The sequence below is a fragment of the Leptodactylus fuscus genome, chromosome 1 (assembly GCF_031893055.1).
Source record: "Leptodactylus fuscus isolate aLepFus1 chromosome 1, aLepFus1.hap2, whole genome shotgun sequence".
NCBI classification, from domain to species: Eukaryota; Metazoa; Chordata; class Amphibia; order Anura; family Leptodactylidae; genus Leptodactylus; species Leptodactylus fuscus.
Genome location: NC_134265.1, coordinates 196,658,083 through 196,782,459, shown reverse-complemented (window position 1 = coordinate 196,782,459; position 124,377 = coordinate 196,658,083). Strand labels below are relative to the sequence as shown.

General features: G+C 42.3%; 2 protein-coding genes across 2 annotated transcripts; one reads left to right on the top strand and one right to left on the bottom strand.

The window, feature by feature from the left end:
- The first annotated feature begins 13,277 nt into the window (after nucleotides 1-13,277).
- On the top strand, nucleotides 13,278-67,275 carry LOC142213284 (guanine nucleotide-binding protein subunit alpha-15-like). The gene is made up of 7 exons (XM_075281601.1): nucleotides 13,278-13,498; nucleotides 40,189-40,373; nucleotides 47,146-47,300; nucleotides 50,501-50,629; nucleotides 55,131-55,260; nucleotides 56,083-56,236; nucleotides 66,918-67,275. The coding sequence occupies exons 1-7, from the start codon at nucleotides 13,354-13,356 to the stop codon at nucleotides 67,145-67,147; spliced, it is 1,128 nt and encodes a 375-aa protein (XP_075137702.1). The 5' UTR covers nucleotides 13,278-13,353; the 3' UTR covers nucleotides 67,148-67,275.
- Nucleotides 67,276-80,519: 13,244 nt separating this feature from the next.
- LOC142213438 (mast cell protease 1A-like) lies at nucleotides 80,520-108,124 on the bottom strand. The gene is made up of 5 exons (XM_075281766.1): nucleotides 108,027-108,124; nucleotides 105,908-106,052; nucleotides 102,718-102,859; nucleotides 92,761-93,012; nucleotides 80,520-80,716 (listed from the first exon to the last, which is right to left on the bottom strand). The coding sequence occupies exons 1-5, from the start codon at nucleotides 108,094-108,096 to the stop codon at nucleotides 80,567-80,569; spliced, it is 759 nt and encodes a 252-aa protein (XP_075137867.1). The 5' UTR covers nucleotides 108,097-108,124; the 3' UTR covers nucleotides 80,520-80,566.
- Between the last annotated feature and the right edge of the window lie 16,253 nt (nucleotides 108,125-124,377).

The window sequence follows — 124,377 nt, the reverse complement described above, 5'->3', positions numbered from 1 at the left end:
CTGATCCCTGCTGAGCTGCAGAAACAGGCTGAGGTGGGGACCGCATGGGAGCTGATGCAGGGGCTGATGGTGCAGGAGAGAAGAGGGTCGGTACCTGTGCCGGGTCTGGTACAGTGGCAACCGTCCCGGTGTCAGCGGAGTTCTGGCACCGCAAGTCAGAAAGCGAGTTGGATGCTGATATGCGCTACCACAGCAGGCCGCAGATGGAGCCGGTCGGCGTTGCCCCGTCCACGGGGTGAAAAAAGAAGACAGAGGACCCTTGGGCTGCAGGTGATCCCCCTGGTGCATTTAGACCACAGTTTGCCCATTGATATACCGTCTGGACCCAATTCTGCCAGAGCACAGAACAGAGCGCTCAGAACATGCGACCGCTCGTGTGCATTCCAAGCCACGCAACCTTAGACCAGATTTTATGGTAAGTCTTATTTGTAGAGTTCTGCCAGGCTGCCAATAGAGTATTAATTACTGATGTAGATAACCCTGTATTCTTCAGTCTTGACCCTTCACAAACCAAGCTGAAAGATGGAGTTTGCTCAACTCTCCATGAAACTAGCCTTTCTGGATTAACATATCTTATGGAAGATGCCAATGCTTGTTTGAAATTTGAACACAATGGTGCTAATATTATCACTGATGGACCTTCCAGCAATATTATCTGCAGAAGTCTCTGGATAATCTGGACTGGAGGAAAGATGTAAAGAAATTTGTGTCTCCATTGCATCAACTTTACTTTAGTCTCAGGATCACAGTGATGGACCCAGCTTTCATCCTCCTGGTTTCCATGACACATCGTCAATAGAGCCTGCGAGTATTCGACTCGTTCCTGCTTCAGGAAAGGTGTGAGCAGCCGAGAAACCCAGTGAGCAGATACCTTATGCATGTGAAGATGGTCTTGGATGATTTTTCTCTATGGATTCCACACTAATGTTGATATTTTGGGCTAGGTGGTGAATGGGTATGTGGCAATTTTCTAAAATGGCAACCTCTACTTTCTGGATGATGTGTTCATCAATAGCAGAGTGGGGTTGCCCTGGAATTGGAGCCGTTTCCATTTTCCACTGAAGTCTGACCACATTTGAATTGACGATGCCAGTTCTTGACTATATCATATGATGGGGAATCATCACTGTAAACCTCTTTCATCTCATCAAACATCTCCTTTGGTGTGCGGCCTTTCAAGTAAACAAACTTGATGACTGCTCTGTATTCCACTGGGTCCATTATCAAACCTCACACCACTTCAGCACCTGTAAAATCAAGACCGTTATCAGTTCTGAGTTGCAAATTGGCATGTAACCTATAGAGACTTGTGCAGTTTCAATGTCCTGTGATAAATAGAAGTGGGTCAGGGGAAATCTTTAATGAATGCCCCTCATACATGATTTTAACCAAGAAAAAAAAAACTTTTTAGCCTCCTTATCCTCAGAAACATGACTGCAGATATTGGAAGGATAATTCTCTGGAAGATGTTGGAGACAACTAATGTAGCATTCAGATTTAGTCTGCTGCTTAGTTTTAGTAGATGCATGATGACTGGTTGGAGAGGTTTGTCTTGAGTACAAATAATACATATGTCAGGTACATGGTCATCAAGTAATAACTGCTGACACTCAGTACAATTCTTATGCTTCCTCTTAGAGACCTTTATTACTGGATATCTGCAAGCATAGAAATAGACTTCGTTCACTGCATTTTCACAAGTAGAAATATAGACAAGGAAAGCCTCAGAAGGGTATAGTACCTTGCCAGGATCTGTGTACTGGCCATCTCACAATCGGGGAATCCTTATGCTGATATAGCTACTGTTTCTGACTGTCGCTTTCTCCTGCTGCTTGCTCCTCCTTCCACTTTACCTGGTACATGCACTCTAGGCGCCGGAGGACGCTTTACCAGCGGACTCTGGTGAAATGGTGGCTATAGCCGCATTATCATGCAGTGCTCTCAGCTTCTTCCTTCCAGTACTAGCTAGCATACAGCTAGTTTTACAGTAGCTCATTCTTTACACAGGAGGAGCCTGCAGGCGCATAAACAAACAGCTATCTCAGAACCTCAGACCTAGAATGGGAATGTCAGTAACAAGAAAACAAAAAACCTGTATAAAAGTAAAATCCCCCTGTGGGCCACTTAGTAAAAAATGAGGGCAAATAAAAACCCAAGGAGATGGTGGAGAGTGGGTGAGGAGGGGGGATATTGTCTCATTGTTACGTAGGTGGGCTGGTACTAGTAGGAATTAAAGGCAGAGATAGAGACTCATGTTTGCTGCCGCAGGACTAATAAGAGATATATACCGGTATATATTTATGCTGTTCAACATATGCTGTATATATTAATGCATATGTTTTTAACTTAATAAATAATATATTAATTCACTCATATATAGGTACATTTGTATACACACTTGGATTTGGAAATATATTGGCCTTGGTTGTATTAGGTCTCATTCACACCTTGATATTTGATCATTATTTTAAATATGTGGTCTTTTTTTCAGGTTCAAGGAATACATTTAAGAAAGAGATGTGAAAATAGAAGATAGAAGGACGCGCCCCAACACACGTTTCTCCTAATGCTTCGTCTGGAAGGGGGGTTGTCAGAGTGAGAGTCAGCCAAGGTTTAAATAAAAAGCATGCCCAAATTAAAAGTGCTGCATCTGAGCACTAGATGAAAAATAGTCCAGAAAATGACCACCTCATCTACATAAAAGTAATATGGGATAATCAAAAATGGTGGACATGACATATGAGCATGCGCAAGCAGGTACATACAAACAACAAGGGATATACAAAGATGGCCCCACACATGCACTGCGTTATAAGGGACTAACCCAAAATGGCCACCACCATATAACACTATATACATGTAGAAAGACAACAGCATAACAAAGGCAGATAAAATTATTATCTTAGATACAAAAGCAGAGAATAGCAAAACATATCACGTAATACAGTTTCCTAGTGCAGCCTATATATATATATCTATATCTATCTATATATATAAAGAGAGAGAGAGAGAGAAATATAAAGTGGAAAAATATAATGTGAAATACTCTAAAAAGTGGAAAAAAAGACAATAAAATGTAAATAAGAAAAAATATAAATAATATAATAATAATAAAAAAATATATATTTTAACTACAGATCAAATAGTAATATGATGAATACCATTATAGAGAAGGAACCAAGGCATAACTTACAAAGGCCCAGAGGAGTCACTGTCCTAAACATATGTATTCATCTACACTCACTTTAGGCAGGATTCTTTTCCAATTGTCACCTCTAATTCCAACCTTATCACAGTCAATGGCTCAAACCCGAAAGATTGAGAGATCACTAACCTGAAGTGTTTCGGGATTGTTTTCAGATTATTCACATCTGTTTCTTCTTCCAAAACGTGCTCTCACACTCTCTGACGAAGTTCTCTAAATATAAGGCCAATGTAAATAAGATTGCAGGGACATGTTGCAAAATATATCACCCCAGTGGAATAGCATGTTAGTGAATGGTTAATAGTGTAGTTGCGGCTATGAGTTTCAAAACTGGGTACATCAATATTTGCACAGGCCACACACTTGCCACATGGCCGACAACCATTCTTTTGACCCTGTGATCCAAATAGAGAAATGGCAGGTGTTTTATAAAAATGGCTACTCGACAATAAATTCTTCCAGTTCTTTCCAGGGCAGTATGTGATGGAAGGTCTAATACCCACACATCATCTTAAAGTGACATCATATGTCAAAATTTTCCAAAGTTTATTTAAGATCTTTCTCAGTTGATACCACCTACAATCGTATGAGGAAATGAATCTTACCAAAGATTGTGATTGTTTAGAACGATATGAGGAATGTAACAAATCATGTTGTTTCTTACCTTTTGCTTATTTATATACTGTACCTATCTAGTATCAAGGCTATTAGTACAATCAGTAATGTCCACAACCATACAGACTATATAAAATATACTTTATTTATTTTAATTCTGAACAGAATTTTTTTTTAAAGCAATTAAAAACATCAAAGACTGATACATGAGTGGGAGTCACAGTGAAATGAGCACACAATATAATCCAATTGAATTTACCGTATATACTTGAGTATTTGAGTTTTTATCCTGAAAAAGCCCCCCTCGGCTTATACCGTATTTTGCGGACTATAAGGCGCACCGCCCATGAGCGCCTTATAGTCCTGCCTAGGTCCATATATAAGGCGCACAGGACTATAAGGCGCACCGAACTATAAGGCACAGCGCTGTCCGGTGCGCCTTATATGTGATGGAAAGCGGCGGCACGCCGATTTTGCCGGCGGCCGCTTAACCCCCCGCGTGCCAGCCGCTTCTATTCATTTCAATGGCACGCTTCCATTGAAATGAATGGAAGCGCTTGGCACACGAGGAGTTAAAGGGATTCTACCATTAAAAAGTTCTGTCCTCTTGACCACGTCGGAATAGCCTTAAAGGCTATTCGTCTCTTACCTTTACCAGCGTCGCCTTCTTCCTGAGCTGCGTCCGCCCCTTCTGTGTTGTCTTCTTTGGGCCTCATGGATGACACATGCGCAGTCGGCTCGAACAGGCTCTCGCAGCCAGAGCTGACTGCGCATGCGTCATCCATGAGGCCCATAGAAGACAACACAGAAGGGGCGGACGCAGCTCGGGAAGAAGGCGGCGGCTGGCTATGGTAACAGGTAAGAGACGAATAGCCTTTAAGGCTATTCCGACGTGGTCTGAGGAAAGAACTTATTTTAATGGTAGAATCGTTTGAAGCGGCAGGCAGACTTTGCCGGCGGCTGTCGCTTCCATACATTGCAATGGGAGCGCACTATTCAAATAGTATTTGCGCATCTCTAACTTCAATTGTAAGAAGTTACAATCAAAGTTAGAGATGAACGAATACTATTTGGATAGCGCGCTCCCATTGCAATGTATGGAAGTGGCAGGCAGACTTTGCCGGCGGCCGCCGCTTAACTCCTCGTGTGCCGCCGCATCCATATATAAGGCGCACCAGACTATAAGGCGCACTTACGATTTCTGAGGAAATCGTAGGATTTTATGTGCGCCTTATAGTCCGGAAAATACGGTACTCGAGTCAGGGTCTACGGAGCACAGAGACCTGCAAGGGCCGGAATAAATTAAACGAAGGCAGAGGTCCTTTAGTGCTACAGTAATGATATAGGACACTTCCCCTTCTCTAGCACTGAAGCACTAAAGGACCTCCCCCTTCATTTAATTTATGCAGGTTCTTGCAGGTCTCTGTGCTCTGTGGAGAGAGATGAAAACCCGAGAGGCCCCTGCTGCTGCCCTGTATCAAGGAGAGGAAGCTAGAATAAAGTGAAAGTAAAACACACAGGTACCTGCTGGAGTTACTATTCCTATTAATGTTAGGCATTTGGGGTTATTAATTTAACTCCAAGTGCCTCACATTAATAGCAGTTAACCCCATCATGTTACTAATATGTGAGACACATGGGGATGCTAATAAAGGGGTTAATGTGAGGGACATGATGGGGTTAACTGCTATTACTATGAGGCACATGGAGTTACTAAGCTGTAATGCACATGACCAGACTTTTTATTTTAAATTTGATTTTTATTGAGGGAAAAAACAGAAGGGAAATTTTCAATATATAAAACATTAACAAACAAAAGAAAACCCACAAAGTTCCAAACAGTAAAATATTGCATACAAGGTCAATGCAACAAAACGCAAACTGGGTGTGAAGGCACCACACATATAATCAAATATAGAAAGACCAGAAAGTCGGATATACATACAAAGCTTAGATAACAGATACTGCGGTAGAACGGAGATAACAAAGGAAGACAGAAGCTCGGGAAAGGGAACAAGAGGGAAACACTAAAGGGGAGAGAAACGGGAGAAAGGGAGGAGACAAAAGAGAAAAAAGTTAAGTAAAACATGATAGCAACAGAAAGAAAAAGGAAAACCACACATATTCAAGAACAGTATACCTGGGTACAATACCAAAGATACATGGAGTACAGCATATATAGAAAATGAAGCCACCTGGACTCATGGAGCAGTCAACAAGTTTAACAAGTTTAAGGGGTCCCCGCGGGTTCAACCTGAGATCGCAAGGAAGAAAAGGCTTTGCTAGCTTCCATATTCGAGATCCAAAGGGACCATTGGGTATGAAATTTGGAGTAAGTATGATTTTTGTTGGCCAACATACGTTCCAGAGTACACGCTAAAGCAACATAATGGATTAACTCAGCTACAGTCAGACAAAGAGCAGACTTCCACTGACGAGCGATCATAGCCTGAGCCGCTAGGACAATTTGCCCTAGAACAACCCGCGACCCCAAGGGGAAGCTACCAGTATCCAAAAAGCACAAAGCAAGACTAGGGGCGGGACATATATCAAGACTGACTATAGTGGACGTGAATTGAAACACAGCCGTCCAAAAGGCTAAAATCGGAGGGCACTCCCACCATAACTGCAGGAAAGAACCTACTTGCCCGCATCCCCTCCAGCAGAGGTTCGAACATGAGAAGTCTATATGCGCCAATTGGCTTGGGGTCCTATACCATCACAACATTATTTTCATGGCCGTTTCCAAGTGAGCAGCTCCCCTAGAAACCCGTTTGACAAAACCACTCGATTTGTACCAGTCCGTCAGAGGAATGGTCCTGTCAAGATCCGTTTCCCAACGGCACAAATGACAAGGCTTAACCTGCCCAGTGGGAACAGGGGAGGATCTATTCCACAGCTTCAAGCAAGTCTAGGGAAGGTTAATCTAGAGGGCTCATGGGTTTGGAAAAAATGCCGCAGTTGTAAATATTTAAAAAAGTCCGCACTAGGAAGGTGGAACTCATTCTGTAGTATAGAGAACGATTTAAGCCCATCTTCAGAATAAAGATGAGCCACTTTGTAGAGGCCTCTAGTGACCCACCCACGAAGTCGCAGCTGAGGGAGGAAAGAAGTCATGTACAGCAGGGGTAACTTCGACAATGGAGCCAAGTCTTCTCTGGTATACGACAAGAAATAGCGCCAAGCAATCACGGAGGCCGTAATACTTAACAAAGGCAAGGATGAAGTGAAGGGGGCCAGATCCCTAGGGCGCAGAATACTCGTAAGCGGGGCGTCCAATAGGCTTTCCTCAACCGCAGCCCACCGCCATTTAGAGGTCTCATCCCAACCAACCTTAAGCTGTTCAAGAATAGACACCATATAGTATTTCCTAACGTCCAGGACGCCCGCACCTCCATGGGACCAAGGCCTTGTCATCACTTTAAATAGAACCCTGGACCTCTTACCCTCCCATATAAAATTAGAGAGAATAGACTGCAATTTAGGAAAGTACAAATTAGGGAGGGGAATGACAACTGTGCGAAACTCGTACAAAATAAGGGGTAACGCCGTCATTTTAACTATAGCGATTCTACTAGCCCAGGACAGCATCGGTTGAGAGACGGAAGCAAGAAGAGAGGATATCTTAGTCAGGAGAGGGGTGTAGTTGGCAGCAAACATATCAGAACTAGGGGCCGTCAAGGAGATGCCAAGGTACGCAATACAGGAATCATTCCACTGGTAGGGAAATTTAAGACTAAGATCGCGTTTCAATGAGGGTGAAATATCAATAGGCAGGATCTGGGACTTAGAGGAATTAACTTTATAATAAGAGACTCTACCAAATCTCTCCAGGGTGTCAGTGGCAGCGTTCAAGGAGGAACTAGGGGAAGTCAGAGCCAGTATAACATTGTCAGCGTATAAACCAATTTTGTGTTGCTGGTGACCTACAGGGGTTCCATCGCTAGCGCACAAATAATAGGGGAAAGAGAAAAGCCCTGGCGGGTTCCATTCGTGATCCGAAAGGTCTCAGACAAAAAGCCAGAGGAGAGCACACGAGCCGACGGATGAGAATAAAGAGCTAGTATAGTAGACTTGAAGACAGGGCCCATTCCAAACTTATTTAAGAGACTATCAAGATAATCCCAGTGAACCCTGTCGAAGGCCTTTTCGGCATCCAGAGCCAAAAGCAAAGAAGGAATACCATCCCTTTTGGATTTCTGGATAAGATCTACGAACCTTTGCGTGCCGTCCGGGGCCTGCCTCCCAAACAGAAATCCTACCTGATCAGGGTCGATCAACTGAGGGAGAAGGTGAAGTAACCGCTCAGCAAGAATCTTAGCATGCAGTTTAACGTCAATGTTCAGAAGTGAAATGTGTCTAAAATTAGCCGGGACGGTGGGAGACTTGCCAGGCTTTAGGATGGTCACTACGGTGGCCGACAGCATTTCCCCCGGAAAGCACTGTTCCTCCGCTGCCTTCCTATACACAACTAAGAAATGGGGAGACAAAATGTCTAAAAAATTTTTTGTAATATATCCCTAAGAAGTCATCAGGGCCAGGAGACTTTAACGGCTTCAACGAGGCTATACCGTATTTTCCGGACTATAAGGCGCACATAAAAACCTACGATTTCCTCAGAAATCGTAAGTGCGCCTTATAGTCCGGTGCGCCTTATATATGGATGGAAGCGGCGGCAAAGTCTGCGTGCCGCTTCCATACATACATAAAAGGCGCTGTAAGGGTGCATTCACACTACGGATCGCCAGCTTGTATCACAGCCGTACACGCCGGCGTGACAGCAGGGCTGCCGGACACTTCCCATTCATTTCTATGGGAGCCGGCATGCGAGCGCTCCCCATAGAAATGAATGGAAAAAATCAGTCCATTCATTTCTATGTTGAGCGCTCGCATGCCGGCTCCCATAGAAATGAATGGGAAGTGTCCGGCAGAATGTGAAACTTACCGTACGGTGCAGGGTGGGCGGGCGGGCATTCAGGCCGCCTCCTCTTCCTCCGATGTCCTGACCACTTCCTCCGGCGCTCGCTAACTGATAATGGCCTGGGCGCATGCGCAATATCATAATGCTTCTACTACGGCTACTGCGCATGCGCCCAGGCCATTATCAGTTTGCAAGCGCCGGAGGAGGAGGACGGAACATCGGAGGAAGAGGAGGCCTGAATGCCCGCCCACCCTGCACCGTTCGGTAAGTTTCACATTCTGTTTCAGGGTTTTATGTTAAAACGGGGGGGTAGTTTAATATAACTTTTACGGTTGGGCTCTATCAGCATGATTTTGCTGATAGAGCCCCTTAACTCCTCGCCTGCCGAGCGCTTCCAATAGAAGCGGCTGGCACGCGGAGGGTTAAGCGGCCGCTGGCAAAGTCTGCGTGCCGCCGCTTTCAATAACATATAATGCGCACCGGACTGCGCCTTATAGTCCGGTGCGCCTTATATATGAACCGAGACGGACTATAAGGCGCTCATGGGCAATGCGCCTTATAGTCCAGTGCGCCTTATAGTCCGTAAAATACGGTAGCTTCCGTAACTTCAAGTAAAGTGATCAGAGAGGCCAAGGATGCAGCTTGTGCAGAAGAAAGGCGGGGAAGGGCCACAGAGTCCAAGAACCCGTCTATTTCATCTTTAGATGGCTGATAAGTATGGGGGTCTTCCCTAAGATTATATAGAGACTAGTAATAAAGGCGGAACTGCTCCACAATGAGACAGGGGTCAATAACTTTATTACCCAAATCATCCATAAGGTAGGCAATGCGAGATTTGGGACGCGACTTTGATCTTTTTGGCACTGCTATTGTGTATATAAGCCTGACACTGGAAACGTTTGAAGCTAAGTCTTGTTGGCAAGCCAGGAGCCCCTGCAGCCAAAGCTGACCTCGCGTAATCTCCGCAGAGACGGAGGGGGTAGGATTGAGCTTATTAACTGCGGAGAGGGAGGATAAAGAAAGAAGTACCGCATCTATGTCCTTAGACCGTTCTTTTTTTGCTCTTGCACAAGCTTGAATAAGAATCCCTCGCATGTATACTTTATGAGCGTTCCAGAGCACATGAGGGTCTGGCATGGAAGGGGTATTGAGGGAAAAATATTCCCCCAAAGCTTCACGGAGGTGCTTGCTATAGGAAGGGTGATCTAGAATATATTCGTTCAAACACCACTGGGTGGGTATAGCAGTGGAGAATTTCTCATGCAGGGACAGAGACACTGGAGCGTGGTCAGTCCAGGTGATCAACCCAATATCAGTAGATTCTGTCTGCATCAGGCCTAGTTTATCAACAAGAAAAAAATCAATTCGGGAATAGGAGGAGGACGAGGAGGAGAAATAGCTATAATCTCTCTCACTGCCGTACATGACCAGACTTTTTATCTGCAATGGTGGTACTTGAGTCAATAAGTTTTCCCAGTTTTTTGTGATAAAATTTGGGGCCTCGGCTTATATTCGAGTCGGCTTTTACTCAAGCATATACGGTACATATATATAGTATGAGGGAGACAAAGAACTTTTTGCACTGACAAAGGTAGAGAAATATACACAATGGTATCCAATATCTAAGTAGTGTAATGTTGCATATACAAAGCAATAGATGTAATTAGCAGATGTATTGTTCAAAAATTAGGACAACTTGCCCAAAAATAATGGTTTCACATAGTCATAGCAAGTATATAAAAATGAACAAGTATATGAATGTGATGCCCTAGTTTCACATTAACATAACAAAGAGATCTCTTACCATAATTAGCATACACGAAATAGGCATTAAGTAAATTTGCTGTAAATGTATTTCGCAGGTGTAATGTCCAAAGATTAGGACAACTTCCCCAAAAGTATTTTGAAGTATATGAAGTATGTAGGTGTAGTGCAATGGATTCACATAACCATAACAGGTGTATAAGAATAGCAAGTATATGAATGTGATGCAGCCGCAAAATTACGGGCCGTATACGATCGTAACTCCCATTGAAATCAATGGGATCTTTTTTGAGCACGCAAACTTCTGACACGCGTATACGTGCCAGATTGCGCGCCACTTTACTCCGTGTGAATTCCCCCTTATAGTCCGGTGTGTCTTATAGTCCAAAAAATATGGTACTTGTAATCATGCCAGTGTCATTAAGATATGGAGTCATTGTTTAGCTGTGCACAGCATCATATCCTTTAGTACTGGTGCTTACCATCAGGGTTCCGGGAACTAGAGATTTCAACTGCACATCTAATGCTAACTGCAGTTATTATTGCGTTTGATAAGGAGACCTCCCTTCTGATGTGCCTTCTCAAGTAAATTGTCGGGGAGAAATATAAAGAAAAAGAAGGATGAGGCCATTCTCTATGTCAGTATGATTAATGTTGCCTACATCTACCACCTTCCCTAGGTATTGGTTTTATGGGGAAAGAAAAATGTATCAGCATCAATGAATTATGTGTTAATTTATCTAGTGACCTAGCATGTGATCATGAATGAATATATATGCTATTATAGTTCATGCCAGTATATCATTACTTTTAGAGTATACCTAATAAAAGCTATATTTTAGACAGTGTCCACGCCCTTCACAGGCCTTGGTCAGATTAGAGTCCAAGACCCCAATGCTGCAACCAGTGGCAAAACGACCACAGTTGCAGAGGGTGAGACCAGGCAAGGAAGGTTATGGGGCCTGTGACCAGCTGGAAATGGCCAGAGTGCCAGACCACCATGATAGTAGTCAGGAAAAGCCTTGTTCCCAGACTGCTATACATATTGTTAATGGAAAGGGGCCAGTGTTAAATGCTAGCCCAGCGGAGGTGACTAAAAATAAAAAAAAATATACTAACCTCTCCTGGGCTCAGCATCCTCTCTGGAGCTCTTCCGGCCTGGGACTGAGGTAATGACATCATTGCACCCCACTTGACCATTGAAGCCCAATCACAGGCTCCAGCTGTGACATCGGGGACATGTGACCTCATTTGTCCGGCAAAAGAGGACCGAGGAAGATGCTGAAGACAGAAGGACGGAACGAGGATGCCCTGGAGAGGTGAGGTAAGGTGAGTATAAGCGTTTATTATTTTTGGAGACCCCAAAATATAATAATAGTACTGGCTTTAGTGGGGGCTCTTGGGATCATATAATACTGTGTGAGGGCCACTGCGAAGCATATGATACTGTGTGGGGGCCACTGTGGAGAACATGATAGTAATTGGGGCCACTGTGGAGCATATAATACTGTATGGGAGGCCACTGTGGAGCATATAATACTGTGTGGGGCCCACTGTGGAGCATAAAGTACTGTGTAGGTGCCACTGTGGAGCACATAATACATTCCCAGTATTGATTACATGACCAGTGCTGCTCACTCACTGTATTCTTTATAACTACAATTGTTGGTACTAAAGCTGTATCCCTTTCAAGTATCTGAGATATCACTGGAACACCTGTAACCATTACTATGAAGAATTCATTCTCGGGAGGGGACAGAGGGACAAAAGCTTGTACGGTGGATGCCAATTTACACCACTGGCTGCCACACAACAATAATAACCACTTAGCCGCCAGGTATGTATTTTTCAAAATCTACTGACTTCAATGGGGATCAAAGGAACCAAGATGTACAGGACAAATGAAAGTGAGTGTGACTGATCAGACTACATGTCTTGTTTGTTTTATAGAGAAGCACAGATCTGTAGAGAAGTTGTCGACAGAAACCAGTCCACTACTACTACTACAAGCTACTTTGGGACAAGTACATAAAATGACAATATCTATATTTATATTTGTAAAGGACAACTGTAAGAAAAGTTAAGGAATCAAATGAGAAATGACTGTCATCATTCCTAGGTCAGACTTGTTTTGTGTATTGTAATATTGTGTATTGTTATCAGTCTCACTAGTGCTGGAGAAGTAAACCCCCAAGTCATCTCCCTGCTTCTTCTTTTTCACTCTATTTGTAATAATATCTTCAGCAGTTCAGCAGGGAGGAAGGCAGGTATGTGCTCATAACCTGTTTGGCTGGCTTATATGAAGGGGAATACATAGCACAGGTGCGGTCGAGAACTGTCAGCTCGAAAAACTTGTTATCCATTCAGCACTTGAGGCTGGCTGCAGTCTGAGAAACACTTCAAGTATCTCTCATGTAGGCGGCCATCTGGTCAGGAGGACAGGTATAAGTGGATTACTGGATAAACAGTAACTATACCTTTTCTGAACTATGCAAGCATCTTTTTATACTTCTGTCCATGAGCTTTTCTGAGCAAATATCATCTCTGGATTCATCTCCGGAGCACCTAAATCAACTAGGAGTCCTAGAAATTGGTTATTCTAAACAGAGGATTTATTGACATTTCCATTTGCAGAAAGAAGATATGTAAGCCATATAATACAGGCTTTGGATGGACCCCAAATATGCCACATAATGCTCACTCATCCCGGCTGATCAAAGGAAACTAAAAGGAGACTTAGAGATTTCAGATAAATTACTTTTGGCTAGAGAAATGAACTTGTGATATTACCTGCTTCTTGAACCGGACTTCTGGGATAGAACATTTCGAAGTATTACTTACCACTGATATGCCTTGGTGGTGTGGTTGGTGCTTCTGCCCTCCTTGCTTGTCTGAGGATGATAAAATGGCATTGGCTGTAAACAGAGAGATCGAAAGAATGCTTAATATACAGAAAAGGACAGACAGAAAGGAGCTGAAAGTCTTGCTTTTGGGTAAGTGTTAACTGTGATGGTTGGGCTTTTTGCTTCAAGATATGTAGAGATTAATTCAGCATATATGCTGAACAGACCACTACGAATATAGTATGGTGTTGTTCTGTGTTATCTGAAATCCAAGGATAAATGTTATACTCTATGGCTTTATTCACAGAACTGTTATGGATAATTTTCGCCTGTGTTTATCATCACAGAGTTGGCATTCCATGTGCCATCTGTGTTTTTTTCACAGACCCCTCACTGGAAGAGTCAGAACATGTTTCCATTCTGTTAAACAGTAGACCATTCTCTACTTTACAGGGATCAAGGACAGCATTCAGATGTGAACTCTGGTCCTGTGAATAGAGCTAAAATAAGATAAGATAATCCTTTAATAGTCCCACCATGGGGACTAAATGTAGTACAGCTTCACTCAAAATGGCTACAAATGTTCAACTATGCAAGCTAACCGTGCAGAAGTTCTAGAGTATCATTTTCGTAGTGGCATGAGAAGTGGCCACTTGATCCTACTTAATTTCTCTAGAGGAACATTGCCTAAAGCTAATCTTATATTGGTCATACTGGGTAATTCTCCAGGTTGATACTACTGTAAATAGTCAGTTCAGATTCAACTTCAAGGCAATTGGTCAGATACTTACTAGTTCCACACTGTATATAACTTTGCTGTACAAAGATTACCTTAAACTTATTTAGTGCCATCATACTTCATATTTCTTTACAGACATTGTCAACACTGTCAGATATAGTTCTCACAATCTAAATTCCTTATCAGTATGTCTTTCTAGTGCAGGAGGAAACCAGAGTACCTGGAGGAAACTCACGCAAACACAGGGAGATCATACAAACTCCTTACACGTTCTCCTTGGCTGGATTCAAACCTTATCAGTTCTCAGGGTCTCAGGTCTCAGGTTAAATCAAAGAAAGAGCGATGGATTTATGAGTATAAACTTATGACCCTGCTTCAAACACTGGAGAAGGGGTTAAATCTGTCACATGGTTTTATGGCATCTTACAGAAATCACTGACCTGAGACCCTGAGAACTGATAAGAACCTGGAATTGTTTACATTGTTCTTACATTGTTTCTACCAATTACTAACAACCCTCTACCCCCCTTCCTCCTGGAAGTCTATCCCTATGTGTCCTTTTGTATATAAATATGCATCCTTCAGAAATGGTTTTAAATTTACTTTAGAAAGGAGCCGAGAGTTCCGAAACATTGTAATCTGTCATCATTATGAGTTAGCCATTAAAAAAAGTATCAACTACTGAAGACTATCAAGTTTTTTTTTTTTTTTTTTAATATTTCCTACCCACTGGCTAACACGGTACGAGAACAAACATTTTCCTTATACTAGATTTGATATAAAAATAAATAATCAAAAATAATCATAAACACATTAGACATCTTCACCTACGAAAATGCCCAAGCCATGAAGATATTCAATTCATGTAGTGAATCAGAATAAAAAAATCAGAATATTGAATATTCACCATATTGCCTCCCCTAAAACTTGAGTAAAAAGTGATCAAAACATTGGACATTTGGTAAAATGGTATAAATGAAAATATTGCTGTGAACGAAAAAGATGCCTGACTAATGACTAGAGCCATTTTTATGGGACAGACTGACATAACTGGTTCTTATTAGTGATATGTGGGTGTGTTCTTCATTAAAAAAATACACAAACAGCATATGATTTATGATACCAAAATTGTGGAAAATACCCTTTAACTTCCTTACCTCACCCCTCTTATTACCAACAAGGAAGAAGATGATTCAGTGAATAGCAAGGCAGAGTCTAAAGCTTACACATGAAATAAGATGAGTAAGGATATTATATGTGAGATATAGGAGAGATGAAATCGACACCACAAAAACAATTGTAAATATCTGACCATATGTTATAGGCCTAAATATCAGGCATACCTCCCAACCATCCCGGATTCGGGGACATTAAACTGGGGACAGATGAAGAAGGCAGATAAAGCATGACATTAAACTGGGGGCAAGTCGGAAAGGGACATTAAACTGGGGGGCAACTGAAGGCGGACACTAAACTGTAAGGGTAGCTGGAGGAGGACATATTTGCCTCTAGTTGTCCCCAATTTAATGTCACCCTCCAGTTAACTCCATGGTTTAATGTCTCCCTCTAGTTGCCCCCAGTTTAATCTTTAATAACTTAAAGTACATCTGACTCCGCAAAAAAAGCATAAAGTGAGTCTAAAAAATATATTTTTTTGCACAGTTTTGGATTTTTTTTTTTTTTTAAGTGGTAAAAATGTAAAGTAATCTACCGTATTTTTCGGACTATAAGACGCACTTTTTTCCCCCCAAATTTCGGAGGAAAATGAGGGTGCGTCCGAATGTGGGGGGAGGAGCGGATTTACTGCATGTCCGCGCTACTGCCACCGCTGGTTTTCTGCAGCGGCAGGAGCGTGACAATACTGCAGGCCTCGACAGCTAAAACACTCCCCGGCATCCGCCGGTCTATTACAGCAGATGCCAGGGACTGTCTTAGCTGCCGGGGCCTGCAGATTGCCATGCTCCTGCCGCTGAAGAAAACCAGCGGTGGCAGTAGCGCGGCCATGCTGCAAACCTGCTCCTCCTCCGCAGGTCCCGGCAGTTTAAAGTTAGCCCCGGGCCGGTCCCCACCGGCCCCATACCTTTAGTGATGCAGGCCGGCTCCTGCACGGCGAGGCCGCAGGAGCCGACCTGTTCTGATGACAGCCGGGAGCCTAATGAAGGCTCCCAGGCCTGTCATAGATATATATTACTATCGCGGCTGGTCTATGACACTCCGCGATAGTAATGTATAGAATCTCCCATAGACGGCAATACACTTGTATTGCCGTCTATGGGACTTGCAATCAAATGATTGCAGGTTCAAGCCCCCTAGGCGGGGGATAATAAAATAGTAAAAAAAACAAAAACAAAAAACACTTAAAAAAAATATAATAATAAATAAAATAAATGTTCACCTCCTTTCCCTAGAATACATATAAAAGTATAACATTACTGTGAAACATATACATTAGGTATCCCTGTGTCTGAAAATGCCTGGTCTATTAATATTTTTCCTGTACGGTGAACGTCAAAATCAAAAGTGCTAAACCGCCAGGTTTTTCTCACCGTTTTGCCTCTGATTTAAATAAAAGGTGATCTAAGCAATAAACATTTCCCAAAATGGTATATCTAAAAAGTACACCTGGCCCCACAAAAAAAACGCCCTATACATCCCCGTACAGCTGCAGGGTCACCTGTCAATGTGGCCTTGCAGCTGTTCCAAAACTACAACTCCCATACATTAAATATTTTACCATTTTTTGCCTGAAATTTTTTTTCGCTATTTTTCTCCTCTAAAACCTGGGTGCGTCTTATAGTCCAGTACGTCTTATAGTCCATATAAATTTTGTATCTCCGGAGTAGTACAGACCCATAGAATACAAATGACATGTCATTTTGGCTGCACAATGAACACCATAAATGAGGCCTGAAAGAAAGTTGCACAAATGCAATTTTTCTCCAGTTCCTCCCCATTCTGATTTTTTTTTTACAGCTTTCCAGTAAATTGTACAGAATACCATACCATAATGAGGAACAATTTGGCAAGCAAACATTAAGCGCTCACATGGCTCTGTGAATGAAAAGATAAAAAGCTATGGGGTATGGAAGGCAGGGAGTTAAAAACGAAAATCGAAAATAGAAAAAATGCCTGCAATGAAAATACTTTTGTAGTTTTTTCTGTAGTTTTCTTCTCCACAGTTTTTTTCTGGAGGAGACTAAATGGAATCTCATTCACTTGTCTGGTACTGTTTTTTTTTTTTTTTTTTTGCTGCGTTTCCACAGCAACCAAAAACACAGCGTTTCCTAAGGCATAAGGCTACATTTAGATGAATGAGGTGCAAAATGGCTGCAAATTTTTTTTTATTTTCTATGGCCATCTTGCACCCAAGGGGCACCCGTTTTAACTTATTCCCCATACATATGAGTATATGGATGGATCCTTGAAAACGGCCAAAAATAGATATTTTGATGGTTGCCATTCTCTGACATTGAATTTAACGTAATGCTGCTGTGTGACGTGTGCTGCCATGTGACGTCCTTTTTTTAACCCCTTCCCGCCGACGGCATTTTTTGATTTTTGTTTTTCATTTTTGACTCCCCTCCACTTCCAAACCATATAACTTTTTTATTTCTCCACTCCCAGAGCCATATGAGGTCTTAATATTTGCAGGACAAATTTTTCTTCATGATGCCGCCATTAATTATTCTGAATAATGTACTGGGAAGCTGGAAAAAAATTCAGAATGGGGTGGAAGAAAGAGTGCATTTGTGCGATTTTCTTACGGGATTCGTTTTTATGGCGTTCATTGTGCAACCAAAATGACGTCACCTATATTCTATGTTTCGGTACGATTCTGTGGATACCTAATTGATATGGTTTTATTTACAGTTTAACCCCTTAACAAAAATCCAAAACTGTGCCAATTTTTTTTTTTCTTCTAAAAGTCGTCATATTCTGACACTCTTAACTTTTTTATACGTATACAGGGATGCATAGGGCATCATTTTTTTGTGGAGCCGGGTGTACTTTTCATTTATACCATTTTGGGGAATTGTTATTGCTTTGATCACTTTTTATTCAAATTTTTATCAGAGGCAAAACAGTGAAAAAATGGCACTTTTGACTTTTTTTTCCCACTACGGCATTTACTGTACGGGAAAAATATTTTTATAATTTTGTAGAGTGGGCGTTTTCGGACAGAGGGATACCCAACATATAGGTATTTCACAGTATTTAACTACTTTTATATGTGTTCTAGGGAAAGGGGGGTGATTTGAATTTTTATTATTTATTATAATTTTTTATATTTTTTTCTACTTTTAATTTTTTTTTTTTTATACATTTATTAGACCCCCTAGGGGTTCAAAACCCCTAGGGGGTCTGATCAGTAATGCAATGCATTACAAAATACCTGGGCTGTGAATACCAGTGAATGACAGACCGGGGAGCCTTCACAAGGCTCCTCGCTGTCATGGCAACGCAATCCCGGACCCGGACCTGGAGGTAAACACCTGACATCTACCGTACTAGTACGGCGGATGTCGGGAAGGGGTTAATCATTGTGTAGACAGTGAACAGTTTGGCCAATATAAGCAATTCCAACTTTTGCAGACTTTTAAGGGTCAGTGTACACAGAGTTTTTTGGCAGTGATTTTGACGCTGAATCCGCCTCAAAATCAGCCTCCAAAAAAACCCTCCCAATAGAACTCTATTGGGAGGCTTTTTTTTGGAGGCTGATTTTGAAGCAGATTCAGCATCAAAATCAGCGCCAAAAAACTGTGTGCACTGACCCTAAGGATTTTCTTTGTGGGCTGCTATCAGTGGTGATAGTTTTTTGCCTTCATTGGTTGCCAGTGGATACAGCAATGAATGCAGAAACTTTACATGGTCTGGTACTTGTCAGAAACCCAATTTCTTTGCGGCCAGGTAATCTGGAAGGGACAGTACATGCATTCGAAGATAATCTGGCCGCAAAGAAATAATAGCTAGGTTTCTAAGAAATAAAAGACCTGCATTATTGGTCATATTCATCAGCATCTGATCGAGACAAAAGATCATTTGAGAACAATCTGCAGTTTCTCCATAGAACAGGTTTTTACTGCTCCAGAGTCCAATAATGGTGGTTATACTACTTCATCCAACACTTGGCATTGTGCTTGACAATGGCGGACCCGTCACCAGGCTAAAGGTTTCACAATTTTAGATGGGTTTATTATTAGGTGAAATGGCATTAATAGGAATGATCAGTCTCGATCTATTCCCAGTGTTAGGCCTCATGCATATGAGCATACATTTTATGTGGGCCCATATACCCCAAATTTTGCAGAGGTGTGTCTGGCCCGAATTATAGAGCCATATATTATATAGTGATTTTTTTCAGTAGTCGGAGTTGCTGTTTTGTAAATACACTCACAGTTCATCATGAAATATCTAGGAGAGTAGAAATGTCACAAACTGACTTGTGGCAATGGTGGAATCCTATTACAGTACCACATAGGAATTTGCTGAGCTTTACAACAAGTCATTCTTTCACAAATATTTGTACGGCTAATGTCCCATGGTGCGGAAAAGCAACTTTTTTTGGAAAAGGTTTTACTGCTTTTTTTTGAGCCAAAGCCAGGAGTGGAAAAGTGTAAGTGCGTCTTTTGTCTCCCATTCCTTTTCTAGCCACTCTTGACTTTAGCTCAAAAAATTGTAGCAAAATATGCAACTACAAAGCGTTTTTTTTTTGCAGTGTAGGGTCTTAGCCTTAAGATGACTGCTTGGCTCAGTTCTGGATCATTTATACCTATGACTGACGAAACCAACAGAATTCATTGATTAAAAACTGCGTCCCAATACTTTTCTCCATATATTATATATCAGTTTGATTTATGTTGCTGGTATCTAAATGTAAATTCTTTGGGTTTTGATGCCTCATTTCTTTACACATGGAAGCTTATGCACTTTTTTTTTTTTTTTATTTCCTGTATTTTCAGTTTATATTATATAACACCAGGCACATTAATGCAGTGACTCACAATGCTGCAGTTATTATTTTCGAGATTACTAATCCTTATATCACGTCTTTATTCATCAGGCTTCGCATTACACGTACTATAAACATTTTGGTATCCTAGATTAGTCTGACAGTCTCATATCAGTGACAATCCCTAATATTTCCATTCACCTTCCATTAAGCAGATATGCTGGATGAAGTTTCTTGTTGATCACATTGCATTGCATCATTTTAGCCCACATTCAGATGAACGTCGTGCAAAAAGTTTCACATTCATTTTGCACCCAAAGGGCACCCATTTTTATGGACTCCTTATACTTTTCAATAAAACATCACCTATTTTTTGACAATCTGTTAAGTATCAGTCATGTAAATAGCTCCCATTCACATCCGGAGAATTGAAGGCAGCTGTACGACAGCTGTTAAAAAAAACTGGACATCACAGTCATGTGTAATCCACATTGGGTCCCCTGCATGATGGAGGTGAGCCTATATATCCTAACCATCAAAGCATGCTGCGATACTTCTGCCTAACACTAAGTTTGTTCTGGTTTGGGTGTAATTTTTGTGACTTTTTGCAGCATTTGTTACATGGTGTGTAGATTGAGATTTTTTCTTGCACATATTGGTCTGAACATTATGGGGTTATAGTTACACCTTACCACGCACTGAACATATTGTTAGTGATACGGGTGAGTGGTGGAGGTTCCTTTCCCACGTGTTTTTCTTTACACCAGGGCCAAGGGTGGGTTATTGTTGGTAGACAACATAACCATAAGTAGGGAACAATCCCTTATTTGTTACTCATTTGTTGTAAATCCCCTGATGAGTATTAGTGAATAGGTTCAAAAAGTGATTTATTACTTCCCTTGTAAAGGCAGGAATTCTGGATCCAGGATTTTAAGGGCTGTAACAGGGTAATTGAGTTCTGTACCTCTGCTGTTGTGTCCCATGTATCTCATGTATCACCAAATATATGGTAAGACGGCTCTTTTTTTTGGATTCAGCATATTTAGCAAAAGTTATATTTTATATGTTTGATTTCTTTTGCTTAATGTACAAGAGGAAGAGGACCGTTCAGCACCAAGAGTATGACCTGCTATGCCCACCTCTTCCTTCCCCTCAGCCAGTCCAATCAGAATAGGGACTGGAAGGAGATTAGTCCTATCACCAACATCCTGGGTCAAGAGCCTCCAGGCTTAAACTGCACATATGACAAACCCCCCTTCCCATTCTTAATATAATAGATTTAAATGAAGACACGTAAACCAACTATGGGTAATTTGGGGCGTCAACGAGAACTTTAGTACATAACTTAATCACATGTTTAGAATCTTGTTTGCAACTCAAATAGACTTAACATGTTACTTGATGCCATTGCCACGCCATGTACCAAATATTCTGCAAGGTGACGTGTGTTCTCCACTCCATGGAAAGGAAATAAGGTCCTGCCATATGCCACAGGAGCTCGGTGTAACCCTACACTGAGGTCCAACCCTCACCCAATGGCAGGAAGAGGGTCTTTTCGATGGCACAATCTTAAGGTATTTTATTGAGATATTCAGTTTAATTAAAAATCTATCAATTTGGAATATTCGGGTAGAAACTGATTTGTTGCAAACCGATTCAACCATCTCTAATAGTAACACGTCGCTCTTCTCTATGCATTGGTTGCTTCTGGTATTTTGGTTCAGCACCATTTATGTGAATGATCTGTATTTGCAGTATAATATATATAAAGATGGCCCAAATAACAGGATGTAGCAATTAAAAACATTTTCTAATATATATCCGGTTTAAATGTGGAGCAGTTTACCTGATTTATTTTCAGGTCTTTGACCACAGCTGATGCTTTGTTTACAAGCTAACTATCCCTCCCTGTGAGAAGTTCAGCCAGCAAATTAAAAAAAAAGCACAGCAGAGTGTCACCTCCTTGTTACTTGAAGCCGCTTATGCTGACCTCTGTTGGAGTGATTATTTTCACCTGGTCAGATATGCAAAGTAGAGCGGCTTCATGGAAGAAGAAGTTAGACACAAAACCGATCCTGTAGCAGGAAGTATTTTTCACACAGAGGAAAGCAGAGAAGGGAGAGATACACAGAGAATGAGAGCAGGAAGATGAATCATGGGAAATGTAGTTTGTCCATAGATTCATTGCATGTAAATAACAATGATACAAGGAACAGCAAGTAACAAGGGAACAGTGAGGATTTAGCACTGCTTTGGATTCATTTGCAGTTAATTTTTGGAAGCTGGATAACCAATTCAAGGACAGTTGCTGCCTTGAAATATTTCCATAGAAAAAATGACCAAGTTTGTTCAAATGAATAAGGGGGCGTTCACACTACCGTCGGTGTCCGACATGTAGTGTCCGCTCCTAGTGTCCGCTCAAAATCTGTCACGGACATTAGGAGCGGACACTAGATGTGTCCGTGACACCTGTCATTCACTTGAATGGGCATCGGGTGCGTTCTTTTGCACTCCGTGCCCGTCCTTTCCTGTCCGCAAGAGAAGATGTCCGACTTCTCAAGCGGACAGAAAAACCCTGCATGCAGTTTTCTGTATAAATAAATGTGATTAAACACATGAGCACCCCACGTGCGCTTACAATCAGAATGTTTTGTACAGTGTAATACAATTACATTTTACAAATGACTTTTACAGTTAACCTCACCCTAGAGTGCAGATGTACAAGGAAGTGCTTCTGCGGATGACTCAGTGTTAAGTGACGGTTTAGGAATAGTAATTCTTAGGGTGCATTCACATATAACAGTTGCATCAGTATAAATTTGTTTTGTCAGATGGTTCAAAAATGTCATAATTAGAGATGAGTGAGTACTATTCGAAACTCCAGTTTCGAATAGCACGCACCCATAGGAATGAATGGACGTAGCTGGCACGCAGGGAGTTAAGCGGCCGGCTGGCCGGCGTGCGGCCGCTTCCATTCATTCCTATGGTTGCGTGCTATTTGAAACGGCCGTTTCGAATAGTACTCGCTCATCTCTAGTCATGATGCTTTTTTCTAATATTTGAGGCTAGTTTTCTACTGCAAAACCGTCAAGTGTCATATTTTTTTGCCATCAGTTTTTTACCAAAATGACCCCTTCACTTAAAACCAGAATTTTACTAGGACCACGACAAGTAAAAATAGTTTTTACAGAAACTATATGAAGACAGAAGTACAACTTTAGGCAATCACTTTCATGTTCTTAACTTTTTCATTTTAGTTTAGCAGGTTTCCACAATTCTTTGGACTGTTTCAGATTGAATGGACTCTGTTCACAATTTTTTTTTTTTTTTTTAAGAGGGACAAGTGAAGTGAGTTTTTACTTCAATAAGAAAAAAACATCTTATGTTTCTTTTTGTATTTTAAACCTTTATTACCACCTTAGTAATGGAAAGTTGTCTGGTGACTTTGTCCATTATTAAAGTTGGTCTTAGTGTTAAACAGTAAAAATACCACCACTCACCCACATTATTAACCACTAACATTGTTGCTGGGAAGAGTCAGCTAACTGAAATTTTCAGACAATGTAATGTAATGGTCAGGCACAAGGCTGGTTACAGGCTGGTATTATCAGGCTGTAAAGGACCAAATACTGTGTTCCTTCTCATCCTATTAATGCTCGGCTGAAAGTGCTTATTGTATCTGGCTGGCTTTTTAATATTTTTTTAAATATGATTTGGGGTCCCCCTTTCTCCATTTTAAGAAAGATACCACCAACAGCCACAGCCCAGCATTTCCAGGATGGGAAGGCTCGTAGTTTTTGGTCACTCCTTGGGTGATAAAACCAGCCTGAGGCTGCTCCAATGCTTGACGATCACATCAGGTGGTCGGGTACAGGCTGCTACCCAGCTGTTCCCAACACTAGCAGGGTAATAAGGGTGGTAACACGAACCAGTGTAATAATGGATGGTTAGTAGTAGTCTTTTTACTTGCTAAGCCTCACCTCAGTGACAACTGTCTATTGCTAAAGAGGGAATAAAGTTTTAAAAAACACATACACAACAAAATTTATTTTAAATAATTCTAATAATTATTTTAAAATCTTTCCCACATCTCTCGTTGACCATTTTATTTTTTTTAAAAAAAAAATGGTGATCATTGATGGAGTCCAACAAATCTGAGCTGATTCAAATGAACCTAGGAGATTGCAAAGCAAAAAAACAACAAAACACATTAAGGCTAAAGCCTCAAGGGATAGGTCCACTGTGGGATGTCTGAAATATCCTGCAGCAGATTCAACCAAAGCAAAAAAATAAACTAGCAAAATCAGCCGGTTTGTGCTAGGGATTTCATGGGCAGTTCGCACTGCAGTTTTTTTTCTTAAGTGCGGATGTGATATATTTAAATCCCATTCAATGCAATTTTTATTTTAGACTGAGAGACATGGGGCAAGTTTGCTTTGTTTTAGCCGCAAAGCAATTTTTTGCGGCTAACCCACTGTGACCCCATGAGGGCATGGCATGAGGTCAAATGGATAGCAGCAAAGGATAATGGAGCACCGGGACAGGTTTTTTTTTTTTTTTTTTTTTTGTTACACCTCTCCCGGCCTCTTCCGTGGTTTGTCCAATTCCTGGAAACCCCTTTAATAATAAAAATTAGAGCACTTCTCTGGCACATAGCTTGTGCGGGGACTCTTTCAGCAACCAAGCGTCACTGCCCTAAGAGGAGCCTGCACGTGATGAATGACAACAAGCAACTCCTTTATAGGGCAGGGATTCTTGGTTGCTAAAAGAGCTGCACTATGAAGGGGTCGCTCAAGGTCATTCACTGCAAGGAGTCTAGGACTATATACAGTTAGTCCTCAGGTTACGATGTTTTGTGGTTACGACTAGAGATGAGCTAAAAAGTAAAGCTCCCTCGTAACAGAAAACTGCCAGCATTCCCGACTAGCAAGGACGAGCCTGCGGCAAATCAACGCTGGTTCTGCAGCAGGCTCGTCCTTGCTCATTGGAAGAGAGCTGGCAGCTTGCTGTTACAAGGGAGCTTACTTTTTCTCATAAGAATGAATTGACCAGTGTTGATTGGCCAGTGTACAGCATTCGGCCAATCAACACTGGTTCTGCCAGAGGCTCGTCTGTGAGGAGGCGAAGTCTAAGATCGGACCACAGCAGTCTCCATTGTGGTCCGATCTTAGACTCCGCCTCCTGGCCAGCATTGATTGGCCAAATGCTGTACACTGGCCAATCAACGCTGGACAATGCATTCCTATGAGAAAAAGTAAGCTCCCGCATAAATGCAAGCTGCCAGCTCTCCCTGTACAGTACGTGATTTAGTGTGCAGCAGCTCAGAACCGAGGAAGACTGTACTGTACTGTACATGGTACAGTCTTCCTCGGTTTCGAGCCGCTGCACACTAAATCACATTGATCCGTTCCTACGCAGCGTCGTATGGTTACGGCGAAATTACGTCGAAATTCGGTTTACGAGGCCATGTAAGAACAGTACAATGTCGTAATTAAGCAGACAATTACCTGCTTTACTTATGTATATAGCAGCACAGGGGCAGGGGCATAGTTAAAGACTCGTGTAGCGTGGTGCAGTGCAGCAGGATTTTGCAATCTTAGGCCAACAGTAGAAAAGTCACGGCACTCACTTCATTAGATGCAGTGATAAAGTTTTATCATTGCAAGATAACAAATTTGCGTAATTGTCCACCAATGTTTAATAACATTATCCACAAAAAATTATGCCGAGTCAGGTGGCGACTTTTCGGTTGCCAGAGTAACCTTTCTCAAGCCCACTCTGTTATGTGTAGGAGATATAGATCACGGTGGAGCCATGTACAATAGGTTGCATGCACCCTGTCTTCAGGAGTAACATGAGATCTGGACCATGCTGAAGGGCGCTGAAGCACCGGTGAAAGGGGAGTATGATTTTTTTTTTTCACCACCCTGGCCGATTTAAAAAATACTACTTTTGCCTGGACAACCCCCTTTAAGTATTCCTATGTGTGTACAAGTCCACACAGTCCAAAAATAGCATTATCTAGCCTATATTGTGAACACCATAAAAAAAGCAAAATTAATGTATTTTTCTCACCAGAAATAAAGAGTCCTGATAGAGCTCTGTTAACAAAACAGAATTATAGGTGTTAACATACATATGGCAACCCCAAGAAGATTGATTATTTTCATAAAGTTATTATTATTATTATTATTATTATTAATAGCACACCATTCATTCCATGGTGCTGTACATTGAGGGTTTACATACAGTACACAAAATATACAAAACAAATATAATACTAACAGTAACCAACAGTGGCATTGAGGGCCCTGCCCAGAAGGGCTTACAGTCTATGAGGGAAGAGGGATAGAGAGTAGATGAGGTTAGAGGCTGTTCAAATTATGGTGTGGTGGCAGTAGTGTTATTGGAGGTTGTAGGCCTTTATTTAGTAAAAGCAGCAAAACCAACAGAAATATGGTATCGCCATAATTGTGAAGACCTGGTGGACAAAGTTGGTGTCATTTTTAAAGCAGAGTAAATGTCATTTTTTTTCACTTGGACCCCTCAGAAATGTTAATAAAATCTAATCAAAAGTGAGTATACATTTTAAGTTTCCAAAATCCAGTTTCAGGAATATTTATTGGACTTTTCAGGATTTACGGACATTTTGTGTACACTTTTTGTCTGTAATTCATGGATCACCCCTTATCATTTGCCTTAATGCTCAAAAGGACAAGAAGAGTCTTCATCAGTTCCTAAATGGCTTACACAGTCTATGCTAACCATTAACACATAAATACAGGAGGGTTGTGCTGGGCTCCATAGCTAACTCCATTAAATAGGCACTTACAGGCCACCTACCATGAAACCATCAGCTACCCAAATTGGTATAGCTGCAAAAAGATGAAAGTAACATTGATGAGTACAGTGTTGGCCAAAAGTATTGGCACCCCTGCAATTCTGTCAGATAATACTCATTTTCTTCCAGAAAATGATTGCAAGCACAAATTCTTTGGTATTATTATTTTCATTTAATTTGTCTTCAATGGAAAACCACAAAAAGAATTGTCAAAAATAGGATATAATTCCACAGCGACTTTTTTTTTTCATTCTCTTTTGTGTTTTTTCATTGCAAGCAAAATAAATGAAGATAATAATACCAAAGAGTTTGTGCTTGCAATCATTTTCTGGAAGAAAACGCGTATTATCTGACAGAATTGCAGGGGTGCCAATACTTTTGGCCAACACTGTATGTATGGGGATGAACAGTTAGAATAAAACTTACTGGGGCAGCTTTACTAATGTAAATGAACCATCATTCTATAATTAGTTTTAGACACTTTTCTGAGAGTTTCGCGGCCTTGTTTAACAAGTAGGTGGGGATGACACCGCACCCAACCAGCATGACACTGCATCCGATCAGCTGTTTTTAGCATGGGGCCAAGAGCAGACAGTTAGGGGCCATTCACACGGAGGAAAATGATGTGAAATTTGATGTGGAATTTCAGCGCTGAAAAAAGCCTTCCATTGAGAAAGGAACCCATTGAAGTCAATGGGAGGCTTTTTTTTTCAGCGCTGAAATTCCACGCCAAATTTCTCACCATTTTCATCCATGTGAATGGCCCCCTAGACAAACTATCAGACAAGTGAGTTATGAAGTCAGGCTCAGCTCTCACTGAAATGAACAAGAGTTAGGCTAAGGCCCAACATGGTGTCCAGCAGCAAAAAAGCGCTGCGGGAAAAACCATGGTGGCAACACATTGCAGTTCTTCTCACAGTGCTTTAGGTTTCCTCTGTGGACTCTCTGTTTCAATTATGCTTAAGTGGAAACTGCCAGAGTTTCCGTAGGTATAATTGACATGCTGCGATTTCGCGTGGTCGCAGCACAGTTTTTGCCACAAAGTGAGCATGGGATTTGCTACAATCCCATCCACTTTGCCGTTACTGTAAAATGCCGCGATTTTTCCCATGGTGTTTCTGCTGCGGACAAATTGTGGCACTTACGCCATGTGGGGCCCCTACCTTAAGCTGTAATAGTGATGCTCAGCCACTGAATAGTATATTAAGCCTTCTGCATCTGGTTCCATATACACTGCTACAAACAGTAGACCAGTGCAGAGTAAACCTGATGACTAGGAATATCAATACAGTATTGTGAGTGGATGAGACAGTGTTATATTATGTAATCCAGAAATATGTAGCCACAATAGTATTGCATAATAATGTTTTAATTTTCGTTCGTTGAGGACAACCCTTTGCTATGGGATAAACATGAAAGACATCATTTGCACATCCACATCTCAGGGAATCATGTAGTAAATGGGCAGGCACAACTATGTCAATGGGAAGGTGCTACTTGTGGGGTCTAAAAACTAGAGTACAGAACAAAGCTAAAAGAAGGCAACATGTAGAGGGAAATTAAAGCGCATGCACAGAAATGAGTATATTAAACTTGTTCATACTTTACTGTATACTAGAAGCAACACATTAACAAAATGAAATGTAAAACCAAATAAGCAGCCTTGGCACCCTGATGGGGGTGTCATTTCCACTATCACCAGCTTTCCCATCATCACCCCCTTTTTTCTTCATGTGCTCAGTTGTCCTCTCTTGCTTTTATCTACTTTCATTCATCTTTTGGTTTTCTACTATCTCATGAAATGGTGGATTTTGTGTCAGTATTGCCTTGCAATTGTAATAACATTGTAATGGTGTATTATATGGATACATTTTCCCATGCACCATGTACTGTGCCTACCTACTTGTAACATAGTTATGAAACTTTAAGAAAAATCTTTCTGTACGAAAGAAAAACAGCAAAAACAACAAACAGCAATGTGAAGACCATCCCATTCAGTTTATCCAGTTTATCTCTAGGGGTCACTGATATACTGATTATCTTACTGCTATAGATTATAGGAAGCCCTTATGAACCAAATAGACACCAACATCAAAACAAACCAAAAAGCTTAAAGCAAAAGCAAACATACATATTATAAACTATGGAGGACACTGTCCCTATGAAGGCTAAGGTCACATGTAGCGAGCCACAGTCAAAAATTATGTGAAAAAGACAGAAGTGGAAACGTGACATGTTTTTTCCCGCAATGTTTTTCATAGAAACTTTGCAGAGTTTTCCTCTGGACTTTCTGACCCTATTATACTGTAGGGAAACAGTTTTTTTTTTTAAAACAAGTTAACTGAAAGTCTAAGATTGACTATAATAACACCAGAATATAATAAAATAATAAGTGTTTAATAAATGAAAAGAGATAATACTTAGCTGTGGTTACAGATGATGCAATAGCTCACTGGATGGGGAGCCCCATTATATATCATGCACTGATATATACCCATCATGCAATGACTTCCAGAGGTGCTGGACATCTTTCTGTCTCATGATTCCAACCGAGATTACCAAACAATAGCCCCTTATAGTTTTTATAGTACTTTTAAGGGAGAAGGAGGGACAGTGTGGTCAAGCTTATGGCTGAGTAGTCAACTTATAACATGACCATTTATGGTACAGGAATTTGAAGAAATGTTTAGGTACTGATCAGTACAGAAAATTATACAGAAATACAGAAGAGTACATCTGTAAAAATAGATTGATCACTCCTATAGGTGTGCAACAAGAAATACATATATATACACATATACTGTCAGGGTCTGGGATTGCTAGGTGGGGTGGCATAAACACAAAAGTCCAGATTCTTTAGTCCAAAACAAAGGTAGAGTTTTATTTTCACTCAAAAAGGTAGTATTACAGCAAAAGGAAACAATACAAGAATAAATCCCTGCCCGGCTAGGCTCTAACTAAACATAGAACAGGTTACCTCACCTAGAATAACAGAAATCCAAAAGCCAGTAGAATCATTCAGGACACAGCTCCAAACATATGACCTCTCTGTTGGCTTTCCAGCCAAGCTCTGCCCCCAGTCTGCTGCTGGAGCAACTTCTTAAGCTCTTTTAATGAGCAGTCTCTCTGCAGCTGAGTCGCTGCCGGAACATTCCCAAAGTGTGGACTGGAGGGGGGTGGAATGACAGGTCCCACTACCAAACCTACCTGCCGTTCCTAAAAATCCAGCCCAGTAACCGGAACTTTGAAATAACCCTCAGCAGACAATAGTTATCTGCTGAGAAACGTTCTTTCTGGAGTTTTCTCATCTCACCCACCTTAGTAGTCTGGGTGAGATGTACACCCCCTCCATTACCTGACCAGCCATCGGCTTACAATATATATATGATTTTGTGGAAAAAAAACCCCTCCTATTACATATACGTATATAGAAAATGCCAGCGTTTCCATAGGTATAATTGATATGTTGCAATTTACAAAAATGCAACAGTTTCGGCTGCAGATTTTTTAAAATTCAATTTGTGGATGGGATTAGGCAGAATCCCATCAACTTTTCAGTTAATGTAAAACACAGCGTTTTTTTTCTGCTGCATTTCCGCCAAGGCCAAAATGCTGCGTTGTCTCAAGCTGAGACTCGTCCTAGAGGGGTATACTTAAACTTTTCAATTTATGATCTATCCTTAGGATAAGTCATCAATTGAAGATCCTTTAGCGTTTAACACCTGGGACTCCCATGGATAAGCTGTTTGAAGCAGGAATAGCTTTTCCCGAGCTGCAGCTTCTTCATACAACTGATCAGACAGGAGCCTGGGTGTCAGGCCCTTTGGCAATCAGTTATTAACGCCCGTAAAATCCCTTTAAGTCCAAAATTACATGATATTGGCATGCTTTTGGAAATCACAGCATGTCATTTATGTTTATGGAATTGCAGACGGTTTCCCCATATATATATATATATATATATATATATATATATATATATATGTATATATATATATATATATATATATATATATATATAAATGAAACAGAAATTCTGCAGAGGAAACCTCCGCAAACTTTCTGTCTAAAGCGCTGTGGGAAGAACCGCAATTTGTTACCGCTGCAGTTTTACCTGCAGCTTTTTTTTTTGTTGCGGAAGGCCACGTGGGGCCTTAGCCTAAGGGCTAGTTCACACAGAGGGGGCGGATTATGGTGCGTAATCCACATCATAATCAGCCCCCTCACAATGACCGCCAGGCTTCTTTTTATCTGTGAGCGGCAACATGCAAAAAGAAGCGAGCTGCCCTTTCTTCAGGCAGCAACCTCTGGAGTCAGCCCATTCATTTGAGCCTACTCTGGAGGGGGAAGCCGCGACTGTTAAAATCCGCGACAGTCGTGGCAGGCAGATTTTAGCCCAAGAGTGACGCGGCTCCCCGCTTCACTCTCGGTGCCAAAATCCGCCTTTATGCTCCCTGTGTGAACTTACCCTCAGGTTCCCAGGCTGGGACCTGCATCTTTCACAGATATATGGCATAACTTGTGGACATGTCAAAATATTTATCTAGGGAAAGAAGAGTTACCGAACAAGTTATGGGTACACGTGACTGCCTTCTAAATTCCATTTGAAAAAACTCTGCATGTGTCACTGCTTCAGGTGAGCCCTAATGGCGGTGGGCTTTCCCCTAACATGAGCCAGGCAGGGCTTCTCAGAATTTTTTAGAGCTTGTCCATTCACTAGAGATATTAGTTACAATGCAAAGAGACAAAACTATTGTAAGTTCCATATACTGTTTGTTAGTGAGTAAGTGCAGTCTCCTTTTAAATGACAAATGTATGTCTAAGGGTGCCTTCACACGGAGTATGCGCAGCGCCGCACCTCCCATGAGGCGGCCTGAAGCGAGCGCTTCAGGCGGTGCTATGCCAGGGCCTCAGGAAGGGCGGCATTTTTGGTTACCTAAGCCAGTCCAGGACAAGCTGTCCTGGACTGGCTTAGCACCGAGCGGTGGTTTGGGGAGGTCACTGGAGCAGCGCTGCTCCAGCAGCCTCCTCTCACGCTCAGGCAGAGAGCAGGTCTTCTCCGTGCCTGCTCTCTGCCGGCGACCGGCGCTAAGCCCTGGCCCCTGTACTTCACCACGCCTCCGCCGCTCCGCCACGCCCCCTCCTCCCGGCAGGGGGGGGTGGCTTTCTGTAGTTCGCCTCGGGCGGTGAAAGGGGCAGGTTCGCCCCTGAGTATACGCTCACTGATTATGAACGTGTAACGCGCGTATCACATTGAAAGCAATAGGGAAAAAAGCAGCCCATTCATTTCTACGGGGAGCGCACGTATGCCGGCTCCCATAGAAAGCAATGGGATCTGTTTTAACGCCGCTGATTCGGAACGAGTTACACATTCAGAATCAGTGAGCGTATACTCCGTGTGAAGGCACCCTAAAAATACAAGAAATATCCACAGTCAGCACAGCATGCAGGAGCGAGTATTACAGATACGAGAGAAAACAGTTACCAAACTCATTTAGTCTGTTAAGCAGTGCTTGTGCCCCACATCTCAGCAACACAAACACCTAGGGTCACAGAGTGATTAGTTATACATTATGTAAGTCAGAGTATTTCTGAGAGTGATGGCAGAGCAAAAGTTGGGATGGGTGCTTCTGCTTTTTGGCTGTCCTTTCCCTAGAGAAAATGTAAAGATGTAGCAGAGTTAACCTGAACTTCTACAACTGGTTAAACTGCTGCAATATAGTATCAAAGAATACCACAAAAAAAAAAAAAAAAAAAAAAAATCTGAAAAGTCATTGGAAAAACATTTTTCAATGACTTTTCATTGTTTTTGTTGTCTTCTGTTTAATTAATTAAAAAGTTTGTGGTAACACCTAGCAATATGCAGCAAATGAACAGCACTCCAAAAATAAATCAAAAAGGTGAGGATTTATTCCATAGCATCGTTTCGGTCCCAGAAGTGCAGGACCTTTCTCAAGCAGTAGCATAGTGCAATGTGCAGACTTTTATAGTGAAATACATGCCACTCATTGTAGTCAATAACAATCAAATACATCATTAGTAAAAAGATTACATTACACAATGATCAAAACATGCACCAAACATATAAAGTGCAAAAGTGTCAAATGTGCAAGATTTGGAATCAAGTGATATATTGCATATATAATCAATATTCTAAAAGCATATAAAATTGAGCTGTGCTATAATAAAAACACAAGTGTAGCTTATGCAGTGATTAATGAACCGCTTGTAAGAAATAAAATCACATTTGTTGCATATAAGTGAAATAAAGGATTAAAGACTCACCCCCTATAGTTAAAAACGCTATATATATATATATATATATATATATATATATATATATATATATATATATATATAGTATAAAGAAATAAATATTTGCCACATTGTGGACACAATCATAACATGACAGCAACATTAAATTAGGATATATGTAAAGCAGTAACGCCATGCACAATGTGAACAGCGTCACCACCAACACAATTGCCATATATGCTTCAACCAGACCAAAGTGAAGACCAAATCTGTAACTCCACCAAGGGAACAGGAGAGGGTCTCCTAAAATCCGTCTCAACCACCGCATAGAATGACCTACGCAGTGTTTAAAGGCAAAACAATAAATGGCCTTTGGGTAGTAAGTAAGAAAGGGAGAAAAAAAAAATATTATTAAATAATCATAAAGATGCCAATGAGATATAACATAACCCATAATGAAAAGAGATGTATTTATGGAAGAAAGAAAATAAAAAATGGAAAAAAAAAATTGGGGAAAAAAAATCTTTTTTTAAAAAAAAAAAGGAAATTTTTTTTTTATGATGAAATAATCCGACTAAATGCATACTATCCAAAATCAACATAAAAGATATAATAATGGCCATCATTAACAGAAGAAAAACACTTTAATAAAATAAAACATACAAACATATGATGTAATGTGTAGCGTGATCTGGCACGTATACACGTGTCAGCAGATTGCGCGCTCAAAAAGATCCCATTCATTTCAATGGGAGTTACGAGCATATACACCGCGTTATTTTACACCCGTGATTTTGCGGCCGCAAAAATCACGGGCGCAAAACATCACGGCGTATACGCTCCTAACTCCCATTGAAATGAATGGGAGCATTTTAAGCGCGTCATCTGCCGACACGTGTATACATGCCAGATCACGCTCAACGTTATATCGTGTGACTGCACCTAACACTATTTATGATGGGCAGTAGTGCTTCCACAAACATACCCATTTGATAGTATAGAGCTGCTGTACTGTTTATTACAGGCAATATTCAGGCATGGTGTATAGTATTGACCTTATAGCCTGATAGTATATGTGGATGACAGGGAGCTCATATTGAATTTGAAAATAAATGGTCACCCCGCGCTCAACTCTTGGGCTTACCCTTACAGTTATAGGGGATAGCATTATCCGTTTATTAAGAGTTGACTATGTCAGTGAGCGGGGTAACTTTTGCTCAATACCCTTGTTATCCTAATATGTAATCCTAATGTGTAATTTTATGTGTGAGTTTTTTCTGATTATCATTAATAAAAGCTAAGTTTTAGTCCTCACCTCGTATATGTTGTATATAAAGATACCACATCAAAGGATGCCAATATAACTTTCTCAGATTGGGGTATGACACTATTAGATAATTTATCAAGAAAATCAGCTGTATCTCTAATATATGAGGGACCGCTAATCGCAAAGTTCCTCAAACATCTATCAAGAAATAATGCAATATTTGATAAGATAGAACTTGTACCAGCCACAATTGGTCTCCCCGGCGGGGTATTCAAATTCTTATGAATCTTTAGCAATGTATATAATACAGGTGTAGTAGGTTGTTCTATTATCAAGAATTTATACAATTCCTCATCAATGACTGCATTACGAAAAGCTTCTCCCAATAGACTTTCAATGCATCTGGCAAGCTCAAATTTAGGATCTTATGAGATACGTTTATATATACAGCTGGATCAGCCAGTTTTGAACGGATTTCTGATACATAATAAGCCGTGTCCATGACGACGACAGCACCTAGCAATAGCTAATGCAGGGGTAGGGAACCTTTGGCTCTCCAGCTGCTGTGAAACTACAACTCCCATCATGCTCCATTCACTTCCATGGGAGTTCCAACAACAGCAGAGCAAGTATGCATGCTGGGAGTTGTAGTTTTGCAACAGCTGGAGAGCCGTACGTTCCCTATCCCTGAGCTAATGGGTAGAGTAGAATGTATAATCATAGGCAAAGATGTTGGCACCCCTGAAAGTTTTCCAGAAAATGAGGTATTTCTTCCACAAAATTATTGCAGTTACACGTGTTTTGTTAAACATGTTTATTTCCATTGTGTGTATTGGAACAACACAAAAAAACAGAGAACAAAAGGCAAATTGGACATAATTTCACAAAAAACTCCAAAAATAGTCTGAGACAACATTGTTGACATCTTCTCAAATTGTTGGTAAATAACTTTGTTACAAGCATGTGACGCTCGTTCAACCTCACCTGTGGCAAGTAACAGGTGTGGACAATATAAAAATCACAAACAATAAATGCAACAGCCCAAATCCATAGTAAAAAGGTAACAAAAGGTTAAGTACAAATCCACTCACTTGATCGCGTTGCTGGTATAACGTGGGTTAATGGATGCAATGCGATCGGTGCTCGGAGATCTCTCCCAGCAGAGACAGGAACAAATGAATGAAAAGTAGCAAGGTCCAGCACGAACGATCAGTCATCCATGTATCATAAAACGTAGCTTTTATTTTACATATAAAAACTTCATGTGCGGCAGTAGGGGTTACAAGAGCCTACATGTTTCGGGGGTTGCCCCCTTTCTCATGGCATATGGATGCGTGGTAAGCTGCAGTCTTTTAAACTGATTACAGTGACAATTACAAACACATAGTCAACATCATAAAGAATAACTTATATATTTTACATCAAGACAACATCTTGGAGAACATCCTAAGTGGAGGATGCAATTTTATTGCCAGGAGGGGGATGTCCCTAGGCAATCTTGTGTCCCCCAGTTATTTCAGAAACAGAACACCAACTGTAAACACCTTCCTCACAAACTCTGATACCACAGGTTGTTATTGTTGTGGACAGAACAGGTGCAATATCTGCAAATTCATCCAAAAAACTAAGAATTTTTCTAATACGGATGGGAATAAAATCTTCAAGATTAAAACTTTCATTAATACTGGTCACATCGTATACATCATTTCTTGCGAGGCATGTCAAATCTATTATGTAGGCTGTAGCACCAGAAAACTAAAAGTACGCTTTATCATAGCAGCAATCTGGACATCTTGCATTGCTCGGGAGCATCCAAACACTTCCGAGAAATACATGGAGGGAATACCACTTATTTCAGAGCATACGGCATTGAAAGGGTCAGTAAACCTATTAGGGGGGAAATTGGCAGAAGAAACTTTTACGCAGAGAAGCGTATTGGATTGTTATGCTTAAAACCAGATTTCCATGCGGCATGAATTTTCGCAATGATATAGCTTTTATATACTGAAATGATCCCTACACAGATACATATGTATACAATTATTATTATTATTATTTATTTTATTTTAGTTTTTTTTTTTCTCTCCATCTCATTAATTTTATTGTTTCATTTCTATGCATGACATATAAACAATTCCTCCACATTTACCCTTTTATACTTATGTTTAGGTTTTTTTGTTTTGTTTTTTTGTTTTTTTTTTTGTGTTTTTGTTTTTTTGTTTTAATTTTTTTTTCTTTTCTTTTCTATTATCATTATTTTTTTCTGATATGCTACACTTCAATGCACCATTCTAAAATGATTACTCCATATTATGTCGTCTTTTTCCTCTGTCTCTCCAGCACCACACTTGATGCTTAATTAATCAGTTTCTGTTTCTGTGCAGACGGGGGGGGGGCTTTGTTTTTACTTGTGTCTCTTAGGGTGAGTTCACACTGAGTATACGCCAGCTTATTCTGAACGTAAAACACGTTCAGAATCAGCGGCGTATAAAGCAGTTCCCATTCATTTCTATTGGAGCCGGCATACGAGCGCTCCTCATAGAAATAAATGGGCTGCTTTTTTCACTATGAGCAGAGCTAGCCATACACGCGGGCACTTTCCATTCACTTCAATGGGAGCGCTCGTAGTGAAAAAAGCAGCCCATTCATTTCTATGGGGAGTGTTCGTATGCCGGCTCCCATAGAAACGAATGGGAACTGCTTTATACGCCGCTGATTCTGAACGTGTTTTACGTTCAGAATAAGCTGGCGCATACTCAGTGTGAACTCACCCTTTTATTGTTTAAAAGACTGCAGCTTACCACGCATCCATATGCCATGAGAAAGGGGGCAACCCCGAAACATGTAGGCGCTTGTCACCCTTACTGCTGCACATGAAGTTTTTATATGTAAAATAAAAGTTTTATGATACATGGATGGCTGATTGTTCATGCTGGAACTTGCTACTTTTCATTCAATATAAAAATCACACCTGACACCAGATAAAAAGGAGAGAAATTAAATCTTAGTGTGTGCCACACTAAGCATGGAGACCAGAAAGAGGACAAGAGAACTGTTTAAGACTTGTGAACCAAAATTGTGGAAAAATATCAACAATCTCAAGATTCAATGCACTTATAGAGGGTGAACGCTGTAGGCCGGGTTCAGACGGAGTTTTTTGAACCGGAGGCCGCCTCAGAATCCGGTCCATAAAACGACTAGCCGCGACTGGATGCCGGTGCAGTGTATACAGTGCACCGGCATCCACTTGTGGAATTCCACCCCGGATTAGGCCCAAATGAATGAGCCTAGTCGGGAGGGAGTGTCGCGATGCGGGTGTCTGTGGCCGAATCAGCCGCTGAATCTGCCTGAAGAAAGGGCATGTTGCTTCTTTTTTCCTCAAGTGGGAAAAAAACACTTGAGGAAAAAGGAAATGACCGGCACCCATTGAAGTGAATGGGAAGCGGCTTTTTGAGCAGGATTTTGACATGGATTCCGCATCAAAATCCTGACCAAAAAACTCCCGTGTGAATTTACCCTTAGGTTGATGTATTGTGTCATGTGAATGAACTGCAGTAAAGGGATCACAAGTCTTAATAAATCAATTACAATATAATTTCTCCAGGGCTTAAAGACATTGAGAAGGTACAAGGAGGTAACAAAGGAAATGGAGTAATGTTAATGCTATTCTGGGAAAAAATCTGCAGGATCTCCCGTATAGTGTCAACAGGGTATAATGTATAGTGGTGCATATTTTCACAAATACTCCTGCAGATGGTAAAGTCTTTATGGCACAAAGTGCTAGGCATGTTAAAGGGAGTCTGTCAGCAGGAAAATCATTGCTAAACTAATGATAGTACCATGTAGGGCGGCTTCTACACAGTCCAAAGATGTCTCTCTTATTCTGCATTGCAGCTCCATTTTTCTGAAAATCAGGATTTTATTCTTTTGTAATTTAGCTGAAAAAGGCTTTATGGGATTTGTCCTCTCCTGCCAGGGCTTCTGCTGTAGATAACTGCCCCTAACTGCAGACATTGTTGGAAATATCACTCAAGCAATTGGGTGAGAAGCTGGGAGCAGCTAGGGCTGGTTATCGAGTGCAGAGACTGAAGCCCTAGCATGAGAAAACACGCACATAAAGGCCTTTTCTGCTAATTTGCATAAGAATAAAATGCTTAATCTTAATCACACACCAAGATCTGGATCCATCTGAGGTGCAATTACTTGAATGTAACAAGCTTACAAGCATTTAACAAAGGACTATCTATTGTAGCTGTAACAGAAGGTAGGGCTTAGTGTTCAAAGCCACTCTGGATGTTCTTGATTCTTTATACTGCACCCTACAGGTTTAACAGCTGTAGGGCAGGAATTCATGTCACAAGGCTCACATACCTAATGAGGACCTTTCTTCATTAGGTATGTGACATGTCCTCATGAATGTGCGGTGTTATATACCACTAGAAAGCACACTGTCAGCTTTCCCAGTATGTACTCCGGTGGAGGAGATATCGGCAACATCCCGTACAATAATATTGAAACATTATTTAACCTGCACGGTGAAAGTCGGAAAAATAGATGGAAAAAAACACCTGAAGTAATGATTTTTCACCATCTCACCTTACAAAATATGCTATAAAAAAGTTCAAAAAGCCATATGTACTCCAGGACAGTACTGATAAAAAGTACGTCATCCCGCAAAAATTAAGACCTCAACCAACTCTGTCAACTGAATAATAAAAATGTTACGCACCTCATAAGATGTCGATGTTAAAATAATTGATTTATGTCCCCAAATGGGTTTTTATTCTGAAAAATTAGTAACACATAAAAAACGAATATAAATTAGGTGTTGCTGTAATTGTACCGACCCACAGAATAAAGGTAACATGTTGATAAGGTAAAATGTAATGCAATTTTTTTTTAATTCACCAAAAAAGAGTAGTTTGCACAATGTAAAAACAAACACCCCAAAAATCGCCAAATCAATATAACAAAACTGACATGCGGCAAGAAGGGAATGTATAAGCCTATAGAGACCTGGTGAGTTCAATTCTGTTCTGTAGGTATTGCGCCCATGGATTAGTGGTTGCTGGGGCTGCTTGTCCTCCCCCAACCTCTCTCCTTCTTTCTTTGCTCCTCCAGCTCTATTTCTCCCCTTTTTTTTTGTTGATCTTTCTTTTATTTTCTCTCTCCCTCTTTTTTGTTTTCTCCACCACCCTTTTTTCTTTTCTTCTCCCTTTTATTATGAGTCGGTTCACCTGCTGTGCTGTTTTCCCATTGCATTGCCACTGTTCTTGTTCTCACCAGAGGGAACTTCCAACCACAATCAGTGATCACATCCACAGCAAGGGACCATTCACACTGAGTTTTTGGGCGCTGATTTTGATGCTGAATACATGTGGAAAAAACACCTCCCCATAGAGTTCTATGGGTTCTGCTCGCTTTATTTTTCCACTTGCTGAATTTTTCCGCCAGCAGAAAACAAGCTTCCTTCAGGCGGAGTCCGCTTACAAAAACCAACACAGTGAATGGTAGGCGGAAAATCCACATCGCAGATTGGGAACGGAATTTGCAAAAACTACGCGGAAAAACCGCTAGCAGTTTTTTCAAGGTCCATGCACTGTACTGGAGGAAAAAACACCAAAACTAAAAAAGCCTCAAAATACGCTCCAAAAACCGCTTCAAAATGTAATAAAAATAATATAAATATGTAGGATAATAGAAGATACTGTAACAGAAGCAACAGTAAACAGAAATGATAAAACATATGAAAGGACCATATTTAACACATTTCTGTCTATTCTTACAGGAACAGGAGAGAGTGGAAAGAGCACGTTTATTAAGCAGATGAGAATCATCCATGGATCTGGTTTCTCAGAACAAGACCGTAAACTTTATGCGAAGCTTATATATCAGAATATCATAACCTGTGTCCAGTCTCTGGTGGGAGCAATGGAGATCCTCAGGGTGCCTTATTTCTGGGAGGAAAATAAGGTAACAGAGTCTTTAGTTAAATATAGTATTAAAAAATGAATTAAGTAGTGAATCTATTTAATCCTTTTCCTTAAAGGGGTCTTCCCATCTCCAGGATCATATTTACTGATGTGATTTACCTAATACATGGCTTTATCTATCTTGCTCCATTTGTGACATACAGCTAAATAAAGAACCACTAAACACAGAATCCAAACAAATAAAGAAGAATAAATAACTCCCATAATAAGACATCATCTCCTGACTGTTCTTGCTCTTCTTTTCTTTTATATCATAAATACAAAGCATGTTCTACATGTATGTCACTTTACACACACAGACTGGATTGGCTCTTCACCTCTTCCTCAATCTTCTGACCCTTTCCATTGCTGTGATTTGGGGCAACTGCTAGGACCTTCTTTCCAACCATTCTTTTCGGAATGCAGGGCACATTTTGGCCATGGACACTTATGTTTCCTCACTAGTAGAGCAGTGAAGATGTTCAATACACACCAGGTTCACAAAGTCTTGGTTCTGTGAGCATAGGTTCTGGTGATATGGGACTGCTCTATTTGCCTCTAGGTAGTGGTGAACCTAGCCTCTCTGCTGCCTGAGGCAGATGATCAAAAGACGCCCCCCCCCCCCCCCCGGTATCGAAACCGGGGTGGGGGTGTTGGGTGCTGTTCATCTTTTGACAGCGGGGGGGTTGGGGATGCTAGCGGTGACATAACAATAAATACAATGCAGTGATATTTTGTGCAGTAATACTCACAGGAGACGTCTTACCACCTTTCTTGTCTCTTCCTTTTGGACTGCCATGACCACTTCTTGCAGCTGTGACTTCACTCTGTAAAGTTTAAAATACAGACATCTTTGACTCCTCCCTTCTCCAAGCACCCAACCCATATATATATATATATATATATATATATATATATATATATATAGTGGCGTAACTACCGCAGAGGCAGCGGAGGCAGCCATTAGGGGGCCCGGTGAAAGCCGCTACCGCTGCGTTTTTTTAAAATTTTTTAATTTTTAATAGGCCGTTATGGGCCCTATTCACTTGCCGATCCAGGCTGGGCCAGGATCGGTAAGTGACACCGCAGGCCCCACAAATACTATCATTATACTCGGGGGGTCTTTGCAGACCCCTGAGTATAATGATCGGTGGACCGGGACAGGTAAGGGAACGTAAAAAACACTGTTACTTACCTCTCCACGATCCTGGCCAGGCCTCCTTCCTACTTGTCTGACCTCTCTGACGTCACATGAACCCGGCCTGCTTCCCGGGTCATGTGACGTCCGACATCATAGAAGAAGGATGGCAGCGGAGAAGACAGCATAGGAGCTGGGGGACAGGTAAGAAACAGTAATTTTTTATGTTTTTATTCCCCCGGGTCTCCGAATATTATACTCTGGGGTCTGAAAAGACCCCAGAGTATAATAATTGTTTATGGGTGTCCACTATGGACTATAATACTGTGTGCAGGGGCCACTATGGGGTATAATGCTGTGTGCAGGGGCCACTAAGGGACATAATACTGTGTTCAGGGGCCACTAAGGGACATTATACTGTGTGCAGGGGCCACTAAGGGACATAATACTGTGTGCAGGGGCCACTAAGGGACATAATACTGTGTGCAGGGGCCACTATGTGGGATAATACTGTGTGCAGGGGCCACTATAGGGGATAATACTATGTGCAGGGCTTACTAAGGGACATAATAGAGTGCGGAGGAGGGGGTCGGTCGAGGTCTTTGGCGTCGGCTGGGGGAGGGGGGGCCCATGTCAAAAGTTCGCCACGGGGCCCCGCCATTCCTAGTTATGCCACTACATATACATATATATATATATATATATATATATATATATATATATATATATATATACAGCAAATGAACAGCACTCCAAAAATAAATTTAAAAAGGTGAGGGTTTATTCCATAGCATTATAAGTAATAGAATAAATCCTCACCTTTTTTAATTTATTTTTGGAGTGCTGTTCATTTGCTGCATTGCCTACACGTGGTCATATACCTGATCACTTGGAACTTGGCACCCACTGACCGAGTCGGGTCTTGTTCCGGTGCTGCTCTATACAACTAATTTTGTGTGTATATATATATATACAGTCCTATGAAAAAGTTTGGGCACCCCTATTAATCTTAATCATTTTTAGTTCTAAATATTTTGGTATTTGCAGCAGCCATTTCAGTTTGATATATCTAATAACTGATGGACACAGTAATATTTCAGGATTGAAATGAGGTTTATTGTACTAACAGAAAATGCGCAATATGCATTAAACCAAAATTTGACCGGTGCAAAAATATGGGCACCTCAACAGAAAAGTGACATTAATATTTAGTACATCCTCCTTTTGCAAAGATAACAGCCTCTAGTTGCTTGCTGTAGCTTTTAATCAGTTCCTGGATCCTGGATGAAGGGATTTTGGACCATTTCTTTCTACAAAACAATTCAAGTTCAGTTAAGTTAGATGGTCGCCGAACATGGACAGCCCGCTCTCAAATGATCTGAAAATAAAGATTGTTCAACATAGTTGTTCAGGGGAAGGATACAAAACGTTGTCTCAGAGATTTAACCTGTCAGTTTCCACTGTGAGGAACATAGTAAGGAAATGGAAGACCACAGGGACAGTTCTTGTTAAGCCCAGAAGTGGCAGGCCAAGAAAAATATCAGAAAGGCAGAGAAGAAGAATGGTGAGAACAGTCAAGGACAATCCACAGACCACCTCCAAAGAGCTGCAGCATCATCTTGCTGCAGATGGTGTCACTGTGCATCAGTCAGCAATACAGCGCACTTTGCACAAGGAGAAGCTGTATGGGAGAGTGATGAGAAAGAAGCCGTTTCTGCACGTACGCCACAAATAGAGTTGCCTGAGGTATGCAAAAGCACATTTGGAGAAGCCAACTTCATTTTGGAAACAAAGATTGAGTTGTTTGGTTATAAAAAAAAAGGCGTTATGCATGGCGTCCAAAAAGAAACAGCATTCCAAGAAAAACACATGCTACCCACTGTAAAATTTGGTGGAGGTTCCATCATGCTTTGGGGCTGTGTGGCCAATGCCGGCACCGGGAATCTTGTTAAAGTTGAGGGTCGCATGGATTCCACTCAGTATCAGCAGATTCTTGAGAATAATGTTCAAGAATCAGTGACGAAGTTGAAGTTACGCCGGGGATGGATATTTCAGCAAGACAATGATCCAAAACACTGCTCCAAATCCTCAGGCATTCATGCAGAGGAACAATTACAATGTTCTGGAATGGCCATCCCAGTCCCCAGACCTGAATATCATTGAACATCTGTGGGATGATTTGAAGCGGGCTGTCCATGCTCGGCGACCATCTAACTTAACTGAACTTGAATTGTTTGTCCAAAATACCTTTATCCAGGATCCAGGAACTGATTAAAAGCTACAGGAAGCGACTAGAGGCTGTTATCTTTGCAAAAGGAGGATGTACTAAATATTAATGTCACTTTTCTGTTGAGGTGCCCATACTTTTGCACCGGTCAAATTTTGGTTTAATGCATATTGCACATTTTCTGTTAGTACAATAAACCTCATTTCAATCCTGAAATATTACTGTGTCCATCAGTTATTAGATATATCAAACTGAAATGGCTGTTGCAAGTACCAAAATATTTAGAACTAAAAATGATTAAGATTAATAGGGGTGCCCAAACTTTTTCATAGGACTATATATATATATATATATATATATATATATATATATATATATATATATATATATATATATATAATATATTAGTTGTATAGAGCAGCACCAGAAAAAGACCTGACTCGGTCAGTGGATGCCAAGTTCCAAGTGATCAGGTATATGACCACCACCGTGGGGCATAATATAGGCTGCAGGGGCCGCTAAACCACTCTAGTTCATTTCGATTTCAGCAATTTTAAACAGATAAAGAAGCAGAGAAATCATAGGAGAGTGGGGAGAAGTACTGTACTGTAACTGTAGTGTCCACTGTGTTACACATACACTGGCCAAGTCATCATTTCAGTGCCAAATCTCTTTTGTTTAAGGTTTTTTTTACATTTATTTTACTTTGAAAACATACCGTGTCCTTCAGTGTTAAACTATACTCTGTGACTTTCACAGTGTTTTATATTATATGAATGACCAAGCCACCCTTTAAACGCCAAATCTCGATTTGTTAGGGTTTTCCATATGAATTTTGTCTTGTCCAAAGTCAAGTGTAATGGCTAAGAGGGTGTTCTGTACTTTGGCATTGTAACAGCTTGGGGGACCAAATTGTCTTCAAGTGTGAAAAATTATAATTTAACCACTTCAGTACCGGGCCAATTTGTGGTCCAGGACCAGACACATTTTCGGTTTTTTTTGTATGTGCGGTTTTGAGGGCTGTAACATTTTTTTCATATGTCTCAGTCAACTAATTTTTTTCGGGGACACATAGGGCTTTATTTTTATGTTGTTTTTATTTTCAAATGTGTTTTATTTATTTTTTTATTTTTTTCATTTTATTTTTTTTATTATTTAATAACACAAAGTGTCACTGAAAAACTTTATAAAATAGTTTTTCCTCTCCGTTACAGTAATTTTTATTTTGTATGGTGTCGTCGGGGGTGCAGCTATAACCTTTAATAACGGCGTTTTATTAACGTATTATTATTTTTTTAGTATTATTATTCTCAATATTATTTATTTACATTTTTTAAAAACTTTTAAATTATATTTTTATTTTACATTTTTTTCAGATTGTGTCCCCATAAGGTCATAAGAGACCTTTGGGGACATCTGATCACTTTTTTTTTTTTTTTTGTTACATAGGCTGATTTCCCCTGCAACTGAGGCTGGTCAATTTAGCCTCAGTTGCAGGAGGAATGCAGCCTCTTGCACGCTGTATACGCAGTATACAGAGCTGATCTGGGTCCTGTAGGACCCAGCAGCTCTGGTAAGATGCTGCTCCAGGCGGATCACAGCGATCGAGATGGCAGGGGAGGTAATAAATCTTCCCTGCCGTCTCTGTGGGAGCTCCGGCTGAAGTTACAGCCGGCTCCCAGCTTCAGTAGCTGCACGATCTTCGTGCAGCTACTGTGTTCTGACGGACGTACTGGTACGTCCTGTCAGAACTAGGCAACCACTTCCCGGACGTATAAAGTCTATGGGCGGTCCGGAAGTGGTTAAAAAAGTAATTACTTTTGTCAAAATGAATGGATAAAGGCATGGATCTGTGAGGATTTTCATACACTTTCGTCTGATGCCAGTGAATAGATCTGCCACTCCTTCTTTCTCCTAGTATCATGTTCAATTTAATGTACTGTTTATTCTGCTCTGGTTGCCCCCACACAGGTCTGCTCCATCACATTATTCCATACTGTACCGCCACTCATGTTGCCACAGCCACTACTCTGTCAGTTATCTACCACGGCCTGGTCATTCACGTTCTACTACTCCATACTGTTGGTGTCACAGGATTAGTTTATTATATATACATAGTTTGCCACAATTTTTTCTCGAAACTCTATAATTGTCACTTATTGGTCCAGCATCTTCTCCCACAAAGGGATAATTTTTGGTAGCTATTTTTAATAAGCAAATTGTTCCCTTTTCAGTTCACAGGCATACTGACTGCCACATTTTTTTTTTCAAATACTGTAATTGTCACTCCTCCAATACTTTTTTGCTGTGGCATAAAGGGATAATTTTTGGTGCCTTTTTTTTTCTGATAGCCATCTTCTTTTCAATTAACATACCTGTTACACTTACAAGCCCCCAAAAAAGGGCTATTTTTCAAATGATTGGGTTTTAAAGCTGACTGCCGGCAAACCATCCCCTATCCAGTTTTCCCACGGTTTATGATGGAAACCCCTGGGTGGACAACGGCAGTAGTGTGAACGTCCCCTTAACAGTGAAACGTCAATTTCCCATTCTCTAATTTAACTATCAAAATAAGGTGCATGATGTCCTTGTTCTTAACATTGGTCTCCAGAATGGCAAACTTCAATAAAAGAATTAACGTATGACAATATAATTTAGGCTAATGTCCTACATAGAGGGCTGCAAAAAAAATTGCACTTTTTTCCTGCAGTGCATTTCACAGAATGTCCACAGAGTTTCCTCTACGGACTTTCCATTATTCCTATAGGGAAATAAGGTGTTTCCTTAGGTATAATTGACATGCTGCCATTTCCAAAATTGCAATGGCCTCAACCATGTAATGACTAGAGATGAGCGAGTAGTGTTCGATCGAATACTACGGTATTCGAAATACTCGTACTCGATCGAACACTACTAGCTGTTCGAAGTTTAAGGTTCGATGCAAAACCAGTGTTGATTGGCAGAATGTATAGCATCAACGCTGGTTCTTCTCTTACCTTTCCGAAGTCTTCTCCGCACTGCGTCCCCGCGTCTTCTTCCGGGTGGAATTCACTCTGCCTAGGCATCCGGCCTAGGCAGAGCCAACTGCGCATGCGCAGTCGCCTCTGCTCCACCCGGAAGAAGACGCGGGGACCCTGCGCCAGGAGAAGACTTCAAGCAGAATCCAGCCCGACCGTCACTCGTGGACTTGGTTAAGTATGATTTTATCGAATTTTGCGTACCCCTGAAACGAGCATTTCCCCCCATAGACTATAATGGGGTTCGAAATCCGTTCGAACAGTCGAACAGTGTGTGGCTGTTCGAATCGGATTTCGAACCTCGGACATTTTAGTGTTCGCTCATCTCTAGTAATGACATTGATGAATAAAAACAAATCATTTAAAATTTTACCATATGTCTTCCTTTTAGGTGAATGGGAAAATAATCAGAACCCTGGATGTATACAGTATACAGCAACTAGAGAAGCATCATGCTTTGGCCATCAAGAAATTATGGAGTGATCCTGGAATTCGTAAGTGTTATGAAAAGAGAAGAGAATTCCATCTCCTTGACTCAGCCAACTAGTAAGTGTGTGTGTAATATTTTGGACATCTTCTATACTAATTGATTTCAATAAATTTAAAGAAAATGTTTCCAAAATAACCTTGCCTCTTTCTACATCAACAATGGATCACCAACCTTGCTCAACTTAGGTAGTCTGTAGTACACAAGACTTTAAAGAGGTTCTCAAGGACCATGCCATCAATCAACTGTCCTAAGTATAGGTAATCAGTATCAAATTGGTTGGTTTCGGACACATAGAACCCCTACAGATCAGCTAATTGAACAGGCTGCAACATTTGCACAAGCACTGTGGCCTGCACACTACTTACCAAGCATAGCACTATACATTGTGCAGTGGACATTCTTGGCATTGCAGCTCAGTTTCATGCATTTGAATGGGACTATCCTCCAGCATGGCTATGTGACCAATGAACATGATGTCACAGGCCTGAAAAGAGGAAGTGGAGCTCACTCAAACACCACAAACTCTTCAAACAGCTGAACAACAAATGTCCCAACTCAGAGAAGTATCTTGAAGCTAAAGGGAAAGAGTGTAAAATTTGTGGAACTCCTTTGCAGCAACCCGGCGGAGGGAGTCAGAGAGTGCTGAATACGACAACACGGGCTGTGCCGTCTGCTAGGCCTGGTGCGCTACTCACACACTCCGAATCCTCCTCAAGGCTGCGCAGTAAAAGGGGATTCCTGCAGCTCTTGTCTTTCCCCGAGGTACTCCTTGTAGGAGAGGGGACCTCTCAATACTGAGCCGTGTGGATGTTGTTCAGGAGATGCCCTAATGGTGATTCAGGCAACGACTCAGGAGCCCAGCAGTTGTAAAGTAAACCAAATAACTTTTATTGAACAACGCCAACAGATGCTCCAGCAGCTTTGCAAGATGAATAACAATTTGATCGAACGTTGCCTACCCCTGAAACTAGCATTTTTCCCCCATAGACTATAATAGAGTTCGATATTCAATTCGAGTAGTCGAATATTGAGGGGCTACTCGAAACGAATATTGAACCTCAGACATTTTACTGTTCGCTCATCTCTAAATATAAACCCTTTCCTAGAACCCTGTGACCTATGATCAAGAGGAGTACAGCATTAAATGAAAGTGCGTATGTACAGTAAAGTGGCAGACATAATGTACTTCACCATAGACCATACCTCCCAACCGTCCCGATTTCCGCGGGACATTCACGATTCCGGTGACATGTCCCGCAGTCCCGGTTGGAGGGAGGTATGTCCCGATTTCAACTCAGATCTGCGTCCAGATCTGAGTTGAACACATACGCGGCTGAAGCAAGGAGCTGACATAGGTCAGCTCCTTGCTTCGCCGCTGCCACCGGCTACTGGCTTGTAGACGCGATGTGATGACGTCACATTGCGTCTACAACTGTGCCCCAGTGAGAGAGAGAGGCGCGCAGAGTGCAGCGGGGGAACGAGGAGAAGGTAAGTGTAATGTATACACTAAGGTGGAACGTGAAGGAGAGGACGGCATGACACTGGGGGCAGAGATGTGGAGACATGAATCTAGGGGCAGAGATGGAGAGGACATGAATCTGGAAGCAAGGATGGAGAGGACATGAATCTGGGGGTAGAGATGTGGAGACATGAATCTGGGGGCAGAGATGGGGGGACATGAATCTGGGGGCAGAAATGGGGGACATGAATCTGGGGGCAAAGATGGAGGGACATGAATCTGGGGGCAGAGATGGAGAGGACATGAATCTGGGGGCAGAGATGGGGGGACATGAATCTGGGGGCAGAGATGGGGGGACATGAATCTGGGGGCAGAGATGGGGGGACATGAATCTGGGGGCAGAGATGGGGGACATGAATCTGGGGACAGAGATGGAGGGGACATGAAACTGGGGGCAGAGATGGAGGGGGGACATGAATCTGTGGGCAGAGATGTGGAGACATGAATCTGGGGGCAGAGATGGAGGGGACATGAATCTGGGGGCAGAGATGGAGGGGGGACATGAATCTGGGGGCAGAGATGGGGGACATGAATCTGGGGCAGAGATGGGGGACATGAATCTGGGGGCAGAGATGGAGGGGACATGAATCTGGGGGCAGAGATGGGGGACATGAATCTGGGGACAGAGATGGAGGGGACATGAAACTGGGGGCAGATGAAGGGTGTATATGAAACTGGGGGAGAGATAGAGGGGGGACATATAATTTACGGGTGACTGTAGGAGGATTATACTGTGTGCGGGCACATGAAAAATTTATGAGAATGGGCGGAGTCAACACAAAAGTCGGCTGGGCTAAATTTGCCGCGGCGCACATTTTGTCCCTCTTTCGGTTCTTCAAAAGTTGGGAGGTATGCCATAGACTCTTATATAGACAAGACAACCCCGTGGTACATGTAACAAACACAAAACATATAGCAGCATTGCTCTGGGATGCTGCACCTATCTACCTTGTGCCTTTTATATTTTATGTGGCAGAGGGATCCAAGAGCCCCCTCATGGTCCAGGGTAGCAGGTACCTTACCTATGGTGACTATGTGGAAGGGATGAAGTAAGTTAACAAACTTGGATAATCAGGATTTAAAAAAACATGGACTGCAGTAACCAGCTCTTTATGGTTTGTGTTCATCCACATTCTGACATTTCAATAAGGGATTCCTCGAATTCAAGCATCATTTTCCAATGGTGACAAAATGTATTTGAACATTCAAACATGTTAGGGGTTGTTAATCTATATATATCTGCAAAATATATTGTAGCAAGAAAGAGAACCCAGGAACTGGAAATTCAAATACTTGTATATTTGTACATTACAAAGGTGGATGAAAGGTGAAATTGAATCCTTGCCTAAAGGGATTTTGTCACTGGAGCCAAACATATCAAAGTCAGACAGATAAGTTAGAGTCACCTGAATCAACCACTGTCTTCCCATTGTGAATCCCTCCGTTGTTGACACATCACTGTTTTTGTCAATATGTAAATGAGCTCTTTGAACAATAAGGGTGTTACCAGTTATGTCTTTGAAGCAATGACAGTGTGCTCATTGCTTCGAAGGACAATTTGCATATTCGCAAAAATGGTAGTGGAGGCACCATTTGATTCAGGTAACCTCATCTATCTGCGGCACCAGGATATGTCGGATTCTGGTGCCAGACTCCCTTAATATTAAAACTAAGGTTGTTACCTAATGCAGGTCTATAATACTGAATTAATTTGTGGTTTTCTTTCTAATCATGTAGCTATTTAACCAATCTGGAAAGGATCACTCAAGATGGCTATCAGCCAACAAATGAGGACATTGTGAGGATTCGAATGCCAACTACTGGAATCAATGAATATTCTTTCACAGTGGATAAAGTTAATCTAAGGTGAAATATGAACCCACATTTTGTACCACCTTTTAAGTTAACTAAAAATGTAATTTTCTAGAGGAAAGGGTGGGATTGGGAATTCTGTATGATGTGGTGTAACAATCGTGGTTACAGAGGGTGCAGCTGCAACTGGGCCCAAAGAGGTAGGGGGCCTGAAACCAACTGGAGATGGCTGGGGCCCTGTAGCACCATGATATTGATCTGGCAAAGTCTGGTTTCCAGACTGCTATCTCTGTTATACATCTCAGACAGCAGAGATCTACACTAATCTATGTTGCCTGTGGAAAGTGTGATGCATGTATAGGCTGCCGAGCCCCTTTCTAACAAAAGCCTGTTAGTAAAAGTAACAAACACTTATTCCCACCTCTTCTCACCTCTCACCAAGTATTTGTTATATTACATCCCCTGGGCCTCTTCTTATTATACTCTGAAGTTTGAGGAGAACATAGAATAATGGCACCGATACAAGCCAGAAGAATTGATCTAAAAATTTTTTTGTAGGTTTCGCCTGAATCGGCTCGAGGCTTCCAGAATGTATTATACTGGGGAGAGGAAGCTTTGGGTGCATTTTAAGCTATGTGGGGCCGCTGTGGGGAGCATATAATACTGTTTATGGTCACTTTGGAGCATTATACTTTGGGAAGCGGGGCTCTAGGGAGCATATTATAGTGTGTAGGGCCACTGTGGAACAATATACTGTGTGGGACCTCTGGGGAGCATATTATGCTGTGGGGCCCCACTGTTGGGAGCAAATTATATTGTGTGTAGCGACTGTGGAGAATTATACTGTGGTAGGCTTTGAGGTGCATATTATACTGTGTAGTGCCACTGTTAGGAGCATATTATACTTTGTGGGACTACTATCAAGAATTGTACTTTGGGGGAGGGGGAGGAGCTCTGGGAAGCATATTTTACCATATGAGGCCCCTTCACTATTTAAATCACACACCATCAGTTATATAGCAGTGTAACACATGGGATTATCCTACCATGGTCAGTGAGCTTGCAGGCTGCACCCATGGTATGCATGGCAGCAATAACTCCCAATATGTGTTGGTACTCACTGCTTTCCATTGAGTGATCTAATTGATATTCTGAAGACAGCATTACGTGGCTACAAAATGCCACCTTATGTCCCACCTATTTAAATAGGACAAACCACTTTTAAAGCTTCTAAATGTCCCCCCAGTTATAAACAACTTTTCATAAATGAATAGCACAGGTTAAAATAACAAACCACACACAGTGGCATCCATTGCATACATGTTATAGGTGTGGGGATATAGTAACTACACACTCATTTTACCTATTGGCAATAATTTCCCCTTTGTATAGCACCTACTTAGGGCCCCTTCACACGGCGTAAGCGCACCGCTCATTTAGACACCTATACACGTGTCCGAGCGCGGTGCTTCAAAACAGAGCCCATTGATTTCAATGGGAAGCGCGCGTATATCGGCATATACGCGCGCTTCCCATTGAAATCAATGGGCTCTGTTTTGAAGCGCTGCGCTGGGACACATGTATACGTGTCTAAATGAGCGGCGTACTTACGCCATGTGAAGGGGCCCTTACACTGTACAGAATAAGACTTATCTTTTCATTGATTGAACAATAAAAATTCAGATTAAACCCTAAATTTGACATATTAAAACCCAGGAATTGGTGGTGAGAACTCCATCCCCTCCCATCTGAGGAGAGGAAGGTAAAATCAAGGTATCTGATCTAACTAACTGACCACTGATGGCCAGCAATTCCTCTCCTATTCTATCCTGCAGACCGAACAGTCCCACCAGCAAATCCTGATAATAAAAATTACAGAGACTTTCCCCCGTCAACATGTTTCACCATGTAAATGTGGACAGAGGAGATAGATTACAGAGGAGGGGGGGTGTATACCCTTCCCTGTGGGCAATTGGCGCCAATAGTTTCCTACACTGGGACATCCATCACCCACAATAATTAAAACGGTGCATTCCCACTGGGCAATACCTTAGGCAAAAAGGAATTGTTCAAGTGAACGTTCCTTTCTGAATGAATGTAGTAATCTCATTCAGAAACTCAGGACCATCGGTTACCCTAAAATAAAGTTTGAGACGAGTTTACAGCAAAGCCTTCAATTGTGAAATGGAATGTCTTTTAAACCAATGCCAAAAAAAGTACCCCAAAAATCTTTAGATCTATTAATGTACTGGGATGTATGATTGTTACACCAAAGAAATTATGGACATCCTGGCCAATACTGAGAGCAGATAATAATTTGAGAAAAGTTTTGACACCTTAGTCTAGTATCACATATAGGAGAGGGAAACACTTGGGAGATTATTTGGTTCACAGATCCTGGATTCACACATACAAATAGTAAATACAGAATAAATGCAGGAGGGGTGGGGGGTGAAGGGGTGGGAAGAGATGGATTAGGGTTCCAATACTGGAAATTATACCATAAATGTGATACACGTAAGGGGGTGATAGCCAAAATGGCAGATTAATTCAAGGGTCATACAACTGTAATACTATATATAAACCTGCTAATTGCCACTGCTGGGGATAGACAATAATAGTAATAGTATAGAGAAATCGCAAAACATCATTACACTGTAATACAGTAGTATGCATTTCACCTGCCACCCATAGGGGGATTATCAAGATCAACAATAATTGGCTATTCCTAGTACTGGAGCCTACCATACGGCCTTCAAGAACTGCAGTTTTAACTGCATCACCTGGTAGATTATTGTAGAGCGCTTCCACCCATGACATCCCTATAGGTCCTAACTAGAGATGAGCGAGTAGTATTCGATCGAATATCTCCTCTGCATAGATATTGGTGTAAAAAAAAGCGCCAAGGAAAGTGTGTGTGTGTGTGTGTGGGGGGGGATGGAATTTTTACTGCGTTTACTGCGTGGTATTCGACTGAGTACACCAATATCTATACAGGCGAGGTATTCGATCGAATACTACTCGCTCATCTCTAGTCCTAACCCTTGGTGCCTTGTCCAGGTCAGCTTCGGACTTTCTCTATATGGAGACGTGGCGCCTATGTGATGATTATACGGCGAGAGGTGCAGGACTTAGGCTGTGCCTCTCACTATATATCGCAGCCGCTTGGTACTTGTGGCTGGTGATCAGGGCATACTACAACAGCACTATTTTTACCGCCAGTTATCTATTTATTTAAAATTTGCCACATTGAACTTTATTGCCACATACATCCTAGTGGGACTACTATTCTGCTAAGGATATACAGGGCAATTAGTCTGGTCCCATAGTGACCTTTAGTATCAGACAGATAGTTATGAACCTTTGCTACTGTGTTTAGGTCAGCCTGGGACTTCCTATATTTGGAGATGTGGCACCTATGTAATAATTACACTGCAATTACAATGCTATTTTTTCTCACTAACTCGTAGGAATAGCCTTAAGAGAGGCTATTCTTGTCCTACCTCTAGATGTCTTCTCCACGCCGCTGTTCGGTAGAAATCCCAGTTTTCTTCTGTATGCAAATGAGTTATCCTGAGTTCCTACGTGTTAGTCCGAAAAAATAGCATTTTAATAATAGAATCCCTTTAATAAGTTGTTGTTATTATTATTATTATTCCTATTGCTTTCATCACTTTTTCTTTTATTTATTTTTTTTAGATATATATTTTTTTTCACTGTAAAAGAAATTAATAAGAGACAATCTTGGGAGCCTTAAATAGGCTCCTGGCTGTCACAGCAACAGGCGTGAGATCCAGGGCTGGTGATCCACTGAAAATGGCACCTTGGTCTGCTTTGACCACGGCATGTTAATGCCCAAGGGGAGTTAATGCCCATGATCACGAGTGGGCAGTGATTGCAGGCATTGCTGTTGGGTCTCCTCTGTATAATACTGCTATGGTGGTACTATTAAGGTGGATGTCGAGAATGGATTAATAAGATATATTAACGAGTTTCTTATTCACATGTAGTATACCTTCATAAGAAGTTGATGGTTGCAACATGGAGAAACAGACACTGAGATTCCTAACAAAATGAATGTCATCTTCATATTAGATGCAGGGGCAAGATAAACTACTTTAGTACTAATATGGTCAGCATTTTAACTTTCTTTGTCATTCACAATTGTCTCCTTACCCAACTCTTATCTCAGTAGGTGTCTGCCTACCCCTATTGTCCCAGTCCTGTTGGATATTCTGTGAATTTCTACGTCCACCATTTTCATGATTGAAATCTGGACTTTGCAGACTGCTATAGCTATAAATCGTTGCAATTCCTTATTACTTGAAGTGGCAAGTGTGGCATGCAAGTATTGATGGACATTGTGGCTCCTAACACACACTGGGCAGATCTATGGAATCAGTCCAAAACCAAAAGCTGCAATGTGATTGGTTGCTATAGGAAACTAAAATAGTTTTGCTTTTAGGCCATTTTAATAAATTTGCCTCAGTGTCCCAAGGAAATACTGGAATTTAATCATTTTTTTCTTAATTATAATCATATATTATTTACATAGGCTGGTGGATGTTGGAGGTCAGAAATCGGAGAGGAAGAAGTGGATCCATTGCTTTCAGAATGTGAATTGTCTTATCTATTTGGCTTCACTCAGTGAATATGATCAGCAGCTGGAGGAGAACAGACAAGAGGTGAGAATTTCAACAACTATGGGCACTAATGCTTCATACACACAAGTAATAGTACATCATTTTTGGTGATGCGTTGCTGCAGTTAGACGCACTATTACATCATGCATGTTATTATTGACAAAACGGAGATAGCTACTGTCTATGACCGTAGACAATTTCTGCACATAGTAAGGGGTAAACGTAATCTCCTCTCATATTCACGATTGCTTTGAATGGTCGGGCAATTCATAAATCAGTGGTGGCACAGTGAATGGTGGAGATTGACACTGTCCAGAGAAAGTCTATTCACATTCTATTCATCAAAAAACTGTTTACACACAAACGTACCCAACAGAAATCAATAGATCTGTATTTAACGGATCTAAAAGAAACTGATGACTATTTTACATGTGTTAAAAACGGATCAGTGGATTGGGTCAAAAAAGCTAAAAGCTGATGTAAGATGAATTACATCAAAAACGGAAAAATGGAATGGATGCAAAATGTATACAAAATGGTTCTCATTAATGATCATTATTAATGATGTTAGTTGTGTAAAAACATTATTGTCATGTGTAAGAGGCCTCTTATAAGGATCGTTTCAATTTTGAGAGGGAATTTCTTACATAATATATTCTACAAAACTGTATCTTAAAGCAATAATTGTACAACGTTTTGCAAGGTGTCTTACTATAAGATGTATGGCAATGTATACACACATCTAGGCGCTGTCCACATGATATTTTGTGGAGCAGTGTGGACATTTGATTTTCACTACACACTGTGCTGCATATAATGTATGTCATTTATGTGATTTCTTTACCATTTGTCTTTGTAACATAGAATCGCATGCGGGAGAGTTTGGCTCTTTTTAAGAGTATAATGGAGCTGCCGTGGTTTAGAAACACCCCCATCATTCTGTTCCTTAATAAGACTGACTTGCTTGATGAAAAAATCTGCTTCTCCGACTTGGCTGTACACTTCCCCAGGTTCAAAGGTTAGTATGTTAAGTTATATACATGACCTCATGATCAGACTAGTGGGCTACATATACAAAAGAGAGAATGAAGTTCTGAAATATGTGTAAATTCCTATGCAGCTTCTTGAATGGGGTTGTCCAAGTTATTTAACTTTGATGTCAGGTGACGGGACTGAATAAAAATAATAAAACAAGCAAAACTTCCCTGTCCTGGCCATAGACACTTCCAGCCCTAACCTCCAACTCTTAGCGCTGGGAAGTCCTTACACAGTCGCAGCAAGTAGGTGCCATATACATAGATAAGGGCAGTTTAACATCTGCGCCACGGTCTTCACTTTCAGGATTCTGTCTTCTGCTGACAGGAGATGGAAACCTGGCAGACAGTGTCCGCCCGTGAGCATTTTGTGGTCTCCATGGCAAAACCTTTTTTTTTTTTTACCAGGACACAAAGTCGGACATGCAGGACTTTGTGTCCGGTTAAAAAAACGGTTTCGCCGCGGAGACCACAAAACGCTCATGGGCAGACACTTTACAAACCCATTCAAATGAATGGGTTTGAAAAGAATATGCAAATCTGTCTCCAAAGATTTAAATAGGGAGACAGTGCCTCAGTTATGCTGCCCATTAGGGGGAGCTCCCTTTCACATCATGCTCAACCTTCCCAGAGGCCTTTGCTGCAATGATGTGGGATTTTACCAAGTCAGTCTCTCAGCTAAGGACAGCAGCTGTTTCGATCTGATTGGATCTCTTCAGCCTAGTGTAGAAAGACTGACTTGGCAGAGGTGAGAGGCTTCTAGACCAGATTATGGGGATATTGTCACTCCTTAGGGAGAGACCACCATGTAGGTGTGTGGAGTCTTACTAAGCAATTGTCGCTCCACTGTGAGGGATCATGGGAAGAATATGCAAATCTGTCTCCCAAGATTTAAATAGGGAGACAGTGTCTCAGTTATTCTGTCCACTAGGGGGAGCTATATATAGAGAGAGCAGGGGAGCTATTTATAAGGAATAACTATTAGGCCAGGGCCCCACGGGCCAGAAAAGCCACAATTTGCCCGCGGTGGAAACCGATGTCCACCTTGTGTTTAAAAGCGCAGCGCGGACATGATGCAATTTCCAAAACTGGCATGCAGCATGTCAATTATACAGTGTTGGTATTATTATCTTCATTTAATTTGTCTTCAATGGAAAACTACAAAAAGAATTGTCAAAAAGCAAAATTGGATATAATTCCACACCAAACATAAAAAAGGGGTTGGACAAAAGTATTGGCACTGCTTTGAAAAATCATATGATGCTTCTCTAATTTGTGTAATTAACAGCACCTGTTACTTACTTGAGGCACCTAACAGGTGGTGGCAATAACTAAATCACACTTGCAGCCAGTTGAAATAGATTAAAGTTGACTCAACCTCTGTCCTGTGTCCTTGTGTGTACCACTTTGAGCATAGAGAAAAGAAAGAAGACCAAAGAACTATCTGAGGACTTGAGAAGCAAAATTGTGCGGAAGCATGAGCAATCTCTAGGCTACAACTCCATCTCCAAAGACCTGAATGTTCCTGTGTCTACCATGCGTAGTGTCATCAAGAATTTTAAAGCCCATGACACTGTGGCTAACCTCCCTAGATGTGGATGGAAAAGAAAAATTGACGAGAGATGGTGGATAAAGAACCTCGACTAACATCCAAACAAGTTCAAGCTGCCCTGCAGTCCGAGGGTACAACAGTGTCAACCCGTACTATCCGTCGGTGTCTGAATGAAAAGGGACTGTATGATAGGATACCCAGGAAGACCCCACTTCTTACCCAGAGACAAAAAAGCCACCTGAGAAAGCCAAAAACGTTTTGGAAGAATGTTCTCTGGTCAGATGAGACAAAAGTAGAGCTTTTTGGGAAAAGGCATCAACATAGAGTTTGCAGGGGAAAAAAAGAGGCCTTCAAAGAAAAGAGCACAGTCCCTACAGTCAAACATGGTGGAGGTTCCCTGATGTTTTGGGGTTGCTTTGCTGCCTCTGGCACTGGACTGCTTGACCGTGTGCATGGCATTATGAAGTCTGAAGACTACCAACAAATTTTGCAGCATAATGTAGGGCCCAGTGTGAGAAAGCTGGGTCTCCCTCAGAGGTCATGGGTCTTCCAGCAGCACAATGACCCAAAACACACTTCAAAAAGCACTAGAAAATGATTTGAGAGAAAGCACTGGAGACTTCTAAAGTGGCCAGCAATGAGTCCAGACCTGAATCCCATAGAACACCTGTGGAGAGATCTCAAAATGGCAGTTTGGAGAAGGCACCCTTCACATCTCAGGGACTTGGAGCAGTTTGCCAAAGAAGAACGGTCTAAAATTCCAGCAGAGCATTGTAAGAAACTCATTGATGGTTACCGGAAGCGGTTGTTCGCAGTTATTTTGTCTAAAGGTTGTGCTACCAAGTATTAGGCTGAGGGTGCCAATACTTTTGTCCGGCCCATTTTTGGAGTTTTGTGTAAAATGATCAATGATTTGACTTTTTTTGTCATTCTCTTTTGTGTTTTTTCATTGCAAGCAAAATAAATGAAGATATTAATACCAAAGAGTTTGTGATTGCAATCATTTTCTGGAAGACAATGAGTATTATCTGACAGAATTGCAGGGGTGCCAATACTTTTGGCCAACACTGTATCTACAGAAACACCGGCGGCTTTCCCATAGATATAATGGTAACATAAAGTTCGTGGAGGAAAACTTTCTGTTCAAAGCGATGCGGGAAGAACCGCGATGCGTTCCCGTCGCGGTTGTTCACGCAGCGCTTTAGCGCTTCGTATCATCCCGTGGGGCCTTAGCCTTAAACAGGTTTTCCGGGCAAAAAAAGTTATTTTTAAAAAAGGTCTGTTAGTGCTATCAATGGGTTAAAATAAGTGCACCCAAATACCTTCAGCAGTGTTTTGAGTGATTTCTGGGTTTCTTTGGGAGATCCATGATGGGGATGGTGGTATGGGGGGGGGGGGGAGAGGAGTATTGATGATTTCCATTTCTGGAAGTTGAGAAATGGAATATCACCAGGAATCAGAAAACGTGCTTGTGGTGGTCACATGATGGCCCCAGGAATATGGGTAAATATATATTTTTTTAAAGGGAGTAAATTAGAAGTTAGGCAGAGGAAGGGGTTTAGATTAGTGTTAAAGTTTTAGTTTATGCGGGACTACCACTTTAATAATAAGGCTTGGGGAGTTATTTTTAATGAGGAGTATAATAGTTCCCTTAGCTTTATTAACAACAGATCCTCCTTATAAATAACCCCCTCCCCTTATAAATAATGTTTACCCTGCACTTATTAAAACTAGTCCCTGCTCAGAAATATGTGCACCAAGTAATAATGCCCTTTTACTTTTCAGAAAATAATAAAAATTTTACTCACCTTACCACACTCCCCAATGAGTCCTGATGTTGAACTATCTCCCTGCAGTGCAGGGTCCGACACAGGGGGGTGCGATGCAGTGATGTCTTCTATGCAGTCCCCTATGTCAGAGCAGGAACTTTACAGCTTCCTGCTCTAGTATAGATGTTCACAGTATCAGTGGCATTGTGCATAGCATGCCCATACATTTGTTACTAAGGCTCCAATGATCTGGGTCACTAGACCAAACGTCTGGTGCTGTGTATATCAGGGCCCCTTTGGAGATGGGAGGCCCTAGGCATTTGCCCAGGTTGTCCCCCCCACCTAACGCCGGCCCTATCTGGAGCTTTGCTATCAATCCCATGAGACCGCAGCGCAGCATCATATGGTCATCTCAGCTTGAAGGGTGAACAGTGTGATTATCTTCCCTTCCATATTCTTCCTGAATAAGCTGTGAAATATACATAATAGAGGCTGAGCTGGCATCTTCTTCATTACAACTATGTGAAATTATCATCATAAATAACTCTGTTCCCCCATGGAAATCTTGTGTGGTACAGTCCATTCAGTTCCATCATATAGGAAGCGCTAATGCTTAAGTGACACATAGATCTCCATAGTCTCAAGTAGAGAAATTCTGTCTCCAGCACCTATCACAATGCTGCTATACAATCATCCCAGTCTGATATATAGAAATAGAAGCAGAAAGAAAAAGAATAGTTGAGAGGCTGACACATGAGAAACCATAATGGAGTACATGTGAGATTTGAGTGGAGTGTTCCTTTAACCCTTTCCCGACATCCGCTATAATAATATGCGGATGTCAGGAATTTAAATATGGTGGCTACTCAGGAGCTGAGCAGCCTCCATAGCTGCCAGGTCTCTGCTGTATTATACAGCAGAGACCTGGTTCTAATGCCCATGAGAAGTGCCTGCACTGATCTCAGACATAAAGGCCCCTGGCGCCTCAGTCAAACCTAACTAAGGCACAATTTTCCTGGAGGCGTATGGGCGCTGCAATTTTACGGAGGATCGCCGGCACTAGGAACGAAATCCAGGGCCAGCAATCCTTTACCATGACAGCCAAGAGCCTACTGAAGGCTCCCAGGTTTGTTTGGTATTTATTTGTACACGAAAAGAAGAAAACAAAATTTTTTTGGTTAAGGGGTTAAAATTGAAATAAAATTATATAAGGCTAAGGCTCCATGTAATGGGCCACAGTCAAAAAGTGCTGCGGAAAAGACCACAGCAGAAATGCATTCTTTTTCACCCAAAGCTTTCCTCTGCGGGCTTTCTGCTTCTATTACACCTACTATACAGAAACTGCCAGAATTTCTGCACGTATAATTGACATGCTGCGATTTACAAAAATGTGACGTTTTTGAAATCGCAACATTTCTGCTGCAAATATTTCTCTGCAGTGTGTGGATGGGAGTTTTGGGGGGGTTTTTTGCAATGTGGGCCCCAGTCTCAATTTGATATCCCTGGAATTGTACTCAGTGGCGTAACTACCGCTGAGGCAGCAGAGGCAGCTGTCACAGGGCCCGACACGTCAGGGGGCCTCGGGGAGAGGACATCTCCTGGGGCCAGGGAATCTCCGCTGTTAACTCTTACAGCGGAGATGCCGAAGCTCACTATTACATACCCGGCATCCGGACCCTCCGAGTCAGAGGCAGAGTACTGGAAAGCGAACACACCGCAAAGGCTAATGACCTATTCACCACGGTACAGCTTGTAAGACCGTCTTTGTGACGTGTTCGCTTTCTAGTACTCTGCCAGGAGCGTGATGAGCATGACCTGCCCCGGTGTCTGTATGTCGCTTCGGAGGGTCCGGATGCCGGGTATGTAATAGCGAGCTTCGGCATCTCCGCTGTAAGAGTTAACAGCGGAGATGTAGCAGTGCTGGCCAATGTAGCAGTGTCCAATGTAGCAGTCCGATGCAGCAGAGCTGAGTGTGAAGCGGGTTCAGCATTCGGCCAATCAATACTGGTTCTGCCAGTGGAGGCGGTCTCCATTCTGGTCCGATTCTTAGACTCCGCCTCCTCATAGATGAGCCTCCGGCAGAACCAGCGTTGATTGGCCGAATGCCGTTCTCTGTATGACATTTGGCCAATCAACGCTGGTCAATGCTTTCCTATGGGAAAAAGTCAGCTCACGCATATCGCAAGCTGACAGGGATCCCGACATAATACAATGACTTGGGCTTGTTAGATGCCCCCAGGCATGCTTCCCCTGCTGTCCCGGTTGCATTCCAGGGTGTTGGCATCATTTCCTGGGGTGTGATAGTGGACTTGGTGACTCTCCTGAGTCGAATGGTGGGGTCCCCTGAAACGAAGCATTTTTCCCCATAGACTATCATGGGGTTTGATATTAGTTTGAATAGTCGAATATTGAGCGGCTATACGAAACGAATATCGAATATCAAACATTTTACTGTTCACTCATCTCTACAGGTAACTTGTCATTTTGCCTTCACGGTGAATGCCATAAAAAACGGAAGGAAAATCGTACAAATTCACTTTTTCTTCAACTTTTTTTCCAGCTATTTGTCCCGCAAACTTTAAGCCCTCATATGGCTCTGTGAATAGAAAAATAAAAAAAGTTATGGAAGTCAAAAACAAAAAATACCACCGACAGGAAGGGGTTAATGATAGAATTTCATGTGGAAACAAACAACCAGACAGTGATATAAATCCGACCTTGAGTAACAGCCTATACAAACTTGCCGTTACTTTATGCCAGCCGTTTATAAGTTTTTATCTGATAACGTAAAGTCAGTAAAGAATGAGTAATATCCTTTTTCCATTTGAGATATAAATTCTGACAACTGAATTGTCTGGAAATAAATATGCCTTACAGTATGTGTATTTAAAGATGATGCATTGCATCAGGAGGAAAGCAGAAGTGAAAAGGACTACCTCCCACCAAAACCATCTGTGATTTTATTTTAGATAAACCTCTGGGAGGGACATGTGATCAGAACTGGCACCCAAGTGAATCCTATGCCTAGGTGCAGTGGTGAACCTAGCCTCTCTGCTGCCTGAGGCGGATGATCAAAAGACGCCACCCCCCACCCCAGTATTGAGTCTCTCCTGCTCTATAGCTCTCCTGCGTTAGTTCAGCGGGGAAAAAAAAAAAAAAACGCCTGTGCTGCCGACCCCCTCCACACGCCGCTAGAGACAGTCGCCTCACCTCGCCTCATTAGAGGTGCGGCACTGGTGCTGGTAGAAAGTGGGCAGTTAGATAAGGGGCTGCCAGGTCAGGAGGAACAGATGTGATCTGAGACTATAAATATTGTTTGCTGTGGATCAACTCATTACCTTAAGAAATAGCTAGAAATAGCACAAGCCGCGTCTCCATGTGTTCCTCTCAAGCCACTCCTGATATTAGGGGCAGCTGAGATATGGGCAGAGCTCCAGAACTTGGAGTTCATCCTATTAGAAGACTGAGGTGTGGTAAGAGTCCGCACCTGCCGCTGATGACGTTCCCACACCAGAAGATTAGTGTGAGGTGGCAGGATACAGGAAGTAGGGCGGTAACCATTAGCCATGTGTTCAATGATTGTTCTCTGCATAAGTTGCCAGGTAATTGACCCCTTGGCACCGGATATGGTACTTTGTGAGTCCATTTAAACTCAATGTGGTATGCAGATACCACGCATAGGAGACATGCAGACTGTTAGTGGCAGGATACTAGTCTAAAACTTTAACTTGGTCTGAGACTAGATGCTATACTAGACATATGTACTAAGAATCGCTTGATGAGTCATTGGCCCCCAATGATGAAACGCGTAGAGTAAGACAGTGGTACAAGGGTGAGTTGCCGCTGTCCAAGGGGGTAGCCGCTCCTACCCCCTTGGACAAGATGGACCGCTATACATATGTGAAATTGATGAGATTGAAGCATTTATTTTCCTGACAGTCACACTGTTTTTACAGTTTGGTATGTGTTCTCAGACTCTGGCAATTGAGATGTTTTTGTCTTTGGACGGAAATAGCGGAGTATGACATTTATTTGCTGCAATTCTGACTCTTTTTTCATGCATTATGTTTGAGATTTGGCCATGTGATTGTGCATGTTTGTCAATTTAAGCTATTTATGGAATTGAGATTCTAATTCAATCTGTTTTAAGACTTTATGTGGGCACTTATTTTATATTGCTATAGTAAAAGTTAAGTTTTATTCCATGGTGCTGTACTGTTAAACAGCATCAGAAACATCTTGAGTTGGGGACCTATGGACAGTTGTTGGATCCTCTTTAGACCATTACTAGATCACTGTGTTAGCCTAATATCCTTCAGAAATACATTAAAATAAAATAAAGGCAAGTCCACTATGGGGAAAATAGTCATCATTGTGAAGATGGAGGGAAAGTAGCTACCAAGCTCAGAGAGATGTCCTAATACTTATAAGTGGCATGGACAAGGGTAGTCTACAGCTAGTGTTCGTGTGTATGATGCCCAGAAGGGGAACGCCAACCACAATCTCTTCAATGTCAACCCAGCGGATACAAGCACCACTGGGTACCAAGCCTTCCTCTGGTCAAGCACTATTGCAATATAATATTTTTTAACGTCCAGACCAGGGTCTGGTCATGGTGTGTAACAGAACTCTTGATCTCTTCCTACCCAAATAAAGTCAGAAATTAATTTTTGGAGCTTGGCAAAATATGTATTAGGGAGAGGTATCACCAGTGTGCGGAAGAGGTACAAAATAATGGCCAACACCATCATCATAACTTCCACTATTCTGCTCGTCCAAGTAATCATGGGTTTAGAAAAATGAGCGAGCAAGGTAGAAAATCTAGTAAGTAGTGGGAGATAGTTTTGGGAAAATTGCACAGAACTCGGAGCTGTCCAAGAGATTCTCAGATAAGAGATTCTACTGAAACTCCAATTAAAGGGGAATGTTCTGGCCAATTTGGTTCTAGAAGTCAGGGGTACACTAATTGTTAGCGCCTGTGACTTAGATGATTTCATCTTATAATAATATATAAGATGGTCTCCAACATAATGATTGGAGTAGACAGGAGAGGGAGAGAATTATGTCATCAGAATAAAGGCCTATGCTGCTATTCTCCCACCTAGATACCAACCATATTTGGGTTTTAATCAAATGGACTCTGTCAATGGTTCCATAACAAGGGCAATGATAATTGGTGACAAATGACACCCCTGGCGGAAACCTGCTTTGTCATTTGCTCAGCAGTACCATTGTATTTCTCACACAAAAATACAATACTCTGCAGACAACAGTTACAATGGATGGATCTGGCATGAACCCCCAGTTACAGCATTGTTTTCAAGTGCCACTCACATAAAGGAGTTGTTCGATCTCATTTTTATAAAATGAAAACCCCCCCCCCAAAAAAAAAACCAAGAACCCAGCTTTTAACATTGCTTACAACACTTACAATAATCCAGAAAATAGAAAAAGCTGGGCACTCACCGTTGGAAGAGTATAAAAATATTTCAAACCTTTATTTCAAACATCCATATAAAATACAATACGGGAGGAGGCACGCCTGGGAGAGGAGAGCGACAGCCGTTTCGTGCTGGTAGCACTTTTTCAAGCTAACACTTACAAACAATGCCTACCCTACCAAACTCTTGTTGATTTAGAGCTAAAACTTCCCCAACTTCCTGCTGGTCCTGTTCTAGTATTGAAATGTCAACATAACATGTGACCACTGAAGTCAATTACTGGCTGTAGTGGTGATGTTCCGATGATAGCTGCATGTCATGTCCATATGTCCATTTGGCTGTCATTCTCTGGAGGCAATACATGAAAATACTCTTTCACCAGTCAGACTACACACATAGAAAATAACCAGAATGATTGTACAATAAGGAATAAACAATACCATTGGAAAGGGGAAGTATTGGGTTAGTAATAGGTGAGATTCAATGGATTGATACCAGGGGCGTAACTACCATAGAGGCAGTGGAGGCGGCTGCCACAGGGCCTGGGCCATTAGGGGGCCCGGTGACAGCCGCTACCACTGCGTTTTTTTTGTTTTTTTTTAAATTGGCCGTTACGGGCCCTATTCACTTGCCAATCCTGGCTGGGCCGGGATCGGTAAGTGAACCGCGGGCCCCACAAATACTATCATTATACTCGGGGGTCTTTGCAGACCCCCGAGTATAATGATCGGCGGACCGGGAGAGGTAATAAACATAAAAAAACACTGTTACTTACCTCTCCATGATCCTGTCAGGCCTGCGTCCAGACGTCCTTTCTGACGTCACATGAACCCGGCCTGCGTCCCGGGTCATGTGACGTCTGACGTCATTTCAGAACACAGCGGAGAAGACAGCGTAGGACCCGGGGACAGGTAAGAAACAGTAATTTTTTTATATTTTTATTCCCCCAGGTCTCCGATTATTATACTCTGGGGTCTGAAACCCAGACCCCAGAGTATAATAATTGTTTATGGGTGTCCACTATGGGCTATAATACTGTGTGCAGGGGCCACTATGGGGGATAATACTGTGTGCAGGGGCCAGTAAGGGACATAATACTGTGTGCAGAGGCCAGTAAGGGACATTATACTGTGTGCAGGGGCCAGTAAGGGACATAGTAGTGTGTGCAGGGGCCACTATGGGCTATAATACTGTGTGCAGGGGACACTATGGGGGATAGTACTGCGTGCAGGGGCCACTAAGGGACATAATACTGTGTGCAGGGGCCACTATGGGGCATAATAGGGTACGGAGGAGGGGACCGGTCAAGGTCTTCGACATCGGTGTCGGTTGGGGGGGGGGCCATGTCAAAAGTTCGCCACGGGGCCCCGCCATTCCTAGTTATGCCACTGATTAATACCCAAGAATAAGAACCATGAGGCGACCTGAAGCGAGCGCTTCAGGCGGCGCTATGTCAGGACCCCAGGGAGGGCGGCATTTTTGATTACCTAAGCCAGTCCAGGACAAGCTGTCCTGGACTGGCTTAGCACCGAGCGGTGGTTTGGGGAGGCCACTGGAGCAGCGCTGCTCCAGCAGCCTCCCCTCAAGCTCAGGCAGAGAGCAAGTCCTCTCCGTGCCTGCTCTCTGCCTGCGAACGGTGCTAAGCCCCGCCCCTTCACTCCGCCACACCCCCTTCGCTCCGCCACATCCCTTCGCTCCGCCCCCTCCTCGGGGGGGGGGGGCGGCTTTCTGTAGTTTGCCTCTGGAGGCGAAAGGGGTAGGTTCACCCCTGTCTGCAGTTAGAAAATCAAAAAAAGGAATAATATAAATAAGTACGTGACATGTAGTTGCAGAATATGGGAGACAGATTTATTATTTAGCAAAGTGCAGTATGCTAAATTTGCACCTCTTCTTTCTTATTTAGGTCCTCGCCAAGATGCTAAAGCTGCGAAAGATTTCATTGGATCGGCCTATAAGGAAATCTTTGAAAAGACAAAGGTCAAAGATATTTTGGAGAAGGAAAAACAGAAAACGGATCGTATCCTTTATCCCCATGAGACATGCGCCACAGATACTGAAAATATCCGCCGAGTATTTAATGACATAAAGGATCATGTACTCAGGAAGTTTCTAATAGACTTTGGAATTGTATGATGAACATTCTCCATTGGTTTCTCTTCTCTTCTGCATGATCTGGTCAATTTCACCAGTCAGTGGATGCTATCTACCATGCAAAACCAAAGGACATTGTGTAAGAAAAAACATACAACTCAGGCCATTCTTACAACCCCTTACAGAAACAAATTGCATTAGCCAAAAACATTGAGTAAACTTTGCGTTAAGTTCTTGTAACATTTGTCCCAGAATGTGCTCATTTTTGCTGCATGTGTTCTCTATATTATTGTGAGGTATACCATTTCTACAGGTTGGTGCTTTTATCGCATGACTTAGACACATTATGCATGTACATATACAGATTGCTTTAGCATTGGGGACATCTTACCTTTCATGGCACACACATTCTGCAAAGCAGTTGGACCAACTTAACAAGTTACAAGTAACCTGTCCACTTATTGGCTGATTGGCGTGGATGCAAGCAGTAGGGTTCCTACTGGAATCATTGATTCCATTGAGTCTGGGGTCCCATTTTCTCAATATGAATGAAATATCAGGCATGTTGCTGCTCCATTCTTGTATATGGGACTGACAAGGAAAGCCATACACAGCTCTTGGCTATTTCTAACAGTTTCAATAAAGATTAGTAGAGCAGCAATGTACTTCTTTGGCCTGCCACAAAACTCATATGGGGGGGGGGAGTAACCCCATTCTTGGAATTGGTTGGAGTTACATGGATAGGGGATGATTTGCTTCTATGCTGCAGTAGGAGCTGTTGCATTGCTGTACATACCTTTCTTGTCTCAAACTACAGTCTTGTAACTCTTCCATATGCAACTGAGCTGTTTGGGGCAATTGGAGGCAAACTGTTTAATGGGCAGAGACCACAATAGAAAATCAATCTAGCAGGCATTGCCACATTTTAGGTGCCCCAAACAGCTAATACGCATATATAAAAGTTGTACGATTGTGCATTAACACAAGAAAGATATGCTTTTAGTACTGTTGCTTTAAGTCATAAAGTAACTTTAATAAATCATTGTGTTATGTTGTAAGGTTCACATCTGCGTTCGGGACATTCAGTTCACCTATCCGCAAAACACACCTATTTGCAAAAACACAATGGTTGCATATCTGTAGTCAATACTATTTGCATAGTTGCTTCCTTTTTGTTTTAGATGTAATGGAGTTAAAAAGCATGCAGAGGTGTTTCCTTTAGAAATGTATATATTTTTGGACCTCAATTCAACTGTAAACCAAACAGAGAAATAGTGGAGGTAAAGACTGGTATTGGGCTCCTCTACTCTAAAGTAAGATGCATCAAGTTTATTCAGAATCTCCTGCTTCTGCCTTCCATGTGCCAGAATTTCCAATCTTTGCCAGCTAGTGAGTTATAATATATGTCAGTTTCTAGTGTAAATTATAGTAAATCTGCCACGCTACAGGAGGCCACGTCCTTCATGCGTAGCACAATCTGACCCTCTAAATCTTCAGAAAAATTACGTTTCAGAAAAGATACAAATCCCCCGCTGAGTTTTTTCTATAGTGCAGATCACAAACTAGAAGACAGAATCTTATTAATTGTTAAAGACTGCTGCTATAATACTGCAGTATTCTACATATCTCTATTCAATGTCAGCAGAGCCCCAAATGCTAAATCTGTAATGGGGTTCCCACTTACCATGTGCTTTCTATAATATTTGTCTCTTCTAACATTGTAGAGAAGCCTTTGGGCCCCCTTTAAGCTCCAGGGCCTAGTAGCAATTGCTACTTCTGCACCCCCTATATCTACACCCCTGAATTTCAGACATGCTTACAGTGTATTTCCTTTTGCACTTGCACTTTATGTATTATACTTGTAAGATTGTTGCTATGCGGATACCTGTAACATGTTTGGGAAGATCTTTATCCTAGGCTGATTGGGGTGAATTTATTAAGGTCAGCAAGTCGCGTGTTGGACTTAATATTGTGAGCACTGGCCTCTTAATAATTCTACTGCTTTGTGTGAGGTCCGTACACCAGAATTGAAATCTACGCCAGTCAAGGACTGGACCTAATGTGATTTTTGGCAAAAGCAGCATTTTTTGGTGAATGTAGCTGTGCATCAAAAGTATGAAAAGTATAGACCATGTTCCAAATTATTATGCAAATGATAGGTTTCTCTGATTTTTCAAAATGGTCGATGTAAATGACAATTTTATTGGATAAACGCCCAAAAAAATTTTTCCACTAATTAAAAAATCGAAATCTACTGTCTCAAATTATTATGCACAATTGTAGAGAAATTAAAATGGTAATTTCATGAATTTGTAGCATTTAGAGGCCACATTTACTGAAATCAAAAGCTATTTCAATCAAAACCATCTTAACGGGCCAAGTTACGCGTTAACATAGAAGCCTTTCTTTGTTATCACCGTCACAATTCTTGTATCCACTTTTTTGAGTCTTTAGTGTAATAGGGGCATAAAAATCTGTGAAAATGCAATGAAAAAGTCTACAGAAAATAATGTGATGCGTTTCCGTTGCCCTTTTTTTGGCTGCGTTGTGCTTCAGTATATGGGGGCCTAAGCCTTAAAGGCATGGTTACAACTGAGTATATTGGATAGTAAAGTTGAAAATAAGACCACACAGTTCATCCTAGTATCACAGAGTTGATCCAGACAAAGGCTAAAACCCAGATGAGGCTGCAATTAATTTTCTTCAATAGATAAAAGCCATTAGAATAATCCCTGAACCATCATCTCTTATCCAAGTATTCAGTAGTTACAACTTATTATACTACGACATAGTTATGATTGATAACACATGACATGTAATTGTTTGTATAGATTGTCCTGTTAAAAGTAAGTTTTCCACTGATTTCTGCAGGGAAGCACTGGTCATTGGGTCATTTTCAAGGGTCTATGGCAAGTAAGAGCCCATGCAATGGGGTATTTTTTTTTTTTTTTTCAAAGGGGTGCAGGAAAATTTCAGCTGGCTAGTATGAATTCAAGCTCAAAGACTCTTTGGAAAATTAAAGCAGTAACTACAGGGAGGGCCATAAGTATGTATACACCCACAGTCTCCGGATCTCACTCCCTTGGGCTTCTATCTCTGGAGCCATTTGAAGGCTATGGTGTACTCCGTGAAGATCCAGGATGTCGGGCACCTGAAACAACGGATACAATTCTGCTGTATTGCTCTCGGTATGTCAACACTGGGAAAAGAGAATCGTGTTGACAATTCAACACAATGGGCAGCACTTTCAGCACATCCTTTAGTGGGTTATTACTGTCATTGCTCCATGTCACAAACATGTCAATAATTCAATAATGAATAAAGCTACATTAAAAATCAGCACAACATTATTTTTCTTGTGCAATTCTCCACGTGTTTGATGTGTCACATGACCCCCTCCCATTGAAAAAAATAAACTTGAATCCAAAATGCCGGCTTTGCAGATGGCCGCCATAGGTGTCACCCGGCCTCAAATGTTTCCCCCCTCCCATGTACTAATATGCAACAAAGGTAATATCAGCAACCCCTTCCATTTTATCTGGGTGTATCCATATTTATGGCCCACGCTGTATATTGTTTTTTAAGGATGAAGCTGCTGTCAGGAGTTTCTTGGTCCTATAAATGTAAAGTCAGTGCCTCTGAATTTGGCATATGCCCTTTTTACCTTTTACCAGGCCTCTGGTTATGAATAAACTTATCCTCTTTTGCCTTGCACCAGTTTTAATAAATATAACATAAACTCTCATAGAACAATAGTTTTCTCTTATATTTCAACATAAAATCAGTTTTTGGCAGGCAGCACCAAGGCACTGCACACTGGTAAAACACCCGTACACTATACAACTTCTTATAATATGCATAATGCAGCAATCACTTTATTAAAATGTATCTTCCACTGTAATAAAAATAAAATAAAACGATGCAGCACGTACAGAAGTATCAAGGTCTTCATGAAATATACATAATTATTATTATGGTTCATGCTGCATGTTTGATATATGTTGCCAAAACACAGGCACAGCACATGATCTGTTTCCAAGATTCCTATGTTCAGTATGGGAGTATTCCTGAGCACTGACATATCAGCGGTTTATGCAGAGCATTATAGGGGATTATTATAAGTTTTATTTTTTCCCTGAATGTTTGCTCATTTGTTTTGATCTATATAACATCTAGCTTTCAGTTCAGACCACTAAAACAACAGAAGGGAAATCACAAACATCATTCATAACCCAATTCTCAAATCAAGCACAGTAAATTACACAATTAAAAAATATATATATTACCATATAATTATTTTAGCAACACTTAAAGGGGTTGGCCACTTTGAAACCAATATTGAAAACAAATGTTATGGTTTGTATAATAAAAAGATATACAATTTTGCAATATACTTTCTGTATCAATTCCTCCATTTTCTAGATCTCTGCTTGCTGTCATTCATTCTGTTACTTCTATTGGATAAAACTCTGACCATGGTCATGTGATTTACAGTCATGGTCATGTGATGAGGACACAGGTGCCACTCGTTATAGTCACAGCCCAGTAATCAGACATCTGCCTGGTAATCAGCTGTGCACCTGTGTGCTCATCACATGACCATGGACCGTAAATCACATGACCATGGTCAGAGTTTTATCCAATAGAAGTAACAGAATCAATGACAGCAAGCAGAGATCTAGAAAACTGTGAGGAATTGATACAGAAAGTATATTGGGAAATTGTATATCTTTATATTGTACAACCAATAACATTTGTCTTTCAATATTGGTCTGAAAGTGGACAACCCCTTTAATTCTTAACTAATATCATAGCGGCTTCTCTCCCTCTTAGTTCATCTGAATTGAGTTCTGTCAGGTTTCTATAAGATAATTGAAGATAATTGTACTTGCAAATATAATATAATTTTAATATATTTAAAATATACGTTTTCAGGACAGTGTAAGGCTAAGGTGCCATATAATGAGCTGCAGTGAAAAAAATGTTGTGGAAAAGACCACGGCGAAAATGCATTGTGTTTTATATTCTGTAGAGTTATTCACAGAAAGTCCACAAAACTTTCCTCTGCAGACTTTCTGCCCTTATTGTACCTATGCGAAAAAACGCCAGCGGGTATAATTGACATGCTGCGATCTTCAGGGGCTTTTTTTGAAAAACAGCTTCTGCGCTGCAGATTATTTTTTTCAATGTGTGACTGGAATTAGCCAGAATCCCATCCACTTTGCAGGGAATGGAAAATGCAGCATTTTTTGCTGCGGTCAAAATACGTTTTGGCACTTGTTGGGGCTTGTTTGAAACGTTTTGGCAATGTTGGGTCCCAACCTTAAAGGGTTAGAAAGAAAATATATATCTTTCCAACAGCTTATAAAGGTTAAAAATGTTTTTAAAAAACTATATTTCTGATCTCTTGCTGCTGCAGGTCCACTACTGTCTGCGTCCCTTCAGAGACCTTCTTGACACACAGAAAATACTGTGTCCACCAACTGTGTTGGTACAGGAGAAACAAGGAATTGCTGCTGTGGTGTATTGCTTATTTTATGAAACAATTTATTTATTTTATTTCTCTTTCAGTTTTAATTTGTTTTTGCCTCTTAAAAAAACCACAACAAAAAAATCTGTATTTCCGCAATTTGGGGTTTTAGCCTTACGCTGGGTTCACACCAGCGTTCGATCTCCGTTTTCAGGTTTCCATCTTCTGGCGTTTTTTGGCAAAAAACTGCTAGCAGTTTTTCTGCCTCTCATTGACCCAGATTCCTGACCAAAAAACTTCGTATGAACGCAGCCTTAGACTAAAGCCCCATATTGTAAGTTGCAGCCAAATGTACTCTGGGAAAAAAAACGCACTGGAAATACATCATGTTTTTTTCCACAGAACTTTTTAGAGAAAGTCCACAGAGTTTTCCCTCTAAAGACATCCTGCTTCAATTATACCTATACAGCATTTCCGTAGGTATAATGGCATGCTGCTATGTGAATATTTTTCTGCAATGTGTCGATGGGATTACCTAGAATCCCACCCACTTTGCAGGTACCGTAAAACGCTGCAGTCACTATGTAGGCTCTGGTCTTAAAGGGTTTTCCCACAAAACATGTTATCCCCTATAAGAACTATTATATAAATGCTATCAGTTTCATTAATGGTGCATATTAGGCTGAGGCTACATGGTGATTTTACAACTTTCAGTAACCCCCTCCAAAATAAAGATGAATCAGTGGACAATTATTTTTTTACGACGGAGATCCTGCTGGTCACTCTACTTTTTCCATTCACTTTTACATTACTTGTGATATTGGAAGGTAATACAACAACTTGCATTGCTGCTAAAATCACCATATAGACCCATTCTTCTACACAGTGGATAATTTTGAGGCATAATAGTGCCTATTGTCTTCAATGTAAGCATTATAGAAGTCAATAGCAGACATATCCAGACCTATGGGTACTGTGAGGAATCGCTCAGATAGGTGCTTGTAGCAGTGCAGGAAACAGGGACGCAGACACTGGATTGCACACAAGTTCAGGCTTTATTCACATGTAGCACATACACTGCTTTTGCAAAGCCACAGGATAAACAAAACAAAACCCTTCTCGGCTGAGAAAACTAACTTAAACATAAGGAAACTTTTCCATGACTATACAGGAGACTGGCTACCAGTCTCCCACCTTGGCAACAACAACGGGTGGCACAGTACCTGCTTTGGAGGTCCGGTCTGCACAGGTCAGCTCTGTCAGTGTGGTGCCACACTGCTAGTCCTCACTCACAGACTATTATCAGGCCTTGATTAGTCAGCTTACCTCCCTGGTGTGAGTCTTTACCAAACACCCTTTAGCTGCCTGGCTGGAATGTACTTGTCTTCCCAGACCACACCCTTCACTCTCTCACAGTACACACTTTTGTTGGATGTCAGGATCCATCAAAAGGACAATAAAGCACAAAAACTTACTTTTTCATGAGAGAAAACAGCTGAATACCGATGGAACCAGCTAATCTGTACATGTGTGCATCTCTCATATCATAAAGGGTAAGTCAAAACCAATGCGGAATTATAGCCTCAGTATTCATAACCAAGAGAATATAACACACATTTATTAACATGAAAAAGACACTGTATCTATCCAAGTTTTATCCATACACTACAAATGTTCAATGTGATTTCATTGGAGACACAGCAGATTTCTAGGCGGTAGTCAAGGTCTGTCTGAACGCGTGCCAGGACATTCTTGGATACGGACTCCACTGTTTCATTGTTGCATCACCTCAGGTTGGGCAGTTACACTGAGAATTTGATCAGGGAGGCCTATGCACCGTCATTGGATTCTTGTTTCTGGCATGGCCAATCCAATTCCCAGGAAGGATTTCATTCAGGTATCAGTGAACATCAAAATGGAAATGTGGAAGTGTACCATCATGTTGATAGTAGAAGATCTGCCAAATGTAGTCCATCTGTGGCATAAACCATTCCTTTATGTCCAGGTTGGACTCGCCAATGACAATATCCTTGGCAAAAAGGAAGGGAATGTAGACTTTGCATCTGCTCATTGCACAGTTTACTTTGAGTCTTTTGTGTGCTCTATAGGAGGTACATGGTTTTTATGAGCCTCAAATTCTAAGGGTCCATTCACACTGAGTATAAGGCACAGTAACACTCCCTTCTGAGCGCTACTGTACTTGCCCAAGTGCTATTTTCTTGTGGATAATGGAAGAAAGTGCACAAGAAAATGGCGCTTGGGCATGTACAGTAGCACTCAGCAGGGAGCGTTACTGTGCATGCCCGAGATTTCAAAGCGCAGTATACTGTCCACTTGATGGAGACCGAGCTGGTGTCAGCCAATCAGAAGGCAGAATGGGGTATAGTTGGAGATCAGAAAAGTGCAGCAGTGACTAGGGATGGTAGACAAGCATGTGCTACGCTCATGTCGACTGCAGGTCCTAAGTGCTGGATGCAATGACAGATAGTCTGAGCCAGTCATTCAAACTATGTGTGAGTATCATAGTATCGGAAAAATATGCAAATCTGTTCTCCAGGAAGTAATTAGGAGACCAGTGCTTCTGTTTGCTTCCTTCTCCCTAAGCAGTGTTATTATCTCCTGATCTTGGTCTATAGTCTCTCACTCTGTCAAACTAGTATCCCTACACTGCACTAAAGATATCCAACAGATTGAAACAGCACTGTCCGCAGCTGGGAATCTGTTCCGTTTGGAATAGAAATACTAGTTTGGTAATAATCCCTGCATTACGTTATTAGGCTTATTAAAAAAAAGTCATGCATGATGTTAAGGGGGGCTGCCCCTAGAAGGCAGCAAACAGAGGCACTGGTCTCCTAATTACATCCTGGAGAATAGATTTGCATATTTTTCCCATAATCCCCTAGTGAAGCAGAAATGGCTTGTAAGTCTCCATTCGCCTGTGAAGGTGCACACTCTCCTAAGGTGTGTTATTATCCCCTGATCTTGGTCTATAGTGTCTCACTCTGCCAAACTAGTATCCCTACGCTGCACTGAAGAGATCCAACAGATCGAAAAAGCGCAGTCTGCAGCTGGGAATCTGTTCCATTTGGAATAGAAATACTAGTTTGGCAATAATTCCTGCATTATGTTATTAGGCTTATTAAAAAAGTCATGCATGATGTTAAGGGGGCTGCCCCTAGAAGGCAGCAAACAGAGGCACTGGTCTCCTAATTACATCCTGGAGAATAGATTTGCATATTTTTCCCATAATCCCCTAGTGAAGCAGAAATGGCTTGTAAGTCTCCATTCGCCTGTGAAGGTGCACACTCTCCTAAGGTGTGTTATTATCCCCTGATCTTGGTCTATAGTGTCTCACTCTGCCAAACTAGTATCCCTACGCTGCACTGAAGAGATCCAACAGATCGAAAAAGCGCAGTCTGCAGCTGGGAATCTGTTCCATTTGGAATAGAAATACTAGTTTGGCAATAATTCCTGCATTATGTTATTAGGCTTATTAAAAAAGTCATGCATGATGTTAAGGGGGCTGCCCCTAGAGGTCAGCAAACAGAGGCACTGGTCTCCTAATTACATCCTGGAGAACAGAATTCTATATTTTTCCCATAATCCCACAGTGGAGCAGAAATTGCTTGTATGTCTCCCTTTGCCTGTAAAGGTGCACACTCTCCCTAAGGAGTGTTATTATCCCCTATCATAATATGTTAGAGAAACCTCATCACGTGTAATAGGCTCAATAAAAGCAATATGGAAAAGATGAAAGAAAGGAAAAAGGAAAGTGATTAGGGAAAGGACATAAGCAGGACAAAAAATGTATGTAAATACACAGTGAAATTTAATCACTTATATAAACAAAAGTGAGAGATGGGAACAGAAAAGGGACAATGTCATGTGCGGATAATAAAGAGGGGCAAAGACTATGATGTACAGTATATCAATAAACAACATACAGTAATCCTGATCATAACAGCGTGGTGTCAGTCCCACAGGGTGGCAGAGTAGACAATTTAGATGAAGCGGCTATAACTGAGCTGCTCATTCAGTCCACTGGGGAGATTGTTCCTAACCTAAAAATCCATTTAATCTCCACCTGCAAAATACGCCTGTCCTAACCTCCTTCCTGCACATTTGGCATTTGAGTGTTTACATATAGAGTTAACAGACCTGGCTTTATCAGATTCTGAGATAAGTTGGTACAACAGCTTCTTAATATAGTACGTGAACATAAAATCATAACAGTCGTGAAGCCATGTCATTTATCAGGATAAAAAGTAGCCTGTGTGTTAATCGAGGTTACAAACTGTGTGCCAAATTTCATTCAAATCCGTTCAGCCGTTTTTGCGTGATTCAAACATCCAACCATCCAAACATCCAAACACACAAACTTTCACATTTATAATATTAGTAGGATGAATTGTATGGCTCTGCTGTTCCCTTGATGTATAAAGTTAATATGTTTGGCAAGAGAGATGTCTCATTTATGGGCAACATCGCCCAAGTGATCTCCTATATCACAGGAAATTTCCTGCCATGTCTTACCCACATACTTCAGGCCATAGGGGCAAGAATCACACCATATGTTCTAAAATTGATTAAATCGCTTATTTCATATTGTACATTGGTCACATTACTTGTAAAATATTTCTCCAAAAAGATATTCAAACAGGCGATGCAACCACTGCATTGAATACAGCTTTTGGTAATATAATCTAGCCCTGCTAAGTATCCCCACCCTCTCCAGATTAGAAGTGTCTATGCACTAGCATATCTCTCAAAGATTGTGCTTTTCTAAACGTGATTTGGAAGCGATTGCCAACACCTCCCCATGTCCTCATCCATTTGTAAAATGTCACAATATTTGTCCATAATTTTTCTGTGGCTATCATTCTAATTAGTATTTATTTGGTTTTATCCTCTCCCTTGGTAGCCAACAAACTGCTATGATTAGTATCCTTCACCTTTGTACGCCTTTCTAAGAATGTAGTCAGGATACCCTCTAAGGCCTCGTTCACATCTGCGCCCAGGTGTCCGTTCTGCAGGTTTCCGTTTCCTGCATAAAACAGAGCAGGAGACGGAAACTTGCAGGACTCTTTCATACCCATTCATTTGAATGGGTGAGAAAGATGTCCGGCCGTGAGCGGCGGTGAGCGTTTTATGCTCTCTGCTGCGAAACCGGGTTTTTTAATCCGGACACAGAGTCGGACATGCAGTACTCTGTGTCCGGATAAAGAAAATCCGGTTTCGCGACAGAGAGCATAAAACGCTCACCGGCGCACACAGCCGGACCCGGTCTGTGCTTTCCGTCTTCTGGCATGCAGAAGACGGAAACCACAGAACGGAGAGTAGAACACAGGTGTGAACCTAGCGTCACCCCTAAAACCTTCCCACAGTTGATCAGCATGAACCTATGATTAGTGCTACAATTCCTCCAATTTCGTAAATATTGCCCTTTCAGGATTCCTCTCCTGAGGGGGGCCGGCTGGTGACTTTCTCACCTCAGGAGAGTGTTTGTGGCTGTGTTTTTTCTGTAAACAGTAGTTACTAAATTTCCTCCTTGTGTCTTAGTGATGGGAAATGGGAGAGAGAACTTGTTTTATCTCAAATGTGAATCTTAAACCTATCTGGTTAAAATTGAGAGCCAAAACAAATTTTTCAAACCTCTCTCTCCCCTCTCCAAAAATGTCATCAATGTACCCAATTCTTTGTTCCACAGACTAGATGAACTGAGGTCCAGAGAGAGGTATTGAGGTGATCTATTTAAGGTAAGACACTGTACACGCTCATGGCCTATGAAATAAAATAATCCGTTAATAGTTCCACACTGGGGAAATTTCAGTATGTTACAGCTGCATAGTAATACAGGTAAAGGATAATAAACAGTAATATATTATTGAAGTAGACACACATATGCTGAGAAGAGAAGATATATTAGGAGTCCATAGCAGCTGAGGAAGAGAAGAAAGAAAGAAGGAAGACTTCAGAATCATTTAGTTCTCTGTGCGGACTGCTCGCTTAATCTGATGTAGATTATACAGCCTGGTCGCGGTTGGAAGGAAGGACCTGCGATAGCACTCCTTCTCACACTTGGGGTGAAGCAGACTGTCACTTACAGTGCTGCCAAGTGCCATCAAGGTCCCATACATGGGGTGGGATTTGTTCTCCAGCATGGAGGTCACCACGGACAGTATCCTTCTGTCACCCACCACCTGTACTGGGTCCAGAGGGCTCCCCAGGACAGAGCTGGCCCTCCTGATCAGCCTGTCAAGTCTATTTCTGTCCCTGGTTGATATACTGCTCCCCCAGCAGGCCACACTGCAAAAGATGGCTGAAGCAATGACGGAGCCAATATAGCCAATATCAGAACAAACAGTTCACTAAACCATAACAGATGATTATGTTCTACCCTTCTTTAGGATGGTGTTTTAAGCTTTCAGCTTATACCTGGGATAATTATTTCCTTGTTATTTCCCCTCATGAGTCCCACTGCCCTTGGGACTAAATATGAATATATGACTATGAAGGACATTTAAGAGAGCTTTCGGTGTTACTGCCCTTGTAAGGGTGGGAATTTTTAGGGTCCAGAGCAAGGTCAGAAGTTCAGTTCCTCAATTTGGCTAAACAACATTTTTAGAGAGTTACACACTATACTGTGGAAGTGACGATAATCTAACTAGGCTGACGTCTGCACCCCACATGACAGAAACCCCTTCCCCTTTGTTTCTTTTTGTATATGGTCATCTGAAGTTTAGTAATATTATTCCATTAGCAATTTTGTTTCATAATGAACAGAGGAGTGGAGTAATACGAAACTTACCTACATATGCATACAGTTTGTGGGCCGGTATCTATGGCTTATGGCGAGTCTTAGTTTTTAAACACTCATCGGCGCTGATTGTGGATTTACAAGTCTTAATAAAAATTATGTTTTATCTATGTTTTTTTTTTGCTGTTGTTATGTTTTGACATGCACGATTTGGGTGTTTTTCTGGTGCTCGTTTTTGTGATAGCTCTGCTGATTATTTTTATGGAGGTAGAGTATTAAATAGTACAACCCATGGATTTAGTGGTTGTTATGACTAGTGTTGAGCCGATCTTGAGATTTCAGGATCATTTTTAAAATCCGATTTCCGATCATTTTCCATCCGAACCCGATCCCAATTCCGATCCTAATGCAAGTCAATGGGATTTGTTTAATGATCGAAAATTGGATTTTAAAAATGATCCAATTTTTGGACTTCACGCTGTTTAGTGATTAAAAAACCTGCCGCCTACTTAGTCCCCCCTGCTGTCTGCTTACCTGCACAGAACCACTGCCACAGCCCGTTGTTCTCAGTCCTCTCCTCTGTCATTCACACGCCTGCAGAGCGCCGTACGTGCCCCCGCATCCCTAGGCTAGTGTTACTGATACTGGGAGTAGGCAGGGCTTGTTGTAGCTTAGGAGAGTGTGGGCAGGTACAGGGCGGGGAGACGTGAGTGCATCACTCACATCTCCCCTCATAGTACCTGCCTACACTCTCCTAAGCCACAAGCACCACCTTCTCCCAGCATCTGTAAAACTAGCCTAGAGATGCGGGGGCACGTACGGCACTCTGCAGGCGTGTGAATGACAAAGGAGAGGACTGAGCACAACGGGCAGCAGCAGCGGTTCTGTGCAGGTAAGTTGAGTGATCGGGATCAGAATTCCGTTCCCAATCTTTTTTTAAGCAGGATAGGAACCTGATCGCGATAGTGAAATTTACTCGATCGCCGATTGGGATCCGATCTTTTCCGATCCCGATCACTCAATCTTAGTTATGACCATACTTTGCTAAATTTTGTTGTGTTATACAGTATATTAATATTGAAGACCATAAGGTAAGACACAGAGCAATTTATGGATCATTTAAAGATTTTATTGCTTAGTTTTGGTTTACTGTAATAGTAAATTCCATATAAGACATAAAATGAACATGACTTGGAATAACAAGTGTCCCCTAGTTAATATAAGATTTGAAGTATCACACATCTGTTTCATATTGGGAGATGGTTTCTTTGATCCATTCCAAGTATTTTCCAACTCTGGCATAGACACCAGGAGGGTGATCATATCCAAATGACACAATGCCTTCTACAGCCCCATTACAAATAAGGGGTCCACCCGAGTCTCCCTATAAACACAAGAGGAAAGAAACACACAAGGAATGATTTGCATAGTGATAGTAGTAATAATGATATAAATAACATTTTATTTATATTGCTCCAACATCATTGAATATATATATATATATATATATATATATATATATATATATATATACAGTCCTATGAAAAAGTTTGGGCACCCCTATTAATCTTAATCATTTTTAGTTCTAAATATTTTGGTGTTTGCAACAGCCATTTCAGTTTGATATATCTAATAACTGATGGACACAGTAATATTTCAGGATTGAAATGAGGTTTATTGTACTAACAGAAAATGCGCAATATGCATTAAACCAAAATTTGACCGGTGCAAAAATATGGGCACCTCAACAGAAAAGTGACATTAATATTTAGTACATCCTCCTTTTGCAAAGATAACAGCCTCTAGTCGCTTCCTGTAGCTTTTAATCAGTTCCTGGATCCTGGATGAAGGTATTTTGGACCATTTCTTTCTACAAAACAATTCAAGTTCAGTTAAGTTTGATGGTCGCCGAACATGGACAGCCCGCTCTCAAATGATCTGAAAGCAAAGATTGTTCAACATAGTTGTTCAGGGGAAGGATACAAAACGTTGTCTCAGAGATTTAACCTGTCAGTTTCCACTGTGAGGAACATAGTAAGGAAATGGAAGACCACAGGGACAGTTCTTGTTAAGCCCAGAAGTGGCAGGCCAAGAAAAATATCAGAAAGGCAGAGAAGAAGAATGGTGAGAACAGTCAAGGACAATCCACAGACCACCTCCAAAGAGCTGCAGCATCATCTTGCTGCAGATGGTGTCACTGTGCATCGGTCAACTATACAGCGCACTTTGCACAAATAGAAGCTGTATGGGAGAGTGATGAGAAAGAAGCCGTTTCTGCACGTACGCCACAAATAGAGTTGCCTGAGGTATGAAAAAGCACATTTGGACAAGGCAGCTTCATTTTGGAAACAAAAATTGAGTTGTTTGGTTATAAAAAAAGGCGTTATGCATGGTGTCCAAAAAGAAACAGCATTCCGAGAAAAACACATGCTACCCACTGTAAAATTTGGTGGAGGTTCCATCATGCTTTGGGGCTGTGTGGCTAATGCCGGCATCGGGAATCTTGTTAAAGTTGAGAGTCGCATGGATTCCACTCAGTATCAGCAGATTCTTGAGAATAATGTTCAAGAATCAGTGACGAAGTTGAAGTTACGCCGGGGATGGATATTTCAGCAAGACAATGATCCAAAACACCGCTCCAAATCCTCAGGCATTCATGCAGAGGAACAATTACAATGTTCTGGAATGGCCATCCCAGTCCCCAGACCTGAATATCATTGAACATCTGTGGGATGATTTGAAGCGGGCTGTCCATGCTCGGCGACCATCTAACTTAACTGAACTTGAATTGTTTGTCCAAAATACCTTTATCCAGGATCCAGGAACTGATTAAAAGCTACAGGAAGCGACTAGAGGCTGTTATCTTTGCAAAAGGAGGATCTACTAAATATTAATGTCACTTTTCTGTTGAGGTGCCCATACTTTTGCACCGGTCAAATTTTGGTTTAATGCATATTGCACATTTTCTGTTAGTACAATAAACCTCATTTCAATCCTGAAATATTACTGTGTCCATCAGTTATTAGATATATCAAACTGAAATGGCTGTTGCAAATACCAAAATATTTAGAACTAAAAATGATTAAGATTAATAGGGGTGCTCAAACTTTTTCATAGGACTGTATATATATATATATATATATATATATATATATATATATAGAGAGAGAGAGAGAGAGAGAGAGAGAGAGAGAGAGAGAGAGAGAGGTATGTCATATAGTATAATCAAGAGTACAGTTTACTTTTGTACTATTAGTATTATAATTTTAGAGTTAGTGTTTTTAACTAAACTTCTGCAATTGGTTGAACTGCAGCCACTTGACATTTTACAATAACAAAAAAATGGAAAGTCCATGGAAAACATTTTAACCAATTGCAGAAATTCGGTTAACTCTTAACTGTAAGAAAATACTAATAGTACAAACGTAAACTGTACTTTTATAATGTACATTTGCCCAGATTTATTAAAAGTTAGAAGGTGTAAACTTAAAATACACCAGAATTAACACAGTGGCTGATGATGGATAATAAATCTCGCATATCTGTAGACTGTCTAGTTTCACCTTATACCACATTTTTTTTGGCTTACCCTTAGTTCACATCTGCGTTTGGTAATCCGTTCGGGGAGTCTGCATGGGGGACCCCCCCAAACGGAATACCAAACGCACTGGCAAGCAGTGTGCAGTGAAAGCACACGGACCCCATAGACTATAATGATCTACTTTTCTGTCAGCTTGCCCATGCGGACTCCCCCAAACGGATTACCAGCGCAGATGTGAATGAGGCCTTACTTTGAGCCAAAATTTTACAACATAATGTTGGATTACTTTCAAGGCAATGTGGCACATTTAAGCTACACCCCTTTTTCTGAGAACACACACCCATATGTCTAGAAAGTTGAAACATTTTAGCCCAAACCAAATATGCCGATATATGCTACACTGCACCAAAAATGAGGATTAGATACGCACCTCTTCACACAATACCACACAGGGGAGAATTAGATACGCACATCTGCACTCAGTTCAAAATGCCGGAGGATTAGATATGCATGTCTTCACACAGTACCACATGCTGTAGGATTAGATACGTGCGTCTTCACACAGTTCCACTCGCCGGAGGATTAGATACATGTGTCTATACACAGTTCCACAAGCCGTAGGATTAGATACGCGCATCTGCACACAGTTCCACATGCCGGAGGATTAGATATGCACGTCTTTACACAATACGAAACAATGGAGGATTAGATACGCGCAACTGCACACAATACCACACGGTGGAGGGTTAGATACACACTACTGCACACAATACCACACGAGGAGGGTTAGACACACGCGTCTGCACACAGTACCACATGCTGGAGGATTAGATACACTAGTCAACACAGTACCACATGCCAGAGGATTAGATATGCACATCTGCACACAGTTCCACACGCTGGAGGATTAGATACGCACACAATACCACATGCCTGTGGAATAGATACTGTACATGCGTCAGCATACAGTACCACACGCTAGGGAATTTGATACATGGCTCTTAACGGAGTACCACATATTAGTTTTACTCCAGGTTTCCATAGCAACCCAGCCATTTTTCTTCAATACTTTATGTCAGCCTTAAAGGGGCAGGGCGCATTAAACAGTGAATGACACTGTTACACAAGGTCACATACACACAGCTTTACTCCAGGTCTCTATAACAACCGATCGCAGGTTTTTCACTGATATTCGAAATGAGATACACATGATCACATGACGCTAATGGATACACACAAACGATATACAAAATACACCAGTGCAAAATTGGACAATTCTTATGGGGCCACTACACAAACAAAAAATTAAGTATACCCGTGGGAAGCCGGGTCCTCCTGCTAGTAAATAATAATTCTATGAAAATGAGCAAATGAAAGTCAGACATTGCTTTTTGAGTCAACAGAATTTTTACAAAAACGAAATGATGAAACAGGCCTGGACAGAAATGATGGTTCCCTTGACTTAACATTTTGCACAACCTTTTGGGGCAATCACTGCAATGAAACAATTCCTGTAACTGTCAATGATACTTCTGTACCTCTCAACAGGTATTCCCTTATGTTCCCAACAGCAGCACAACATACGGGGTATTTTCTGCCCCTGTGTGCTAATAGGACAGGTGGATTTTTTAATTAGCATAATAAAATGCAGCCTAGCTCCCTATAAGACCTAGAGCCCTCCCCCTTGCGTGTTAGGTTCTGTCCTGTGTGTTAGGACAGGTGGAGCGGATCTCTAGGTCCTCTATATTCAGGGATTGTTTGTCCCCCCCTCCCCCCTTCTCTTCTCCTTTGTTTTTTCCTGCTCCTTGCATTCCTCACCACAGACCTCCAGCCACTCCCCCCCCCTACCACCCACCTCAGCTCCTCTGAGGTAGGGAGCTATGGCGGTCCTGTGTATTCTCCTGCAAAGGAGAGGTTTTCCTTGCTGCCAGCTGGGTCTAGCCTTAGACTTCATGGAGCTCGCCTTTTTGCCATGGGAGGCTCTCTGGAGAAGCGCCGGCCGTTCCAGGCCGTCAGGTAGGGGGCCAAGTTAACTGGCCAGAACCTTTGATGCTGCTATGTTCCGGGGGGAGCACTTTCTTAGTGCACTACTTATTCACTCTGTGACAGGAAGTGGTGTATTCTAGAGATGAGCAAGTAGTGTTTGATCGAGTAGGTGTTCGAACGAATACTACAGTATTCAAAATACTCGTACTCGATTGAACACTACTAGCTGTTCGAAGTTTAAGGTTCGATGCAGAACCAACGTTGATTGGCAGAATGCTATACATTGCCAATCAACGCTGGTTCTTCTCTTACCTTTAGAAATCTTCTCCGTGCAGCGTCCCTGCAGCGTCTTCCGGCTGGAATTCACTCTGCCTAGGCATCCGGCCTAGGCAGAGCCGACTGCGCATGCGCTTTTAGATCAACTACAGGGTTGCTGTTAAGCCCTGCCCCTGGGTGGTGCTAGGCTCTTATAGAGCTCTCAGTGGTTTCTATTCCCTGCCTTCTTGTGTTACACAGGCAGGTTCTGGCATGTCAGTTGCTAGTTGCTAGCTACTTTCTCCTTTGCTGGTCATTGCATGCATTTACTTCTTACCTTCATTGAAGAAGTTGTTTCTATTCAAGGTTTTGGTGAGTTATTATCTGTGAGCCCTTTTCTGTCGGGTAAGTTGGCATCTGATTAATTTTTTCTAAACCTTTGTTCAGGTTTATAACCACATTGATCTTTGGAAAAAGCAGTGGCGTAACTAGGAATGGCGGGGCCCCGTGGCGAACTTTTGATATCGGCCCCCCCTCCCTTCCTGACTAACACTAAAGACCTCATCCGACCGACCTCTGCCACATTCCTGCGCGCTCTATTATGTCCCATAGTGGCCCCTGCATACACCATTATGCCCCATAATGAACACCCATGAACAATTATTATACTCTGGGGTCTTTTCAGACCCCAGAGTATAATAATTGGAGATCCCAAAAGTAACCTTTTTAATGCGTACAGGTTTCGTTTTGGGGGGTCCCAAGCAGACTCCACGAATGAAAACCTGAACGCAGATGTGAACCAGGCCTAAACATCACATTCCCTTGCGTCCCACCAGCGGCACAATATGGGGTATTTTCTGCCCCTGTGTGCTGGTAGGACAGGCAGAATTTTTAATTAGCCAAGTTTTAATCACCTGGCTGGTCCCTATAAGAGGGCACCACACCCCTCCCCCTGCATGTTTTTTTCTGTCCTGTGTGTGGACAGGTGGGGAGGACTTGGTGTCCTCCTATAGGGCTCAGGGCTAAGGTAAGTCTACCTCGTCCTGGGTCTTGTTCTTGTCTCCTCCTGCTTCCATGGTCCTAGAGGAAGCAGAGGAGATTAGCAAAGCTTTCAATCCTCCCTCCCGTCCTCCCCCCTCCCTTCACTTACCTCCTGCAGCGTGCCGGCATCTTCGGCCGGGGAGGGCGCGGTCCGGCGCTTCCCCAGCGTGTATCTGGCTCCGGCGTGTGGACGGCTGCGAGGCGGAACCCTAGTCAGGGTCCTCTGGGTCGGGAGGACGGATTTCACAGGCGCACACTTCCGGTGCGACCACACTTCCAGTCGCGGCGGCGACCGTTTGAATCAAATTATGGTCCCCTTGGCAAAGGGGCTTTGAGAGAATATAGGAAGGCAGGGGCCTCCTCTCCCCCCCCCCCTCTTTTGGATGGCTGTATGAGGTTTAAGGGGGGGGCGGGTTAAGGGCGGACTCCCAGGTGGCACATTAAAAGGTAGTGCAGTGCTTTGTATCCCTGCCTTCCTAGATCCCCTAGTGGGGCTCCTAGTCTTTGACTACGGTCCAGCAGCAGCTAAGTACAACTTGCATCGTCGTGTATCGTGCCGCCGGTGGGCAGTTCGAGCATTATCACCTACGCCTGGTGAGAAATCTCTTATTATCTTATGGTTGTATTCCTCTTACCCAGTAATTTTTGCTTAGGTGAGTGTAGCAGTTGCTACCCTTTTTCCACCATGTCTTCCTCCACCACCCCCCTGGGTCCCAGGAGAGAAGGAAATCCTCCGCTAAGAGGAAACATTTTTCCTGTTGGGACTGTGACATCCCTTTACCTGTTGGTAAGCGTGTACAGGGGTGTAGGTGGTATGGTCCTCCCTGGCAGAGGCCCCCCTACTGAGGAACACTCCCCTAGAGACATAGTGGTGTGGGTAAAGGAGTATATGGTGAGTACGGTACAGAATGCAAGTGGAAAAGTGGTTTCCTCACTTCTGGTAAGCTCCTCCTCCTTTCTTTTAGGATGAGTCGTTAAAGGACATTCGTACCTCCATTACCCAGCTCTCTAAGAAGCAGCGCACTGAGTGGCTCTCTGCTTCCCTTCCCTCCCTGGAAAGACTGCAGGTCGAGGATGACTCCTGCCCCTCTGAGGTGCAGTAGAGTATTGCCAGCAAACCCATTTTTCAATGGGATAAAACGTCAACATTGCTGAAGGCCATCCAGTCAAGGGACCAGGATGGTATGGGGGAAGCCTCCGCGTCTACCTCTGGGGGGCAGAGGGCCTTCCAAGTAGACGCAGCCCTATCTGGGAGTAAGAGTGGAAGTCCCGGAAAAGGCTCATGTCGCCTCCAGAGCGTTCAAAAATCTGTACCCTGTGGACTCGGCTCAGCTCAACTGCGGGGGTCCTCCTAAGGTGGACCTCGCGGTGGTGAAGTTATCCCTCCGGACCATAGTTCCCCTGGGGATGGGTCCAATCTGCAAGATCTCCTGGACAGGAGAATAGATTCCACCTTTAAAAGGCGTACTCCACCGCATCTTCGCAGTCGGCGGTAGCAATATCCTCCACTGAGGTCCGGATTTTCTCCGTCCCCGTCTGGCGCAGCTGGAACATGACATAGATGCTGGCATCGGTAGAGATGAGATCCTGGCGTCGATGGCTCCTGTTCATCTGGCAGCTGACTTCCTAGGGGAATCCTCAAGACAGCAGTTATGGTTATCTGCCAAAACGATGGCTCAGACTACGGCCGCAAGGAGACCATTGTGGCTGTGCCCTTGGAGAGCGGATTTGCTGTCCAAACAGGCACTCTGCGGCTTACCCTTCCAACCTGGTAAGGTTTTCGGGGTGGGTTGGATGACCTTATGGAGGGTCTGGCTGAGGATAAAGGCAGATCTCTGCCGCAAGCCTCCAGGAGTAGAAGTCCTCCTCCGGTGAGGGGTCGCGGGGCCTCTCCCAGAGCCCAACCTCAAAGGCGGTCCAGGTTCCGGTCCAGAGGTTCAGGCCAGGGGCACGCCAGGGAGGAGCCAAAAAGGAAGCCGACCTTTTAAAGGTACGCCGCTCTTTGTGGCCGAACATCGTGGGTGGCCGTCTGGCCCACTTTGCCACCGTGTGGAATTATTTCATCAAGGGTCCTTCCTGCTGCCCAGCAGAGCATCCTAGAGGCAGCGGTCCTGGAAGACAGGTAAAAAGGGGGCCCTTGGAGAAGGTCCCTCCTCAAGAAGTAGGGCACGGAGTCTATTCCCCTGTTTTCCTAGTCCCCAAACCAGCCGGGGACTGGAGGATGATAATAGACTTGAGATTTCTCAACCGGTTCCTATAAAGAAAACCCTTCCGGATGGAAACTATAGACTCCGTGACATCCTTCATGTAACAAGACGAGATGATGGCAACCCTGGATTCCAAGGACGCTTACCTACACATGCCTATCTGGGAATTGCCAGCCGGAGATTTGGCCACAGAGAGCACTTTCAGTTCACCGCCCTCCCTTTTGGCATATCATCAGCCCCATACGTCTTTACCAAGACGGTCGCCCCATTGCCGCTGCTCTGAGATTAGAAGGCCTTTTCGTGGTTCCTTTCTTGGATGACTGGCTCATAAAAGCTCAGTCTACTTCAGTGCTTCTTCAGCATTTTCAGATCGCCGTATCCTTCCTGTAGAAGTTAGGATGGGTGATCAACTGGGAGAAGTCCGAGATAGTGCCAGCCACCCTAAAGAAATTTCTCGGGTTCATTCTGGATTCCCAGAACATGCAGATCTATCTTTCCAGCCCAAGGAAACTAAAGATAGAGGCGGCCGCCCAATTCTTCCTCAGAACTCGGCGGGTGACCATCCAGACCACCATGAAGGTTTTAGGCCTGATGTCATCCTCGGCCAGGGCGGTCCCTTGGGCTTTATGGCATTTGCGTCCCCTCCAGAAGGAAGTGTTGAGCGCCTGGAACAGGTCTTCACGGGGACTGCAGGAGAAGATCTGCCTTTCTCCCAGTACCCGTCTTTCCCTCAGATAGTGGATACACCTGAAAGACGGAAGGTCTACGGTTCCAACAAAATGGATCCTGCTGACTACAGATGCATCCCACGGGGGATGGGGAGCCCACCTGCACGACAGGACTATACACAGCGTTTGGGTACATCCGGAAGAGGGGTCATTCAACCTGAAGGAGCTTCAGGCAGTATACCTTGCTTTGTGTCATTTCGCCCCCCTCCTCAAAGGGAGGGCGGTCAAGGTCCGGTCGGACAACAGGACAACGGTTATATATATAAACAAGCAAGGCGGCACCAGATCCCCGGCCCTTCAAAGAACCACAAACTTAATCTTCACATGGGCAGAGAAGAACCTGTCCCATCTATCTGCTGTTCACATCAAGGGCTCCCTGAACATAGTAGCGGATCAGTTGAGTCGGGGTATCACCGTATCGGGAGAATGGTCGCTTCATCCAGGAGTGTTCCAACAGATCGTCCAAAGATGGGGTCGCCCAGAGGTCGATCTTATGGCGACCCGACTCAACGCCAAGGTGGAAACCTTCTGTTCCCTGTATCAGGAGGACAATCCCTTGGCAGTGGATGCCCTGTCCATCCCATGGAGGTTCAGGCTGATTTACATCTTCCCTCCAGTTCCCATCATACCCAGGGTATTGATGAAGATAAGACAGGACCAAGTCTCGGGTATCGCCATAATCCCGTTCTGGCCAAAAAGGACTTGGTTTGCCCAGCTCATGAGGATGAGTCAAGGCATATACTGGAGGCTTCCCCCCCTCCCAGACCTGGTAACTCAAGGAGAGCTGATCTGCCAGGATCTGAGGAGATTCAACTTGACAGCCTGGAAGTTGACCAGTCCCTATTAAGGAATAGAGGACTTTTAAGAGCCGTCCTGAAGACGATGTCATGTGCTCGCGCAGTGTCAACAAACAAAAGTTACCAGAGGATAGGTAACATATTTAATGACTGGTGTCGGGAGCACGAAGTGGACTCCGTGGATCCCCCAGTGGAGGTGATCCTGGACTTCCTTCAGGACGGCCTAGACAGGGGGCTCGCGGTCGCAACCCTGAAGGTGCACGTGGCCGCCCTGTCCGCCTGTCTGGGGAGGCGTTTTTCTCAAAACTCTCTAGTAAGCACCTTCCTAAAAGGTGCAGGGAGATTGAGACCCGCAGTATCTGCGCCTGTCCACAAGTGGGACCTCAGCACGGTCTTGACGGCACTAGGCGAAAAGCCATTTCAGCCTCTGGAGACTGTTGAACTAAAGTTTCTCACCTTAGGGCCCCTTCACACGGCGTATACGCTCACTGCTTTGGAGCGTGTAAACGTTCCGTAGCAGCGGCGTCTAAAGCACTTCCCATTGTTTTCTATGGGAGCCGGCAGACGCGCGCTCCCCATAGAAATGAATGGAAAAAGCAGCCCATTCATTTAAATGGCGAGCGCGCGTATGCCGGCTCCCATAGAAAACAATGGGAAGTGCTTTAGACGCCGCTGCTACGGAACGTTTACACGCTCCAAAGCAGTGAGCGTATACGCCGTGTGAAGGGGCCCTAAAGGTGGCATTCCTCTTGGCAGTAACATCGGCCAAGAGGGTGGGTGAGTTCCAGGCTTTTTCCTGTAAGGAGCCTTATACCAGTTTCTTTGAGGACCGGGTCCAATTGAGATTCCTCCTGGGTTTTACACCCAGGATACCCTCCGCTTCCAACAGAAGTCAGTTGGTCACGCTTCCTGTATTCCATCCAGCTCCCTCTACAGCGGAGGAAGTCAAGCTGCACTCATTGGACTTATCCAGATGTCTAAGGATATACATAGAGCGCTCGCTCTTTCAGGAGAGCAGAAAACCTGTTTGTCAATTTCTTTGGGAACTTGAAAGGGCTGGCGACTTCTAAACCCACCATATCTAGGTGGGTGAAGGAGGCCATTAAAATATCATTTACGTCCCAAGGTTTACCTCCACCTTCCTTGCTGAAAGCGCACTCCACGAGGGCGGAAGCCACCTCCTGGGCAGAGAGATGCGCTTTGCCGCTGGAGCAGATTTGTGCGGCAGCATCGTGGAGCTCAGACTCCACATTTGTGAAACAATATAGGCTAGCCAGCCATACTGCTGAGGCCTCGGCATTTGGCTGGACGGTGTTGAGCTCAGTTGAGCGCCAAAACCCACCCTAAGTGGAGAATTACTTTTTATCTCCCCATATTTTGCCGCTGGTGGGACACAAGGGAATGAATGGTTATGTAGATAACCTGTTTTCCCTAAGTCCCAACAGCGACACAAGTCTCCCTCCCTAGAAATCACTGGAGGAGAGCAAAACAAAACATGTACTGATTGTTACGTACATTTTAATGTAAAACTGATGTGTGTTGTGTATATAAGGATGTATAAACATCACAACAATGTACTAGATGCTATGTATAGGACCTATGTTGGTTACTTTGTATTAACACGCAGGGGGAGGGGTGTGGTGCCCTCTTATAGGGACCAGCCAGGTGATTAAAACTTGGCTAATTAAAAATTCTGCCTGTCCTACCAGCACACAGGGGCAGAAAATACCCCATAGTGTGCCGCTGTTGGGACTTAGGGAAAACAGGTTATCTACATAACCATTCATTATAAAATACAATTCTAGTATGTATAATGGTAGACATGTATAGAAGCAAATACAGATAGATAGATAGATAGATAGATAGATAGATAGATAGATAGACAGACATTGATATGCTGTATATACTTACACATATACACATCTACTCATGCACATACATTCATATACAACATATACACACACCTATCTACACACATACAGGACTCACAGTATATAAGACATATAATGTAAACACATATACACATCTATACAAATTTTATCTGAAAATATACTTACATGTGGCTGTGCAGCTCTGTCTAGCAGTGAAGAGAGCAGATACATCGCACACGATGTCTCCCTTCACACTCCGATACTGAGGAGGGGGAGGGGCGGAACAGGAAGCTGCTGTGTGCGGAAGCTTTTACAAGAAGCCTCTGCAGCGCTGCATCTACTGCCGATCTTCTACTTATGGTAGGGAAGGTATGGGGCCCTTGAGGGTGTGGGGATATTAAAGAGCCGGCCCAGCCAGGATCGGCAAATGAATAGGGCCCATAACGGCCTAATAAAAAAAAAATTAAAAAAACGCAGGGTAGCGGCTGTCACTGGGCCCCCTAATGGCCCAGGCCCTGTGGCAGCCGCCTCCGCTGCCTCTACGGTAGTTACGCCCCTGTCCCAGAAGCTTTGTGGCTTGTCAACAATTTTTATTATTTACTTTTATCTGGTTCAAGTTATTTATGTGACTATTGTTGGTTTTTCTTTCATTAAATGAGAGGTACCAACAATTTTGTCCACATGTATATGTGTGTATATTTTCCCTTACACATTAGAATGAGCTGTATGGATGTATATTTTCCATTACACATTAGAATGAGCTGGTTTGGATGTAAAATACTGATTAATTACAATGTCTTTATGAACACAAAAGTGGAAACCTGAAAGTTCTGCGCCAAGAACAGAACCGGAATCTATCTTTACAAGCAAAGTTACCAGGTTTAGGATAAAAAAGTTTATCCTGCTGTCTCTTGGTGCTGTCTGACCCTGTTCTTGGCACAGAATACAAATGGAGACATATTATAAGTGGTCTATATACCAGAAATTCACATAGCACATTACCTGGCTGGAGTCTGTGATTCTGTGGTGGCTCCCTGCACAGATCATCCCATCATCCAATCCAGGAAAGTAGCGACGACACAGCCTGCGGCTCACAATAGTAACATTGGTCTCAAACAATTTATCTGTGTCTTTCGTCTGGTCGATCAGCCCCCATCCCGCAATACTGCAGGGAGTATCTTTTGGAAGGTCACTGGTGCTGGTAGGAAGTGGAATTGTCTGTACATACTCATTTATCTCAGCCTGGGATGTAAGCTAGTAGGGACAACAGAAATGGTCTTGGGTTATAAGATTTTAAATACAGATCAGGAAGAGAGTTGTTAAAATTTAATACTACATATACAGTCCTATGAAAAAGTTTGGGCACCCCTATTAATCTTAATCATTTTTAGTTCTAAAAATTTTGGTGTTTGAACCAGCCATTTCAGTTTGATATATCTAATAACTGATGGACACAGTCCATTACAATGTTTTGCAATGGCCATCCCAGTCCCCAGACCTGAATATCATTGAAGCGGGCTGATGATTTGAAGCGGGCTGTCCATGCTCGGCCACCATCAAACTTAACTGAACTTGAATTGTTTTGTAAAGAGGAATGGTCCAAAATACCTTCATCCAGGATCCAGGAACTGATTAAAGGCTACAGGAAGCGACTAGAGGCTGTTATCTTTGCAAAAGGAGGATCTACTAAATATTAATGTCACTTTTCTGTTGAGGTGCCCATACTTTTGCACCGGTCAAATTTTGGTTTAATGCATATTGCACATTTTCTGTTAGTACAATAAACCTCATTTCAATCCTGAAATATTACTGTGTCCATCAGTTATTAGATATATCAAACTGAAATGGCTGTTGCAAATACCAAAATATTTAGAACTAAAAATGATTAAGATTAATAGGGGTGCCCAAACTTTTTCATAGGACTGTATATAACAATTGAGTTCTATTACTACATTGTTAGATGTGGCCAAAGTTGATAGTTCTTAGGCTGAAGCATCACATTGCAAAAAAACACTGTGTTTTACAGTCCACACATCGAAGAAAAAAATCTTCAGCAGAAAAACACAATATGTCAATTATACCTGTGGAAACGCTGATGTTTTCCGCATAGGTATAATAGAGGCACAGGAAAACTGTGCAAAATCACAATGAAAACCGCTGAGGAAAAGAACATGATGCGTATTCTGATGCTGCGCTTTGCTATGTAGGGCCTTAGTCTTAAAGAGGACTTTTCAACAGGTACAAAATGAATTTTCTACTTTTATACGCCATTTTTCATGATTCCTTACATTAGAATCTCAGTGCATAGTATAAGCGATCAGACCCCATAGGTTTCAAGGTCCCTAGGGAGCAGTGGCGTAACTAGGAATGGCGGGGCCCCGTGGCAAACTTTTGACATGGGGCCCCCCCTCCCCAAACCGATGCCGAAGACCTCGACTGACCCCCTCCTCCGCACTCTATTATGTCCCTTAGTAAGCCCTGCACACAGTATTATGTCCATTAGTGGCCCCTGCACCCAGTATTATGTCCCGTAGTGGCCCCTGCACACAGTATTATGTCCATTAGTGGCCCCTGCACACAGTATTATCCCCCATAGTGTCCCCTGCACACACAGTATTAACCCCTATAGTGTCCAATGCACACAGTATTAACCCCTATAGTGTCCCCTGCACACACAGTATTAACCCCTATAGTGTCCAATGCACACAGTATTAACCCCTATAGTGGCCCCTGCACACACAGTATTATTAACCCCTATAGTGTCCCCTGCACACACAGTATTATCCCCAATAGTGTCCCCATATGTCCCACTGTGGACACCTATAAACATTTATTATACTCTGGGGTCTGAAAAGACCCCAGAGTATAATAATCGGAGACCCGGGGGATTAAAACCATTAAATGTACAGAGACAGTTGCTTACCTGTTCCTGTCGGCCGCCGCTCTTGCCCAACTTTAATGACGTCAGATGTCACATGACCCGGGAAGCTGGCCTGGGTCATGTAACGTCAGAGACGTCAGACACGAATGACGGAGGCCTGGTAGGATCGTGGAGAGGTAAGTAACAGTGTTTTTTATGTTACCTTACCTCTCCGGTCCGCCGATCATTATACTCGGGGGTCTGCAAAGACCCCCGAGTATAATGATAGCCTCTGTGGGCCCCGCGGTGTCACTTGCCGATCTCGGCCCAGCCAGGATCGGCAAGTGAATAGGGCCCGTAACGGACTTTAAAAAAAAAAAAACGCAGCGGTAGCGGCTGTCACCGGGCCCCCTAATGGCCCGGGCCCTGTGGCAGTTGCTACTGCTGCTACCACGGTAGTTACGCCCCTGCTAGGGAGTCTGAAAATAAAAGTAAAAAAAAAAAAAAAAGTTTTCAAAAGTATAAGAAAAACATAAAACATATAAAAGTTCAAATCATTCCCCCCCTTACCTTTGTAACATATAAAAAGAAATAAACAATAAAACACTTTAGGGGTCCCTGCGTTCAAAAATGCCCAAAATATTAAAATATTAATGTACTAGCTGGTACCCGCGACTTCGTCTGCGGTGATTGTAGAAGTGGGTAAATACAGGCGCGGGTAAGGTTTTTGTACTGTGTATAAGGAATGGGATATGAAATGTAACTGTGTATCTTGTTGTTGCTGTAATTGTGTTGAATGTAATTTGTATTTCAGCTGCTATACGGTGTTGTTATAAACTGTACATAGTGTCTTTGGGACAGAGGTATTTCAAGTGAATATACTTCGATATACGACATTGTATGATTTGTTATTTTCCGCCAGTACATGTAAGTTTTGGGCACAGGATACTCTTGAGCAAGCAACATAAAGTCTGGCCCTGTGCATGACAGTTTAGTAACTCCATGTCCTCTTATTAATAGCAATTAACCCCCCATCATGTCCCTCACATTAACCCGTGTGAAAGAGTTACTGATATGTGAGAGACTTGGAGGTAATAATTAAGTATCTTCATTATTGAGGTCTTTTATGAGTACCTCCATGTCTCACATATTAGTAACCTTTATATGAGGCACACAGGGGTTAATATGAGGGACATGATGGGGTTTATTCCTATTAATGTGAGGCACATGGAGTTACTAAGACTAAACTAATAACCCCAAATGCCTGACATTAATGAGAACAGTAATCCTATGTACCTGTGTGTTTTTCAGTTTCACTTTGCTAGCAGCTTCCTCTCCTCCTCGGGGAATCTTTGCAGGGTGCAGACCACTATAGCAGGCACAGACCTGAGCGATTAAGCTCCACCCCCTGGGTTTCCTGCACCCCTCTCAAAGGGGAGTGTCCTTATGCCTCAGCTCTAGCAGAGCACTGAAGGGACCTCGGACTTCATTTAACTCTTGCAGGTCCTGTGCTGCTGGTGTGCCAGTGAAATATGGCAGGAGTGCCACTCTTGGCACAAGTGCCAGGGGTTGCTGAACTCTGCTGTAGGGGGTAATATGAATTTTGTGGCTTGCTATGGTCCAAAGTGTGTGAGATAGTGATGTGAGTTTGGGTTTTGTGGGGGTCCTGGGAAAAACGTATGTGCGCTATTGTGACAAAAAGTAGCCTATTGCGCAATCGAGTGTAGTGACTATGTTTGTGGAAAATTTCAGCCAAATAGGTGGAGCGGGTTTTGCGTGATTGAGGAACAAACATCCAAACATCCAAACACACAAACCCACAAACATCCAAACTCACACCTTTATAATATTAATAGGATTTATCCCATACGGTGAATGGCATAGCGAGGAAAAAAATCTAAATTGTCAAGTGGTTGTTTTTTCAACACTTTGCCTCTATAAAAAATGCAACAAAAAGTGGTCAAAACATCAGGCCTTCCCCAAAATGGTATCAATAAAAACATAATCTTGCCCCGCATAACAAAATGCCTTACCTCGCTCCATACTCATAACTATGAAAAAGTTACAGGTGTCACAATATAGCATCTCAATTTTTTTTTCTATTTTACAATTTTTATTTTTTTTAGGAGATATCAAAACATTACAAAAACTATATAAATTTAGTATTGTCATGTTCGTACTCACCCACAGAATACAGGTAACATGTCATTTTTACCACATAGTGAATGCCGTAAAAATTAAACCCATAAGAAATTACGCAAAACACTTTTTTTTATTTATCAATTCCAACTCATTCTGAACTTTTTTCTGGCTACCCAGTACATTGTACAGGATATTGAATTGTGCCATTACAAAGTACAATTTGTTTCACAAATAATAAGCCATCACGTGACTGTGAACTGAAAAAATTATGGCTTTTGGAATGTGGGTAGAGAAAAATGGAAATACAAAAATGAAAATCATCTTGGTCCTGAAGGGGTAAACACACACACACACACACACACACACACACACACACACACACACACACACACCAGTTTGCTGAGCAGGACACTATGAAGTATCACAATACTTATAATTACTAGAAATCTATAAAAAAAATGCAGATCAGATAAAATGCAGATACTTGTAGAGAACAGACTCTCTGTTATCTGTGTGTTTACATAGATACATAGATACAGCTTTATCAGCAAACTGCAATTAGCTGAACTGCAGAGCTGTAGATGGAAACACTGTGTAAACAATAGGAGAAATAATTTCACACAGCAGGAAAACAAAGCAGCATTGTAAAATCAATACATTTAGGGAAACGTCTTCAATTTACATAAGCTACCAGTATAGCTAGGATCCTTGTGATGGGACAACTAGAGATGAGCGAACAGTGTTCTATCGAACTCATGTTCGATCGGATATTAGGCTGTTCGGCATGTTCGAATCGAATCGAACACCGCGTGGTAAAGTGCGCCATTACTCGATTCCCCTCCCACCTTCCCTGGCGCCTTTTTTGCTTCAATAACAGCGCAGGGTAGGTGGGACAGGAACTACGACACCGGTGACGTTGTAAAAAGTAGGAAAAACCCATTGGCTGCCGAAAACATGTGACCTCTGATTTAAAAGAACAGCGACGCCCAGCTTCGCGTCATACTGAGCTTGCAATTCACCGAGAACGGAGGTTTCCGTCCAGTTAGCTAGGGCTTAGATTCTGGGTAGGCAGGGACAGGCTAGGATAGGAAGGAGAAGACAACCAACAGCTCTTATAAGAGCTAAATTCCAGGGAGAAGCTTGTCAGTGTAACGTGGCACTGACGGGCTCAATCGCCGCAACCCAGCTTTCCCAGGATCCTGAATGGAATACACTGACAGTGTATTCCCGTATACCCTATATATACCCCCGATCCCCGTTCCAATGGTGTGCCCCCCCACCTTCACCCCAGAAATACCCTGCAAGTCCCCTAGCAATAGAATTGGGGCTATATACACCCACTATTTTTCCTACTGCCATATAGTGCCATTGTCTGACTGGGAATTCAAAGAATATATTGGGGTTACATATAACTTCAATTCCAGGGAGAAGCTTGTCAGTGTAACGTGGCACTGACGGGCTCAATCGCTGCAACCCAGCTTTCCCAGGATCCTGAATGGAATACACTGACAGTGTATTCCCGTATACCCTATATATACACCCGATCCCCGTTCCAACGGTGTGCCCCCCCCACCTTCACCCCAGAAATACCCTGCAAGTCCCCTAGCAATAGAATTGGGGCTATATACACCCACTATTTTTGCTACTGCCATATAGTGCCAGTTTCTGACTGGGAATGCAAAGAATATATTGGGGTTACAAATACCTTCAAGTCCTGCCACTGCCATATAGTGCCATTGTCTGACTGGGAATGCAAAGAATATATTGGGGTTACAAATACCTTCAAGTCCTGCCACTGCCATATAGTGCCAGTTTCTGACTGGGAATTCAAAGAATATATTGGGGTTACAAATACCTTCAAGTCCTGCCACTGCCATATAGTGCCAGTTTCTGACTGGGAATGCAAAGAATATATTGGGGTTACAAATACCTTCAAGTCCTGCCACTGCCATATAGTGCCATTGTCTGACTGGGAATGCAAAGAATATATTGGGGTTACAAATACCCTCATTTCTTGCCACTGACATATAGTGCCAGTTTCTGAGTGGAAATTCCCCAAATAATTTGGGGATTCATTCACCCTACATCTCAGGCTCTTGCCATATTCACCCAGGTTGTTAGTGCTGCACCAGCTCGTTCCCAGACAGCTCGGCCCGAAAAACACATTACCTATATAGAGGATTTGGACAATGAAGACAACATGTTCTAAATCTAATGTCTGCACCTTCTCCAGAATTAAAATGAAGGCAGCGTTTAACTTTCAAATAGCACTGCACAAATGAAGATCTTATCAGCTTGTCTCATGACATGCTACTAAAAAGTGTCATTTGTGTATCTTAATGTAAATATAGTTGTATAAGCTTTTTGGGTTTTAGGCACTGCCAAGTTATTTATTACCACCCGCTCCCTTATAATGATGATGACGCCAAAGTCACTGTGGGTGTTCAGAGCTCACAGCTTTGGTTGACATTTGTCTTGCTCTCTGTCGGTACCAGCTGTCTTTTTGGATACCGTAAAGTTATGTTGACTTTATTAACAGCTATAGAAGCTTTAGCCAGGTTGTGACGGTGTGTAACCCTAACAACACTAAGTGGGATACACATTAATAGTCAGTCTATGTAAGCTAAACGTATCACTGAAGTAATTTTTTTTCCCTCTCCCCTAATATAAGAAAGGAACAGAAATTAGACCTAGACCGGGGTTCGAGGCTTGTAAAAATCCAGTATTATTTGTTCTCCATGATGTGAAATATGTGTTAGACTCTTGAAAAGCAACCCAAGATGAAGTCAGCCATGTGTGCCAGTGTGTTACTTGGCATGCCTTTGCTGGCCCCAACTGTAAGGGTCACTCTCCATTTCCTCCATTTTCCACTCCCCTTCACACCATTTGTGGTGAAGCAATGGGATGCACTGAAGTGCACCCTTTAGCCTCGTGTGGGACAGGGACATTAGATGCCACTCCAACCCCCTCGTCTTCCTCCGCCAGCCAATGGTGCGAAGATGAGAGGAGTGTGCTCTGAATGTTTTCTGCCTAGCAGAGGCTAGTTCTCACTTACGAAAATGGCCCCACTTTGACCTGTATATCAGGCACCATGGTGTAGGTTTCAAAGAAACATGGCACCAACAAGTTGAAAACGTGGGCCATGCGTGGACCGTGTTTGAGTCTGGCAAGCTCCAGATCTGCTACCAGGTTCCAGCCATTATCACAGGTGCAAAAATGCCAGGCCCCAGGTGTAGCAGGGAAAAAAAAATGCCATCTCAGCCAGGATGGCATCCCTGACCTCGGAGGCACTGTGCTGTCTGTCCCCCAAGCTGATGAGCTTCAGCACCGCCTGCTGATGTCTCCCCACACCAGTGTTTTAGCGTTTGCCGCTAGTAGCTGGGGTGGAGGTTGCAGTGTCGTAGGGTTTCAGTCTACTCCTGCCATGAATTTTGGCCTGGGAGAGGAGATAGGGTACCTCAGTTTGCACCCCGGGACCAGACTCCACCACATTCACCCTGCCTGTCCTTAAAGATAAGCAGCATCCCTGACCACAGGCGCTTGTCCAAGTGTCGGTGGTCAAGTGGACCTTGCAGCAAAGCGCGGAACTAAGGGCCCACCTGATGTTGAGTGACACGTGCTGGTGCAAGGCGGGGACGCCACACCGGGAGAAGTTGTGATGGCTAGGGACGGCATAGTGAGGTGCCACAGTTGCCATCAGGTCTGGGAAGGCGGGAGTTTCAACAAGCCGGAACGCCAACATCTCCTGGGCCAGCAGTTTAGCGATGTTGGCGTTCTAGGCTTGCGAGGGTGGGTGGTTAGCGGTGTATTTCTGCCGGTGCTCCAATGTCTGAGAGATGGTGGGTTGTTGTAAAGAAGCGCCTGATGGTGCCTTTGATGGTGCAGGAGAAGGAGATAAGACAGAAACAGGGGAGGATGAGGGAGAAGTCAACAAAGTGGCAGATGAAGTGATGTCCTGGCTCGTCCTCTGGAGTGCATCGCCAGCACTGTGAGCAGAGGCAGTGGCATGAACGGCGGGCGACGTTTGTCCTGCGGTTGCTGCCTGCCACTGATTCCAGTGCTTGGATTCCAAATGACGGTGCATTGAAGTGGTGGACAGGTTGCTCTTCTCAGGGCCCCTACTCAATTTCGAGAGGCAAATTGTGTAGATGACACTATATCTGTCCTGCGCATTCCTTGAAAAAACTCTACACCTTCGAGAAACGTGCCCTCGATGGGGGAGTTTTTCTGGGCTGGGTACAAAAGGGAACATCTTCGGACATTCCGGGTCTGGCCTGGCTTCGGCAAAGCAGCTGACCTCTGCCTCTGGACATGTCTCTGCCTCTAGCTACCCTTTTTGGTGCTGCACCTGCCTCAACATCCACACTACTTTCCCAGCTTGACATCCGCCTGGTCCAGGTGGGGTCGGTGTCCTCGTCGTCCATCACCTCCTCTTCCAACTCCTGTCTCGCCTCCTCCTCCTGCACAATGCGCATGTCAACTGGCTGCCCTGACAGCAACTGCGTCTCATCGTCGTCGATGAGGGTGGGTTGCTGGTCATCCGCCACCAAATCGACCGGAGATGGAGGAGACTCTAGTGTTTGAGCATCTGGACACAGATACTCGTCTGTTAGGTCCGTGGAATCGCGAAATGGAGGGGCAGGTTGCGGTACAGTCAAAGGAAGGGAGAACAGCTCTGGGGAGCAGGGACAGTTGGGGTTATTGCTCTGGGAAGATTGGGAATTTTGGGTGGAAGGAGGACAAGACTGTTGGGTAAGAGGAGGTAGAGGCTGACTGGCTGGTGGACAATGTGCTTTAAGCGTTATCCGACAGCCATTGCAAGACCTGTTCCTGGTTCTCGGGCCTGCTAAGGTTTGTACCATTCAGCCTAGTTAATGTGGAACTTTTGTGCAAAGCGCAGAACTTAGGGCCCGCCTGATGTTAAGGGACACACGCTGGTACAAGGCTCAACTCACCCTAAGTGCCAAAAACACTGCTGGTGCAAGGCTCTACTCATGCCAAGGGCCTCAATCTCTGCTGGTAGCTCAGCTTAAGGTCCTGTAACTTTGTTTGGAAGGGCTCATGTTAAGGGCTAGAAAAGTCAATTTTGGAAGGTCTTACCACATCACACACACACACACACACACACACACACACACACACACACACACACACACACTCAAAATGAAAGTTAAGGGTGAGGGCTTTTGGATTTCCCATTGTCTATTCCATCCGTGGTTGTCATGGGGAACGTGATTTAAAGGGGTGGTTGTTACTGTTTGTTGAGCTTAAATTGGGGTTTGTGTCCATCCATTTGGGGAGTAAAGAAGGTTTCCAGGTATTTTCCCACTTTGATAGAGGTTTTTTTGTGGAAAGTGTGTAGTTGTTAGGCTATGATGTTGGGGTAATAGAGGGTCTTTGGTGTGTTAGATGCCCCCAGACATGCTTCCCCTGCTGTCCCAGTGTCATTCCAGAGGTGTTGGCATCATTTCCTGGGGTGTCATAGTGGACTTGGTGACCCTCCAGAGACGGATTTGGGTTTCCCCCTTAACGAGTATATATTCCCCATAGACTATAATGGGGTTCGAAACCCATTCGAACACACGAACAGTGAGCGGCTGTTCGAATCGAATTTCGAACCTCGAACATTTTAGTGTTCGCTCATCTCTAGGGACAACCCCTTTAATAAATTCCTCTTATAGGTAACCCTGCATTAAATAATCTCTAAAAAAAAAAAAGATTAAAAAAACATCAGACAATCTTCAAAATGGTATACATTTAAACTACAACTTGCCCCACAAAAAGATGCTGTGCTCAGCTTTGTATATAAAAATATACATCAGCAGATCAGTCGAACGAGATACCAGGAGCCAAGCAATCTGATATTGACTACTACTTATTAGGATGGGACATCAATATATTTAGCCTTAAAAACTGCTTTTATATCTTTTGGTAGAAGATCTAAAGATTAATCTCACCTTCAACAACAGGACATCATTGAATGGCATAGATGCTTCATCATCGTATTCTGGATGTATGTGATAGCTCTCAACCCCAAGAATCTGCTGTGTTTCCTCTGGCTGACTGACATCATGAGCCCCAAGGATGACAACTATGTCCCTGTAAAGATGTATGAAAGTTATCTATTTTGCTTGGTTGTGTACATCTGAACAAATGCTGTAAATTGGTGGGTCTCGGTGGATATCTTACTGGATGTTCAATAAAGTTATAAACTTAAAAATTATAACGTGATCATATTCTTATCATAAATTAAACCAAGTTATTATGGCTGAATTATACCAACCACATAATAAACTGAAATTTATACTACAGCTTCACTGTTACCAATTTAAGACTACTAGTAGCGGACTTGTGACTAGTGAGACTTAGACCATTGGTCATATTAGTTCCTGAATGGCTAATAACTTGCAACAAAATTTTATGTTCAACATAATTTTAAACAATTTTTCTTTATTTTTGAAAAATTTCCAAGTTAGAATACTCTGGCAGCCAAAGGTTTTAGTACACTTCAATTTCTCTAGTTATTTTTGACATTTGAAACGCAACAATAGTCTGAATTTCTGATTTTAACCAAAGGGCTTCTTTCGGGAAAACATTAGGGACTGCTGCTCTGCAGCACAGAAAACAAATTATGGATTGAAATTGGTTGCAAATTATTCTAAGTGTTTCAAATTTTGGAGATTACTTTCAAATATACTGTATACTGTAAATAACCAGTGTTTGAAAAGAATGCAGCACACTCAAGGGCTAGATTTGGACAGTATACATTACTATCATAATGGCAAAAAAAAAGACAATTAGAAAAGAAGACAGACAGACAAACTATTATAACTAGAGATGAGCGAGTAGGTATTCGATCGAATACTACGGTATTCGAAATATTCGTATTCAATATTCGATTGAATACTACTAGCTATTCGCAGTAAATGTTCGATTCAGAACTAGTGTTAATTGGCCAAATGCTATACAGTGTATAGCATTCGGCCAATCAACGCTAGTTCTGCATCAGGCTCATCCTTGCTAGTTGGGAGAGCTGGCAGCTTGCTGTTACGAGGGAGCTTACTTTTTCTCATAGGAAAACATTGGCCAGTGTTGATTGGCCAGTATACAGCATTCGGCCAATCAACACTGGTTCTGCCAGAGGTTCGTCTGTGAGGAGGTGGAGTCTAAGATCAGACCACAGCAGTCTCCATTGTGGTCCGATCTTAGACTCTGCCTCCTCACAGACGAGCCTCTGTCAGAACCAGTGTTGATTGGCCGAATGCTGTATACTGGCCAATCAACGCTGATCAATGCATTCCTATGACAAAAAAGTAAGCTCCCTCGTAACACCAAGCTGCCAGATCTCCCAACTAGCAAGGACGAGCCTGCTGCAGAACCAGCGTTGATTTGCCGCAGGCTCATCTTTGCTAGTTGGGAGAGCTGGCAGCTTGCGGTTATGAGGGAGCTTATCAGTGCAACTGCAAGTTAACTGTGCAGTTAAAGCGCACGGACCCCATAGACTATAATGGGGTCCATGCGCTTTAACTGCACAGCGCTCCTCCTAAACACTTTCCTGCTACTCGTGGACTTGGTGACTCTCCTTTAGTCGAATAGTGGTTTCCCCTGAAACGAGCATTTTTTCCCATAGACTATAATGGTATTCGATATTCGATCGAGTAGTCAAATATTGAGGCTTTACTTGAAACGAATATCGAATCTCGAATATTTCACTGTTCGCTCATCTCTAATTATAACCCTTAGAACATTGTTTCTCCAGCTTTATAAGTACCCCTAGACTAGTGGTTATTTATAACTGTTAACAAGATAAAGTTTTGTTTGGAGCCTCCATGCCACCACATGTAGTATAATAGTCCCCACACTCAGTAGAATGGTTCCTTCAGGCCCACAAATATACTATCATGGCCTCATCAGTGCCCCAAATGTAGTGTAATGGCACCTTCAATGCTCCTGCTTGTAGTATACTTGCCTTCTCAGTATGAATGGCCTTCAGTAGAATGGCCCCTGTATGTCACACATGCAATGTAATGGATCCCATAGTGCTGGACATTTAATATAATAGCTCCCACAGTGCTCCACATGTAATATAATGACACCACAAGTCCTCACATATAATGACCACTACATGTAATATATTGGCCCTCACACAGTACAATGGCCGCTACAAAGCCCCCAGAAACAGTATAAAGGCCCCCACTGTGCCCCTATATTTAGTATAATGACCCAATATAGCTTCAACACTCAGTATAATGGCTCTCTTTCTGCCCATTCCTCAGTAAAATGGCCCTTATACTGCTCCCATACTCAATTTAATAGCCCTCACACTACCGACACATTCAGCAGAGCTCCATTCATTACTGAGCACTCTGTTCCATACTTCCTCTCTGCTCTGGGACCTGCTGTGACATCAGCATTTAGTGCTGAGAGCAAAGAGGGAGTGGGGATCGGAGATTAATGAATCTAACTCCCCATTCACTCACCTGGGCACATCTAACTGCAATGAGCACCTCCATCAGTACTGATGGAAGTGCTCATTGCACTTCTAAAGTACGGATGTCACCTGTAGTTATATGTGGTCATCTATCCTGGGCGGAAGAGAAGGTTGCTATATCTCAGCCACTGCACATACCCCCAGGGACTGTGGAGCGTATCTTCTGGAGTACGCATACCACAGGTTAAGAACCAGTGCCTTAGATGTTTAGGTCTGTCCTACTGAGAAATTGCCAACAAAGTCAAGCCAAAGGTGTGTGAAACAGTGTGTCAAAACATTGACCCAGTGGGCCATGAAAGCTATATATTGTCCTTATCCAAAATTGCATCAGCCAGAGGTGTGTGAAAATCCTCAAGGGTCCATGTCTGACTCTTTTTGACAAAAGTAATGTTTTTATGTTAGTTAACAGTTATCTCCTTTTAGGTGTTACAACCTCACTGGCAGCGCTCTCTCTTAAAGCCGGACATGATAAAAAGCCCATGGCAAAAGTATCTGCTGGAATATAGTAGTACTCTAGGTATTACTATACTCTTCTGGTGCAGCCGTTGGGAGTCAGTTGCTTGTAGTGGCTCTGGTTGGCACTGCAAGCTAAAAATTACATATATGTAAAGATACTGAACACACAGTATGTGTAGGAATAAATAAGGTTTACTTACCCATAACAATGGGCGGCAGTTAAGACCCATCCTGGAGAAATCAGAGAACCGCCACAAAAAAAGTTATCAATTTTCACATAGGCCATATAAGGTCTTGAATGCGGTTCAGCTTCATTCCCTCCAATAATCTCATGACGGAATTTTTCTACAATATACACCAAATTTTGTTCATTCATTTAGACATTAATATTTAGTAATGATGTGACAGATGTGACAGGGCAGCACGGTGGCTCAGTGGTTAGCACTGTTGCCTTGCAGCGCTGGAGTCCTGGGTTTAAATCCTGACAAAGACAACATCTGCAAGGAGTTTGTATGTTCTCTGGCTGTTTGCGTGAGTTTACTTCAGTTTCCTCCCACAAACCAAAAACATACTGATAGGGAATGTAGATTGTGAGCCCTATATGGGACCGTGACTGACAATGTTTGTAAAGTGCTGCAGAATATGATGGTGCTATACAAGTAAGCATAAAAAAACCAGATATGACCACACCCGTGGTACACCAAAGAGCTATTTTGCCTATGAATGTTGGTGGAAGACTGTGCTTTGGAACAAAAATCTTCCCTATTCCCCTAATAGCGCCTACAGCAGCATACACAGTCAGTGGTTTAGAAAGGATTTTGGTGGTAGACTCCCTATAATCCCTTATTGTCTTCTATAATAAACAATTCCAGATTTTTCTCAACTTTTCAATTCACTTTATATCCAGTCACTGAATTGATTTCTATTTCATTCCCTTCTGTTTTTGTCTTTCCATTTTATAATAACTATCCAACGCCAACCCCTTCTGATATCTGCTGTAATAGTACAGTAGATGTAGGGTCTTTAAACATGGTGCCCACTTGGGAGCTGAACAGGTGTCATAGCTGCCGGGTCTGATCATGGACATTTACCTCTTCCCTTGCAACCAAGGCATCTAATGCATGGCGGTACATGGGCTACGATATTGTTTGAGATTGCTGCTCCCTGGAACATTACTACGACGGCTAGGAGCCTACTGAAAATATCCAGACCTGTCATTAGTATTGTTCTATCACAGGTTAATTTTACAATATACTGCACTACATTAGTATTGCGTGACATGATTATAAAAAAAAAACAAAAAAAAAACAAAACTGTAAACACATTAGGTATCCATGTGTCCGAAAGTGCCCAAATTATAAAAATATTCATGCCATATGGAAAAAATAAATAAATGGTTAAATCGCAAGGGGTTTTTCGGCCATTTTGTCTTCCCAATAAAACTGAACATCAGAAATTTCCCATAATTATATCAATAATAATTACAGCTTGCCCCACAATAAAGAGGCCTTACAAAGTTATGTACAAAAATTTTAAAAAAAAGAGTTTGGAGTGTCACAGTTTTTAATTTCTGTAAAGACATTATAACATAACTACAAATATGTGCAGTTAATATCACCGTTATCATACAGACCTGAGAAATCTAGGTAGGGGTCATTTTTACTGCACAGTGACTGCCATACAAATAAACCCATGAATAGAGATGAGCAAACACTGTTCGGATCAGCCGATCCGAACAGCACGCTCCCATAGATATGAATGGAAGCACCTGTGAGGCTGACTTTGCCGGAGGCCGGCCGGCGGGCGTCACAGGTGCTTCCATTTATTTCTATGGGAGCGTGCTGTTTGGATCGGCTGACCCGAACAGTGTTCGCTCATCTCTACCCATGAGAAAACGTCAAAATTATAGTTTCTTTCTAATTCTACCCTATTCTGATTTTTTTAGATTTCTGGTACATTGGATGGAATATTAATTAATACTAATATAAAGTATAATTAGTGCAAAAAAAAAAAAAAAAGCCCTCATGTGAATAGGAAAGCAAAAAAATAAATTGTAAAAATAACTGTGGCGTGGAGGGGTAAATAGCAATTTTCTAATATTAATCATTTTATTTTGTATGCTTATGCACAAAAACACATATGTAAATACGTAAATCTCCTCATCTATTTGTAGTCCCTGACTTCAGCAACATACATGAGAGAGCCAGAGCACAAATCAAGCTCTAATATTATATCTAAGATGTTACAAATAATATGAAAGGCAACTTCATTGTACTATATAATAATGCAATACATCCCTGAATAATGGAAAGTACTGACCTGCATATGGGGTTGATATGAAGAAAACAGAAGATAGAAAGATCACCAGAATGCCCTCAATGTGTTCCATCTTACACTGGTAACAAAATATCTACCAACTTGCTAACCCTCTGCTTCTTTTCCCCCTTTATGATCTTGTCACTATTGATAACATCTGTGTCACAGCCCTGACCAATGGCAACTGGCTTATTTTATCACAATTCTTGACTTTAACCACCTATTTAGTTATCTTTAGGGATGATTCAGAAAGTTAGAGAAGTGACGGAACCTACTAAGATCTGGTTCCGTTTGTTACTCAGAATGGTGCTCGCAGTCAGCCATAAGATGGCTGCAGATGGAGAGATATACAGCTCTGGAAAAAATTAAGAGACCACTGCAAAATTTTCTGTTTCTCTTTTTCTCTTCATTGGTATATTTTTGAGTAATATGCACATTTTATTATATAAACTACTGAAACCATATCTCCGAAATTCAAAGCAAAAAAATGTATTTATTTGCAGCAAATGAGAACTTGTCAAAATAATAAAAAAGAAGCCGTGCTGTCAGACCTCAAATAATGCAAAGAAAACAAGTTCATATTCCTTTAGAAAAACAATACTAATGTTGTAACTCAGGAAAAGTTCAGAAATCAATATTTGGTGGAATAGCCATGAATTTTAATCCCAGCTTTCATGCTTCTTGGCATGCTTTCCACCAGTTCTTCACATTGCTTTTGGGTGACATTATGCCACTCCTGGCACAAAAATGTAAGCAGTTCTTCTTTGTTTGACAGCTTGTGACTATCCTTCTTCCTCTTGATTACAGTCTAGAGGTTGTCAATGGGGATCAGGTCTGGATATTGGGCTGGCCATGACAGGGTCTTGATGTGGTGCTCCTTCATCCATATATTGATTGACCTAGATGTGTGGCATGGCACATTGTCCTGCTGGAAAACCCAGTCCTCAGAGTTGGAGAACATTGCCTGAACAGAAGGAAGCCTTTCATCAATGAGAAGCAAAGGAGAGCCAGGCTGAAGTTTGCCAATGACCATGAGGATTGGACCATAGAGGACTGGAGTAAGGTAATCTTCTCTGATGAGTCTAATTTTCAGCTTTGCCCAACACCAAGTAGTCTAATGGTTAGATGGAGACCTGGAGAGGCATACAAGTCACAGTGTCTTGCTCCCACTGTGAAATTTGGTGGAGGATCTGTGATGATCTGGGGATGCTTCAGCAAGGCTGGAATTGGGCAGGTTAATCTTTGTGAAGGACGTATGAATCAAGCCGCATACAATGTTATCCTGGAAAAACACTTGCTTGCTTCTGCTCAGGCAAGGACTGAGGACTGGTTTTTCCAGCAGGACAATGTGCCATGCCACACATCTAGGTCAATTAATGTGTGGATGAAGGAGCACCACATCAAGACCCTGTCATGGCCAGCCCAATCTCCAGACCTGAGCCCCATTGACAACCTCTAGACTGTAATCAAGAGGAAGATGGATAGTCACAAGCCGTCAAACAAAAAAGAACTGCTTACATTTTTGTACCAGGAGTGGCATAATGTCACCCAAAAGCAGTTTGAAAGACTGGTGGAAAGCATGCCAAGAAGCATGAAAACTGGGATTGAAAATCATGGTTATGCCACCAAATATTGATTTCTGAACTCTTCCTGAGTTACAACATTAGTATTGTTGTTTCTAAAGGAATATGAACTTGTTTTCTTTGCATTATTTGAGGTCTGATAGCGCTGCTTCTTTTTTTTATTAATTTGATGATTTCTCATTTGCTGCAAATAAATACAAATTTTTTTGCTTTGAATTTCGGAGACATGTTGTCAGTAGTTTATATAATAAAAGAACAATGGACATTTTACTCAAAAATATACCAATGAAGAGAAAAATCAGAGAAACTGAAAATTTTGCAGTAGTCTTTTAATTTTTTCCAGAGCTGTATGTGCAGTGGAAAAGGTTGAGTCATGTGTTTGCCATCTGCAAATAAAGTAGCAAGATCCTCAAGCAGCAATGTAGTACCCAGAGTGCCAGAGGACACACTGATATGCAGCAGAAATAGGCAAATCTGTATATAGGCACTTTTGCAACATTTAATAATAATACTTAAAAAAGGTCCCTGCAGAGATATCATATAAAACATTGTCACCTCAGCAAATGATAAAGTAGATAGTGAAGTAGAAAAGTAATGGAACAATCTTACCAAAGTATGTAGACGGGAGTCTCACGGTGAGGGTGTATCACAAAAGGGAGAACAGAGGTCCCTATATTTACCCTCCAATGCTGACCCTCAAACCCCATAATACTCCCGCCCTTACAAAGGCAGTACTAAACTGACCCTTAATGAGACCCTAAATGTCCCTAGTACCTACGCATTTCCTGGTACAGTAACACACCACTCATCAGGGGACTTTCTAGACTATACTATCTGACATCTATAGTCAAATAAAAGTTTACTTATATCACCATACAACTGTCTGCAATGGCAGGATCAGTACAAAACAATCACCACAATGGATGTTGTCTAATGCACAGGACATGTGGAACCCAAGGCAGGGTCCTATATAGCGTGAGAAGACCTGGCAATGCTCCTTACCCCAGAAAGGTGTGACTTGGAGGAGGGCAGTGGCGTGAATGTGCAGAATGGAGTAAACTCTTGTTTTCCATTACTTCTCCAACAGCTAGGAGATTGTGACTCGCAAACTCCATTACAGCTGATGTTATGAGAATGCCAAATAGAGCCAGAGATTGAGGAGTGACAAGCTGAGAGACAGTGAGACAGTACCAACTAGAGTTGGCTCAAATCCAAAATGTATGGTTCTACACCATGTTTAAACCCTGACTGGAGCATTTTCCTGTGATGTACAAAGATGGGGACCTGGACACTTTCTTAAGAGGCTTGCAAACAGGCTTGAACAGACTTGCAAACAGTAACAGCTACCCAGCGAGCAATGGGCTTAGTAGTTGACACCAAGCCTTAGGGGCAAGGTCCTGGAAGCATTTGCAGCGTTTCCCCGACACCAGTGATGGTGAACCTATGACACATGTATCAAAGGTGACACTAAGATATTTTGGGTGATGCACATCAGCAACTACTAATTGTGTTATTGTAATAAGCAGATGCCAATAATTTTTAATTAGCTGTCTGCACTCCTGTCCTGGCCACTCTCCACTGCCTCCTCTAGGTGGTGCTACACTTACGTCATGATGCTGAAGAATGCTGGGACACTACTGTACATATAGCATCCCAGCGTACTTCAGCATAGCCTACAGCGGAGGGTAGACAGGCCTGGAGCATGGACAGGTGAGTAAAAATTATCAGCTGCTACTCAATGTGTGGGGCTGGAGGGAAATAAGGGGGTCATATACTGCGGGTGGCTTTAAAATAGGGATCTTATACTGTGTGGGGGACCATAAATAGAGGGATCATATAGTGTGTGGGAGGGCAAAAAAAGGGAGTCATATACCATGTGTGGGGTTAAAAAATAGGTTCTCATATACCATATGATGGGCCATAAAAAGAGGGTTATATACCGAGTGATGGGACAGAAATGCATATAATACATAAATCAAAAATATAACTTTAACTAAAGCTACAAATATCACAAAATTGTGGATATTTCTTGAAGTGACATGGTACCCAAGTTGAACTAGGTTTTTTTAAAGAATTTTTTCACACTAAGCTCAATAGGTTAGTCAGTACTGCCCTAGACCAAGATGGGATTATGTTGCCCTAAAACAAGCATTAATACAGAAAAACAACCTCACCCTAGAGGTATATCGCAAAAGATTCTGGATGTTACAACGTGATCCTACTAACAGCTACTTGGCTGTGGTGGATGGCCTCAGAAACTAATTCCAGCAGTGGATCCAAGGATTATTAGTTTCTACTATGGAAGACCTGGAGGACCTCATGTTACAGGTTCAGTTTATGCATGTCTGTCCCATGGAAGTATACCAGTTTGTAATGGATCGGGAGCCAAAAATGTAGCCCTGGCAGGACAAATTGCAATTGTCTATTAGGCCAATCAGGAGCCCACAATGAGGGACCAATTCCTCCCTTCGCTTTGCAGGCGTTCGATGATGCTTTACGAAGCAACCAAAGATCAGCAGAGCTAAAGGACTATGCTGACAACCTCCCCCTCCTATGACTGGGTAATGAGGCAAGTGCCCTGATCATGTGTAGTTTGGCTGAAAACGGGGACGAAGATACTCTGGTGGGCCTAGGAGCCACAGTGAAAGAGGTTTGGTCTATTGAGAAATACACAAGAGTAGATAGTAGCGTAAATGTGGGACAATGCGGAGAGATCTCTTGAAGGGTGTCTGTGCCTCCCAGGTGAGATGTAAGATAAAGTAGTCTGAGGGGCATATTGCAGAGATTGGTACTTATTGCTCCAATTTGGAAGCTATAGACATAGAAGGAGAGGATCCCTGATGAACACTAAGATTGACAGAATCAAACTACCGTTTTATTGATACCGGATCCTATCTCACCACCTTTGAGACCACCTTTTGGGGTGAACAAGCTCCCAACTGGGAAGGTTGGAGTAATGTTTGTTGACATAGAATTCTGGGGGTGGACTCGGAAAATAAAGTGGTGGAGTAGGGGAAGTAATGTCCTTTGATATTAGGTGTGAATGTGCTGTAATATCTAGGTAGATTAATGGCCTAGGAACTGGGCCTTAAATACTGGAAAGAGGTCCCCAATCAGAAGCTAGCACAGTTCTGACCCGTTTTGCAAAGCTGAAGCTTAAGGCCATGAAGATACATTTCATAGAAGAGAACATAGAGTACATGTGGCATGTGGTGCCCAAAGAGGCGTCCAGCCTATGGAGTTAAAACTGCAGGTGGAGCAAAAGTGGGTGCCACTTGCTAATACTAGTGAGTTATTGTCCTTCCTGTTTCACTTCATCCAAGATTTCGCCAAATTGAAGGCGGTGCCCCAAGAGAAACAATCAGGAAAACAAGTGCCTTTAGTTTGGAGGTGGAGCAGGTCTTTGTCAAACTAAAGAGACTGCTGAAGAGCATGCCTATCTTAGCCATTGTCATTCATGCTGTAGACTGTTAGGAACCTGAAGGGACTGGAAGCAGCGTTAACACACATGCAAGACGGGAAAGAACGGGTGATAGCATATGCCCACCAGACCTTCATGAGAGAAATCTCAACAACTACTGCAGGACAAGGTGGTGAGTAATGGAACAGTGGACGTCGCCAGTATATCTGGGGGCAATATGGTTATCTAGCTGGGGGCAAGAAGGAATGGTGGCTTTCAATGTATTGGGGGGGAGCAATGGCTGTGATTGCATTTGAGAACATCTAAATTATATGATAAAACACTTGGGCGGAACCTAATAAGACTGGTGCGTCATATGATCATCTTAAAGGGAATCTGTTACCAATATGCTAGAAACCTAATCACAGTTCCTTGTAGAGAAGATTCTACAGTTTTCACATATGTCTCTATTACTCAGTGTTCATGCAGAAAGGAACGTCATACTTAGGATGTGCTAGTGAACTTTCTTTATTATTCACACTCGTGATGGTAGAGTAAAACGTTTTTCGGTATTCGCAGATACCTTCCTCAGACTCTTGACATGTAGTGTCAGTAGTACTCTAGTACAGTTTCCATATAATAATAGTTTAGGTAATTAACAGCATCAACTCCGTATGCTACCAGACCAGGGTCCGCAGTTTTGAATAGTAAATAGGAGATTCCTCCAGAAAGGATGCCGTGCACACATTCAGCACACAGTTACACACGCCACAGGATTAGCTATGCGCATATACACACAATTCCACATGCCAGAGGATTAGATATGTGAGTCTTCATACAGTACCACACGCCGGAGGATTAGATACACGCATCTACACACAATTCCACATGCTAGAGGATTAGATACGCGAGTCTTCACACAGTACCACACGACAGATTAGATTAGATACGTGCATCTATACACAGTTCCACATGCTGCAGGATTAGATATGCGCGTCTGCGCACAGTACCACACACCAGAGGATTGGATACGTGCCAATGCACACAGTTACACACGCCACAGTATTAGATATGCGCATCTACACACAATTCCACATGCCAGAGGATTAGATACGCGAGTCTTCACACAGTACCACACACCAGAGGATTAGATACGTGCATCTATACACAGTTCCACATGCCGCAGGATTAGATACGCGCATCTGCGCACAGTTCCACACGCCAGAGGATTAGATATGCATATCTTTACACAATACCACACAATTGAGGTTTAGATACGCGCCACTGCACACAATACCACATGGCAGAGGTTTAGATACACACTACTGCACACAATATCACATGAGGTGGGTTAGATACACATGTCTGCACACAGTACCACATGCCAGAGGATTAGATACGCACAGCTGCACACAGTTCCACACGCCGGAGGATTAGATACGTGCGTCTATACAGAGTTACACATGCCACATGATTAGATACGTGCATCTGCGCACAGTTCCACATGCCGGAGGATTAGATACGCACGTCTTTACACAATACCGTAGGATTAGATATGTGCGTCTCCACACAGGACCACACACCAGAGGATTAGATACACTCGTCTGCACACAGTACCACACGCTGGAGGATTAGATACACAAGTCAGCACACAGTAGCACACGCCAGAGAATTAAATACACGGCTCTGCACAGAGTACCACATATTAGAGTTTTACTCCAAGTTTCCATGGCAACCCAGCCATTTTTCTTCACTACTTTATGTAAGCCTTAAAGGGGCAAGGAGCTGTGAATGACTGTTACACAAGGTCACATACACACAGATTTACTCCAGGTCTCCATAACAACATTGCAGGTTTTTCACTGATATCCGAAATGAGATACACATGATTACATGACGCTTATGGACAAACACAAACAATATACAAAATACACCAGTGCAAAACTGGACAATTGTTATGGGGCCACTACACAAACAAAAAATTAAATATACTCGTGCAAAGTTGGGTCCTCCTGCTAGTGTGTGCACATATTGCAAAAAAGGAGCTAAGTATAAAGTACAAAGAGGTTGATGTGAAATACATCAATTCTTAATTCATAACAAGCCAAACAAACCACTAGCAATATAGCCACAAACAAGTGCAGGGGTAAGTTACTTAATCTAGACATATGCGCTCTAAATATAAAAATATATCCCACCAGCTGCCCACCAATTTTTTCTTTTCTTTACTTTTAAGGTATGTGGCAACAGGTGAGAGCTTCTCCACCTGTTGCCAAGTCAACAATCTCTTGCATTATCTGGGATACTTGCCAGGCCCTATTGGGATTTGCTTTGTGACAAATTTATCCCACATCCAATAACAGAACAATGGAAGGACATTACAGACAAGTTCTGGGAAGTGATGCATTTTCTGAACTGTGTAGGAGCAGTTGATGGAAAGCTCATCCTTATCTAGAAACCTGCAATGGGTGACTCTCTGCACTTCAATTCTAAGAAGTATTTTTCGATTGTGCTGATTGCCATTGCTGATGTTCAGTATCGTTTTGTGGCTGTGGACATTGAGGCATACAATTCCAATGATTCCAGAATCTTCAAGGACTCTGCAATGGGATGAAGACTATATTCTGTAACACCTCTGCTTGTGTTTTGTACATGGTTTCAGAAGGTGTCAGGGGAGGGGTCCTCGAAGTCAAAGTATACTAGTACGTCAACACTTTAACCAGCTGAGGAGGCCTCCCCTGACAATATCTTAAAGAAACTGTTATTGTCTCTGCTTCTCGTGTTTGTTTGATAAAAAAAAAAATCATTTATTTGTAATAAAATAACCTTTATTTAACTTTTTTACATAAATATACATTTTAAAATAAATTTCCACAAGTATCTTCACTGTTGTCTTGATTTTTCTGAGCATGTTGATGACTGTTTGTTACTGTCCATATAAGTCTGTCACCAATAGACAATAATGTTAAAAAATAATGGATGCCTGACATCTGTCATAAAGCCGCTATTTTTCGTGGACACAAAAGTCCTACACCCCAGATTTTTTGTATTCTTGAAAAATAACCAACATGTGACGGATTTGGTGTAAATGGACACTAACAGACAACAGATAAAATCCCATGGAAATCAATGAGATTTTTAACAGACTTATGACAGTTCTGATAGTGTTTGTTGTTAAAATCTTGTAACGGACAACAGCAGTGGACACTAGTGACGATTCTCAATAGTATTAAGTATGCCCTCCCTTACGGTAAAATGAGACACCAGTACATCCACAACATAAGATACAGTGTATAATGAAAAGATGCAATAAAAACAAAGACAAATACATACAATAATATAAAATAAAAGGGCATTAACTTACAGACTTGGTCGTTTAAGTCTCAAGGTAGAGCACCCCAGAAGGAGATAAGGACAGACCCCACACTATGTTGTGAGTCCAAGAAACTAATAACTGAAATTATAATCAAATTTCATCAAATTTATAGATCCTTGACCTTCAAGATACCTCCTGCAACCTCTCATCTGTGATGTCATAATATTTATTTGATCACCACTTCAATGACTTTTTAATCAGCCAGGTTCACTGAAGCAATGTCTGTGTTGGTTATTATTATTATTATTATTTATTTATTTATTTATTTATTTATTTATTTATTTATTTATATAGCACCATTAATTCCATGGTGCTTTACATTTGGGGGTTACATACAATAAACAGAATATACAGGTAGATATAATACTAACAATGACCGACTGGCACAGTGGGGTAGAGGGCCCTGCCCGCAAAGGCTTACAATCTATGAGGGAAGGGGGGTAGAGACAGAAGGAGAGGGGGAGACTGTACAGATGGCAGTGAGGTGTTAGTGTTATTGGAGGTTGTAGGCCTTCCTAAATAGGTGAGTCTTCAGGGCCTTCTTGAAGCCTGTGATTGTGGGGGTCAGTCTTATGTGTCGTGGTAAGGAGTTCCAGAGTATGGGGGATGCACTAGAGAAATCTTGGAGACGGTTGTGTGAGGAGCGGATGAGAGCAGAGTGGAGTAGGAGGTCATTGGAGGATCTGAGGTTACGTGTGGGCAGGTAGCGGGAGATTAGTTCAGAGATATATGGAGGGGCCAGGTTGTGGATGGCTTTGTATGTTAGCGTTAGTAGCTTGAACTCAATTCGCTGGGCTATAGGTAGCCAGTGGAGGGACTGGCAGAGGGGAGCAGCCGATGAAGATCGGGGGGTGAGGTGGATTAGGCGAGCAGCGCAGTTTAAGGTGGACTGGAGGGGGGCGAGGGTGTTTGCTGGGAGTCCATGGAGAAGGGTGTTGCAGTAGTCTAGGCGGGAGATTATGAGGGCCTGGACGAGCATCTTGGTAGTTTCCTGGGTGAGGAAGGGGCGAATTCGGTGGATGTTCTTGAGCTGGAGGCGGCAGGAGGTGTTGAGGGCTTGAATATGTGGCTTGAAGGATAGGTCAGAGTCCAAGGTTACCCCAAGGCATCGGGCCTGTGGGACAGGGGTAATTGTGGTTCCATTAACTTTGATAGATGGGTCAGGTGGAGGGGCCATACAGGATGGGCTGAAGATGATAAACTCTGTTTTCTCCATGTTGAGTTTGAGAAAGCGGGAGGAGAGGAAGGAGGCTACGGCCGCTAAACAATCTGGAATTCTGGCCAGCAGGGAGGTAATGTCTGGTCCAGAGATGTAGATTTGGGTGTCATCGGCATAACAGTGGTACTGAAAGCCATGAGATTCTATGAGTTAGCCCAGGCCAAGGGTATAGATGGAGAACAGGAGGGGTCCTAGGACGGAGCCCTGGGGGACACCTACAGAGAGAGGGCGTGGTGAGGAGGTGGTGTGCGAGTGGGAGACGCTGAATGTGCAGTCGGTGAGGTATGAGGAGATCCAGGAATGGGCCAGGTCTGAGATACCAAGGGATGAGAGAATTTCTAACAGGAGGGAGTGGTCAACTGTGTCAAAGGCAGAGGAGGGGTTGAGGAGGAGGAGGACAGAGTAATGGCGCTTGGCTTTGGCGGTTAGCAGGTCGTTAGTGACTTTTGTTAGGGCAGTTTCAGTGGAGTGCCGGGGTCTGAAGCCTGACTGAAGTCTGTCAAAGAGTAGGTTGGATGAGAAATAGGAGGAGAGTTCGGAGTGGACATGTTGCTCAAGAAGTTTTGAGGCGTACAGGAGCAGAGAGATGGGACGATAGTTGGCGGGAGAGGACGGGTCGAGGGACGGTTTCTTAAGTATAGGAGTGACAGTGGCGTGTTTGAAGGCTGAGGGGAAGGATCCATTGGTTAGGGATAGATTGAAGAGATGGGTTAGGGCTGGAGTAATGACTTCAGCGAGTTTGGGGATGAGATGTGACTGGATTGGGTCGAGCACACAGGAGGTGAGGTGGGATTTGGAGATTAGGGAGGAGAGTTTTTCGTCAGTTATGGAGGAGAAACAGGTCAGGGATGAGGAACAGTAAGTAGTTGGGTAGAGGAGTTGCGTTCTGCAACCCGCGAGGCACGTCTCAGTTTTTTAGTCAGGTCAGTGTTAGTATCCATGCCTTGCTAACTACATCAACTATAACTGAATTATCACCTGGGACAGTCTTCCTCTTTAGCCTGCACATTATCATTACTGCCCAAATTAGACTGATCTTCTTCATTTGTGGATGAAAATTACACAGACTGTGCTAACCCATTGAAACAAACTCCTCAGCGACATTGAACACAACCATTACAACACATATTTTGTATAGTATGATATAAGATATTTCATCACACCCTTATTAAAATTTGGGAGATTAGTCTCACCTTCAACAATATATCATGAAATATCGTAGCGTATAACCCTCCCCGGCGGATGCCGGGTCTGTATTGGCGGCCACATTCGGACTATAAGACGCACCCTTCTTTTCCCCTCAGATTTTGGGGGAAAAAAGTGCGTCTTATAGTCCGAAAAATACCTCTCTCTTACCATATCTCTGCTTATGCTGGTATCAAACTTTAATCACCTTTTCCTTTTTTGTATGATATTAGAAGTCTTAGAAGTCAAGCAGTAATTCTCCAAATTTTCAAGAACAGTTCTGAAGGGGCCTTGAAAGGCTTCTCTAACAGAAACCCCATAAATCACCCCATTCTCAAAACTGAACTCCTGAATAAATTATAAACAAAAGCGATTAAAACCAAATTAGGTCAAATTTACACTTTTCAATTTCTGTCAATAATATATTCATTTAACCCTAGAATTTACGCATCCCAAATGACCCCATTTTGGAAACAAGACCCCTCGGTGAATTTATCAAGGGTTATAGCGAGCAGTTTAACCCTACAGTTCTTTCATCGATTTTTTTTATCACCTCTGAATCGATCCGCCAATTGTAGTGACCCATGTCATCGGGAGTGGAGGAGCAACCCCCATCCTATGCAAGGAAGAAGATTGTCTGTTGTCATGAGCAGCTGCATTCTTCTTAAGATCCCTGTGTCAGATGATATGGAGATCCTTTAAGGGCTGGACGTATTATTACATCCAATGGCGCTAAGTATCAGGCGCCCAGGACATAATGGCACGTCATATGTCACTAGGGAGTTAAGGTCTCCTATTTGTGGACAAAATGTGATATATATTGGAACATCTTGAGGAATATGTGAAGTTTTGACCACTTTTATCATTTTCATTCAAATTTTTTGGGAGGCAAAATATTGGAAAAAAAACAGAGATTTGGCCACTTATATTTTATTTCCTGCTACAGTGTTCACATTGGAATTTTATGACTTGAGGATGCCTAATGAGTTTCCATTTTTGTATCTGTTATTTTATATGTATTCTACGATATGAAAAGGTGATTTCTATATTTTTTTTCATAATTTTTTATATTTTTGAAAATCTTTTTTTAAAATATTTCACCAAAGTAAGAGCCATTCACAGCTCCCAAGTGAAAGTCAAAATAATAAAAACCTTCAGATGTCATGGTCAAATGTGACATGTAAAGTATAATGCTCAGAATCAGAGATGTCTCTAAGTAACAGACTAGACTCAGCACCCACTGAGCTCCTGAAGAACATGGTTCAATACCCAATATCTGATAAACATGTATTGAACATATTGGGAAGCTAGTCTGTCAGAATGGAAATAAACTAGTTCCAGTACTATGCAGTAGACACTATAAATAACCTTCATACTTTCTTAGAAGATTGCATCTTTTAGAATATGCAAATGAGGATCAAGTGCAACAGGGAAGTACCTGGATGGGCACTGTTTCCAGCTTTGGCTCTTCACCTCTCCTAGCCTAATCTCTACCTACTGACTGAAGATTAGTCATTGAATTATATAATTGCGTGTGCATACTCTGTATCCTATGCAGAGGTCATTGTGCACAGATGTAGGATGGGAGCCGTGTCATCACTGATTGTCAATGGTGGATTATTTATCTTCTACTGTAATGTCTGTAAGAATAATGAGACAACTACTGAAAAGTGATATCTATGATACAGGAATTGTCAACCTATTGTGAGGCTCAGTGAAAATTGCAGGGCTGCAAGAATTTATATATAGACAGTGACCTGGAAAATTAGAAATATTTAAACATTTGTAACTTTAAATAAATGAGTGGTTGCCTCTTACTCAAATAACCTGACCAGCCATTTGTTCTAAACGCTTCCACAACAGTCTAAAATTAGATGGAAACTGGAAACTGTACTTTACATATTAGAAAAGATACTGAACATACAGTATGTGTAAGGATACATTGGGGTAACTTGCCTATAATAGTAGGCGACAGATAAGACCTGGAGTAATCAGAGAACCACCACAATAAAAGGTACCAATTTTTAAGTAAGGCCTCATTCACATCTGCGTTAGTAATCCATTCGGGGGAGTCCACATGGTGACCCCCCGAACGGAATACCAAAAGCACTTGCAAGCAGTGTGTGCAGTGAAAGCACACAAACTCCATAGACTATAATGGGGTCCGTGTGCTCTCCGCACGCTGCCCACATGAATCATGAAAGTACTTCATGATCTAATTTCCTCTCCACATGATTCGTGCGGGAAGTGTGTGGAGAGCACACAGACCCATTATAGTCTATGGGGTCCGTGTCCTTTCACTGCACAGCACTTACCAGTGTGTTCGGTAGTCCATTCGGAGGGTCCTCATGCGGACTTCCCGAACGGATTACCAAACACAGATGTGAACCAAGGGTGAGCCATATAAAGTCTGTAATGTGGTTCAGCTCCATTCCATTAAATAATCTCATGATGGATTCGTTCTAGAATATACACCAAATTTTGTTGATTTCATTAAGATGTAATGTATTTAAGACGTTACAATTTAGTATGTTGTAAAAGACATAAATATTGTGCACAATTTTGCTTAAGCCCAAGTCTCAAATGCAAAAATTCTGATGAATAATAGTTGTTGCATTTTATTCTTATAAGAATTTGAGGCTACCAATATCCTTAAGCATCACTCAAAACAAAAAAGAGAAGACACCGAGCAGACTTCTAGTGTAGATATTTGTGGAAACCAAAATGAAGGATATCCAAAATTTGAGACACGTTCACAACCACGTAAAGAAATTCTTTATTTGTATATAGATGGAGGGAGCAGCACGTCCAAAGAGCACCGATCAGGGAACAACCGGGAAAGAGAATGATACGAAGAAGGCAATAGACCGCACTCGAGGTCACAGTAGAATTTATTGGTTAAGAGGTACACCTTTTAACCAATAAATTGTACTGTGACCTCGAGCGCGGTCTATTGCCTTCTTCGTATCAATATCCTTAAGCATGACCTGTTTGGTGCACAAGAGGTGTGAGCAGGTCTGTATTTTTTGCCATAGTCATGGTACATCGAGACCTTCCATTCAATGTTAGGGTTGGCATTGAGATACAGCAAAAACTCATTTGCTTATGGATTAACATTTTTTTCCGCACTTTGACACAAAAAGATTCACTATGTTACTAACAGCCTCTACAAAAGCAAATAAGTAGTTTAGAAGAGATGTTAGTGTTATAGACTCCCTTGCAGCTTAATGTCACCAGATTTTTCTAAACTTTACTTTTTCACTAAAGTGATGTTTTTTTTCATTCAGTTCATTTGTCCTTCCAGTGTATAATAATTTGTTAATATTAATAAATTTCCTTTTTTATTATGCACAAAACAACATTAGAGAACACATGTAAATGCATAAAGTAATTCTCACCATCTAGTGATAGTTCTTAAAATCAGCTTCAAAGAGAAAAACGTCAGCTGTATATGTAAAAAGGCCAGAGCACAAATACGCTCCAAAATTAAGGCCGGGGCCCCACGTAGCATAAACGTTTTACAGTATATGCAAAGTGGATGGGATTCTAGCTATTCCTATTCACACATTGCATAAATATATCCGCAGCGGACATGCTGTGTTTTCAAAAACCATTGTGTTTCTGTAAATCGCAACATGTCAATTACAGTGGCTTGCAAAAGTATTCACACCCCTTGAACCTTTTCACATTTTCTCACCTAAAACCGTAAACTTAAATGTACTTTATTGAGATTTTAAGTAATAGACCAACACAAAGTAGCAGATAATTGTGAAGTGGAACGAATATGATACATGGTTTTCAAAATTTTAATCAAATAAAAATCTGAAAAGTGTGACGTGCAAAAGCATTCAGCCCCCCCGTACTCTGATGTAACTCTCAGGAGAGCCAGGGCTGGTATCACGGGTAATATATCAGATGTGGCCCTGGGCCCCGAATGTGCACAAAATCTCCTTTTTGATGTCCCCGACTACCCACCCCCACGTGATATCTGACAATGACAACAGACAACCAGGTCTCGGGGGTAGCTGTTGCTCTTTTACTAGCAGGACAAGGTAATACAAATGTACATATGGAGTAATTCTTCACGTACAATACAGCGATCTTTGTAGGTAGTTTCCAATTAAGCAGGTGATGGAGCTTGGAGCAGGAATGCTTTGGATAGTTTACTTAGTAGTTGCTTGGGTAGTTAAACTTGTATATACTTGTAAATATGGCCTGTATCCAGGGGGTTAGTCCTCAACAAACTGGGTACACGTATGTCGAAGAGCAAATACAATTATCAGCAGCGGGAGACCCTCAAATTCTGCCAGACTAGCTATGGGCTTCTTAAATATAGATTTGTTCCAAAGACTTACTTGAATAGAGAGATACGTGTGAGGTCCCAGATGTATGGATAGGCAGGTCCATCAACTTTAGTGCTTGTAGGCTTGGAGCTTCAGAGGAAAACACTCTCTGAGGAAAATCTTGAGTACAGAGGAAAAGCTATATCTGTTTGGAGTGCCCTGAGACTTGGCTGCCATTTTCAGCTTTCCATGTGCTGCTAGCTCCACATGTCTTGTGTAGATGTCTTCACACGAAAAACCCAGACAAAAGGTCCCCAACCCCCCTCGAGGGGGCTGTAACTCCTCCTCCTCCAGGCCAGTCAAGGGAGCTTGATTGGTCTAGAACAGGGGTCAGCAACCTTCGGCACTCCAGCTGCAGTGAAACTACAACTGCCAACATGCTCCATACACTTCCATGGGAGGTCCAAGAACAGCAGAGCAAGTGTGCATGCTGGGAGTTGTAGTTTTACAACAGCTGGAGTGCCGAAAGTTGCCTAACCCTGCTCTAGAAGGTCACTTGATCATACTATACATTCCTGTACACTGGCAACTCAAATTACAATGGCAAGTATAGGCAGGTGTAGTTCACAAAAACATCCACAAGATGGCGCATTAATAGACCCCCCCCCCCATGTGTGCTGGCTCTGGTAAAATAGAAACATTGGTAAATATATAGAAGGAATGAAGGGGGAGGAATCTCTTTAACTTATATGCAAATGGAATGGGACAAGCAGTACCGGGACATTACATGATACCCCTAAATAAAATCCAGTGCACACAATTGCCTTCAGACGTCACTTAATTACTTAAGAGTCCAGCTGTGTATAGTTTCATCTCAGTATAAATACACCTGTTCTGTGAAGGCCTCAGTGGTTTGTTAGAGAACAAACAGCATATGGAACTCACCAGACAGGTCAGAGATAAAGTGGTGGAGATGTTTTAAGCAGGATTAGGGTATAAAAACATATCTCAAGCTTTGAACATCCTAAATTGCACTATTCAATTTATCATTTAAAAACGGAAAAAGTATTCTACAACTGCAAACCTACCAAGACATGGCTGTCCACCTTAACATACAGATTAAGCAAAGAGAGTATTGGTCACAGAAGCAGCCATGAGGTTCACAGTCACTCTAGAGAAGCTGCAGAAATCCACAGCTCAGGTGGGAGAATCAGTCCATAGGACAACTATAAGTCGTGCATGCCACAAATCTGGCCTTTATGGAAGAGTAGAAAGAAGAAAACCATTGTTGAAAGAAAGACATAAGAA

Excerpts from the sequence above, each read along its gene's own strand:
- LOC142213438 (XM_075281766.1), bottom strand. The coding sequence starts at position 108,096 with ATGGAACACATTGAGGGCATTCTGGTGATCTTTCTATCTTCTGTTTTC. Across the intron at positions 102,860-105,907 it reads ACTGCCGCCCATTGTTATGG|GGACATAGTTGTCATCCTTG; the intron begins GTAAGTAAACCT and ends ACATCTTTACAG. Across the intron at positions 93,013-102,717 it reads ATGATGTCCTGTTGTTGAAG|CTTACATCCCAGGCTGAGAT; the intron begins GTGAGATTAATC and ends TGTCCCTACTAG.
- LOC142213284 (XM_075281601.1), top strand. The coding sequence starts at position 13,354 with ATGCCTTGGTGGTGTGGTTGGTGCTTCTGCCCTCCTTGCTTGTCTGAG. Across the intron at positions 40,374-47,145 it reads ATTTCTGGGAGGAAAATAAG|GTGAATGGGAAAATAATCAG; the intron begins GTAACAGAGTCT and ends TCTTCCTTTTAG. Across the intron at positions 47,301-50,500 it reads CTCCTTGACTCAGCCAACTA|CTATTTAACCAATCTGGAAA; the intron begins GTAAGTGTGTGT and ends CTAATCATGTAG.